Source organism: Gymnoscopelus braueri, assembly GCF_963280865.1.
Source record: "Gymnoscopelus braueri genome assembly, chromosome: 9".
In the NCBI taxonomy this organism is placed as follows: Eukaryota; Metazoa; Chordata; class Actinopteri; order Myctophiformes; family Myctophidae; genus Gymnoscopelus; species Gymnoscopelus braueri.
The window spans coordinates 48229570-48373748 of record NC_137610.1 but is presented as its reverse complement, the minus strand read 5'-3'; the positions used below and the strand labels follow the sequence as shown (position 1 = coordinate 48373748).

General features: G+C 40.2%; 4 protein-coding genes across 6 annotated transcripts in view; 2 read left to right on the top strand and 2 right to left on the bottom strand.

Moving 5' to 3' along the window:
* Window positions 1–56125: 56125 nt before the first annotated feature.
* Window positions 56126–70666, bottom strand: LOC308092360 (uncharacterized protein; the record flags this gene model as incomplete). The annotated part of the gene is made up of 15 exons (XM_080438211.1): window positions 56126–56148; window positions 57490–57561; window positions 58856–58981; window positions 59253–59483; window positions 59612–59917; window positions 61000–61113; window positions 61650–61724; window positions 62402–62426; window positions 63052–63134; window positions 63910–64065; window positions 64335–64381; window positions 64832–64968; window positions 67869–68027; window positions 70131–70299; window positions 70509–70666. The coding sequence occupies 15 exons, from the start codon at window positions 70664–70666 to the stop codon at window positions 56126–56128; spliced, it is 1881 nt and encodes a 626-aa protein (XP_080294337.1).
* Window positions 70667–85013: 14347 nt separating this feature from the next.
* On the top strand, window positions 85014–96231 carry ftsj1 (FtsJ RNA 2'-O-methyltransferase 1). The gene is made up of 12 exons (XM_080438386.1): window positions 85014–85090; window positions 86897–87079; window positions 87578–87647; window positions 89163–89292; window positions 90186–90264; window positions 91426–91478; window positions 91590–91643; window positions 92980–93082; window positions 93929–94012; window positions 94157–94260; window positions 94555–95571; window positions 95800–96231. Exons 2-11 carry the CDS (start codon window positions 86959–86961, stop codon window positions 94750–94752), a joined length of 996 nt encoding a protein of 331 aa, XP_080294512.1. The 5' UTR covers window positions 85014–85090; window positions 86897–86958; the 3' UTR covers window positions 94753–95571; window positions 95800–96231.
* A 566-nt stretch (window positions 96232–96797) lies between these two features.
* Window positions 96798–116381, top strand: LOC308091284 (bromodomain-containing protein 1-like). Its single transcript, XM_080436763.1, has 13 exons — window positions 96798–97090; window positions 98760–99184; window positions 99859–100930; window positions 101868–102057; window positions 102801–103025; window positions 104963–105091; window positions 106429–106741; window positions 107342–107659; window positions 108279–108869; window positions 109319–109442; window positions 111764–111894; window positions 115118–115284; window positions 116231–116381. Exons 2-13 carry the CDS (start codon window positions 98782–98784, stop codon window positions 116243–116245), a joined length of 3678 nt encoding a protein of 1225 aa, XP_080292889.1. The 5' UTR covers window positions 96798–97090; window positions 98760–98781; the 3' UTR covers window positions 116246–116381.
* Window positions 116382–138676: 22295 nt separating this feature from the next.
* Window positions 138677–144179, bottom strand: part of parp12a (poly (ADP-ribose) polymerase family, member 12a) — a 12537-nt gene continuing 7034 nt past the window's right edge. For all 3 annotated transcript variants that reach the window (XM_080437991.1, XM_080437992.1, XM_080437993.1), the window contains 6 exons: window positions 142436–142556; window positions 142200–142296; window positions 141929–142016; window positions 141688–141818; window positions 140413–140564; window positions 138677–140004 (listed from right to left, as the gene is read on the bottom strand). In XM_080437991.1, the coding sequence (XP_080294117.1) occupies window positions 139745–140004; window positions 140413–140564; window positions 141688–141818; window positions 141929–142016; window positions 142200–142296; window positions 142436–142556 (849 nt within the window). In that variant the 3' untranslated portion in view covers window positions 138677–139744. The remainder of the gene's footprint in view (window positions 140005–140412; window positions 140565–141687; window positions 141819–141928; window positions 142017–142199; window positions 142297–142435; window positions 142557–144179) is intronic.

The window sequence follows — 144179 nt, the reverse complement described above, 5'->3', positions numbered from 1 at the left end:
TGCGAACGATACATTAATAGCAGTACGCAACTCCTTTCACAGATTAATGTAAGAAAAAAAAGAAAAAAATCTGAAAACCTTTGAACATGTGTGAAAGTCTGATTGTTAAATTGTGTAATTAGTTAATTTATTCTGTAAAGTTCACTCATCGCCACATACCTGTCGTTGCATCGTACGCGTTGCCGAGGTTAATGAGGACATTCTTGTAGACCACAGTGGTATCAGAACAAAACGGTCCAACGGTTCTACCCAAACCAGCAGAGAAGGCCACCTTTGGTGTGTCTGTCAACACAGCATTATCAAATAAATCATCAGTGGTGGAATAGATACTCAAATGTTTTACTTAAGCAAAAGTATCAATGCTGCAATGTAGAAGTGCTCTGTTACAAGTAAAAGTCCAGAATTCAAAATTCCCTTGAGTAAAAGTACAAATGTATTGGTATCAAAATATACTTAAAGTGCCCAAAGTAAAATTACAAAAATGTTTGAAAATAGCAGATCTACAAGCTCACAACGCATCGCATCGCGACGCGTTGTGAGCTTGTAGATCGGCTATTTTCAAATAGCCAAGGTATAAAATAGGGCTTAAGTGGTTCATGTATGTTTTATAATGTAATCATTTATATCTGCAAAGATCTGCCGAAATGTATAGGGTTAATGTATGTTCTGTAATAAAAATCTAAATCTACAAAGTAACTAGTAACTAAAGTTTTCAAATCATTGTAGTGGAATAAAAGTACAATATTTGCCTCTGAGATGTAGTGGAGTAGAAGTAAAAGTATTGGAAACTGGAAATACTCAAGTAAATTACAAATACCTCAAAATTGTACTTAAGTACTGTACTTGAGTACATGTACTTAGTTACTTTCCACCACTGCAAATCATTTATAATATTATTAAAAACAAACATACAGCACTATATACTTCATCATACGAAAAATAGCAAAACTAGCCGATCTACAAATTTGACTGATTTAAAAGAAATAGCAGATCTACAAGCTCATAGAGCGACACAAAGTGACACGCTATGAGCTTGTATATCTGCAATTTTTGAATAGCCAAAGTATAAAATATGGCAAAAGTGGTTAAAATTATTGTGACATTATTAACCCATTAAAACCGGAAACATATCACAGAGAAAGAAGACATTTCAGCCTGTACCTTTACACATTCTTCAGGTTGCATTTTTGGCACAATAAGCATGTTGCCTCTTGAACATTCTAACCTATGCTCCTATGTGGATTATGTCAAACATACAGTAAATTGCATGATGAAAACATGATCAGATCTCTGAGCTCAACTGAATGAATTGTATGTAAAGTAAGACATTTTTCAACACTGTCCTCTCATACATGCATTGACTGAACATCATTCTGGTCTAATTACCTCCACTTTCTTTCTTCAAGTTCTCCACCTGCTCTTCACTGGTACTGAGTCTGGTCTGGATGCTCTGGACATGGTCTTCACTGGTACTGAGTCTGGTCTGGATGCTCTGGACCTGGTCTTCATTGGTACTGAGTCTGGTCTGGAGGACTTCGACCTGCTTCTGACTGACAGTCAATTTGGCAGACATTTCTGGAAAAAATATCACAGAGAAAGAAGACATTTTAGCCTGTACCTTTACACATTCTTCAGGCTGCATTTTTGGCACAATAAGCATGTTGCCTCTTGAACATTTGAACCAGCATTTTGTTTTGCCATACCTTTCATCTCATGTTTGTTGATGGCCAACTCCACCCGAAGATCAGACACTAAGTCTCTCTGGGCCTTGGCTTCTTTCACCACGTTCTTCAGCTTCTCTCCCTGTACTACCACAGTGTGTCCCTGTTCTGCCACGGTGTCTCTCAGCTCCTTGACTTCACCTTCGCGGGCTGTCGCCTTGGCCTCCATGGTCTTCAGCATCTGTCCCTGTACTACCACAGTGTGTCCCTGTTCTACCACGGTGTCTCTCAGCTCCTTGACTTCACCTTCGCGGGCTGTCACCTTGGCCTCCATGGTCTTCAGCATCTGACCCTGTACTAACACAGAAAAAAAAAAACATTCCAAAAAAGCTTAATCTTTCATGAATTAAAAACAAATTCAATTTTTTTTTTTAAGGAATTTCTAAAGAAAATGTAAATAAATTCCATAAATTAGAAAACAAATGTAGTGAAAATAGCAGATCCACGAGCTAGCTTGTAGATCTAATATTTTCACTAGTTTGGGTCCCGGGCAAACATCTGATTACTCTTTTGGGTCTTGAGCTAAAGGGTTTAGGAACCACTGGATTAAAGGGCCATTCACACAGTGAGTACTATAACTATAAATATATAGTACTATAAAGGTATACATATATAGTATTAAAATGGTTCTAAGTCAAGTGGATGGCAACAACAACTATAAAAAAAATACCATGGTGAACGATATAGTTTTAGTTGTATTGTTGTGATTTTGGTTGACCAACCATGTGGTCCTTCAACCCATTCAATCTGTGAACACATCTGTGTCACTTTAGATGTCTTTGGCTATTCAAAAATAGCAGATCTACAAGCTCATAGCACGGCAACTTACTGCCGCGCTATGAGCTTGTATCTATTTTGGAAGAAAATGTGTGGAAATCTTTGAATATATATTCTACCCCCAGAATGATATGTATTTGGCCGCGGACCCCCATCTCAAAATATGTTGTTCCAGGGACCCCCAGAAGCACAGATCGGAGTTTAAAATGTTCACTTTAAAACAAATACAGTCCATTCAAAGATTTGCACAAAGTTTCTAGATTTTTCAAAAGTACCAGATCTACAACCTTGGTGCTGTGCTATGAGCTTGTATATCTGCTATTTTTTTTTATTTATTTTTTTGAACAGCCAAAGAAATCTAAAATGACACAGATGTGTTCCCGGTCTTAAAGGGTTGAGAGTCTCCCTCTAAGGGAGGTGAGTGATGTTTCAGTTGAGTCGCGTGGGAAAAAATAATGGGCTTTCGATTTGTTGCACCACAAAATGGCTGCCACTGCTGTGCCCTATACATCATTTCAACAAGCTTTTTTATAAATTCACCTGCAATCTGTGTCATGATATCCTTCACAGTCTGCTCCATGTCTGCCAGTTTGGACGTTAGTGGCATCACAGTCTCCACCTTCTTCTCCATGTCTGCCAGTTTGGACGTCAGGGCTGAAACCAGCAGGGATAAATATCACTTGAATTTAGGACTGAAACCAGCAGGGATAAATATCACTTGAATTTAGGACTGAAACCAGCAGGGATAAATATCACTTGAATTTAGGACTGAAACCAGAAAGATCACTTGGCATTGGTGAAAAATAGTCACTGAATTAATTTGACTTTGGTTGCTGTAATCAGCATAGTATGATCTAGTTCTGGTCTGTAGCATCAGGAGTTCTCCTTAACGCTATGTGACTGTATGGTGTATTTTCCTCATTTCAATGAGTAAACGATGTGATGCCTACACTTCAGTAAAAGAATATCAATACGCTTTCGCTCAATATCAATCCATCCATCTTCAACCGCTTATCCGGAGTCGGGTTGCGGGGGCAACAGTTCCAGCAGAGAGCTCCAGCCTTCCCTCTCCTGAGCAACATTAGCCACTTCCTCCTGGGGGATCCCGAGGCGTTCCCAGGCCAGTGTGGAGATGTAATCCCTCCATATGGTCCTTGGTCTGCCCCGGGGTCTCTTCCCAGTGGGAGGAGACCCCACTCAATATGAAGATGCTATTGACCAGATGTGTTTGCGGTACTGGAGTAATTAAAACATTTCTCTGTCCATTGGAATGTTTTATTTTCTGGCCCAAAAGTGGATTTTACATGAAAGGTGGGAGTCTGAGAGACTTCCCACCGCGGAGGGTAGGCTTTCAACACCTTAAAACCGCATTTGTTTCTGTAAGTTGTTTATTTTTTACTTAAGTGTAGACATCGTGCTCCCGTTCACATGAGGTAAAACATACGTACAGTCCCATAGCGTTAAGGAGAAGTCCTAACGCTATGGACCAGAGCTAAGCATGATCCATATTTACTTTACCTGCATTATCTCTCTCCAAACCAGCCGTTTTCTCTTTTTCGTTTCTCGACACTCCCTTCATCTCCTCCACCATGTCACTGAGCTCCTTCAGTTTGGAGCACATGTTGTTCAGCTCTTGAGAAAGTGCAGCAGACAGACAGAATATCAACACAGACTTCAGCCTTCATTCTGAATTTCTGACCTTTTCAAAAAAACTACGTAAATAATAGCAACTTCTATATGTGTATCAGATCCAGTTTTCTGTTAGCAGTGCAGTTAAACTGTCTCTCTCTCTCTCTCTCTCTCTCTCTCTCTCTCTCTCTCTCTCTCTCTCTCTCTCTCTCTCTCTCTCTCTCTCTCTCTCTCTGGTTGAATAGAGCTATCTTATCAGTTGGAAAGTGTTGGTCTATAAATCAAAAACAACTCTCAGTTGGAAAGTACACCGTGACTGCCAACTTCTGAGGCAACTCTGTAATTCAACTTTTTGAACAACTGTGGAAATGTTTGTTAGTAGATTATTCAAGTGACTTATCACTCAGTCATCATGTTAACACACTCCTGAATGTCAACAAAGGCAGCAGTGAAACTAAGTCAAATCTTTTCAAATCTGAATGATTCTCCACTCCCTTTCTTCTCCTTTAATTTACTTCAGATCATTTGTATGTGTATCAGGGGCATGTACAAAATATGTTACTTTTAAGTAAGCATATCATCACCCACTACATAAATATGACACTGAATGTATGTAGTTAGTGGCATAAGAAACATTTTCATAAATGGCTAATGGAGGCTTAATTTTTTCACGTACAAACCTCTCTCCAACTGGGTTTTTAGATATGGGTCTAAAGTCTCTGTGTTAAAAGTTTGGTGCAGATTGGTAAACAATACAGGAGGAGATATAATGTAACTGTTTTTCATATCATTCCAAATGACAGAGGGTCTAAAGGTCAGAGGTCAAAGTGTAAAGTGTTTAGTCATGAAGGGAGACATATGTGTCAAATGGTTCATGAGCTATGTCTGTTCAAAGTTTGCATGTTTCAATGGAGTGCTATAGCGCCACCCTTTGGCCAATAGTTGTAAGTTTCATTTCTTAGCTGTTTGGCATAGCCTTCTACCATATTGCCAAGTTTTATAACAAAAAAATAAGCCAGAACTGCAAGAAAGGGCGGAAGAAGAAGAACGACTCAAGCATTGAGCTGCACAAGGACAAGAAAAGCTCACCTCCTATTGGATCCTCAGGACCATCCTGTTGAACACAGTCATGTTATTTAATTTCAACAACACAAAGTACAGTATGGTATTGTACAGTATGAGCTCTATTGAACAACATTAAATCTTGAAAGAGGTAAGAGATAAGGCAAAGAAAGCTATGAAGACAGACAGACAGACAGACAGACAGACAGACAGACAGACAGACAGACAGACAGACAGGATTGCAATACTGAGTCATGAAACATATTTCTCATAAAAGCGTTTCAGCACTTAAAAAAGTATAACATTATAGTTTTAAAGTGAGTGAAACAGTTTAGAATGTATCATGTGTTCTATAGTTTTAAAGTGAGTGAATGAGTTTTGAATGCATCTTGTGTTCTTTACCAGCTCTATTCGCACTTCAAGGACGGCGGCATTAATCCAACTCCTGTGCTTCTCATACAGTCCTTCTGTCACAGCAGTGCATTCTGGGAACAACACAGACACAAAGTTGATTGGGACTGTGTGAAGTGAAGCTCGAGTCACCTGGTGGCCGACTCTGAAAGTGCAGCTTACCACAGCTGGGGCCGGTTACATGAAAGAGCAAAAACTAGAAATGCACAATTATGAAATGATGGCCGATATCCGATATCCGATTATTTGCAGGGTCATATTGTCCAATACCAATTCCGATACCGACATATTACATTAATATATATTATATTTATATTGAGCTCATTGCTGATTTTTTGTATTTTAAAATGTTGTTTTGCTGTTGAAAGTTCCCCCCTCCCTATCAACCCTACTGTGATTATAAATATGTATGGAATAAATACATTGATTAGATATATATACATTTGAAAGACAATTGACTGACTTCTAGTACCAAACTAAACTATGACATCATATTTGTATGCTTTAATAAGCCACCTGCTTATTACATAATTATTTGAATCGTTGTTTAACACAAAACATTTAGTAATGTATATTTATGTTATGTGGCCTATGACACTAAGTTATTAGTGTTATTTATTATTGTCTGTTGGCTAAATTAATTAGCCTCTGCTCTAAACAATAAAGCCCCCATTATCTCCCCCAATCACAATTCCCTGGAGCCACCACAGTGTGTGATATACTGTGTGTGACGGGGGGCGGGGGGTACGGTAACCTAAACCTAACCCTAACCCTAAGGTAAGTGGGGAACATAGAACCCGGGGGACATGGGGATGACCCAGAGAAAAGGGAGTATGCGCTGGACGAGCATTCTGTTCTGTTCAGCGCCATTTAAAAATTCTCCCGTTGGTGAGCAGTTCACCAGTATCTAGGTGGGAGGTACAAAACCATTCAACAGTCTTCTCACCTGTAAAAGTGGGTCTTTGGTCTGGATTAGGGTCCCAGCACTTCACCATGAGTTCTACCAGCTCCTCCAGCCCCGGGGCCTTCATTTCATTAACATAATGTAGGGACGGCCTTTGTCCCCTGGAAGCATCAAACTCTGTAATGCTGCGACCAGTGTCTGAGAGAGTGGAGAGGAAGATAGAAAAACTTTAGTAATACACAGAGTACTTGTCAACTTGTATTTCTAATTATTCGTATTGTTGAATTAACATTAAGTCAAATAATTGAATCTGTGAGGCTGAGACATTGAGTGATTAAGGGGCTTATTATAGTTTTTCCCTGAGCACAGCGTATGTTTTAAATTCTTTGCTATGGGACCACTTCAGCAGCACGATGAGGCCATGAGTATTTATTTTCCTCAGATCATTTTATATTAATTCAACTAGGGCTTTTTGAGGCATTTTGAGATGCCATGGCGTATTCAGCCAAATATATTAAAAAAACTAATCAATAAATACATTTTTTTTAAACAAATTGAAAACTAAATGAGAAAGAACAGAAAATGAGAAAGACAAAAAATTAAATAAAGAAGATGAGAAAGAGAATTACTCACGTAAAAGGCTGTACAGCAGTATAGCGTAACTAAAATAAAAAGAGACATTGATCAGCAATTAGTTTCCATATCCACATATCACACATGGGGCAGACAGCAATAGCAACTCATTCTCAGCATCAGTGTTATACTTTGTAAAATAACAACAGTATAATAGCTAAATAGCAAATTTGTTTAGTTAGCACATAGTAACATGTTACAAGTTACAAAATGGCACAGGGAATGAAGAATACCTGTAGACATCATAGGCACACGAGGAGATGTCCTCTGGAGGCATGTAGAGGAATGTCCCGAACCCAATGAGACGACTGGTTGTGTCACTTGTGCCAAACTTCGAGACCAAAGTCTGTGATCTGGATGAATAAGAGATGAGAATGTTGAGATCATAAAAGGGAACAGAGAGAAAGAGAGAGAGAGATAGAGAGAGAGAGAGAGATAGAGAGAGAGAGAGAGAGAGAGAGAGAGAGAGAGAGAGAGAGAGAGAGAGAGAGAGAGAGAGAGAGAGAGAGAGAGAGAGTGTGAGAGTGATGTTGCAATACTACTGCGACAACAGCCAGGCAAGCTCCACCACAGGAGCTCGCACTAAACTGCTTACTTTCAGTGTCATCTCAAAATAAAGCCAGTTAGTGATGATGTCAACTAAACACATTTAAAAAGATAAATAAAACTACTACTACTACTATCAATAATAATAATAATAATAATAATAATAATAAGGGTAATAATAATAATAATAATAATAATACATCAATGTAATCCCTGCAACGAACTTAAAGGGATATTTCACTTTCAAAAAAACTTTTGGTCATTTTATCGTCTATTCAGGCTTTTGAGAGCCCCCCAGACCGTTTTTAAGTTGCTTGATTTAGTATTTAGATATTTGATATTCATTTTATCAGACACGCCCCCTTCCTATACAAACCCATTATAACTTCAAACTCCATTTTAACCCGTTAGATTCATCAAAAACACCCGTCCTTGGCTCTGGTGACTCACCCTGCCCTCCTAATACATGATGGGGCCGTGTTTTTTCGATTACTTTTTTCATTTATTTTATTTAATTTTTTTAATGTATTTAATTTTTTTCATTTTCCAAAAAATATATAAAAAATAAATGAAAAAAGTAATCGAAAAAACACGGCCCCCTCATGTATTTGGAGGGCAGGGTGAGTCACCAGAACCAAGGACGGGTGTTTTTGATGAATCTAACGGGTTAAAAATTAAGTTTGAAGTTATAATGGGTTTGTATAGGAAGGGGGCGTGTCTGATAAAATGAATATCAAATATCTAAATAATGAATCAAGCAACTTAAAAACTGTCTGGGGGGCTCTCAAAAGCCTGAGTAGACGATAAAATGACCAAAAGTTTTTTTGAAAGTGAAATATCCCTTTAAACCACATAATTAATCACAAAACTGTACAATTGTGCATTGTGGTCATGTGTTTTTTGCCCCCAGCCCTATAGCCACAGGGCACATCATCCTTGGACGGGCGCAGCTGCCATGCTTGGCCATCTTGGCCGCGAATAAATTCCTGGTCCAGGGAAGGTTCCCACAGTGATACAGTGGACAAGTAGCCTACCACATACCTGTTTATTTATTGTTTTGTATTTGCTTCATACAATAACAGCATGAACAGTGCCAGAACACGCTTGACTCATCATGGTGGTAATCCCCCCCAAAAAGAGACTCACCTTGACATTTAGGCTCGAGTCCAGCAGTACGTTGTCAGGCTTCAGATCCTTGTGGATGAGAGCAGGTGTGAGACTGTGAAGGTAGTTCATGCCCAGATAGCCACTTGGTGAGCCAGTCGATAGACCAGAGGCCAGGGTGGCAGGTGCTTTAGTTTTTTCTGGTGAGGGTTGGGGTCAAACAGAAACGTTTAAGTCACAATCTCAGAGACACAAATGCAAATAAAGGCTCAATAAAGCCTGCCAGAAGACCTCAGGTTAACTAGCTCACTAATCACTAAGGAACCAAGCAAAGCCACACATTATAGCATAATGTTTCATTTGTTATTGTTTAGAAAAGTGCAATAATAATAATAATAATAATAATAACAACTAGAAAAAGTGCTCCTCGGAGCGCAGGTCTCCGCCAGGTCAGGTACGTTATTGTGGCCTCCTGGTGGCGCTATAATAGGGCAATGTGAAAAGGGTGCCATTTATCTTAGGCCTTTCACGGCAATCGGACACTGCATTCATGATTTGAGGCATTTTGTTCCAGAAATGTGTTTTGCTAAATTAGACCTGCTGGTGGCGCTATAACAGGGTGGCATTTCTTCCTCGGTCTAGTGGGAATGTGCGTGTGAAATTTCACAGAAATTGCAAGCTGCGTGCATAATTTGAGGCATTTTGTTGAAAACGGACCAATCCTGCAAACTTTGGAAGCCAACCTTAGCCAATCAGGATGAAATATGGGAAATCGGACAGATCCGTGTTGATCACATGACTATAGAGATACTGTGTACCAATTTGCATGACGTTTGGATAAAATCTGTAGGAGTAATGTAAAAAAATGCGTTTTGCACAAATCTGCCTCCTGGTGGCGCTATAACAGGCCCATGTGAAAAGGTTCTGAATTGGCATCCAGGGAGTGTGTGTGCACAGTTTTGATTAGCTGGTAACGGACGGACAGGACACACACACACGCGCGCGCGGACGGACGGACGGACAGGGGGTGAAACATACTCTCTCGCCATGCCTTTCGGCCTGGCGGAGACAATAATAGTTATACATTATAAACCAATGAATACGTAAAGAGGGAAAAAAGCTGACCTGCCAGGAGTCGAGGGATCCTCTCTCCATCATTTCCATGACCAGGCCCAGGTGTATGTTGGGGCTATTGTTTATATGGCCCCTGATGAGCCCCATGACCTTGATGACATAGGGGCACTCTGCACGTAGCATCAGCTTAGCCTCATCAACTAAATACTCATCAAAGCACGATCTGAAGATGACACATGACATACATACATGTCACTATAGCGTTGCCAACCGTACCTTGAAATACAGAATTGAAAACACCCGTACTTGGTTCTGCAGACTGATATTGTCATTCTAATGCGTGAGATTGGGCATGCTTTTTCAATTACTTTTTACATTTTTTTAAAAAGTTAGAATCTCTCAAGACAGATTCAGAGCTCTGTAGCGGAAACTGTCGGCAACTCCCATTACAACGTGGAGATTGTAATGGGGCTGAAGGAGGGCTGAATAATAATAATATTATATAATTATATTATAATTATCTTTTACCCCATTTTTTACCCCTCCCCCGAACACGGGCCAATAGGGCATAGCAGTGGTGGCCATTTTCTGGTTCCACAAAGCCAATGCATTTTTTCCCATAGAGATTTCCAAAAATATTTATATATATTATTTTAAGCCTAGAATCAAGCCGTCCAGGGTCCTGGTGAATCATGCCACTGCTATGCCCTATTGTGTTCCTGTAGACGCTGGACAAAGCCGGATGCACCACGGTGGATTCGGACCCACAACCTCCGTGGTGGTGGGCAGTGACTTTATCACTGCACAACCCAAGCGCCCTAAACATGCATTCAAATACTTTTCTATGCATGATACCATGTGCTTGTAATGTCTACACCATACTGTACAGGCATAAAGGAATTGAATGCATGTGTTCAAGGATGCATGAATGAAGAAAACAATATGAGGAGAAGAAGGTTGGAAGAACTTCAAGACACTTTCACCCATGAGTATATAAATGCTGACTTAAGTACAGGAGTTTCCACTTACCCGATACGAGATAAACATTTTACGGCCACGTCACATTTCCACTGACGATGCCTGGCCTTGTAGACTGATGCAAATCCACCTGCACCGATCAACTTCCAGCTCTCCAAACTGTTCGGATCAATCTCTTTTAGATTGACTGCATTGGAGCTGGACTGTGCCATTGTTCACTGAAGAGAGGGAGAGAGGATTTGTAATGGCAGCTCATCCATGTATCTGCAAAGTAACTAGTAAATAAAGCTGTCAAATAATTGTAGTGGAGTGTGAATGGTGATTAATCATGATTAATGATTTTTTAAACTGTGATTAATCTGATTAAAACTTTTAATTGTTTGACTAAAGCACTAATATGTATATATTATATATATATATATATATATATATATATATATATATATATATATATATATATATATATATATATATATATACCTTGTCAAATTGAAAATAGTTTTTTATACATTTGAAAACTTGTTAAATTGGACGTACTGCAAAATGAGTACTTTTACTTTTGGTACTTTAAGTTTTGATGCCAAAACTTTTGTACTTTTACTCAAGTCAATTTTTAATACCCAAATGTACTTTTAACAGACTATTTCTACAATATGGTACTGATACTTCTACTTAAAACTTGTGAGTACTTCTTCCATCACTGCAATTCAATTACATAAAATTCAGTTCAGATTAGTTTAGTACTCAACTCAACTCAACTCAACTCAACTCAACTCAACTCAATGTGATGGTGTCTACAGTCCTTACCTTTCACAAGTCCTGATGAATCCTTGTCTGTAGAAATGCCAATGTATTTGAATGGAATGCAATTTAAATGTAGTTGTTGAATGTCTTACAGTTTCCGTCAGTCACACAGTGTCAGCTGGGAGCAGCTAGCTATACAAGCATATGTGTGCTATGTCCTGCTTATATACAGACCATGCAGATGGGAGGAGACACAGGTAGAGACGTGTGCCTAAACTGATTGAATCATCAGATTCAACACAGTGGTGTAAAGTAACTAAGTACATTTACTCAAGCACTGTACTTAAGTACAATTTTGAGGTATTTTTTTTACTTAATGGAGTAATTCAAATTAAAATACTTTTATTTCTACTCCACTACATCTCAGATGCAAATATTGTACTTTTACTCCACTACAATTATTTGAAAACTTTAGTTACTAGTTACTTTGTAGATTTTGATTATTATTACAAAACACACATTAACTACTTCAGCCCTATATACATTTACAATGTTTAGCAGAAGACCATGAGTGGAGATTTATTTTACAGTTGTGCTGTTAACAGGGAGAGACCACAACTAAGGACTAAGTGCTATCAATCACTGAAACTAATGTATGTAAAAGTCCTATAATTTGTTGGTTGTATACATAAATATACTCTGTACTGTAAGTGCATTTCAAACACAGCTATTGTGTTCAACGACACAGTTTTATTAAACAAACAATTACCAGACATTTTTATTAAACAAACAATTACCAGCCATTCTGTTGGTGGATACATTTAGAAAGATGGCATGTTAAAACTTAAAACAGTAATGAAACATCTTTATATTAAAAACATAGCTTTAACAGGCTCCAGTTATGATAATACAGTAAACATTTTGTTTAAGAGTAGTGTGGGGGGGGGGGGGGGGGGGTAGATAAAGCAATGGTAATGGTTTAGCAGAAGCTTGTCATTTAAGTATTCCTACACATTTTCAGCAGCTCCAGCAGCAACTTTATCGTGTTAACTTTTAGATAGTTTGACAAAGGTGACATTGGTAATGTCAGTCTTGTTTCTGTATTGCTAACTTGAACAACTTAGAGGAGTAGTTCACCTAAACAATGACTTATTTTGTATCAATTACACACCCCATGATCCATGAAGCCTTGCATTCATGGAGACGTTTTTGTTTTTGTTGCATTCCTAAGCCAATAATTTGATGACCAGGTGGCTGGTCAGTAGGAGACTGAGACTCCGCCGGTAACACTGACCAATACAACTGCAGGTCTAACCTGGCTCTAGATATTTCTTCACAAATGAATGTAGCCAGTGACTCAGCACAGAGGTCCTTCATGTAGAAGGTGCCTCTAGCGCGTTCATTGATTGATTGATTGATTGATTGATTGATTGATTGATTGATTGATTGATGTACTTTATTTAGTAAGACATGAGAAACAGTACATGGAAGTACAATTCACAATACAAGGTCCACTAAACTGGATAACTCATAAAAGCACTAAACTTGTTTAAAATGAGTTCCCACGCACACAAATCATGATGATTCATTCATCCATTAATGAATGCATACATTAACAATGCCATTGCAGGAGGGGGGGGGGGGGGTTTGGACACACTCAGCACCATGGGGGGGGGGGGGGGGTTCATGGAGTACATCTTCTGTGCTGAATTAACGAAATCTGGTCTGGTCCGGAGGACTTCGACCTGCTTCTGACTGACAGTCAATTTGGCAGACATTTCTGGAAAAAATATCACAGAGAAAGAAGACATTTTAGCCTGTACCTTTACACATTCTTCAGGCTGCATTTTTGGCACAATAAGCATGTTGCCTCTTGAACATTTGAACCAGCATTTTGTTTTGCCATACCTTTCATCTCATGTTTGTTGATGGCCAACTCCACCCGAAGATCAGACACTAAGTCTCTCTGGGCCTTGGCTTCTTTCACCACGTTCTTCAGCTTCTCTCCCTGTACTGCCACAGTGTGTCCCTGTTCTACCACGGTGTCTCTCAGCTCCTTGACTTCACCTTCGCGGGCTGTCACCTTGGCCTCCATGGTCTTCAGCATCTGACCCTGTACTACCACAGTGTGTCCCTGTTCTACCACGGTGTTTCTCAGCTCCTTGACTTCACCTTCGCGGGCTGTCACCTTGGCCTCCATGGTCTTCAGCATCTGACCCTGTACTAACACAGAAAAAAAAAAAACATTCCAAAAAAGCTTAATCTTTCATGAATTAAAAACTAATTCAATTATTTTTTTAAAGGAATTTCTAAAGAAAATGTAAATAAATTCCATAAATTAGAAAACAAATGTAGTGAAAATAGCAGATCCACGAGCTAGCTTGTAGATCTAATATTTTCACTAGTTTGGGTCCCGGGCAAACATCTGATTACTCTTTTGGGTCTTGAGCTAAAAGGTTTAGGAACCACTGGATTAAAGGGCCATTCACACAGTGAGTACTATAACTATAAATATATAGTACTATAAAGGTATAAATATATAGTATTAAAATGGTTCTAAGTCAAGTGGAATGCAAAAACAACTATAAAAAAATACCATGGTGAACGATATAGTTTTAGTTGTATTGTTGTGATTTTGGTTGACCAACCATGTGGTCCTTTAACCCATTCAATCTGTGAACACATCTGTGTCACTTTAGATGTCTTTGGCTATTCAAAAATAGCATATCTACAAGCTCATAGCACGGCAACTTACTGCCGCGCTATGAGCTTGTATCTATTTTGGAAAAAAACGTGAAAATGTGTGGAAATCTTTGAATATATATTCTACCCCCAGAATGATATGTATTTGGCCGCGGACCCCCATCTCAAAATATGTTGTTCCAGGGACCCCCAGAAGCACAGATCGGAGTTTAAAATGTTCACTTTAAAACAAATACAGTCCATTCAAAGATTTGCACAAAGTTTCTAGATTTTTCAAAAGTACCAGATCTACAACCTTGGTGCTGTGCTATGAGCTTGTATATCTGCTATTTTTTTTAATATTTTTTTTGAATAGCCAAAGAAATCTAAAATGACACAGATGTGTTCCCGGTCTTAAAGGGTTGAGAGTCTCCCTCTAAGGGAGGTGAGTGATGTTTCAGTCGCGTGGGAAAAAAATAATGGGCTTTCGATTTGTTGCACCACAAAATGGCTGCCACTGCTGTGCCCTATACATCATTTCAACAAGCTTTTTTATAAATTCACCTGCAATCTGTGTCATGATATCCTTCACAGTCTGCTCCATGTCTGCCAGTTTGGACGTTAGTGGCATCACAGTCTCCACCTTCTTCTCCATGTCTGCCAGTTTGGACGTCAGGGCTGAAACCAGCAGGGATAAATAAATATCACTTGAATTTAGGACTGAAACCAGCAGGGATAAATATCACTTGAATTTAGGACTGAAACCAGCAGGGATAAATATCACTTGAATTTAGGACTGAAACCAAAAAGATCACTTGGCATTGGTGAAAAATAGTCACTGAATTCATTTGACTTTGGTTGCTGTAATCAGCATAGTATGATCTAGTTCTGGTCTGTAGCATCAGGAGTTCTCCTTAACGCTATGTGACTGTATGGTGTATTTTCCTCATTTCAATGAGTAAACGATGTGATGCCTACACTTCAGTAAAAGAATATCAATACGCTTTCGCTCAATATCAATCCATCCATCTTCAACCGCTTATCCGGAGTCGGGTTGCGGGGGCAACAGTTCCAGCAGAGAGCTCCAGCCTTCCCTCTCCTGAGCAACATTAGCCACTTCCTCCTGGGGGATCCCGAGGCGTTCCCAGGCCAGTGTGGAGATGTAATCCCTCCATATGGTCCTTGGTCTGCCCCGGGGTCTCTTCCCAGTGGGAGGAGACCCCACTCAATATGAAGATGCTATTGACCAGATGTGTTTGCGGTACTGGAGTAATTAAAACATTTCTCTGTCCATTGGAATGTTTTATTTTCTGGCCCAAAAGTGGATTTTACATGAAAGGTGGGAGTCTGAGAGACTTCCCACCGCGGAGGGTAGGCTTTCAACACCTTAAAACCGCATTTGTTTCTGTAAGTTGTTTATTTTTTACTTAAGTGTAGACATCGTGCTCCCGTTCACATGAGGTAAAACATACGTACAGTCCCATAGCGTTAAGGAGAAGTCCTAACGCTATGGACCAGAGCTAAGCATGATCCATATTTACTTTACCTGCATTATCTCTCTCCAAACCAGCCGTTTTCTCTTTTTCGTTTCTCGACACTCCCTTCATCTCCTCCACCATGTCACTGAGCTCCTTCAGTTTGGAGCACATGTTGTTCAGCTCTTGAGAAAGTGCAGCAGACAGACAGAATATCAACACAGACTTCAGCCTTCATTCTGAATTTCTGACCTTTTCAAAAAAACTACGTAAATAATAGCAACTTCTATATGTGTATCAGATCCAGTTTTCTGTTAGCAGTGCAGTTAAACTGTCTCTCTCTCTCTCTCTCTCTCTCTCTCTCTCTCTCTCTCTCTGGTTGAATAGAGCTATCTTATCAGTTGGAAAGTGTTGGTCTATAAATCAAAAACAACTCTCAGTTGGAAAGTACACCGTGACTGCCAACTTCTGAGGCAACTCTGTAATTCAACTTTTTGAACAACTGTGGAAATGTTTGTTAGTAGATTATTCAAGTGACTTATCACTCAGTCATCATGTTAACACACTCCTGAATGTCAACAAAGGCAGCAGTGAAACTAAGTCAAATCTTTTCAAATCTGAATGATTCTCCACTCCCTTTCTTCTCCTTTAATTTACTTCAGATCATTTGTATGTGTATCAGGGGCATGTACAAAATATGTTACTTTTAAGTAAGCATATCATCACCCACTACATAAATATGACACTGAATGTATGTAGTTAGTGGCATAAGAAACATTTTCATAAATGGCTAATGGAGGCTTAATTTTTTCACGTACAAACCTCTCTCCAACTGGGTTTTTAGATATGGGTCTAAAGTCTCTGTGTTAAAAGTTTGGTGCAGATTGGTAAACAATACAGGAGGAGATATAATGTAACTGTTTTTCATATCATTCCAAATGACAGAGGGTCTAAAGGTCAGAGGTCAAAGTGTAAAGTGTTTAGTCATGAAGGGAGACATATGTGTCAAATGGTTCATGAGCTATGTCTGTTCAAAGTTTGCATGTTTCAATGGAGTGCTATAGCGCCACCCTTTGGCCAATAGTTGTAAGTTTCATTTCTTAGCTGTTTGGCATAGCCTTCTACCATATTGCCAAGTTTTATAACAAAAAACTAAGCCAGAACTGCAAGAAAGGGCGGAAGAAGAAGAACGACTCAAGCATTGAGCTGCACAAGGACAAGAAAAGCTCACCTCCTATTGGATCCTCAGGACCATCCTGTTGAACACAGTCATGTTATTTAATTTCAACAACACAAAGTACAGTATGGTATTGTACAGTATGAGCTCTATTGAACAACATTATATCTTGAAAGAGGTAAGAGATAAGGCAAAGAAAGCTATGAAGACAGACAGACAGACAGACAGACAGACAGACAGACAGACAGACAGACAGACAGACAGACAGACAGACAGACAGACAGACAGACAGACAGACAGGATTGCAATACTGAGTCATGAAACATATTTCTCATAAAAGCGTTTCAGCACTTAAAAAAGTATAACATTATAGTTTTAAAGTGAGTGAAACAGTTTAGAATGTATCATGTGTTCTATAGTTTTAAAGTGAGTGAATGAGTTTTGAATGCATCTTGTGTTCTTTACCAGCTCTATTCGCACTTCAAGGACGGCGGCATTAATCCAACTCCTGTGCTTCTCATACAGTCCTTCTGTCACAGCAGTGCATTCTGGGAACAACACAGACACAAAGTTGATTGGGACTGTGTGAAGTGAAGCTCGAGTCACCTGGTGGCCGACTCTGAAAGTGCAGCTTACCACAGCTGGGGCCGGTTACATGAAAGAGCAAAAACTAGAAATGCACAATTATGAAATTATGGCCGATATCCGATATCCGATTATTTGCAGGGTCATATTGTCCAATACCAATTCCGATACCGACATATTACATTAATATATATTATATTTATATTGAGCTCATTGCTGATTTTTTGTATTTTAAAATGTTGTTTTGCTGTTGAAAGTTCCCCCCTCCCTATCAACCCTGTGATTATAAATATGTATGGAATAAATACATTGATTAGATATATATACATTTGAAAGACAATTGACTGACTTCTAGTACCAAACTAAACTATGACATCATATTTGTATGCTTTAATAAGCCACCTGCTTATTACATAATTATTTGAATCGTTGTATAACACAAAACATTTAGTAATGTATATTTATGTTATGTGGCCTATGACACTAAGTTATTAGTGTTATTTATTATTGTCTGTTGGCTAAATTCATTAGCCTCTGCTCTAAACAATAAAGCCCCCATTATCTCCCCCAATCACAATTCCCTGGAGCCACCACAGTGTGTGATATACTGTGTGTGACGGGGGGGGAGGGGGGGGGGCGGGGGGTACGGTAACCTAAACCTAACCCTAACCCTAAGGTAAGTGGGGAACATAGAACCCGGGGAACATGGGGATGACCCAGAGAAAAGGGAGTATGCGCTGGACGAGCATTCTGTTCTGTTCAGCGCCATTTAAAAATTCTCCCGTTGGTGAGCAGTTCACCAGTATCTAGGTGGGAGGTACAAAACCATTCAACAGTCTTCTCACCTGTAAAAGTGGGTCTTTGGTCTGGATTAGGGTCCCAGCACTTCACCATATGTTCTACCAGCTCCTCCAGCCCCGGGGCCTTCATTTCATTAACATAATGTAGGGACGGCCTTTGTCCCCTGGAAGCATCAAACTCTGTAATGCTGCGACCAGTGTCTGAGAGAGTGGAGAGGAAGATAGAAAAACTTTAGTAATACACAGAATGGGTACTTGTCAACTTGTATTTCTAATTATTCGTATTGTTGAATTAACATTAAGTCAAATAATTGAATCTGTGAGGCTGAGACATTGAGTGATTAAGGGGCTTATTATAGTTTTTCCCTGAGCACAGCGTATGTTTTAAATTCTTTGCTATGGGACCACTTCAGCAGCACGATGAGGCCATGAGTATTTATTTTCCTCAGATCATTTTATATTAATTCAACTAGGGCGTTTTGAGGCATTTTGAGATGCCATGGCGTATTCAGCCAAATATATAAAAAAAACTAAACAATAAATACATTTTTTTTAAACGAATTGAAAACTAAATGAGAAAGAACAGAAAATGAGAAAGACAAAAAATTAAATAAAGAAGATGAGAAAGAGAATTACTCACGTAAAAGGCTGTACAGCAGTATAGCGTAACTAAAATAAAAAGAGACATTGATCAGCAATTAGTTTCCATATCCACATATCACACATGGGGCAGACAGCAATAGCAACTCATTCTCAGCATCAGTGTTATACTTTGTAAAATAACAACAGTATAATAGCTAAATAGCAAATTTGTTTAGTTAGCACATAGTAACATGTTACAAGTTACAAAATGGCACAGGGAATGAAGAATACCTGTAGACATCATAGGCACACGAGGAGATGTCCTCTGGAGGCATGTAGAGGAATGTCCCGAACCCAATGAGACGACTGGTTGTGTCACTTGTGCCAAACTTGGCGAGACCAAAGTCTGTGATCTGGATGAATAAGAGATGAGAATGTTGAGATCATAAAAGGGAACAGAGAGAAAGAGAGAGAGAGAGAGATAGAGATAGAGAGAGAGAGAGAGAGAGAGAGAGAGAGAGAGAGAGAGAGTGTGAGAGTGATGTTGCAATACTACTGCGACAACAGCCAGGCAAGCTCCACCACAGGAGCTCGCACTAAACTGCTTACTTTCAGTGTCATCTCAAAATAAAGCCAGTTAGTGATGATGTCAACTAAACACATTTAAAAAGATAAATAAAACTACTACTACTACTATCAATAATAATAATAATAATAATAATAATAATAATAATAAGGGTAATAATAATAATAATAATAATAATAATAATAATAAGGGTAATAATAATAATAATAATAATAATAATACATCAATGTAATCCCTGCAACGAACTTAAACCACATAATTAATCACAAAACTGTACAATTGTGCATTGTGGTCATGTGTTTTTTGCCCCCAGCCCTATAGCCACAGGGCACATCATCCTTGGACGGGCGCAGCTGCCATGCTTGGCCATCTTGGCCACGAATAAATTCCTGGTCCAGGGAAGGTTCCCACAGTGATACAGTGGACAAGTAGCCTACCACATACCTGTTTATTTATTGTTTTGTATTTGCTTCATACAATAACAGCATGAACAGTGCCAGAACACGCTTGACTCATCATGGTGGTTATCCCCCCCAAAAAGAGACTCACCTTGACATTTAGGCTCGAGTCCAGCAGTACGTTGTCAGGCTTCAGATCCTTGTGGATGAGAGCAGGTGTGAGACTGTGAAGGTAGTTCATGCCCAGAGCCACTTGGTGAGCCAGTCGATAGACCAGAGGCCAGGGTGGCAGGTGCTTTAGTTTTTTCTGGTGAGGGTTGGGGTCAAACAGAAACGTTTAAGTCACAATCTCAGAGACACAAATGCAAATAAAGGCTCAATAAAGCCTGCCAGAAGACCTCAGGTTAACTAGCTCACTAATCACTAAGGAACCAAGCAAAGCCACACATTATAGCATAATGTTTCATTTGTTATTGTTTAGAAAAGTGCAATAATAATAATAATAATAATAATAATAACAACTAGAAAAAGTGCTCCTCGGAGCGCAGGTCTCCGCCAGGTCAGGTACGTTATTGTGGCCTCCTGGTGGCGCTATAATAGGGCAATGTGAAAAGGGTGCCATTTATCTTAGGCCTTTCACGGCAATCGGACACTGCATTCATGATTTGAGGCATTTTGTTCCAAAAATGTGTTTTGCTAAATTAGACCTGCTGGTGGCGCTATAACAGGGTGGCATTTCTTCCTCGGTCTAGTGGGAATGTGCGTGTGAAATTTCACAGAAATTGCAAGCTGCGTGCATAATTTGAGGCATTTTGTTGAAAACGGACCAATCCTGCAAACTTTGGAAGCCAACCTTAGCCAATCAGGATGAAATATGGGAAATCGGACAGATCCGTGTTGATCACATGACTATAGAGATACTGTGTACCAATTTGCATGACGTTTGGATAAAATCTGTAGGAGTAATGTAAAAAAATGCGTTTTGCACAAATCTGCCTCCTGGTGGCGCTATAACAGGCCCATGTGAAAAGGTTCTGAATTGGCATCCAGGGAGTGTGTGTGCACAGTTTTGATTAGCTGGTAACGGACGGACAGGACACACACACACACACGCGCGGACGGACGGACGGACAGGGGGTGAAACATACTCTCTCGCCATGCCTTTCGGCCTGGCGGAGACAATAATAGTTATACATTATAAACCAATGAATACATAAAGAGGGAAAAAAGCTGACCTGCCAGGAGTCGAGGGATCCTCTCTCCATCATTTCCATGACCAGGCCCAGGTGTATGTTGGGGCTATTGTTTATATGGCCCCTGATGAGCCCCATGACCTTGATGACATAGGGGCACTCTGCACGTAGCATCAGCTTAGCCTCATCAACTAAATATTCATCAAAGCACGATCTGAAGATGACACATGACATACATACATGTCACTATAGCGTTGCCAACCGTACCTTGAAATACAGAATTGAAAACACCCGTACTTGGTTCTGCAGACTGATATTGTCATTCTAATGCGTGAGATTGGGCATGCTTTTTCAATTACTTTTTACATTTTTTTAAAAAGTTAGAATCTCTCAAGACAGATTCAGAGCTCTGTAGCGGAAACTGTCGGCAACTCCCATTACAACGTGGAGATTGTAATGGGGCTGAAGGAGGGCTGAATAATAATAATATTATATAATTATATTATAATTATCTTTTACCCCATTTTTTACCCCTCCCCCGAACACGGGCCAATAGGGCATAGCAGTGGTGGCCATTTTCTGGTTCCACAAAGCCAATGCATTTTTTCCCATAGAGATTTCCAAAAATATTTATATATATTATTTTAAGCCTAGAATCAAGCCGTCCAGGGTCCTGGTGAATCATGCCACTGCTATGCCCTATTGTGTTCCTGTAGACGCTGGACAAAGCCGGATGCACCACGGTGGATTCGGACCCACAACCTCCGTGGTGGTGGGCACAACCCAAGCGCCCTAAACATGCATTCAAATACTTTTCTATGCATGATACCATGTGCTTGTAATGTCTACACCATACTGTACAGGCATAAAGGAATTGAATGCATGTGTTCAAGGATGCATGAATGAAGAAAACAATATGAGGAGAAGAAGGTTGGAAGAACTTCAAGACACTTTCACCCATGAGTATATAAATGCTGACTTAAGTACAGGAGTTTCCACTTACCCGATACGAGATAAACATTTTACGGCCACGTCACATTTCCACTGACGATGCCTGGCCTTGTAGACTGATGCAAATCCACCTGCACCGATCAACTTCCAGCTCTCCAAACTGTTCGGATCAATCTCTTTTAGATTGACTGCATTGGAGCTGGACTGTGCCATTGTTCACTGAAGAGAGGGAGAGAGGATTTGTAATGGCAGCTCATCCATGTATCTGCAAAGTAACTAGTAAATAAAGCTGTCAAATAATTGTAGTGGAGTGTGAATGGTGATTAATCATGATTAATGATTTTTTAAACTGTGATTAATCTGATTAAAACTTTTAATTGTTTGACTAAAGCACTAATATGTATATATTATATATATATATATATATATATATATATATATATATATATATATATATATATATATATATATATATATATATATATATATATATACCTTGTCAAATTGAAAATAGTTTTTTATACATTTGAAAACTTGTTAAATTGGACGTACTGCAAAATGAGTACTTTTACTTTTGGTACTTTAAGTTTTGATGCCAAAACTTTTGTACTTTTACTCAAGTCAATTTTTAATACCCAAATGTACTTTTAACAGACTATTTCTACAATATGGTACTGATACTTCTACTTAAAACTTGTGAGTACTTCTTCCATCACTGCAATTCAATTACATAAAATTCAGTTCAGATTAGTTTAGTACTCAACTCAACTCAACTCAACTCAACTCAACTCAACTCAACTCAATGTGATGGTGTCTACAGTCCTTACCTTTCACAAGTCCTGATGAATCCTTGTCTGTAGAAATGCCAATGTATTTGAATGGAATGCAATTTAAATGTAGTTGTTGAATGTCTTACAGTTTCCGTCAGTCACACAGTGTCAGCTGGGAGCAGCTAGCTATACAAGCATATGTGTGCTATGTCCTGCTTATATACAGACCATGCATATGGGAGGAGACACAGGTAGAGACGTGTGCCTAAACTGATTGAATCATCAGATTCAACACAGTGGTGTAAAGTAACTAAGTACATTTACTCAAGCACTGTACTTAAGTACAATTTTGAGGTATTTTTTTTACTTAATGGAGTAATTCAAATTAAAATACTTTTATTTCTACTCCACTACATCTCAGATGCAAATATTGTACTTTTACTCCACTACAATTATTTGAAAACTTTAGTTACTAGTTACTTTGTAGATTTTGATTATTATTACAAAACACACATTAACTACTTCAGCCCTATATACATTTACAATGTTTAGCAGAAGACCATGAGTGGAGATTTATTTTACAGTTGTGCTGTTAACAGGGAGAGACCACAACTAAGGACTAAGTGCTATCAATCACTGAAACTAATGTATGTAAAAGTCCTATAATTTGTTGGTTGTATACATAAATATACTCTGTACTGTAAGTGCATTTCAAACACAGCTATTGTGTTCAACGACACAGTTTTATTAAACAAACAATTACCAGACATTTTTATTAAACAAACAATTACCAGCCATTCTGTTGGTGGATACATTTAGAAAGATGGCATGTTAAAACTTAAAACAGTAATGAAACATCTTTATATTAAAAACATAGCTTTAACAGGCTCCAGTTATGATAATACAGTAAACATTTTGTTTAAGAGTAGTGTGGGGGGGGGGGGGGGGGGGGTAGATAAAGCAATGGTAATGGTTTAGCAGAAGCTTGTCATTTAAGTATTCCTACACATTTTCAGCAGCTCCAGCAGCAACTTTATCGTGTTAACTTTTAGATAGTTTGACAAAGGTGACATTGGTAATGTCAGTCTTGTTTCTGTATTGCTAACTTGAACAACTTAGAGGAGTAGTTCACCTAAACAATGACTTATTTTGTATCAATTACACACCCCATGATCCATGAAGCCTTGCATTCATGGAGACGTTTTTGTTTTTGTTGCATTCCTAAGCCAATAATTTGATGACCAGGTGGCTGGTCAGTAGGAGACTGAGACTCCGCCGGTAACACTGACCAATACAACTGCAGGTCTAACCTGGCTCTAGATATTTCTTCACAAATGAATGTAGCCAGTGACTCAGCACAGAGGTCCTTCATGTAGAAGGTGCCTCTAGCGCGTTCATTGATTGATTGATTGATTGATTGATTGATTGATTGATTGATTGATGTACTTTATTTAGTAAGACATGAGAAACAGTACATGGAAGTACAATTCACAATACAAGGTCCACTAAACTGGATAACTCATAAAAGCACTAAACTTGTTTAAAATGAGTTCCCACGCACACAAATGATGATGATTCATTCATCCATTAATGAATGCATACATTAACAATGCCATTGCAGGAGGGGGGGGGGGGGTTTGGACACACTCAGCACCATGGGGGGGGGGGGGGTTCATGGAGTACCTCTTCTGTGCTGAATTAACGAAATCTGGTCTGGTCTGGAGGACTTCGACCTGCTTCTGACTGACAGTCAATTTGGCAGACATTTCTGGAAAAAATATCACAGAGAAAGAAGACATTTTAGCCTGTACCTTTACACATTCTTCAGGCTGCATTTTTGGCACAATAAGCATGTTGCCTCTTGAACATTTGAACCAGCATTTTGTTTTGCCATACCTTTCATCTCATGTTTGTTGATGGCCAACTCCACCCGAAGATCAGACACTAAGTCTCTCTGGGCCTTGGCTTCTTTCACCACGTTCTTCAGCTTCTCTCCCTGTACTGCCACAGTGTGTCCCTGTTCTACCACGGTGTCTCTCAGCTCCTTGACTTCACCTTCGCGGGCTGTCACCTTGGCCTCCATGGTCTTCAGCATCTGACCCTGTACTACCACAGTGTGTCCCTGTTCTACCACGGTGTTTCTCAGCTCCTTGACTTCACCTTCGCGGGCTGTCACCTTGGCCTCCATGGTCTTCAGCATCTGACCCTGTACTAACACAGAAAAAAAAAAAACATTCCAAAAAAGCTTAATCTTTCATGAATTAAAAACTAATTCAATTATTTTTTTAAAGGAATTTCTAAAGAAAATGTAAATAAATTCCATAAATTAGAAAACAAATGTAGTGAAAATAGCAGATCCACGAGCTAGCTTGTAGATCTAATATTTTCACTAGTTTGGGTCCCGGGCAAACATCTGATTACTCTTTTGGGTCTTGAGCTAAAAGGTTTAGGAACCACTGGATTAAAGGGCCATTCACACAGTGAGTACTATAACTATAAATATATAGTACTATAAAGGTATAAATATATAGTATTAAAATGGTTCTAAGTCAAGTGGAATGCAAAAACAACTATAAAAAAATACCATGGTGAACGATATAGTTTTAGTTGTATTGTTGTGATTTTGGTTGACCAACCATGTGGTCCTTTAACCCATTCAATCTGTGAACACATCTGTGTCACTTTAGATGTCTTTGGCTATTCAAAAATAGCATATCTACAAGCTCATAGCACGGCAACTTACTGCCGCGCTATGAGCTTGTATCTATTTTGGAAAAAAACGTGAAAATGTGTGGAAATCTTTGAATATATATTCTACCCCCAGAATGATATGTATTTGGCCGCGGACCCCCATCTCAAAATATGTTGTTCCAGGGACCCCCAGAAGCACAGATCGGAGTTTAAAATGTTCACTTTAAAACAAATACAGTCCATTCAAAGATTTGCACAAAGTTTCTAGATTTTTCAAAAGTACCAGATCTACAACCTTGGTGCTGTGCTATGAGCTTGTATATCTGCTATTTTTTTTAATATTTTTTTTGAATAGCCAAAGAAATCTAAAATGACACAGATGTGTTCCCGGTCTTAAAGGGTTGAGAGTCTCCCTCTAAGGGAGGTGAGTGATGTTTCAGTCGCGTGGGAAAAAAATAATGGGCTTTCGATTTGTTGCACCACAAAATGGCTGCCACTGCTGTGCCCTATACATCATTTCAACAAGCTTTTTTATAAACTCACCTGCAATCTGTGTCATGATATCCTTCACAGTCTGCTCCATGTCTGCCAGTTTGGACGTTAGTGGCATCACAGTCTCCACCTTCTTCTCCATGTCTGCCAGTTTGGACGTCAGGGCTGAAACCAGCAGGGATAAATAAATATCACTTGAATTTAGGACTGAAACCAGCAGGGATAAATATCACTTGAATTTAGGACTGAAACCAGCAGGGATAAATATCACTTGAATTTAGGACTGAAACCAAAAAGATCACTTGGCATTGGTGAAAAATAGTCACTGAATTCATTTGACTTTGGTTGCTGTAATCAGCATAGTATGATCTAGTTCTGGTCTGTAGCATCAGGAGTTCTCCTTAACGCTATGTGACTGTATGGTGTATTTTCCTCATTTCAATGAGTAAACGATGTGATGCCTACACTTCAGTAAAAGAATATCAATACGCTTTCGCTCAGTATCAATCCATCCATCTTCAACCGCTTATCCGGAGTCGGGTTGCGGGGGCAACAGTTCCAGCAGAGAGCTCCAGCCTTCCCTCTCCTGAGCAACATTAGCCACTTCCTCCTGGGGGATCCCGAGGCGTTCCCAGGCCAGTGTGGAGATGTAATCCCTCCATATGGTCCTTGGTCTGCCCCGGGGTCTCTTCCCAGTGGGAGGAGACCCCACTCAATATGAAGATGCTATTGACCAGATGTGTTTGCGGTACTGGAGTAATTAAAACATTTCTCTGTCCATTGGAATGTTTTATTTTCTGGCCCAAAAGTGGATTTTACATGAAAGGTGGGAGTCTGAGAGACTTCCCACCGCGGAGGGTAGGCTTTCAACACCTTAAAACCGCATTTGTTTCTGTAAGTTGTTTATTTTTTACTTAAGTGTAGACATCGTGCTCCCGTTCACATGAGGTAAAACATACGTACAGTCCCATAGCGTTAAGGAGAAGTCCTAACGCTATGGACCAGAGCTAAGCATGATCCATATTTACTTTACCTGCATTATCTCTCTCCAAACCAGCCGTTTTCTCTTTTTCGTTTCTCGACACTCCCTTCATCTCCTCCACCATGTCACTGAGCTCCTTCAGTTTGGAGCACATGTTGTTCAGCTCTTGAGAAAGTGCAGCAGACAGACAGAATATCAACACAGACTTCAGCCTTCATTCTGAATTTCTGACCTTTTCAAAAAAACTACGTAAATAATAGCAACTTCTATATGTGTATCAGATCCAGTTTTCTGTTAGCAGTGCAGTTAAACTGTCTCTCTCTCTCTCTCTCTCTCTCTCTCTCTCTCTCTCTCTCTCTCTCTCTGGTTGAATAGAGCTATCTTATCAGTTGGAAAGTGTTGGTCTATAAATCAAAAACAACTCTCAGTTGGAAAGTACACCGTGACTGCCAACTTCTGAGGCAACTCTGTAATTCAACTTTTTGAACAACTGTGGAAATGTTTGTTAGTAGATTATTCAAGTGACTTATCACTCAGTCATCATGTTAACACACTCCTGGAATGTCAACAAAGGCAGCAGTGAAACTAAGTCAAATCTTTTCAAATCTGAATGATTCTCCACTCCCTTTCTTCTCCTTTAATTTACTTCAGATCATTTGTATGTGTATCAGGGGCATGTACAAAATATGTTACTTTTAAGTAAGCATATCATCACCCACTACATAAATATGACACTGAATGTATGTAGTTAGTGGCATAAGAAACATTTTCATAAATGGCTAATGGAGGCTTAATTTTTTCACGTACAAACCTCTCTCCAACTGGGTTTTTAGATATGGGTCTAAAGTCTCTGTGTTAAAAGTTTGGTGCAGATTGGTAAACAATACAGGAGGAGATATAATGTAACTGTTTTTCATATCATTCCAAATGACAGAGGGTCTAAAGGTCAGAGGTCAAAGTGTAAAGTGTTTAGTCATGAAGGGAGACATATGTGTCAAATGGTTCATGAGCTATGTCTGTTCAAAGTTTGCATGTTTCAATGGAGTGCTATAGCGCCACCCTTTGGCCAATAGTTGTAAGTTTCATTTCTTAGCTGTTTGGCATAGCCTTCTACCATATTGCCAAGTTTTATAACAAAAAACTAAGCCAGAACTGCAAGAAAGGGCGGAAGAAGAAGAACGACTCAAGCATTGAGCTGCACAAGGACAAGAAAAGCTCACCTCCTATTGGATCCTCAGGACCATCCTGTTGAACACAGTCATGTTATTTAATTTCAACAACACAAAGTACAGTATGGTATTGTACAGTATGAGCTCTATTGAACAACATTATATCTTGAAAGAGGTAAGAGATAAGGCAAAGAAAGCTATGAAGACAGACAGACAGACAGACAGACAGACAGACAGACAGACAGACAGACAGACAGACAGGATTGCAATACTGAGTCATGAAACATATTTCTCATAAAAGCGTTTCAGCACTTAAAAAAGTATAACATTATAGTTTTAAAGTGAGTGAAACAGTTTAGAATGTATCATGTGTTCTATAGTTTTAAAGTGAGTGAATGAGTTTTGAATGCATCTTGTGTTCTTTACCAGCTCTATTCGCACTTCAAGGACGGCGGCATTAATCCAACTCCTGTGCTTCTCATACAGTCCTTCTGTCACAGCAGTGCATTCTGGGAACAACACAGACACAAAGTTGATTGGGACTGTGTGAAGTGAAGCTCGAGTCACCTGGTGGCCGACTCTGAAAGTGCAGCTTACCACAGCTGGGGCCGGTTACATGAAAGAGCAAAAACTAGAAATGCACAATTATGAAATTATGGCCGATATCCGATATCCGATTATTTGCAGGGTCATATTGTCCAATACCAATTCCGATACCGACATATTACATTAATATATATTATATTTATATTGAGCTCATTGCTGATTTTTTGTATTTTAAAATGTTGTTTTGCTGTTGAAAGTTCCCCCCTCCCTATCAACCCTGTGATTATAAATATGTATGGAATAAATACATTGATTAGATATATATACATTTGAAAGACAATTGACTGACTTCTAGTACCAAACTAAACTATGACATCATATTTGTATGCTTTAATAAGCCACCTGCTTATTACATAATTATTTGAATCGTTGTATAACACAAAACATTTAGTAATGTATATTTATGTTATGTGGCCTATGACACTAAGTTATTAGTGTTATTTATTATTGTCTGTTGGCTAAATTCATTAGCCTCTGCTCTAAACAATAAAGCCCCCATTATCTCCCCCAATCACAATTCCCTGGAGCCACCACAGTGTGTGATATACTGTGTGTGACGGGGGGGGAGGGGGGGGGGCGGGGGGTACGGTAACCTAAACCTAACCCTAACCCTAAGGTAAGTGGGGAACATAGAACCCGGGGAACATGGGGATGACCCAGAGAAAAGGGAGTATGCGCTGGACGAGCATTCTGTTCTGTTCAGCGCCATTTAAAAATTCTCCCGTTGGTGAGCAGTTCACCAGTATCTAGGTGGGAGGTACAAAACCATTCAACAGTCTTCTCACCTGTAAAAGTGGGTCTTTGGTCTGGATTAGGGTCCCAGCACTTCACCATGTGTTCTACCAGCTCCTCCAGCCCCGGGGCCTTCATTTCATTAACATAATGTAGGGACGGCCTTTGTCCCCTGGAAGCATCAAACTCTGTAATGCTGCGACCAGTGTCTGAGAGAGTGGAGAGGAAGATAGAAAAACTTTAGTAATACACAGAATGGGTACTTGTCAACTTGTATTTCTAATTATTCGTATTGTTGAATTAACATTAAGTCAAATAATTGAATCTGTGAGGCTGAGACATTGAGTGATTAAGGGGCTTATTATAGTTTTTCCCTGAGCACAGCGTATGTTTTAAATTCTTTGCTATGGGACCACTTCAGCAGCACGATGAGGCCATGAGTATTTATTTTCCTCAGATCATTTTATATTAATTCAACTAGGGCGTTTTGAGGCATTTTGAGATGCCATGGCGTATTCAGCCAAATATATAAAAAAAACTAAACAATAAATACATTTTTTTTAAACGAATTGAAAACTAAATGAGAAAGAACAGAAAATGAGAAAGACAAAAAATTAAATAAAGAAGATGAGAAAGAGAATTACTCACGTAAAAGGCTGTACAGCAGTATAGCGTAACTAAAATAAAAAGAGACATTGATCAGCAATTAGTTTCCATATCCACATATCACACATGGGGCAGACAGCAATAGCAACTCATTCTCAGCATCAGTGTTATACTTTGTAAAATAACAACAGTATAATAGCTAAATAGCAAATTTGTTTAGTTAGCACATAGTAACATGTTACAAGTTACAAAATGGCACAGGGAATGAAGAATACCTGTAGACATCATAGGCACACGAGGAGATGTCCTCTGGAGGCATGTAGAGGAATGTCCCGAACCCAATGAGACGACTGGTTGTGTCACTTGTGCCAAACTTGGCGAGACCAAAGTCTGTGATCTGGATGAATAAGAGATGAGAATGTTGAGATCATAAAAGGGAACAGAGAGAAAGAGAGAGAGAGAGAGATAGAGATAGAGAGAGAGAGAGAGAGAGAGAGAGAGAGAGAGAGAGAGAGAGTGTGAGAGTGATGTTGCAATACTACTGCGACAACAGCCAGGCAAGCTCCACCACAGGAGCTCGCACTAAACTGCTTACTTTCAGTGTCATCTCAAAATAAAGCCAGTTAGTGATGATGTCAACTAAACACATTTAAAAAGATAAATAAAACTACTACTACTACTATCAATAATAATAATAATAATAATAATAATAATAATAAGGGTAATAATAATAATAAATATAGCTGCAAGCAGCGATAACACGGGGCCAGGTTTTGCAGAGAGAAAAAAGAAAGAAGAAACTATAAGTAATTTGCAGAATAAGCCATAGAAGCATAGAACACTCAACTTGAGAGAAAAAAAGGCAGGCAGACAGACAGACAGACAGACAGAAAGCAAAGTGCAATAAGACATGGAAACGGAATAGATTGAAATTGAGACAAAGCAAATGATTCCAACAGGGGAAATTACTTTTAAGCTCGACCCAGCTGAGGTGGACATACATAGGACGCAGGGGGGCAATCCCAGGTTAAGAACCTCACACATGGACACCTCAACCTATTGCTATTGACAGGAATCGAACGCTCGACCTTCGGACTCACAGGCTGAGACACGACCTGTAGTGCTACAGCTTCGTCCAGGCTGAAGTTGTCTGTTGAAGATCATACATTTTTGCCTTCTGTCATGAACCAAGCCCCTGGCTGAAACTGGTGAAAGTAGCTGATCTACAAGCTCAGAAACACGTTGCTATCTGAAAAGTTGTGAGATTGTAGTTTGGCTATTTTCACAATGAAGTATGTCATACATTGAATAAACACACCCTCAAATAAGCATTTCATGTTATCTTTAACAATTGCACATGTACTCATTGATACAGTCTTGTTGTTTGCAATACACTTTTAATGAAGTCTGCACCAAGTGAGGCTTGAACTGGCGACCTTGAGGTTGTGAGGCATACACTTAAGCAGGAAGCCATTGGACCAACAGACCTGAACTAGTGAAAACGGAGGTGAGACATATTATACCATTTCAGGCAAATAGCTGAAAAATCCTGGGTTTAAGTGTTTTTCAAACTGCTCAAAATTGCATTAGTATATTGTAGATCGGCTATTTTCACAATGAAGTATGTCATACATTGAAAAAACATACTCTCAAATAAGCATTTCATGTTATCTTAAAAAATTGCACATGCATTATTTGATGCAGTCATGTTTTGTGAGATGCAATTGTAAAGTGGAATGACCCACCTACCAGAGCCAGATAGACAGACAGAGTGAGAGAAACAGACAGCTCAACCTATTGCCATTGACAGGAATCAAACTCTCAACCTTTGGATTCACAGGCTGAGACACTACCTGTAGTGCTATAGCTTCATCCAGGCTGAAGTTGTCTGTTGAAGATCATAAACTTTTGCCTTCTGTCATGAACCAAGCCCCTGTTTCACTAACACTAAGATCACTCGTTCACAAACCATTTACCAATAGAGAAATTGTATGTCTCCTCGAAACCGAAACCAGTGAAAGCAGCCGATCTACAAGCTCACAAAACGTTGCTATCTGAAAAGTTGTGAGATTGTAGATCGGCTATTTTCACAATGAAGTACGTCATACATTGAAAAAACATACTCTCAAATAAGCATTTCATGTTATCTTTACCGTTTGCACATGTATTCATTGATACAGTCATGTTTTTTGCAATACAAGTTAAATGAGTCTGCATCAAGTGAGGCTTGAACTGGCAACCTTCAGGTTATGAAGCACACGTTTAAGGGAGAAGCCATTAGACCAACAGACAAGATCTTGTGAAAAAGGAGATCACACAGATGATACATGTTCACGCAAATAACTGAAAAATCCTGGGTTTAAGTGTTTTTCAAACTGCTCAAAATTGCGGACAATCTAAGTGCGGAGCTTACTGGTCAACGTGATACATGTGTTCCTCATGAGTCAAGGCACATGTGTAAGCAGGTTTAATGGCTGTCGGCCAAACGAGGCATGACTTTTGCCTGTTTAAAGTTTGCATTTAAAAAAAATCGCTATAGCGCCCCCCTTTGACCAAATGGAGTAAGATTGGTTTCAGTGATATTTGGAATGACCCTCAACATTACCGCAAAGTTTCAAAGAAATGTGAGTCTGCATGTATGTGTTAGGGGCAGATGAATAATTGTCATAAAACTGCAATATTCATTGGCTCATTAAAGCTTCATTTTTTCACTTATGGAAAATCTTTTGCACATGTTTGTCGGCATAGGTCCAAAGTTCATGTGTAAAACGTTTAGTGCAGATTACTCAAAAATCCCAGGAGGAGATAGGTTTTAACTGTTTTTCATATAATTCAAAATGGTGGGAGATCTAAAGGTCAGAGGTCAAAAGTCAGAGTGTGAAAGTTGTTGATCATGAGTAGACGCATATGTATATTGAAGTTTCATGGCTGTAGGTCAAACAGGGCATGAGTTGTACCTGTTCAAAGTTGGCATTTTGCTATAGCGCCACCTTTTGGCGAAAGATTGTGAGAATTATTTCTTGATAGTTTTTCATGACCATCTACCATATGGCCAAGTTTCGTAAAAAGCGTATGCACGGTTCAGCCAGAACTGCCAAAAGTGGCAGAAGAAAAAAGAGGGGAACATTAAAACAGGTCCAGAGCTGAGCTCTGGCCCCGTAATAATAATAATAATAATAATAATAAGGGTAATAATAATAATAATAATAATAATAATACATCAATGTAATCCCTGCAACGAACTTAAACCACATAATTAATCACAAAACTGTACAATTGTGCATTGTGGTCATGTGTTTTTTGCCCCCAGCCCTATAGCCACAGGGCACATCATCCTTGGACGGGCGCAGCTGCCATGCTTGGCCATCTTGGCCACGAATAAATTCCTGGTCCAGGGAAGGTTCCCACAGTGATACAGTGGACAAGTAGCCTACCACATACCTGTTTATTTATTGTTTTGTATTTGCTTCATACAATAACAGCATGAACAGTGCCAGAACACGCTTGACTCATCATGGTGGTTATCCCCCCCAAAAAGAGACTCACCTTGACATTTAGGCTCGAGTCCAGCAGTACGTTGTCAGGCTTCAGATCCTTGTGGATGAGAGCAGGTGTGAGACTGTGAAGGTAGTTCATGCCCAGAGCCACTTGGTGAGCCAGTCGATAGACCAGAGGCCAGGGTGGCAGGTGCTTTAGTTTTTTCTGGTGAGGGTTGGGGTCAAACAGAAACGTTTAAGTCACAATCTCAGAGACACAAATGCAAATAAAGGCTCAATAAAGCCTGCCAGAAGACCTCAGGTTAACTAGCTCACTAATCACTAAGGAACCAAGCAAAGCCACACATTATAGCATAATGTTTCATTTGTTATTGTTTAGAAAAGTGCAATAATAATAATAATAATAATAATAACAACTAGAAAAAGTGCTCCTCGGAGCGCAGGTCTCCGCCAGGTCAGGTACGTTATTGTGGCCTCCTGGTGGCGCTATAATAGGGCAATGTGAAAAGGGTGCCATTTATCTTAGGCCTTTCACGGCAATCGGACACTGCATTCATGATTTGAGGCATTTTGTTCCAAAAATGTGTTTTGCTAAATTAGACCTGCTGGTGGCGCTATAACAGGGTGGCATTTCTTCCTCGGTCTAGTGGGAATGTGCGTGTGAAATTTCACAGAAATTGCAAGCTGCGTGCATAATTTGAGGCATTTTGTTGAAAACGGACCAATCCTGCAAACTTTGGAAGCCAACCTTAGCCAATCAGGATGAAATATGGGAAATCGGACAGATCCGTGTTGATCACATGACTATAGAGATACTGTGTACCAATTTGCATGACGTTTGGATAAAATCTGTAGGAGTAATGTAAAAAAATTCGTTTTGCACAAATCTGCCTCCTGGTGGCGCTATAACAGGCCCATGTGAAAAGGTTCTGAATTGGCATCCAGGGAGTGTGTGTGCACAGTTTTGATTAGCTGGTAACGGACGGACAGGACACACACACACACACGCGCGGACGGACGGACGGACAGGGGGTGAAACATACTCTCTCGCCATGCCTTTCGGCCTGGCGGAGACAATAATAGTTATACATTATAAACCAATGAATACATAAAGAGGGAAAAAAGCTGACCTGCCAGGAGTCGAGGGATCCTCTCTCCATCATTTCCATGACCAGGCCCAGGTGTATGTTGGGGCTATTGTTTATATGGCCCCTGATGAGCCCCATGACCTTGATGACATAGGGGCACTCTGCACGTAGCATCAGCTTAGCCTCATCAACTAAATACTCATCAAAGCACGATCTGAAGATGACACATGACATACATACATGTCACTATAGCGTTGCCAACCGTACCTTGAAATACAGAATTGAAAACACCCGTACTTGGTTCTGCAGACTGATATTGTCATTCTAATGCGTGAGATTGGGCATGCTTTTTCAATTACTTTTTACATTTTTTTAAAAAGTTAGAATCTCTCAAGACAGATTCAGAGCTCTGTAGCGGAAACTGTCGGCAACTCCCATTACAACGTGGAGATTGTAATGGGGCTGAAGGAGGGCTGAATAATAATAATATTATATAATTATATTATAATTATCTTTTACCCCATTTTTTACCCCTCCCCCGAACACGGGCCAATAGGGCATAGCAGTGGTGGCCATTTTCTGGTTCCACAAAGCCAATGCATTTTTTCCCATAGAGATTTCCAAAAATATTTATATATATTATTTTAAGCCTAGAATCAAGCCGTCCAGGGTCCTGGTGAATCATGCCACTGCTATGCCCTATTGTGTTCCTGTAGACGCTGGACAAAGCCGGATGCACCACGGTGGATTCGGACCCACAACCTCCGTGGTGGTGGGCAGTGACTTTATCACTGCACAACCCAAGCGCCCTAAACATGCATTCAAATACTTTTCTATGCATGATACCATGTGCTTGTAATGTCTACACCATACTGTACAGGCATAAAGGAATTGAATGCATGTGTTCAAGGATGCATGAATGAAGAAAACAATATGAGGAGAAGAAGGTTGGAAGAACTTCAAGACACTTTCACCCATGAGTATATAAATGCTGACTTAAGTACAGGAGTTTCCACTTACCCGATACGAGATAAACATTTTACGGCCACGTCACATTTCCACTGACGATGCCTGGCCTTGTAGACTGATGCAAATCCACCTGCACCGATCAACTTCCAGCTCTCCAAACTGTTCGGATCAATCTCTTTTAGATTGACTGCATTGGAGCTGGACTGTGCCATTGTTCACTGAAGAGAGGGAGAGAGGATTTGTAATGGCAGCTCATCCATGTATCTGCAAAGTAACTAGTAAATAAAGCTGTCAAATAATTGTAGTGGAGTGTGAATGGTGATTAATCATGATTAATGATTTTTTAAACTGTGATTAATCTGATTAAAACTTTTAATTGTTTGACAGCACTAATATGTATATATTATATATATATATATATATATATATATATATATATATATATATATATATATATATATATATATATACCTTGTCAAATTGAAAACAGTTTTTTATACATTTGAAAACTTGTTAAATTGGACGTACTGCAAAATGAGTACTTTTACTTTTGGTACTTTAAGTTTTGATGCCAAAACTTTTGTACTTTTACTCAAGTCAATTTTGAATACCCAAATGTACTTTTAACAGACTATTTCTACAATATGGTACTGATACTTCTACTTAAAACTTGTGAGTACTTCTTCCATCACTGCAATTCAATTACATAAAATTCAGTTCAGATTAGTTTAGTACTCAACTCAACTCAACTCAACTCAACTCAACTCAACTCAACTCAATGTGATGGTGTCTACAGTCCTTACCTTTCACAAGTCCTGATGAATCCTTGTCTGTAGAAATGCCAATGTATTTGAATGGAATGCAATTTAAATGTAGTTGTTGAATGTCTTACAGTTGCCGTCAGTCACACAGTGTCAGCTGGGAGCAGCTAGCTATACAAGCATATGTGTGCTATGTCCTGCTTATATACAGACCATGCAGATGGGAGGAGACACAGGTAGAGACGTGTGCCTAAACTGATTGAATCATCAGATTCAACACAGTGGTGTAAAGTAACTAAGTACATTTACTCAAGCACTGTACTTAAGTACAATTTTGAGGTATTTTTTACTTAACACATTGAATGCCAAAAACGGTCCGGACCGTTTTTGAGGGTCCAAACGAGAAGTGCCGAAAACGGTCCGGACCGTTTTTGACCCAATTCTATTTTTATACATGTGGGCCACGTGGGGCGCTAAAACGAAACTTTGACATCACCAAGGAGTTTCTGAGAAGAAGAGGCTGGATCTGGCTCCATGTCAAAAATCCTTCCGGTCGGCGTTTTCAATGTTATCTCCTTGATTAAAAGCTTAATATCTCCATTTCTTTTTAATGTGGTGGAAACGAGCCGTTTTCGATCGGCGATCACGCTGCAATGGAGGGTCGCGTTGGAAATATTATTGTTCCAGGCGTTAGTCGGGACCCTCCGCCGTCTCGCACGCACGCTTTGTTTACATGCACTTCTGCGTCGGGGCTTCTCACAGCACGAAATGTATAACGCAAGTGGATGGAAGAAATGCAGGCACTCAACGTATAATATTTTAATAAACCTCTGGCACCCAATGTGTTAATGGAGTAATTCAAATTAAAATACTTTTATTTCTACTCCACTACATCTCAGATGCAAATATTGTACTTTTACTCCACTACAATTATTTGAAAACTTTAGTTACTAGTTACTTTGTAGATTTTGATTATTATTACAAAACACACATTAACTACTTCAGCCCTATATACATTTACAATGTTTAGCAGAAGACCATGAGTGGAGATTTATTTTACAGTTGTGCTGTTAACAGGGAGAGACCACAACTAAGGACTAAGTGCTATCAATCACTGAAACTAATGTATGTAAAAGTCCTATAATTTGTTGGTTGTATACATAGGTATACTCTGTACTGTAAGTGCATTTCAAACACAGCTATTGTGTTCAACGACACAGTTTTATTAAACAAACAATTACCAGACATTTTTATTAAACAAACAATTACCAGCCATTCTGTTGGTGGATACATTTAGAAAGATGGCATGTTAAAACTTAAAACAGTAATGAAACATCTTTATATTAAAAACATAGCTTTAACAGGCTCCAGTTATGATAATACAGTAAACATTTTGTTTAAGAGTAGTGTGGGGGGAGGGATAGATAAAGCAATGGTAATGGTTTAGCAGAAGCTTGTCATTTAAGTATTCCTACACATTTTCAGCAGCTCCAGCAGCAACTTTATCGTGTTAACTTTTAGATAGTTTGACAAAGGTGACATTGGTAATGTCAGTCTTGTTTCTGTATTGCTAACTTGAACAACTTAGAGGAGTAGTTCACCTAAACAATGACTTATTTTGTATCAATTACACACCCCATGATCCATGAAGCCTTGCATTCATGGAGACGTTTTTGATTTTGTTGCATTCCTAAGCCAATAATTTGATGACCAGGTTGCTGGTCAGTAGGAGACTGAGACTCCACCGGTAACACTGACCAATACAACTGCAGGTCTAACCTGGCTCTAGATATTTCTTCACAAATGAATGTAGCCAGTGACTCAGCACAGAGGTCCTTCATGTAGAAGGTGCCTCTAGCGCGTTCATTGATTGATTGATTGATTGATTGATTGATTGATTGATTGATTGATTGATTGATTGATGTACATTATTTAGTAAGACATGAGAAACAGTACATGGAAGTACAATTCACAATACAAGGTCCACTAAACTGGATAACTCATAAAAGCACTAAACTTGTTTAAAATGAGTTCCCACGCACACAAATCATGATGATTCATTCATCCATTAATGAATGCATACATTAACAATGCCATTGAGGGACGCAGGAGGGGGGGGGGAGTTTGGACACACTCAGCACCATGGGGGGGGGGGGGGGTTCATGGAGTACATCTTCTGTGCTGAATTAACTAAATAAACCAAATGAAAGTAACACAAAATAAAAATAAAAAACCCGGAAAACAAACGCACGCTGGGAACGCATGCACAAAAAAAGCCCTCTACTGCCATTATGCACAGAGCGTAAGAGAATTTGCCAATTGTTCTTTTTTTGAGACGTCCATCGTTTCATCAACTAATATAGAAACATAATGCGGCTCTTTCACCTCCTTGATTATGATTTTTTTTTTATCCTCTCCCGAATCACTTGAATCATGTCACTTGACTGTCAGGGGAAGACTAGTAGCCATATTTATTATTCTTAGACTTCAGCCCCACGTGAGATTCAGTTGCAAGCATATCAACAAACTCAAGGAAGTTTCCTGTATTGGCAGAGCTCTCCTGTTCATTGTGGCCACGGAAAGGCAGTCCCTGGCGTCCAAGTAACGCTGTAGCTAAACAAGGTTTTGACTTGAGCCCTGTTTTCTTCTACCCCTGCCGTTCTGTTTTTGACAATTTGAGATGCAACAGATTCCCTTTGGCCTACGCATACTGCCCTATAGTTATTCCATTCCACCCTCAACTTATCCTTGAATAAAAGTTTTCATGTTTTTCCAGCTGATAAATCCCTGGTCAATGAAAAATCGTCCCCCCCTCTTTTCCCCTTATAATACTGTGTCGTTGCTGAAGTGACGACATGCAAAACAATAGACAGTCTGAAGCCACGGAGAACTCAATCCATTCATACAACTTGTAATAATCTGCAGAAAAAACGTCTTCTTTCTGAGGCTGGGGAGCTTGTTAGATGAGGTTGCACAGGAGAGTAATTGTTTGACTTGCTAATGTCTTTAGTTGCTACAGATACACAACGATCAGCGTCAACCGATTGCACTCATGTTGTGACTGGATTTGTGACTGTTCATTTTCATTCAGTTTTGTTGTTATGTTTATTTTCAGTTCTCTTTGTTCTTTAGTCCTGTTATATCAAAAATGGTCTAAGATACTACCTAGGGTCCCACTTGATCTGCACTGTAAACAACACATCCGTGTAAGTTCACAAAAAAAGTTTTTGGCTGTGGGCCAAGTACGTTTCACTCATGTATTCATCTTTTACCAGTAGCAGAAGCGCCTCTAAATAGTATAAGTCAACTCCTTGAAAGTGTTTTTTTTTTTCTTCTTGTTCACTTGACTTTTATGATGGTGTAAGCCTGATGTCCTGTCTTGTGTGCCAGTTGTTTGGATAAAATAATAAGTGACGTTCACTTTATATTTGTATGTGGTCATTTGTGTAAATTGTATATTCTATTCTATCAATTTCATGATGGGCATTATGCTGCATATACATTTATATGTAGGTGCTTGTGTGTGTACTTCAGTGTCTGATGAAGACCCGGTAGGCTCAAAACGTCACGTCCAATGGTGTAAAAAAGGAACCAAAATACATTCTTAACTCTTTGACTGCGGACGACGCGATAACGCGTCAAGTGCTACTTTGTCCAGTTGGCCGTCGACGCGCTCGACGCGCTGGACGCGCGTTCATTGTTTAATCTCTGATTGCGCTATGCTGCTTAATATTCAATGTTATTCTCGAGTTCCACTTACTTCACGGACATCTGCATCCGGTTTCATGACCTGGATTCCGTTTCCGGTTTTTGATTCTTTTCCCCAGTCATTTTCGTCCAAAATAGGTAAATAAACGGTCTTTCACACGGTATGACGGACAAACGGACAGTTTCTCTTCTATAATCTATGGTCTGGGTGACGATCAGTCATCGCCATCGTATATCACAACGTAATTTTCGCCGATCAAAACAATGGGGGGGACGTCACATCCGTTTTCATGTTTTTCCTTGTCTAATCTATGAAGAAGGGTGAGAGAGACCCAACGACATGATCAAAGCTGTCATGTGCTGCGCTCTAGTGGCGGATTTGTGCTGGGTCTTTACATTATGTGTCCTTAAATTATTTTCATGAGAAAAATTCAAAATATAAAAATAAAAAAACACGAAAATTGCTGGCACTGGGGGAGTACTTTATGAAAATACTCTGGCAGTCAAAGAGTTAAGCTTTGGAGCATGACCCTGCAGTGTGCGGACTTTATTCTTCTTTGTGGATTTGTGACTGTGTATGTGAGAGAGAGAGAGAGAGAAAGAGAATTCCATATAGACCGATGTACAGTGTGTTGGAAAACCCAACACACTGTGCATCAACAGCAAAATATAGATTAATACATTTTACAACATACAGCCACAATTCCCAAATTCAAAGTTAAGCTATCAATATCATACAAAAGTAGAGAGAAGCTGTGACCTCACCGCTCTGATGGACAATAAATAAATGATCCTTTCGCAAACAATATCCATGTTATGTTAGTTAAAAATGTTGAAAATAGCCAATCGACAAGATATAATTATTAATAATTAAGAAATACTATATTTTAAATAGTGAAAAATCTACTTAAGTCATTATTAGTGCAAGTTCAACTAGAAAAAGTGCTCCTCGGAGCACAGGTCTCCGCCAGGTCATAAATCGGCCTCATGGTGGTGCTATAACAGGCTCATGTGAAAAATGAGGTTCGGAATTGGCATCCAGGGAGTGTGTGTGCAAAGTTTTGTTGCGATCAGGCCAACGGTTCCGGAGATTAGCTGTTCACAGACAGAAGGACGGACAGGGTGCAAAACAATAAACATACTCTCTCATACAATTGTCTCCGCCATGCCGGAGACAATTACATTTCATTTGAAAATTACTTGTTGGGAAAATACATAAATTCTCTAATCTGTGAATCTAATGTGATTAATGTGACCCCTAATAATAGGCTATGACTTTGTACAAATATTGGTAATTTGCCAATACATTATTTTGTGAAATAAATGGGTTATATTTCACAGATACTATTCTTGTACTATATTAAAATTAAATCATAACCTTCAAGTTAAATTCATTATTTCTATGGACCTCATTATCATTGTTTTATTTAATGGTCTTCCTGCCCTGGCATTTAGCTTTTGTGCCCTCCAGAATTTGACAACACCAAAGGGCAAGTGGCCTTGCCCCTAAAATGAAGAAATTACAGGCCTGCATGTAACAAAACCTACGTCATCCTACGTCGCCAATCGACCTCCTGGTGGCGCTATAATAGGGCAATGTTAAAAGGGTGGTATTTATTCCTAAACGTAGTCCGAATGTGCGTGCAAAGTTTCACCGCAATCGGACGCTGCCTTCATGATTTGCGGCATTTTGGTCAAAACGGGCCACTCCTGCAAACTTTAGATGTCAATCTTAGCCAATCAGGATAGAATATGAAGAATCAATAGAATAACAAGGATGAGTGTTGACTCACTCAGTGGTGTCTTACATATAGCTGGGTGGTTCCACAAAAGAGTGAATGATTAATCAGGTCATTCTGTGTAAATTGCTCTCTCCTCACCTTCTATGATGAGGTTATCAAGTTTACTCATTTTATACCTCCCAACTTTCAACTAATACATGTGGATGGTGTGTTTTTTTTTTCTTCAAGGGAGGATGATAGTTTCCCAGATGTCCAGCCAGTGGAGGTAGAAATCCCTTTTCAGGGTACTGCTGTTCATCAGTTAGAAATGAGGTTTATGCATTTATTAATGTTAACTGCTTAAAAATGTACTAAATGTAGATGACAAAGAACCCAACAATCAGTGACATTGTAGTGTGCATGCTTACCGTTTGATTTAGCACATGTAATGTAGATAAAATAATCCATCAAGATACTGCATAATGGAAATGTAATCAAATTCAGTTGAGTTTATTGCTACATCTCTAGTCTCAACACAAATGTAGATAATTAATTTAAGTAATTTAAACCTTTAAAGTATTTAGAATGATTTGTAGTGAAGTGGTTAAACCGAGTATCCACGCTAAAACTTATTTTGTTCCATTGTATTTGCAGGCTGCTCAGTACAAGCACGGCTCAATCCTCCATGAGTGGAATCAACATCCTATTAATATAATTAATTTAGAAATATTAGGGGAGAGCCGGGACAAACGCTGCATCTTTTTCTATTTCCCTCCCTGCACAGAGATTAATTAATTTCATGTAACCATACTTTTTTTTGTGAATAAGAGACACTTGTCCTCTCCCATTACCCGCCGATTTCTTTCATTTCTGGTGAAACGAGTCGGGACGAACGCTGCATACATGGGGGACGAACGGCGCGGTTGGATAAAGCGTCCTAAAACAAACAAATAAGTTACATTTCTGGCATCTAACGCTCATTGATGCTTCAGTAGAATCCTACGAGCAAATGACCATGCTGATTGTCAAATAAATGTATCATGTTAATGTCGACATTGTCTTAGTTCAATCCTCAGCTTTTGTGTAGGGTTACACATAATGTCCACTCCATGTCCACTCCATGTCCACATCACACTGGAGCCAACACTCCCCTGTGCCAACACTGGTACAGGGGAGGGTGATCACTGGCACACTGGCATAAGTGTGAGAGAGAGGATTTCTTCATTTAAAATGTAATATTCAAAAAAGGTTTAGTCAGTTAAATTAAAGGGACTACACCATGAATTTTTACTTTTTCTTCTTTTTTGTGTGTTTTTGGTCTCCCCTACCTCTCTTCTATCCCCAAAAATAACCCAGTTTGAACACTCAGGCTTTCACAGCAAATCTGGGGTTTTCTGTAAATTGGTCTCAAAACAGGCCAAACTGATTTGCACCCTCACGTGACGTCACGTCAGGGTACAATCCCTCCCGTTTTTCAGTTCCAACCAAAATAAAAAAAAATATATATATATTTTTTTAATTTATTTATTATTTGTTTTATTATTATGTATTTATTTTTTCCACACAGAACCAGGAGATAACATGCATACAAACTGGCTCAATAGTGCCCCGTGCCAAACAGGGCGATGTGGTATTGCAGGTGAAAGTGCTTTATAAGCCAGAGAGAAGTGAGTTGGAATGAGTATATCTGAGGCTTGATTTAGGCTCAAACCTTTTGAAAACGTTTGAGGGACATAAACAATATGATATTAAATATTATCATTATTATTTAAATTCATGGTGTAGATCCTTTAAGTCCACTCACATCTATATTCAAATTACATCCTGCACATAATTCTGCATTCATTCAAGCTGATAACTCTGACTGGGGAGGCAGTCTGGGAGCTGGGTGGGTTATTGCTATTAATGATCATTACATCCTGAAAGAAAATGTACTTTACTGGAGTATTTCCAGTTTTCAGTACTTTTACTTCTACTCCACTGCATCTCAGAGGCAAATATTGTACTTTTACTCCACTATAGTTATTTGAAAACTTTAGTTACTAGTTACTTTGTAGATTTTGATTGTTATTACAAAACATACATTAACCACTTCAACCCTATATATATTTCGGCCATTTGAAAATAGCCGATCTACAAGCTCACAATGCGTCACATTTTATTGTGAGCTTGTAGATCTGCTATTTTCAAAAGATTTGTACCTAGAGTGTTTACCAGATTACAAATACATTACATTCCATTTATCCAAGTACTTTTAACTGCCTAGTCATATTGGACCTGTATGCCCTGTGGTTAATGATTTGTGCCTGAGAGCGGTTTATCTGTGGAGGCCTCAACCTCATCCTATGTGGTCACTACACTGGGTAGGGTCTGTCATGATGTCATGGAACCATCCTATGTGGTCACTACACTGGGTAGGGTCTGTCATGATGTCATGGAACCATCCTATGTGGTCACTACACTGGGTAGGGTCTGTCATGATGTCATGGGCCCATCCTATGTGGTCACTACACTGGGTAGGGTCTGTCATGATGTCATGGGCCCATCCTATGTGGTCACTACACTGGGTAGGGTCTGTCATGATGTCATGGGCCCATCCTATGTGGTCACTACACTGGGTAGGGTCTGTCATGATGTCATGGGCCCACTGGTCAGACAACGGTTGTGAGCGATGTCCTTGATGGAAGGCAGTGAAGTCCCAATGATCTAGTGTGATGACAAAACACCTCATCTTTGTTTACCATGTTGTTATAGTTTTGAGAGTAATTTCAAAACAATATTATATCCAATTCCCAATTCAATATGACAATAATACTAGCAAAGCAGAGGCCACTTTAACATGTTATACTTTGGCTATTCAAAAATAGCAGATATACACGCTCACAAGCACCGAGTGCCACGCTATATGAGCTTGTAGATCTGCTATTTTTGAAAAATTGTGAACATTTTTGCAAACCTTAAATTATATATATTTTTAAGGAGAACATTTGTAACTCAAATCTTTGCTTCTGGGAGTCGCTGGAAAAAAATATTTTTAGATGGGGGTCCGTGGCCAAATAAATATCATTCTAGGGGTCCTTGACATGAAAAGGTTTTGCCAAAAACTTCAAATGGATATGAAAGTAGATGACAACAGGTGACCCCAAGTCACAGCAATTAATTATTGGGTGAGTAAACACGCGGTGGTACAACTTTAAATGCCGCTATGACGACTCCCCGACATGGGAGTGATCTATGGCTGTGTACATGATTTGATTTGATTTGATTTTATTAGACGTTATACAGGAGAAAAACACATGTTACACCATGTTCATCATAGAAACGTCAAGGATACAGACACAGAAAAGTCTTGCGACTTGTTTTCATTGTGGTCCTTGGTCTGAGACAAACAACACTGCAACAAAATACATACAGGTAAACAGTACAATAATAAATAAAACAATCAATTACTACACTACCTACAGCATAAATACATATAATCACATTGCTAACATAAGTGACCCTACTATTCGGCAACGTTTTCTAATAGCCATGCTTTGACCCTTGTCTTAAAAAGGAGATGGCTGCTGGTGCTCTTTATGGTCAGGGGTAGCGAGTTCCAGTTAACTGCTCCTCCAAATCTAAATGAGCGTTTTCCCATTTCAGTGATGAACGTGGGCATGGTCAGGTCTCTGCTATGCTGGCTCTGGTTAGGTGGGAATGGGCTTCGCTACGCTTCTGAAAAAGATTACATAGGTACACAGGGGCGCTGTTTATGTAGATGTTATGCACCAAGTTCAGCTGTAGTTGAACTGACCTGGCTGCCAGAGGGAGCCAACCCAACTGCTGGAAATGATGTTTTCCAACATGGTCCCTTGCAGACAGCCCCAAGACAAGCCTGACCAACCTATTTTGAGAAACCTGCAACTTCTCTTTTAGGGCTTTGGTTAGGCCACCGTACCATGAGCCAATGGCATAGTCAAAACAACATAAAACCAGTGAGTTTGCTAATAAGTGAAGACTGGCAGAGTCCAGAAACTGCGCTTTCCTGGCTAAGAATTTGGTTCTACCATTTACCTTACTAATGGTCTTAAGAGCCATCACCACCCAGGCTGCGATCAAGCAGACAACCAAGGTAGCTGACTGAGGGTTTAGCCGGAAAGGACTGGCCCCCAAGAGTGATACTGGGAGAGGCCAGTTTGTGCAACCTGGGCTGAGAACCAAATATAATATATTCAGTTTTGGCCATATGAAGGGATAATTTATTGTCTGAAAGCCAGGTCTTAATACGATTGAATTCCTTGACAAGGGTGCCATTCAACTTGTCTACATCCTCATCTGAGGCCAGGATGGCTGAATCATCCGCGTACAAGAACAAATTAACAGTACAGGCAGCTTGGAGGTCGTTTATGAAAATTAGAAACAACAGGGGGCCCAAAACACTCCCTTGCGGGACGCCGCAGGTCACAGGCAGAGCCTTTGAGAGATGGCCTTGAAAGTCTGTGATTTGATCCCTGTCTGAAAGATACAACATAAACCAATTTAAGCTAGAAGAGCTCAGGCCTAAGGCTGAAAGTTTGTTGAACAGTAAGCCGTGGTGTACTGTGTCAAAACTTTTTGGAGATCAATTAGGATCATTCCACTTAGCTTACCAGCTTCCATTTCAGATCTAATGAAATCAGTAAGGTAGAGAAGACATGAGTCAGTTGAGTGGGACTTCCTAAAACCAGACTGGAAAGTATACAGTAGTTTGGAGTCACTAAGGTACCCATAAAGTTGTTCATGAATTACTTTCTCCAGTACTTTGGAAGTGACACTGAGTATGGAGATAGGTCTGTAGTTTCCCGGGTCAGACCTATTACCCTTCTTAAAAAGAGGGATTGTTTTGGCATGTTTTATGTCCAAGGGGACAGTTCCTTGCTCTAGGGACAAATTAACTATGTGTGTGACACATGGTGCAATCAGGTCCGCTGCATCCTTTAGGAACCTTGCAGAGATGTTATCAAGCCCAGTGGCCTTGTTGGTGTTAAGGCTCTTTAACATTTTATTTATGTTTACAACAGTGACTGGCTTGAAAGAAAAGCTGTTAGGAGTGACACCGCGACGGTCATAGAAAGCTTGCAGTTCTTTTTGCCCGTAGGTAACAGGGCCTGCAGGCAGACAAGCAACAAGTTTCATGGCAATAGAGTTGAAAAAAGAGTTAAAGTGGTTTGCAATCAGGTTTTTGTTATACACCCTATTACCTTCAATATCTAGCGAGATACAAGGACTCGAATCTTTCGTAGGAATCCATGACGTGTACTGTATGCAGTGGCGTAACGGAGGGGCAGCAAGTGATGCGGTGCGGGGGGGCCACCAGCAGGGGGGGCCCCGCCTGCGCTGATACAAATATTTTTACAGCAAAAAAAAAAAAAAAAAAGATTTATATTGGTCAAATAGAACCGAATTAGACCCGAAATAGACCGAATTAGACCCGAATTAGACCCGAAATACACGCGCGGGGTTGTGCACGCACACGTGGGCCTCACGTGAAACTCCCGCGGGGAGGCCCCGCGATTCTGCGTTACGCCACTGACTGTATGTCATATCATAGCCCTAGAAAGGGTGTGACTTGTTGTTGTTGGCTGTAACTAGAAACTTCTTCAAGCTCCTGAAGACTTTAACAAAGAGATGATTCTCCTGCAGGTAGACCAAATGTATAAAACTAGAAGTCCCGTTCCGGATTTTTTTTTTTACTATTTTGAAAAGCATTTTCAAATAGTTCAACTAGCAGATCTACATCGACACGTTGTGAGCTTGTATATTGGCTTTTTGAACTATTTGAAAATGTTTTTCAAAATAGTAAAAAATGGCAAAGAAGTTTAGGGATAATGGGTAAGGCTGCGCCCAGAATAGGGCCCCAAGACCCACTTGGCCTGTGCCAATCTAACTTCTGTGCCTGAAGGGTTACTGTAGTTCAACCTGTGGGGACAGTGATAGCAAACCATCCCATGCACACCGTCATTCGAGGGTCCCCCAGTGGACAACATGCCTCAAATCCCCTATGTCAACCTTTTCATGGTTCTCAACCTTTTCAGGCCGTGACCCCCTACCCTGACAAGCACTTGGAATGTAAGAGTTGGGGCATTCAATTTAGTTTGACTCGGTTCCACAGATAAATATTGTGCAAATAGCAGATCTACAAGCTCACAGATCGGCTATTTTCACAAATGTAGCCTCTTTCTTATATGATTTGACAATTTGGCCTATGTTTGACCAGTTTGTATAGTATAGTTTATTACTTTTGATGCAGCAATGGTCTTTTGTGGGCAGCTACAGTGGGCAGCACACATCTCAGTGGACAGTCATGATTGACAAATGTGGCAAGGATTTGATCTTTTTTCAACAGGATAAAGATAGTATACGATAGATAGATATATAGATAGATAGATAGATAGATAGATAGATAGATAGATAGATAGACAGACAGACAGACAGACAGACAGACAGACAGACAGACAGACAGACAGACAGACAGACAGACAGACAGACAGACAGACACTTGGCCCTTAGACGCTAAAAGTTTACTCAAGTATATTTTATAAATCTTATGTATTTAATATAATGTCTCTTCTGTACGAATACAAAATTCAACTATGTAACAAAATGTCTCTCTAAGTCATAGGCTTAACTTAAACCTAGAATGTAATGATAATAATAATAATAATAAGGGTAATAATAATAATAATAATAATAATAATAATAATAATAATGATAATAAAAAAAAAACATACAATCCAATTCAATTCAAAGGGCTTTATTGGCATGAGAAAACATACGTTTACATTGCCAAAGCAGAAAGCACAATACAACAATACAGCAATACAATCAAAACAAAAAATATGTACATTTGAAAGTCAGAATCTTCAATAGATCAATTTCTATGTACCAAGATCACTGGGTGCAGGTATAGTGCAGGAATATACACAATGATTAGTCTTTAGGGTGGTTGTGTTCCGTTTGATATCCTTCTCCTATCACAGCAACTCACGAATCTTGCTGCTGTGTTTGCACATTGTTGTACTTCGCCCAGCAGATATGGGAGTTTTTTGTCATTGGTCATGTTTTCAAAATCTCCGTGTGTGGTTGTAATCTGTGGGAAGTATGTGTCTCTGATGTCTTGGTACAATGGACAGACGGTTAGGAAGTGTAGCTCGGTTTCCACTTCATTTTGTGTGCAGTGGGTGCATAGTCTGTCTTCTCTCGGGATACAGGTCTGCCTGTGACGACCTTTCTCGATCGCAAGACTGTGCTCACTGAGTCTGTACCTAGTTAAGATTTGTCTTTGTTTTGGGTCGGTCACGGTGCTCAGGTATTCTGCCACTGCGTATTCTCTGTTTAGGGCCAGATAGCATTCTAGTTTACTCTGCTTTTATATACAATAGACACTATGGAGTTACATTTGTGTCTTTATTAACCAAACAAAAGAAAAACATTTGAGAGAGAAAAAATATAAACAGAGCAAATAATAGTTTTGAATGAAAACAAATTAAAACAGCAAGCGAAAAATAATAATTTGTAAGCAAAGGAAATGATATAAACAGAACAAAAAATATTTTTAATTAAAACAAATTAAAAACGCAATCAAAAAAATATATTTGCAAGCAAAAAAATATAAGATTTGAAAGAAAATAAACTTTTAAAATTCAAGAGTAAAAAAATAAGGAAAAACGGTTTAAACTACATAAAACAAAATACTTAGTAAAATGTTTGGGTAATAAAATGTGTTGTGCTAAATAAAATGTTTTTAATGTTTTTTTTCCTCATTTGCGAATGAAAGTAGTTTTTTCTGATTGCAAAATGCCTTCTCTCTCAAAACCTATGTCTTTGGTCTCGATTTTTTTTTTCTCTCTCTTGGATTTGTTTGTGTGAGGGGTTAAAGTTCAGAAGGCGGGTCCTACGCTGATAGATGTAAGACACCTCTCCATTGGTCACTTGGAATCTGAGTGACAGCTCCCCCTTCCTTATGTAGCTTGTTGAATGCAGGGATGGAGGTGTGTTACGGCCAGCATGTTTTTTTGATTGATTGAATTATTAGCAGTTTGCAAAAAAAACTAAAAAACATGAAAGTATAATGCAAGGTCAGCTAAGAGTATTTAAAACCCAAGAAAGATGACTTGTTTCCATTGGGGTCCTTTGTACTCAATTCATAGAGACATTTAATGACAGACAGATATACACTACTATGCAAAACATCATAAAAAACAAAAACAAAAAAAATATGTACAGTAAACAGTTTGAGTAAACAGATTGATGGAATACTTTATTAACAGTAGGATACAGAGGTACAATTGTACAATGATTGTTATAAGGATAACACAAAAAGGCTCGTTTCCATTGTGGTCCTCTGGGACTGAGGTCAGCGCTCCATTCCAGCTCTGGACGCTACACTATTCGTTACAATATTGAGCATTTTAGGCTATTAGCAATTCAGATGTTAGGTTTCTGTTCTACTTACAGTTTGTGATCTGTATTTAAAATTGTTGTATTGTTGTTACTGTTATAGTAGGCCAGTGGTTCCCAAACTTGGGATCGGGACCCTCAGAGGGGGTCCCCAGATTAGCTTAATGGGCAACATTGTTTTCTCTCTCAACAATAAACAAACCAACCTATATAGTATAAGTGTATACAGGGTAACACATTTTAAAAGTGACAATTTAATGACTTTTAAGACTTGTGCATTGTGTGCGCTTGTAGTTCGGCTATTTTCACAATATTTATCTGTGGAACCGAGTCAAACTAAATCTAATGCCTACAATTTCAAGTGCTTGTCAGGGTGGGTGGTCCCCAGTTCAAGTATGATTATTTTGGGGGGTCCCCAGTTAAAATATGATTATTTTAGGGATTCACAGCCTGAAGCACACTATCAGACGAAACGTTTCCAAAGCAGTCTATCTGGAATGGGCCTGGCCAATAGGCCAGTCACTTCAGCCTTGCCTTAATTAGAATAACGAATATAACATAAAATAATGTAGCTTTATTTTATAATTTCAAAGGGTTCCGAGGCTGTGAATCCCTAAAATAATCATATTTGAACTGGGGACCCCCCAAAATAATCATACTTGAAGTGGGGACCACCCACCCTGACCCAGGCATTAGATTTAGTTTGACTCGGTTCCACAGATAAATATTGTGAAAATAGCCGAACTACAAGCGCACAATGCCATAAAAAGGTCTTAAAAGTCATTAAATTGTCACTTTAGAAATGTGTTACCCTGTATACACTTATACTGTATAGGTTGGTTTGTTTACTGTTGAGAGAGAAAACAATGTTGCCCATTAAGCTATTCTGGGGACCCCCTCTGAGGGTCCCGATCCCAAGTTTGGGAACCACTGGCCTACTATAACAGTAACAACAATACAACCATTTTAAATACAGATCACAAACTGTAAGTAGAACAGAAACCTAACATTAGGGAATCATCTGAATTGCTAATAGCCTAAAATGCTCAATATTGTAACGAATAGTGTAGCGTCCAGAGCTGGAATGGAGCTCTGACCTCAGTCCCAGAGGACCACAATGGAAACAAGCCTTTTTGTGTTATCCTTATAACAATCATTGTACAATTGTACCTCTGTATCCTACTGTTAATAAAGTATTCCATCAATCTGTTTACTCAAACTGTTTACTGTACATATTTTTTTTGTTTTTATTTTTATGATGTTTTGCATAGTGTATATCTGTCTGTCATTAAATGTCTCTATGAATTGAGTACAAAGGACCCCAATGGAAACAAGTCATCTTTCTTAGGTTTTAAATACTCTTAGCTGACCTTGCATTATACTTTCATGTTTTTTTGTTTTTTTTGCAAACTGCTGATAATAATAATAATCAAAAAACCATGCTGGCCGTAACACACCTCCATCCCTGCATTCAACAAGCTACATAAGGAAGGGGGAGCTGTCACTCAGACTCCAAGTGACCAATGGAGAGGTGTCTTACATCTATCAGCGTAGGACCCGCCTTCTGAACTTTAACCCCTCACACAAACAAATCCAAGAGAGAGAAAAAAAAAATCGAGACCAAAGACATAGGTTTTGAGAGAGAAGGCATTTTGCAATCAGAAAAAACAACTTTCATTTGCAAATGAGGGAAAAAAACATTAAAAACATTTTATTTAGCACAACACATTTTATTACCCAAACATTTTACTAAGTATTTTGTTTTATGTAGTTTAAACCGTTTTTCCTTATTTTTTTACTCTTGAATTTTAAAAGTTTATTTTCTTTCAAATCTTATATTTTTTTGCTTGCAAATATTATTTTTTTTATTGCGTTTTTAATTTTTTTTAATTAAAAATATTTTTTGTTCGGTTTAAATAATTTCCTTTGCTTACAAATTATTATTTTTTGCTTGCTGTTTTAATTCGTTTTCTTTCAAAACTATTCTTTGCTCTGTTTATATTTTTTCTCTCTCAAATGTTTTTTTTTTGTTTGGTTAATAAAGACACAAATGTAACTCCATAAGACACAACAGTGCTTTAGAATGTGTCTTTATTGACAACATGAATATGAGCATTATGGAAGCTCTGTAATGTAATGCTACCAGGACCAGTGGTGGAAGAAGTACTCACATTTTTACTGGAGTAAAAGTACAAATACCATTTACAAGTACAAGTTACAATCTAGACATTTACACTCTTATCCACAATGACTTACAAGTGTAACCACAATGTAGAAATACTCTATTACAATAAAATACCTGGAAAAGTACAAAAGTATTGTCATGAAAAAAATACTTATAGTACTCATTATGCAGAATGGACTATTTCACTTTTTTCTTTTTGTCAAAATCTTTCAAAAATAGCAGATCTACAAGATCATAACATGATGCATTGCAACACATTGTGAGCTTGCAGATCTGCTATTTTGGAAGAAACAAAGTACAAAAGTGTGCTTAAACGGTTAATGTATGTTTTGTATTAATACTGTAAATCTACAAAGTAACTAGTAACTAAAGCAGTTGGATAATTGTAATGGAGTAAAAAGTACAATATTTGCCTCTGAGATGTAATGGATGATCAAATGCAGACCTCCATCTGAACAGATTTAGAGCCAGAGACCCCCATAAGGGAAGTTTTGTGATGCTATATTTTCTAAATGATTCCACATTATTCATTGTTTATTTTTAAATAGCAGATCTACAAGCTCACAACACATCACGGTGAGCTTGTAGATCAGCTATTTCTGAGTAGTAAGTAAAAAATAGTGGTTAAAGGGGTAGTTCACCCCCAAAATAACTTTTTTTCTATTGATTACTGACCATCTGGAGCCTTGAATTCATAGATATTTTTTTGTTTTTGTCACATTCCTAAGCCAATAATTTGATTATAATAAATGTGTCCCCATTGATTCCGGTAGGAGACACAAATGCATTTGTGTCTCCTACCGGAATCAATGGGGCTAAATTTATTATAATCAAATAATAAAGGAAGGAATGCGACAAAAACAAATAAATATCCATGAATTCAAGGCTCCATGGGGAGAGTAATCAATAGAAAAAAAGTTATTTGGGGGGTGAACTACCCCTTTAAAATGATGATGATGATGATGATGATGATGATGATGATGATGATGATGATGATTATTATTAAAATAAAAGTATCTCTAAATTGTACTTAAGTAGAGTATTTGAGTAAATGTACTCAGTGAGTTTCCAGTCGTGTCGGTAACAGTGTTACATAGAATAGAGCAGAAAACCACTGAATGTGTTGTTATTGTCTGTGTTATCATAGAGCCTGTATGGACCACCATGTGCCCTCATGTCTACTGTGTCTCCCTTCTCCATCTCTACTATCAGTCCATTAGACATGTATTCATAATGTTTATGATTATTCTGTCCATAGTTATAAATGAGTAGCTGATTATTTTTATACATCTTGATCTGCATCTCCTCTGATGATCCCTTGGTAGCTGCAGTGAATCTGAAGTAATAAACTCCTTTCACTGGAGATCGAAAATAACCTAGAAAACACACACACACACACACACACACACACACACACACACACACACACACACACACACACACACACACACACACACACACACACACACACAGCACACAGGTCATGTTGGTGCTTTTTAATCCATTCAATCCGGGGAAGCATCTGTCATTTTAGATTTCTTTGGCTATTCAAAAAATAGCAGATCTACAAGCTTGTTAATCTGCTATTCTTTTAACATCATGAAAATGTGTGCGATTTGGCCGATTCTAATATATATATATATTCAAATGTTTGCACATATTTACACATTACTCATTTCTTCTAAAATGTCAGATCACTCGGTGCCGCGCAAAGAACCCTTAAAATGACACAGATGCGTTCCCGGTCTTAAAGGGTTAAACACTGTTAAATACTTAAACTCTATTTTTTCCAAATTAAAGATTTTCAAAAACGTTTCTAAAATAGTCGATCTACAAGCTCACATATATTCTAGAAGAGTGTTTGAACATTTTAGCCTGTAATGACGCAGCAGAGTTAACCCTTCACATGCTGTTACTGATGTTTTCACACAGATGTAAGTTGTGTCATTAGTTGGTGAGACATAATTGACTGTGTTAAAGGACGACTTCACCGCTTTTCAACCTATCTTCATATAATTGGTCCTCACTAATGCTCATGATAAAATGGTAAAAAAAATATATACTTGGTCTGTGTCTCATAGGTGGGCTGTGGACACTTCAGAAACCCGTCTACCAGTGACATCATCGTTAGGCATGTTTTTTTTTCCAACAAGATTTCACATTTTTTTATTTAGATTTGTATTAACACGAGAACAATGGCTTCTTTTATTGCATTGCAACTTTCCAGGAATAGAAAGCCTGCAGTTTCTATTAGCTTGGATTCCCCATTGATGATGTCACTGGTAGACGAGACTCTGAACTGTCCACAGCCCTCCTCTGAGACACAGACCGAGTCGATTTTTTTTTTACCATTTTATCATGAGTATTAGTGAGGACCTATTATATGAAGATAGGTTGAAAAGCGGTGAAGTCGTCCTTTAAGCTCATTAACATAATGAACGTATTCACTTAATGTAGAGCTCATTAACATAATGAACTTATTCACTTATGGTAAAGCTCATTGACACAATTAAAGGGGAATTTTGGACCACGGATTTCTTACCTTTTCTATGATGTTATGATATGTTAGGATGAATGGTACAGTAGAAAAGTGTCATAACTCCGTCACGGGTCCGCCACAGCTTAAAACAGGCGCCAATAGGCCTTGCACTAGATCATTTTTTTAAATGCTTTTTTTTGTTGTTTTTTTGGTGAGGTTGAGATCTCGAGATGTCAATCTCGTCTAGCCAGACCTCCGCTTTTTTTTCCGGAACCGGGATGTAGTTATGACATTTTTCTACTGTACCATTCATCCTAAGATATCATATCATCATAGAAAAGGTGAGAAAACCGTGGTCCAAAATGTCCCTTTAGTGTCATCACTTAATGTAAAGGTATTATTAACATAATTTACTTACTGGTAACCTAAATGGTCCAACATATCCATCATTACTCAACCCAACAGAGAAGGCCACCTTTGTTGGATCTGTCAACACAGGAGCATTATCACATTATTTATATTGTTATAAAAGCACATATTATACTATTAATTATCTAATTATGTATATGATTATAAAGTTGTTGTCGGGCAGAAACCTCGTATCTCCATATTTTTCCATAAATGAACGCCCTACTTCATCATACTAGAGTCTTGCAAATATAGTGAAAATATCAGATCTACAAGCTCACAACACGTCACAATGAGCTTGTAGATCTGCTATTTTCACTATTTTAAAATGTTTTTAAAATGATAATAAAAAAAGGAATGATTTTGGACATACAGCGACATATCGTTGTTGTCGGGCAGAAAACCTTGCATCTCAATATTTAGACTTAATGCCTTACTTCATCATACAAGAGTGTCAAAAGAAATAGTGAAAATATCAGATCTACAAGCTCTTTGTAGATCTGATATTTTCACTATTTTAAATGTTTTTTTTTAAATAATAATGAATAATATATGTAATAATAATAATAATAATGAATAATATATGTAATAATAATAATAATGAATAATATATGTAATAATAATAATAATAATAATGAATAATAAGACCAGAGTGGTTTCAGAACTAAATGGTCCAACTGTTCCAGAATCACTCAAACCAACAGAAAAGGCCTTTGGTTTGTCTGTCAACACAGGAACATTATCACATTGTTTATAATAATATAAAATAATGTATTATTCTATTAAGACAATGTCTACATTCTACAGTAGGATCTTAGTTGATTAAGTTCAGTAAGAGTAGGACAGACATTCTGAGATAGATACAGGAGGCTAGAACATTTTAAATATAATCTTATTTTTAAATAAAACAGGAAGCTGAAAGAGGGATCTGATCACATTCTTTCTCTGAAGTAGTTGTTATATCTCAACTGTCATGATAGGAGAACCAGTATAAAGATCATTGTAATACTTTAATCTACTTGTAAACATGGATTTAACTTTCAATAAAAGGTCAGGTGGTATCAATCACCTCATTGGTCAGACTGTAATCAGTGATATTTTTATATTGGAATAAGGTAAAGTCACTACTTTGGTTCAGACCAGCTGAATGTAACATATTGTGATCATGACACCATCTAACATTTACACATTATAATAACTTTATTAACTAGACAGTACTGTTCCTGAAGAAACAGTGCGGTATCGCTAAGAATGTTGATAGTATTGAGTATTGATAGCTTTTTAAGTGTTAAAGGTGTTTAAGTATTGGTAATGTTAAAGGTTTAAGGTTTTAAATGATTTAAAGGATTTAAAGGATTTAAAGGAATTTAAAGTTCTAAAGGTTTTAAAGGTCTACGGTTCTAAAGGTTTTGATAGTGTTGTCACTGTTGAATAGTGTAAAATGTTGTTTTTTTGGGGGTAAAATAGTGGTTGCTAGGGTCTAAGAGGCAGTTGCTAGGGTCTAAGAGGTGGTTGCTAGGGTCTAATAGGCGGTTACTAGGGTCTAATAGGTGGTTGCTAGGGTAAAACTGTGGTAGCTAGGGTCTGACAGCCGTTTGCTAGGGTCTAATAGGCAGTTGCTAGGGTCTAATAGGTGGTTGTTATGGAAAAACAGGTGGTTGCTAGGGTAAAAAGTTTGTTGCTAGGGCCTAATAGGCGGTTGCTTGGGTATAATAGGTGGTTGCTATGGTCCAATATGGTGTTGCGTAGGTCTAATAAGCAGTTGCCAGGCTCCACTGTAGCTAAATCGCATTTCCCCATTCAAATGAATGTTTTTTTTTAGCAATTAAAAATATCTCTAAAAGTAGTATTTTTTTCAAAAGATCAAATGGTAAATTTGTAATAAATAGTGGGAATAACATTAGTGTGATCGCCTATAGCGATCCCACAATTAATTGTTTAAACACTTTATACTTAGTTATTATAGTATACTAGATTTGCTAGTATTTCCCTCCACACAAAATCTACAAGCTCACAACACGTCACATTGCGGCATGTTGTGAGCTTGTAGATCTGCAATTTTACCTAAATGTTTGCCAGAGAATTGGGATGCTAGGGTTCTGTTAGTTTAACTATGGACACTGATTTTAAAGTCTTAGATTACTAGTTTCAAATATGCATTTTAGAACATAATGTTATGTAAATATACTTACTCCTCAGTTCCTGCACTTGTTTGTCAGTAGCAGTCAGCTTCTTATCTACGTTGGACAGCCGAACAACATGGTCTGAAATCAACACAATATTAGCATTAAGTCACTCATAAATACTCAAGTAGTTTCATTTGTGGATTATATGGACCAATACAGTAAATGACATTATCAACACAGTATCTATTCTCTGAGTTCAACTGAAGTTATTAACCCTTAAAGGACCACTTCACCCATTTTCAACCTATCTTCATTATAATATGGTACAGTACAATTTTGTTCAACCCCATCTGTGTCTCAGAGGAGGGCTGTGGACAGTTCAGAAACCTGACTACCAGTGACATCATCGATGGGGAATCCAAGCTAATAGAAACCACAGGCTTTCTATTCCTGGAAAATTAGCATGCTATAATGGAAGCCATTGTTCTCGCGTAAATACAAATATGTTGAAATCTTGTTTGGAAAAAATGTAAAGCCTGTCTAATGATGATGTCATTGGTAGGTGGGTTTCTGAACTGTCCACAGCCCTCTGAGACACAGACTGTGATGAGACAAAATGTGTACCATTTTATCATGAGCCTTAGTGAGGACCTATTGAAGAAAGGTTGAAAATGGGTGAAGTGCTCCTTTAACCCATTAAGACCTGAGGGCGATTCTACAAATGTTTTCTCTAACAGTTTTCTGAAAAATAGATGTTTCTATATCAGTGGTTCTAACACTTTATCATGTCAAGGACCCCCACAATTATGTATGGCCGTGGACCCCCATCTCAAAATATTTTTGTTCCAGGGACCCCCAGAAACAGGGATTTGAGTTCAAATGTTCGCTTTAAAAACAAGTATTGAAGGATTTGCACAAATTTGACAGATTTTTCAAATATATAGCAGATCTACAGACACGCTATGAGCTTGTATATCTGCTATTTTTGAAAAGCCAAAGTATAAAATATGGTAAAAGTGGTTAAAATTATTGTGACATTATTAACCCATTAAAACCGGCAACATCAGTCTTTCAGAAAACTCTTTAGATCAGTAGTTCTCAAAAATAGCAGATCTACAAGCTCACAGCGCATCACTTTGTGCTGTATTCATAATAATTTAAGCATTGTTTTTACACAAATCTTGTCTTCTGGGGGTCCCTGGCACAAAACATTTTCAGATGGGGGTCCGCGGCCAAATACACATTTTGGGGATCCTTGGCATGAACAAGTCTGAGAACCACTGATTTAGAAGGCATTTGTAGAATGGGCCTCAGGTCTTAATGGGTTAACTGCTACAATGACAGATGCTTTCCAGGTTTTAAAGGGTTAAGTCATTTTTCAACTCTGCTCTTTCCTGTCTGCATCCACTGAACATCATCAGGTTCACATTACCTTTACTTTGGACCTCTGTGGCACCAAGTCTGGTATGGTGGTCTTCAACCTGGACCTCTGTGGCACCCAGTCTTCTCTTGTGGTCTTCAACCTGGGACTCACTCGCACTCAATTTGATAGCCATTTCTGGAAACATATCACAGAGAAAGAAGACATTTCAGCCCGTACCTTTACTCATTCTTCAGGCTGCATTTTTGGCACAATAAGCATGTTGCCTCTTGAACATTCTAACCAGAATTTGCTCCTATGTGGATTATGTCAAACATACAGTAAATTACATGATGAAAACATGATCAGATCTCTGAGCTCAACTGAATGAGTTATACGTAAAGTAAGACATTTTTCAACACTGTCCTCTCATACATGCATTGACTGAACATCATTCTGGTCTAATTACCTCCACTTTCTTTCTTCAAGTTCTCCACCTGCTCTTCACTGGTACTGAGTCTGGTCTGGATGCTCTGGACATGGTCTTCACTGGTACTGAGTCTGGTCTGGATGCTCTGGACCTGGTCTTCACTGGTACTGAGTCTGGTCTGGATGCTCTGGACCTGGTCTTCACTGGTACTGAGTCTGGTCTGGAGGACCTCGACCTGCTTCTGACTGACAGTCAATTTGGCAGACATTTCTGGAAAAAATATCACAGAGAAAGAAGACATTTTAGCCTGTACCTTTACACATTCTTCAGGCTGCATTTTTGGCACAATAAGCATGTTGCCTCTTGAACATTTGAACCAGCATTTTGTTTTGCCATACCTTTCATCTCATGTTTGTTGATGCCCAACTCCACCCGAAAATCAGACACTAAGTCTCTCTGGTCCTTCTTCTTCTTCTTCAGCTTCTCTCCCTGTACTGCCACAGTGTGTCCCTGTTCTACCACGGTGTCTCTCAGCTCCTTGACTTCACCTTCGCGGGCTGTCACCTTGGCCTCCATGGTCTTCAGCATCTGACCCTGTACTACCACAGTGTGTCCCTGTTCTACCACGGTGTCTCTCAGCTCCTTGACTTCACCTTCGCGGGCTGTCACCTTGGCCTCCATGGTCTTCAGCATCTGACCCTGTACTAACACAGGAAAAAAAAAACATTCCAAAAAAGCTTAATCTTTCATGAATTAAAAACGAATTCAATTATTTTTTTAAACAAATGTAGTGAAAATAGCAGATCCACGAGCTAGCTTGTAGATCTAATATTTTCACTAGTTTGGGTCCCGGGCAAACATCTGATTTCTCTTTTGGGTCTTGAGCTAAAAGGTTTAGGAACCACTGGATTAAAGGGCCATTCACACAGTGAGTACTATAACTATAGGTATAAATATATAGTATTAAAAATGGTTCTAAGTCAAGTGGATGGCAACAACAACTATAAAACAATACCATGGTGAACGATATAGTTTTAGTTGTATTGTTGTGATTTTGGTTGACCAACCATGTGGTCCTTTAACCCATTCAATCTGTGAACACATCTGTGTCACTTTAGATGTCTTTGGCTATTCAAAAATAGCAGATCTACAAGCTCATAGCATGGCAACTTACTGCCGCGCTATGAGCTTGTAGATCTACTATTTTGGAAAAAACTGTGTGCAAATCTTTGAATATATATTCTACCCCCAGAATGATATGTATTTGGCCGCGGACCCCCATCTCAAAATATGTTGTTCCAGGGACCCCCAGAAGCACAGATCGGAGTTTAAAATGTTCACTTTAAAACAAATACAGTACATTCAAAGATTTGCTAAAAGTTTCTAGATTTTTCAAAAATACCAGATCTACAACCTTGGTGCTGTGCTATGAGCTTGTATATCTGCTATTTTTGAATAGCCGAAGAAATCTAAAATGACACAGATGTTCCTTAAAGGGTTGAGAGTCTCCCTCTAAGGGAGGTGAGTGATGTTTCAGTTGAGTCACGTGGGGGGAAAAAAAGGGCGTTCGATTTGTTGCACTACAAAATGGCTGCCACTGCTGTGCCCTATTCACCTGTTTCCTATTCAGTGTGTTTTCCACTTCCTGTCGATTTGATCCAATGAAATCCAATGAAACTGGTCAGATGACCAATGATATCCAATGAAATCGACAGGAAGTGGAAAACACACAGCCTAGGAAACAGGTGAATACATCATTTCATAACAAGCTTTTCTATAAATTCACCTGCAATCTGTGTCATGATATCCTTCACAGTCTGCTCCATGTCTGCCAGTTTGGACGTTAGTGGCATCACAGTCTCCACCTTCTTCTCCATGTCTGCCAGTTTGGACGTTAGGACTGAAACCAGCAGGGATAAAGATCACTTGAATTTAGGACTGAAACCAGCAGAAAAATAGTCACTGAATTCATTTGACTTTGGTTGATGTAATCAGCATAGTATGATCTAGCTCTGGTCCGTAGTGTCAGGAGTTCTCCTTAACGCTATGCGACTGTAGCGTGTATTTTCCTCATTTGAATGAGTAAACGATGTCTACGCTATAAATACACGTTCGCTCAATATGAAAACGCTATGACCAGATCTGTTGGTGGTACTGGAGTAACTAAAAAATGTCTCTGTCCACTGGAATATTTTATTTTCTGGCCAAAAAGTGGATTTTACATAAAGGTGGGTGTCTCAGAGTCTTCCCACCGCCAGAGGGTAGGCTTTAAACACCTTAAAACCGCATTTGTTTTTGTAAGTTGTTTATTTTTTACTTAAGTGTAGACATTGTGCTCCTGTTCGCATGAGGAAAAATATACGTATAGTCACATAGCGTTAAGGAGAAGTTCTAACACTATGGACCAGAGCTAAGCATGATCCATATTTATTTTACCTTCATTATCTCTCTCCACTCCAGCCATCTTGTCTCTGAGCTCCTTCAGTTTGGACCCCATGTTGTTCAGATTGTCTTGAGAAAGAGCAGCAGACAGACAGAATAGCAACACAGACTTCAGCCTTCATTCTGAGTTTCTGACCTTTTCAAAAAACTAAACAAAAAAGCCCTGCTGCTCCTTCTCACAACGTACGTAAATACTAGCAACTTCTAAATGTGTATCACATCCAGTTTTCTGTTAGCAGTACAGTTAAACGGCATCCCCCTCTCTCTCTCTCTCTCTGGTTGAATAGTGCTACCTTATCAGTTGGAAAGTGTTGGTCTATAGCTTTCTTATCAGTTGGAAAGTAGCCTACACCCTGACCACACGGAAGGTTGTCTGCCAACTTCTGAGGCAACTCCAGACTGTTACCAGATTTAACAGTTTTTCATATAATTCCAAATGACAGACGGTCAGAGGTCAAAGGTCAAAGTGGTAAAGTTTTTAGTCTTGAGGGAACACATATGTGTAATGACGTTTCATTGCTGTTGGTCAAACGGTTCATGAGCTATGCCTGTTCAAAGTTTGCATTTTTCAATTGAGTGCTACAGTGCCACCCTTTTGCCAATAGTTGTGAGTTTCATTTCTTGGCCGTTTGGCAGAACCATCTACCATAGTGCCAAGTTTAATAAGAGAAGGGCGGAAGAAGAATAAAAACAACAGGAAACAAAAGCCTCAAGCATTGAGCTGCACAAGGACAATACAAGCTCACCTCCTATTGGATCCTCAGCACCATCCTGTTGAACACAGTCATGTTATTTAATTTCAACAACATGAAGTACTGTATGGTATTGTACAATATGAGCTCTATTGAACAACATTATATCTTGAAAGAGGTAGGAGATGAGGCAAAGAAAGAAATGAAAAAAAAAAAAAAAACATAGACAGACAGACAGACAGACAGACAGACAGACAGAAAGGATTGCAATACTGTTTCATGAAACATATTTCTCATAAAAGTGTTTCAGCACATAAAAAAAGGATAACATCACTGTTAGTGCATGAGTGAATGAGTTTAGAATGAATCATGTGTTCTATAGTTTTAAAGTCAGTGAATGAGTTTAGAATGAATCATGTGTCCTATAGTTTTAAAGTGAGTGAATGAGTTTAGAATGCATCATGTGTTCTATAGTTTTAAAGTGAGTGAATGAGTTTAGAATGCATCATGTGTTCTATAGTTTTAAAGTCAGTGAATGAATTTAGAATGCATCATGTGTCCTATAGTTTTAAAGTGAGTGAATGAGTTTTGAATGCATCATGTGTTCTATAGTTTTAAAGTGAGTGAATGAGTTTAGAATGAATAATGTGTCCTATAGTTTTAAAGTGAGTGAATGAGTTTTGAATGCATCATGTGTTCTTTACCAGCTTCTTTTTCACTTCGTCGACGGCGTCATTAATCCCACTCGTTTGCTTCTCATATAGACCTTTTGTCACAGCAGTGCATTCTGGGAACAACACAGACATAAAGTTGATTCAGCTGCTCAGACCAAGACCCCAGGACTGCGGTGGATGTTTGAGGTAAGACTGAACTATTGTCCACGTCTGGTATTGCCAGATTAGCGCTACTGCGCATGCTTCAAGCCCAAGTAAAGCTGGAGTCGCCTGGTGGCCGACTCTGGAAGTGCAGCTTACCACAGCTGAGGCCGTGGTAAGCTGCGCACAAGGTTGCGCACGGAGGTGACCCTACTGCGCATGGGAGACATATTTCTATGAGGGGGGGGGGGGGGGAGACAGAGGCAGTGGCACCCCTTCAATTTTTTTTATTTAGGCTCAAAGTTACCTATTTAACCCTTAATTAGTATTTGCACAGTTATTGCTTGAAGTGGCGTGGGTAAGCAGCCTATTGAAATTAATGGACAGGGATTAAACATTGTTCCTCTCGTAAATAAACTCATCAAAGACACCGCACAATGAGTGTGATTTGTTTTCCAACTTTCAAGTTCATTGCTGCTTCTATAACATACATTCTTCTCAAATGCTATTTCTACTGAGCATATTTGCTTTCAGCAAGCCCACACAGTATTCTCCAGGAACTGCTGTCTCAACTTTTCTACTCCATTATATTCTCTTATATTCTATTGTGTTCAGTGGCATTTCATTTTTCTTCCGTTGGTGATTAGTTCACCAGTGTCAGCAAGCCTATCTCTGCAGTTTGGAGGTCTAAAACTATTCAACTTTCCATCCAAGTGATGGTTGTTGCATGCATAGCAGCCTTCTCACCTGGAAACAGAGGTCTTTTATCTGGTTCTTGGTGCCAGCACCTCTCCATGAGCTTTACCAGGTCCTCCAGCCCTGTGGCCTGCTCTGGGTCAACCTCATCCAGGGACGGCCTTTGTCCCTGAGGGACCAGATGCTCTATGATGGCGGGGATGGAATCTGAGAGAGTGGAGGATAGAAGATGGGGGGGGGGGGGGGGGGATGGATGAATTGAAGAGAATTTTTAGTAATCTATAGGAGAATAGTTACTTGTCAAACGATGTGTTTCTAATTATTGCTATTGTTGAATTAACATTAAGCCAAAGAGCCAAAGATGCCACATGTGAGTCAGAGGCAATGTGTGATTTAAAAGAGTGAGAGATTGATGGAGAGAGAAGTGGAAATTAAGACAAAGCAAGAAAAAATAAAGGAGAGAGAAAATCACTTGCCATATGGTTCTTTCCCCTTCACAATGGAACACAGAAGTATCCCATAGCTAAAATAAAAAGAGAGACATCAGGAATGTCAGCATTTACCTTACATAGCATTCATGTTTAATTTGCCAATTGAGAACACAAACAAAAACATAAAAAATAGCAACTAGATAAAATGTCCATATTGTTGGGGTATTTGTCACTGTACACATAGGCCTACGTGAACTTAGGTTAGTTTGCACAGACAGAAGTAGCTATATGTATGTACTTTCTGTTAAACAAAACTAAAACAAATCTAATAAAATAGAAAGATCAACATAACTACATGACAACATGACTTTCTACTTGAATGGTATGAAGCCTATCCACTACACATAATAAGCAGTTCATGATTTATGTTGGACATTCACAGGGCTTTATTGCCGCAACAGACAGCTGAGTTGATTGAGTTGAGGATATGATTAGATAGACACAGACAATCCCACAGGTTGTCTGTGTCTAATGATGAATACCTGTAGACATCAAAGGCGGGGGTGGCTTTGTATGACAAGGAGAAGGCCTCTGGAGGCATGTAGCTTGTCGTTCCCGCCCCCTTGATATGAGCAGACGTCGAATTGTTGACAAACTTGGAAAGGCCAAAGTCAGTGATCTGGATGAAAAGAGAGCAGAATGGAGAGAAAATAAAGGGAACAGAGACGGAGGAAGAGAGACATGCAGAGAAGTGAATAGAGAGAGGGTTAGGAGAGAGAGAGCAAGAGTGAATGATGATATAGCACGCGTTAGTATGCATTACAAAAAAATAGGACCCGAAGGGTGGACATAATAACTGTGGTTGTTGTTGAACATAGATAGGATAGGCTTGAACTATCATTGTCTGAGTTATTCCATGTTACATAAACTGAATTAATGAGTTTTTCACTTTTCACTTCAACCAACAATTCTGCTCCGTCATAGGACTGTTTTGCTCATCAAACATAACAGATCTACAAGCTCACAACGCGTCCATCCGTGAGACATTGTCAATTTCTGAGATCACAAACCCCCTAGAGCAGAGCATCAGATACAGTTATTACATGAACGTAACAGTCAACCTTCAATGCATAATTAAACTACCACATATCATAGTACAAATAGAACCACAGTACAATCCACAGAATCATCCTATTAACAATATGAAATTAAATGCCACAGGGAGGAGGCCGGGGAGGTGGAGGAAATTTGACATTGACAGCTGTACGGACCGCCATAGTTGCACTGAGGGAATGAGGGTGTGTGTGAGATAGCTTATAGGGAATGAGAATGAAGAGAGGTTGAACGTGGAGAGACAGACTGACTTGTGAGAGTATGTATGAATTAACTTGTTATACGTATGTTACATTGAAATGTGATGAGACTTGATCTGGTGGCGTTCTCAACTAGAAGATTCTCATTCTACTACTCTACCAACACAATGTGGAATGCCCTGACACCATCCATTACACAATGTGGATTACTGGCTTCTTTCAAAACAGGCCTGAAAATCCATTCAGGAGAACACAAAGCGAGGTAAATGCAATGGCCCCGATTCATAAAGGGATTTACGACCATATTTTGTACGTACTGGCATTTAGGACAAATCCTACACCTGCAGTCGGATTCATAAACGTTTTTTGGTCTGTGTTTGGTGCGTCAGGTGCGCACGTTCTCAGGTCAGCCCCGAGGCTGTCTTACCAGGGCTGAAATGTGCGTATGTCTTTAGAATGCTTTATTCTTCATGCCAAAATCAATTACAACAGTGGCAAACCTCCAATAAAATATATATGTGACCAACATTTGTCAACACATATTTATAAAAAATAAAAACAAACAATGTATTGCTTGTAGCCTATGCATAATATAGACATGATGTAGATTCCACCGCTTTTTATTTATTTTCTAGTCTATCAGTTCCATTTAGAGCTGAATTATATAGGTCCCAGTGTGTTTGCCAGCGGGCCATCTCAGCCAAAGTGTCACGTAATAATGAAAATAGGCTATCATGCCTTAATGAAACTGCGGAGGGACTGACGCACCAGTGTCCGTGCCGCGGTATTAATTTGTAGGCTAATAGCCTACTGTAGGCTACTCTACTGTATATTGATCACATGAACGCCACACACAACAGCCTAATAAATGTTACCATCTGATGAGGAAACTATAGTGATGAAAGCTGTGTCCAGAAGATCCATTCCCCATTCAGACGTAGGACAGTGATATATTAATCAAAAATTAACTAATTTAATCAATAAGTAATCAATAAGCTCTGGTCCATAATCGAATAGCAGCGTTCCACTTGTATGCCCTGGATTTATTTTCAACATCATCTTTTTACCTGGTAAACGTGAGCAATGTTATATCCTTTCCAGGTTATTAGTCTATTATTTGCTGGCGGGGTTAAACCTTGTAAACATTACACATTACGTTCAGCTGATCCATCATGCAATAGTGGGACTCGCTTCCAGACAGATCAGAATGATGTTCAAGTTCTCTGTCAGTGTCAAGGCAATGCGCCCGACAGCTGTAAGTTTGGACGAGAAGTTAAACTTCTGCAACTCCGGTGTTGCCAGATTTTGTGAGAGAAATAAGCAACCAGGTCTATGAAAATAAGCCCAAAAGAAGCAACTGGCACTTAGGCCATTTAAGCACTTTAATTAAACCGTTGTGAGCTTGTAGATCTGCTATATTTAAAAAAAATCTATTCTAACAACACAAATCTGCCTCCAGCTGGCACAAAACATTTTCAGATGGGGCTTATAGGGATAAATTTGCCTACATATTAACTTGGGGGTCCATGACATAAAAATATTTGAGAACCACCGGTTAAAACAATTGAACAATTGTGAAGCAAGCCCAAATAACCAACTACACTTTAGAAGCAAGCCCAAAAAACCGCACCCCACTCTGTTACCAATATTTAAAAGCAACTTTACAGAAAAATAAGCACAAATTCGCTTATAATAAGCGGACATGGCAACACTGTGCCGTAAAGTGACGTTAAAGTTGGATGCTGTTGGATGCAGACTTCGAGATTAATCAGCTCCTACACCTGGTCATACGCACGTCTCTGGGATATACGAACCCCTTTGGGAATTGCACGTCCGTTTGTGACTACCAAAATATGACCTCCATTTACGAACTTTATTTACCCCATATTTACGACCCTCGTTATGAATCGGGGCCAATGTTCCCATAGAAAGGAGGTGTCATTCACTGCCGACATTTTTACCCTTTCTCCTTTGTATATATAGTGTTTTGTATTTGTTGATGACATGTATTATTGTGTTATTTTTATGCCATGTTTATGAATTGAATACATAGATCCACAATGGAAACAAGTCCCCAGGACTTTGTTGTGTTATCCTTTTAGCCTAAATGTCTGACTGTACTCATGCTGTTTTACATGACTAATAAAGTATTCAATCAATCAAAAACAATAACTGAATGAATATGAGCTTGAACAATCCCAGAGGATGGACATGCTTGACCCATCATCACTGACGGTAATCATCCAAACATTTGTCTGGGACTCACCTTGACATTTAGGTCTGTGTCCAGCAGTACATTGCCAGGCTTCAGGTCCTTGTGGATGATGGGATCAGGTTTGAGACTGTGAAGGTGCTCCATGCCCCGAGCCACTTGGTGAGCCAGTCGAAAGACCAGGGACCAGGGTAGAGGGTGGTTTAGTTTTGTCTGTTGATGGAGGGGTTAAAGCAGAATGAATAAAGGCTCATTTAAATATATCATTCTTAAAGGTTTTATGACATTCATTTTGCATTTTTGTTTTATTTTGTTTTATGACCTCAATTACACCCAAAAAACTTTGAACATTCAGTGGATTTTCTGTGGCATCACATTGTAGATCGCAGACCTGTGCGAACTTGGTGATGTAAAAAAAAAGATATTTGTAAATATCTGCTGTTTCCATCGTATTCAATAAAAAAAAAACGTAACACAATAACACATCAACAAATACAAACACTATATGTACAAAGGAGAAAAAGGAAAAACGGCGGCAGTGAATGACACCTCCTTTCGATGGGAATTTACATTTACTGTACCTCCCCTTGTGGTCTCCTGAAAGATGTTTTTATTTTGTTTTCAGGACAGTTTTGAAATAGCCGAGTTCAGATTGTGCTGAGTTCAGATACTGCCCAATACAAAGCCTGAAGCCCCCAGGGCAGCAGGGGCTTTTGGAAGCAAGAATTAACTAGTGGCCAAATCTGGTACTGCAAGAGTGGAGCGCATGCTTCTGTGGCCCAAAACCCCCCTCTTTTGTCATAGAGTTTATGACCAAACCTGGAAATAGAGTGTACTTCTGAGGGAGTATACTGTATATAGATAGTATATAGCTGTATGGTCCGAATGTACAAAAGTATTGGCATCAAAATATACTTTAAGTACAATGTAAGACTACTCACATTTTCCAAAGATTGTCAAGCTTTTTTCAAAATAGCAGCTCTACAAGCTCACAACGCATCACAATAGTCAAAGTAGACAGAGGGGGGTATGTCATGTGATGTGGGAGTTGGGGTGGCTGTGCAGTATCGGAAAGTAGACCCATGCAAACTTGGTGATGTAAAAAAAATATCTGTAGTGTAAAAAAAAGAAAATTGTGACTTTAAGAAAACATGGGTCATTCCTGTCCTTCTCTCTCTCCACTAGCAAAACCCATTGGACATGCATTGGGTGCTTAAAGTTAAATATAAAAAAAAAAAAATCGAAGTAAAAATCTCAAGCGTGCATGTCCACAGTAAGGTGGATTTTTTTAATTGTGAATCGAGTTTCTAGGTGAAAGTATGAAGGAGTTGTGATGTACTAAAATCTTCAAATGACTTCCATTATAATTTTCTTAACTTTTAAAGTTAAATATTTAAAAAAACACAAAACATTTGTTTCATGTACAAGCATGTGTGTCCTCAGTAAACTGAACATGTTAAAGTTTGAATGAGGTTTCCAGGTGTAAGTGTGTAGGAGTAATTCGTTTTGCGGAGAATAATAAATAAATAGTGACAATAAATAGTGGACATTGTGTGCTCGCACACAAATAATGAGGATAACTACCCCACAATAATAACATGCTGGAGTGACCGAGGGAGACGCAGAGAACAGAAGCAAATGGAAATAGAAGATCTGCTGTGGCGACCCTGATGGGAATTAGCAAGAAGAAGAAGAAGAGGAAGAAGAAGAAGAAGAAGAAGAAGAAGAAGAAGAAGAAGAAGAAGAAGAAGACTACTGCATACTATATTACCATTAATGGTATACTTTATGTTCTCTATATATTTATATTTGATTTAGAATTTTAGATAAAGATGGCATGATGATGGATCAAGAAGGATATCATGAAGATGATATCCATCCATACATCCATCTTTAACCGCTCGGATCCTGGGGGCAACAGTTTCAGCAGAGAGCTCCAGACTTTCCCAGGAAACATTAGGCACTTCCTCCTGGGGGATCCCAAGGCGTTCCAAGGCCAGTGAGGAGTTCTAATCCCTCCATCTGGTCCTTGGTCTGCCAGGGGTCTCCTCCAAGTGGGAGAGAAGATGATGTGACAATTGTGAATCGTTTTCTTTTAAGAATAAGGGAAGTTCTTTTTGTTTAATTGTCAGATCAGTTCAAACATATATATATATATATATATATATACACACACAAATATAACCATAATCATAACCTTTTCAGATGAAAGACAAAAATGATTTTTTTTTTACAAGGACTCACTATGTTGGAAATTGTTCAACATCACTGGATCATCAAATAAATCAATGAATCAATAAAGGGGAAAAAGATGACCTGCAAGGAGGCGAGGGATCCTCTCTCCATCAATTCCATGACCAGGCCGATCTGTATGTCAGAGACAGATGGTAGACGGCCCCTGAAGACCCCCAGGACCTGGATGACATGGGGGCTCGCTGCACATCGCATCAGTTTAGACTCACGATCCAAGTTCTTATCTGAGGATCTGACAATGAGAGGGTTTCAATATATATAAGTATTTAATTTAATTGTGTGTGTGTGTGTGTGTGTGTGTGTGTGTGTGTGTGTGTGTGTGTGTGTGTGTGTGTGTGTGTGTGTGTGTGTGTGTGTGTGTGTGTGTGTGTGTGTCCAAGAACAAATGCAGTGTAAGTACTTTGAAATACAGTTTGTATCTTTTAAATCCTCATCACTTACCCGTTATCAAGACCTAATACTTTAATGGCCACATCCCGTCTCCATCCAAGATGTCTGACCCCATAGACTTGACCAAATCCACCACTACCAATCACCTTCCAGTCCTTCTTGTCCAGACTCTTCTCATCAATCACTGCTAGATCTGGGCAGCTGGCCATTGTTCACTAAAGAGAGGGGAGAGGATTACAAAGACAAAGGTCATTTACATACTACACAAAAATAACGGGGGAAGTCTAGTGATGTTGCAATAATAACATTATGGCCGATCTACACCAGAGACTTTTCGCACACACACATACACACGTGCGCATATACGCACACACACACTTTTCGATCCAGTCCTATTTTAAAGCCTGCGTATGCGGTGTAGCCGGTATCATTGATATGAATTGGATCTAAACAAACGCGATGTAAGCGCCACGCATACACTCGCTTTGAAAAGTCTGGTGTAGATCGGCCGTTATTGAAATACCACTATATTAATAAGCCAACCACAAGAGGTGGGAAGAAACTGCACTAACCGAAATTACAAATACAAGACTGATGTGTTCCGTTTTTATTTGCATTTAAAATATACAGCCTACTGTATTCATTTTGTGCCGTTTTTTTTAGGTACCCCCCTTTTCTTTTCTCCTGTCACAACCAAAGGACCACAATGGAAATACGATTTTTTTTATTATTATTTAGACTATTGTGCACCTGGCTTCATTTCTAAATGACTTGTACAATCAATAAAAAATGTACATTCTCATGGCCATTTACAGTACATTTTGTGTCAACCTGGATCAATGGATAGGAAAGTTTGCGTTTCATGAAGAGAATGTCTCTACGACACATCATGTATACGATAACAACACAAACACACATGTCAGGACAAGTCATTAATAGCAAGGAGCCTAAGAACACTAACACACATAAGTCATTTATAGCGAGGAGAGGAATGAACAGTGGTTGATATGAACTCAGATCCCTGTGGATTTGTAAGAGACTCAGAGACCCAGAATCAGAGTCACTTGAACCCCACCCCCATCACAGCCCCTCTTCAATGCTCCAGAACCACTTTCATCTGAGACCCCCTGGACCTCTGTCCCACTACCCTGTCCCTGGACCCCTGCCCCACTCCCCTGCTCCTGAAACTCCACTAACGATCCCCACAGTTTGTCCTGTCCCTGACTGTAACACACCCACTCTACACTACACTGGTGTGGTACTGAGGGGTTGGAGGGACACACTAGAAGCACAGGTCCAACAGCACCTGTGTGCCACAGACATGCAGACATCTGGGTATTTCACCTACATTTGAGACAGCTACCCCGGCAAAAGGGAAAAGGCAGAACGGTGCATTACAGGCAGGGCCGGCGCGTCCTATAGGCGCCCTAGGTGGAGGGGGGTTCCGAAATGGGTGGTTTTTGGGTGGTGTAGTATTAGGAAGTAGTAGGAACTGGGAGCCTGCTATACAGCCTGGCTGCTGACTGAGCTGTGGAGGGGGGAGGGGGGAGGGGCGGCTGTTAGACTCATAGACATATAAAGGTATACGCCTCCTCCGGCTCTGAGGCGTCTGTATCTCGGGCGCCATTTTGGAGAAGGCAAGCTTCCTGTCTTAAACACTGAATTTAACAATAATGAACAAAATTAAATGAAATATTAAAGCCAGCTAAATTGTGCTGGCGGGGGGCACGCAGGACCTCCCAAGGGCACACACTTCCCGTGGCTGCAACCGGTGCACTCTGTGCCAATCCTCCGTCTGTGCCTGCCCTGCGCTGTCATTGTTGCCTAGTTACCGACACCAGTGCTGCTCACTGCACCGGCACATAAAATAAACATTAAAATATATATATATATTTTTTTAAATGAAAAAAGTAGTGGAAAAGTCACGGCCCCGTCACGCATTAGAAGGACATTCTAATGCGTGAAGGGGCCGGGATTTTCCGATTACTTTTTTCATGTATTTTCTATATTTTATTTATAATTATGTTATTATTATTATAACATCTTTTTAATAACATGACTGGTATCCTGTATTTTTTTAACCTTTTGATCATTATTTCTAAGCAATGGCCACAATTATAATGCACTGTGCTTATACTGCACTGTTTAGTTTTGTTCCAAGGATACTGAAAGTGATTCACACGGAAGTGCTGGCTAATTCATGCAGCATGGTTGGGGTGTCTTTACTGACCAATCCTTGTGGCTTTCAGCCCAAACACTAGCAACACGATTTGCAAACAAAGTTTAACTTGACTTGTTTAACACATCGCATGATTCATGAATGCGAAACCATACACTCGCCATAACACTAGCCACGCATCTCCAGGCGTGGTTGGTTCCACACGGAGGAAAACATATTTGTTCAAATCTTTAGGTTGTGTGCTCTTTTGTTGCTAGTAGCCATTACACAAATACTGTTATATCTGCTATTTTTTGAAAGCCAACACAGATTTCCCGGTTTTAATGGGTAACCCTGTAAAGCATTGTGCTCATGACACCATTGTCACACATAACGTATTGTGCAGATTCCATTATGTGTTGTACTAACAAATATAAAGCATACATTACAACTATCTGCACTTCTCAATCTCAGCTAATACTGCGGTGAGGACAGTCAACAGAGGAAGAGGCGGTCAGTCACTGGAGGCCACAGGTATAACTACTTGTGTTTTCTCATGCAATGCATTGTATCCACTACACTGCCAGACTTTAATTTACTGCATGAATACAACAATACCATTATCAAATGCACGTTGTTGGATGTGTATGGAACTCATTCTAATAAACAACCTACAGTATTTACAATAACAACGACCTTCACTTCTCAGCTGAGCGCAGAGAGGACAATAGACAGAGGATGAGCCAGTCAGAAGTGAACCAATCATTGGAAACAGCCGAGGTCCACAGGTCACAACTCATTTTTTCCCCATAACCCTGTTATGCATTGTAGCCACTACACTTACATATTGTCATTCAACATGTATACACAACATCATAATTGTCACAAACATTGTCATTTACAGTATATGACATATGCTGTAGTGTATACCATCAGTTGTAATATTTTTCTACATAGTTTACTACAAAATAAATGATGATTTATATATTATGCACACATTTGGCAACTGCCATCATAACTGTATTAATAAGTAATTCATAGTTTAATAATCTGAATGTCCACACATGTCGTTGAGGTTACAATAGAATTGGATGCTTTACTGGTGGTCACTCTTACAATACAGAGCATACATTCTGCCATCTATCACCACTCGCTTCCTGGCTGCCTAGTGACGTCATGGTTACTCTTAAAGGTGTACACTACATCCCTTCCTTTCTTTTTAAGAAAACAAAACAAAACAACTTATCATCAACTGTCTGTCTAGATGACAGTTTGAACATTCAAATAATAGCTGTAACTATTTAATAGATAAATGTGTTACACAATACAGATACATACATTCTGCCATCGATCACCACTCGCTTCCTGGCTACCTAGTGACGTCATGGTTACTCTTAAAGGTGTACACTACACATGGTGTCCTATCCATCTTTGCAAAACCACTCTATGAGGACCATCAATACACAACACATTGTAAAAGGACCACAAAAAAAGGACACACACTTCAGAAGAGCCTGGACACCTCCACAACAACTCACAGAAATACGTTTTTCACACACCAAATATGGATAGAGTCTGCATTTCATGCAATGCTGTCATGTTCCCTTAATTGGGAAACATCAAAAGGTTCTGTTGGTAACAAGTGCTTCCGTGCCTGTTGCCATTATGGAAGGATCCAACTCCAGGAAACAAATCCAGGCAATTCCAAGAATGTCGTGGAGTTCAAACAAGGACCAAAGATGAGAGGACAGACCACATAACTCCCTCTGCAACATGACAACAAAGCGTCTACTCTAACACCAAATGCTACCTTGTGTCCATCGTCACCTACACTTCTGCATTTATACACAATTTGTCATTGCTACATTGCTATTTTGTCTAGTGTAAAGAACAATAAAACGGTGAAACTTGTGGTTTAGAGAGGAGGGAACACTCTGAGCCCCCCACCTCACGTCTAAAATACACTTTTTGGCCAGAAAAGAAAATGTTCCACCGGAAGGAAAACATTTTGTCAATAGCAAAGTTCCATTGACCAGATCTGTAGGGAGCTCTGAAGTGGAGTAACTAAAAAATGTTTTCTTTCCGGTGAAATATTTTCTTTTCTGGCCAAAATGTGTATTTTAGACCTGAGGTGGGAGGCTCAGAGTGTTCCTACTAAGTAGAGTAGGCTTTCAACATCTTAAAACCCGTCTTTGTTTTGTTGAGTAGCGAAAGTGTATATTTTTTTCTTCACTAAAGAGAGGCGCAGCCTGTGCTACCGCGGGAGTGCGGACAGCGGCTCAAAAGTAACATAGCGTTGAACAGAACTCCTTCTAACGCTCTGGTCCAGAGCTAGCCCGCCCCATACATCTTCTAACGCTCTGGTCCAGAGCTAGCCCGCCCCATACATCTTCCCAATAAGTACTCTTGAGAGCGTACAATGAAACAGGTCCATTTGGCAGTGGTGGAAGAAGTTCACTTAAGTAAAAGTAGCAATACCACAATATAAAAATACTCTGTTACAAGTAAAAGGCCTGTGTTCAAAATGTTATTTGAGTAAAAGTACAAAAGTATTGGCTTCAAAATATACTTAAAGTACCAAAAGTAGAAGTACTAAAATGTTTGAAAATAGCAGATCTACAAGCTCACAACGCGTTGCATGTATAAAATAGGGCTAAAGTGGATAATGTATGTTTTGTGTAATAATTTATACCTGCAAAGTAACTAGTAAATAAATCTGTCAAATAATTGTAGTGGAGTGTGAATGGTGATTAATCATGATTAATGATTCTTTAAACTGTGATTAATCTGATTAAAACTTTTAATTGTTTGACAGCACTAATATGTATATATATATATATATACATATATATATATACCTTGTCAAATTGAAAATAGCCACTTTGTGACGCTTTGTTAGCTTGTAGATCTGCTATTTTCAATCGTTTTTTATACATTTGAAAACTTGTTAAATTGGACCTACTGCAAAATGAGTACTTTTACTTTTGGTACTTTAAGTTTTGATGCCAAAACTTTTGTACTTTTACTCAAGTCAATTTTGAATACCCAAATGTACTTTTAACAGACTATTTCTACAATATGGTACTGATACTTCTACTTAAAACTTGTGAGTACTTCTTCCATCACTGCAATTCAATTACATTAAATTCAGTTCAGATTAGTTTAGTTTAGTTTAGTTTAGTTTAGTTTAGTTTAGTTTAGTTTAGTTTCTCAACTCAACTCAACTCAACTCAATGTGATGGTGTCTACAGTCCTTACCTTTCACAAGTCCTGATGAATCCTCGTCTGTAGAAATGCCAATGTATTTGAATGGAATGCAATTTAAATGTAGTTGTTGAATGTCTTACAGTTGCCGTCAGTCACACAGTGTCAGCTGGGAGCAGCTAGCTATACAAGAATATGTGTGCTATGTCCTGCTTATATACAGACCATGCAGATGGGAGGAGACACAGGTAGAGACGTGTGCCTAAACTGATTGAATCATCAGATTCAACACAGTGGTGTAAAGTAACTAAGTACATTTACTCAAGCACTGTACTTAAGTACAATTTTGAGGTATTTTTTACTTAATGGAGTAATTCAAATTAAAATACTTTTATTTCTACTCCACTACATCTCAGATGCAAATATTGTACTTTTACTCCACTACAATTATTTGAAAACTTTAGTTACTAGTTACTTTGTAGATTTTGATTATTATTACAAAACACACATTAACTACTTCAGCCCTATATACATTTACAATGTTTAGCAGAAGACCATGAGTGGAGATTTATTTTACAGTTGTGCTGTTAACAGGGAGAGACCACAACTAAGGACTAAGTGCTATCAATCACTGAAACTAATGTATGTAAAAGTCCTATAATTTGTTGGTTGTATACATAAATATACTCTGTACTGTAAGTGCATTTCAAACATTACACATAGCTATTGTGTTCAACGACACAGTTTTATTAAACAAACAATTACCAGACATTTTTATTAAACAAACAATTACCAGCCATTCTGTTGGTGGATACATTTAGAAAGATGGCATGTTAAAACTTAAAACAGTAATGAAACATCTTTATATTAAAAACATAGCTTTAACAGGCTCCAGTTATGATAATACAGTAAACATTTTGTTTAAGAGTAGTGTGGGGGGGGGGATAGATAAAGCAATGGTAATGGTTTAGCAGAAGCTTGTCATTTAGCAGCGTACCGTACCCGAAAACGCATGATCCGGATCCGAAACTGCCTCCGGAGGTGGTTTCGGGAACGGAACGGTTACCCGTTTCGGGAGACGATTCGCAACATTCACACTAGCCAAGCGGTCTGGAGTGCGCACCCGGGACCCGAGTGTGAAACGGCTCTGAGACTCCGCCGGTAACACTGACCAATACAACTGCAGGTCTAACCTGGCTCTAGATATTTCTTCACAAATGAATGTAGCCAGTGACTCAGCACAGAGGTCCTTCATGTAGAAGGTGCCTCTAGCACGTTCATTGATTGATTGATTGATTGATTGATTGATTGATTGATTGATTGATTGATTGATTGATTGATGTACTTTATTTAGTAAGACATGAGAAACAGTACATGGAAGTACAATTCACAATACAAGGTCCACTAAACTGGATAACTCATAAAGCACTAAACTTGTTTAAAATGAGTTCCCACGCACACAAATCATGATGATTCATTCATCCATTAATGAATGCATACATTAACAATGCCATTGAGGGACGCAGGAGGGGGGGGGGGGGGGTTTGGACACACTCAGCACCATGGGGGGGGGGGGGGGGGGTTCATGGAGTACATCTTCTGTGCTGAATTAACTAAATAAACCAAATGAAAGTAACACAAAATAAAAATAAAAAACCCGGAAAACAAACGCACGCTGGGAACGCATGCACAAAAAAGCCCTCTGCTGCCATTATGCACAGAGCGTAAGAGAATTTGCCAATTGTTCTTTTTTTGAGACGTCCATCGTTTCATCAACTAATATAAAAACATAATGCGGCTCTTTCACCTCCTTGATTATGATTTTTTTTTTATCCTCTCCTGAATCACTTGAATCATGTCACTTGACTGTCAGGGGAAGACTAGTAGCCATATTTATTATTCTTAGACTTCAGCCCCACGTGAGATTCAGTTGCAAGCATATCAACAAACTCAAGGAAGTTTCCTGTATTGGCAGAGCTCTCCTGTTCATTGTGGCCACGGAAAGGCAGTCCCTGGCGTCCAAGTAACGCTGTAGCTTAAACAAGGTTTTGACTTGAGCCCTGTTTTCTTCTACCCCTGCCGTTCTGTTTTTGACAATTTGAGATGCAACAGATTCCCTTTGGCCTGCGCATACTGCCCTATAGTTATTCCATTCCACCCTCAACTTATCCTTGAATAAAAGTTTTCATGTTTTTCCAGCTGATAAATCCCTGGTCAATGAAAAATCGTCTCCCCCTCTTTTCACCTTATAATACTCTGTGTCGTTGCTGAAGTGACGACATGCAAAACAATAGACAGTCTGAAGCCACGGAGAACTCAATCCATTCATACAACTTGTAATAATCTGCAGAAAAAACGTCTTCTTTCTGAGGCTGGGGAGCTTGTTAGATGAGGTTGCACAGGAGAGTAATTGTTTGACTTGCTAATGTCTTTAGTTGCTACAGATACACAACGATCAGCGTCAACCGATTGCACTCATGTTGTGACTGGATTTGTGACTGTTCATTTTCATTCAGTTTTGTTGTTATGTTTATTTTCAGTTCTCTTTGTTCTTTAGTCCTGTTATATCAAAAATGGTCTAAGATACTACCTAGGGTCCCACTTGATCTGCACTGTAAACAACACATCCGTGTAAGTTCACAAAAAAAGTTTTTGGCTGTGGGCCAAGTACGTTTCACTCATGTATTCATCTTTTACCAGTAGCAGAAGCGCCTCTAAATAGTATAAGTCAACTCCTTGAAAGTGTTTTTTTTTTCTTCTTGTTCACTTGACTTTTATGATGGTGTAAGCCTGATGTCCTGTCTTGTGTGCCAGTTGTTTGGATAAAATAATAAGTGACGTTCACTTTATATTTGTATGTGGTCATTTGTGTAAATTCTATTCTATCAATTTCATGATGGGCATTATGCTGCATATACATTTATATGTAGGTGCTTGTGTGTGTACTTCAGTGTCTGATGAAGACCCGGTAGGCTCAAAACGTCACGTCCAATGGTGTAAAAAAGGAACCAAAATACATTCTTAAGCTTTTGGAGCATGACCCTGCAGAGAGAGAGAGAGAGAAAGAGAATTCCATACAGACCGATGTACAGTGTGTTGGAAAACCCAACACACTGTGCATCAACAGCAAAATATAGATTAATACATTTTACAACATACAGCCACAATTCCCAAATTCAAAGTTAAGCTATCAATATCATACAAAAGTAGAGAGAAGCTGTGACCTCACCGCTCTGATGGACAATAAACAAATGATCCTTTCGCAAACAATACCCATGTTATGTTAGTTAAAAATGTTGAAAATAGCCAATCGACAAGATATAATTATTAATAATTAAGAAATACTATATTTTAAATAGTGAAAAATCTACTTAAGTCATTATTAGTGCAAGTTCAACTAGAAAAAGTGCTCCTCGGAGCACAGGTCTCCGCCAGGTCATAAATCGGCCTCATGGTGGTGCTATAACAGGCTCATGTGAAAAATGAGGTTCGGAATTGGCATCCAGCGAGTGTGTGTGCAAAGTTTTGTTGCGATCAGGCCAACGGTTCCGGAGATTAGCTGTTCACAGACAGAAGGACGGACAGGGTGCAAAACAATAAACATACTCTCTCATACAATTGTCTCCGCCATGCCGGAGACAATTACATTTCATTTGAAAATTACTTGTTGGGAAAATACATAAATTCTCTAATCTGTGAATCTAATGTGATTAATGTGACCCCTAATAATAGGCTATGACTTTGTACAAATATTGGTAATTTGCCAATACATTATTTTGTGAAATAAATGGGTTATATTTCACAGATACTATTCTTGTACTATATTAAAATTAAATCATAAACTTCAAGTTAAATTCATTATTTCTATGGACTTCATTATCATTGTTTTATTTAATGGTCTTCCTGCCCTGGCATTTAGCTTTTGTGCCCTCCAGAATTTGACAACACCAAAGGGCAAGTGGCCTTGCCCCTAAAATGAAGAAATTACAGGCCTGCATGTAACAAAACCTACGTCGCCAATCGACCTCCTGGTGGCGCTATAATAGGGCAATGTTAAAAGGGTGGTATTTATTCCTAAACGTAGTCCGAATGTGCGTGCAAAGTTTCACCGCAATCGGACGCTGCCTTCATGATTTGCGGCATTTTGGTCAAAACGGGCCACTCCTGCAAACTTTAGATGTCAATCTTAGCCAATCAGGATAGAATATGAAGAATCAATAGAATAACAAAGATGAGTGTTGACTCACTCAGTGGTGTCTTACATATAGCTGGGTGGTTCCACAAAAGAGTGAATGATTAATCAGGTCATTCTGTGTAAATTGCTCTCTCCTCACCTTCTATGATGAGGTTATCAAGTTTACTCATTTTATACCTCCCAACTTTCAACTAATACATGTGGATGGTGTGGTTTTTTTTTCTTCAAGGGAGGATGATAGTTTCCCAGATGTCCAGCCAGTGGAGGTAGAAATCCCTTTTCAGGGTACTGCTGTTCATCAGTTAGAAATGAGGTTTATGCATTTATTAATGTTAACTGCTTAAAAATGTACTAAATGTAGATGACAAAGAACCCAACAATCAGTGACATTGTAGTGTGCATGCTTACCGTTTGATTTAGCACATGTAATGTAGATAAAATAATCCATCAAGATACTGCATAATGGAAATGTAATCAAATTCAGTTGAGTTTATTGCTACACCTCTAGTCTCAACACAAATGTAGATAATTAATTTAAGTAATTTAAACCTTCGCGTTGCAATGTGTTTCCCAAGTATTTAGAATGATTTGTAGTGAAGTGGTTAAACCGAGTATCCACGCTAAAACTTATTTTGTTCCATTGTATTTGCAGGCTGCTCAGTACAAGCACGGCTCAATCCTCCATGAGTGGAATCAACATCCTATCAATATAATTCATTTAGAAATATTAGGGGAGAGCCGGGACAAACGCCGCATCTTTTTCTATTTCCCTCCCTGCACAGAGATTAATTAATTTCATGTAACCATACTTTTTTTTGTGAATAAGAGACACTTGTCCTCTCCCATTACCCGCCGATTTCTTTCATTTCTGGTGAAACGAGTCGGGACGAACGCCGCATACATGGGGGACGAACGGCGCGGTTGGATAAAGCGTCCTAAAACAAACAAATAAGTTACATTTCTGGCATCTAACGCTCATTGATGCTTCAGTAGAATCCTACGAGCAAATGACCATGCTGATTGTCAAATAAATGTATCATGTTAATGTCGACATTGTCTTAGTTCAATCCTCAGCTTTTGTGTAGGGTTACACATAATGTCCACTCCATGTCCACTCCATGTCCACTCCATGTCCACATCACACTGGAGCCAACACTCCCCTGTGCCAACACTGGTACAGGGGAGGGTGATCACTGGCACACTGGCATAAGTGTGAGAGAGAGGATTTCTTCATTTAAAATGTAATATTCAAAAAAGGTTTAGTCAGTTAAATTAAAGGGACTACACCATGAATTTTTACTTTTTCTTCTTTTTTGTGTGTTTTTGGTCTCCCCTACCTCTCTTCTATCCCCAAAAATAACCCAGTTTGAACACTCAGGCTTTCACAGCAAATCTGGGGTTTTCTGTAAATTGGTCTCAAAACAGGCCAAACTGATTTGCACCCTCACGTGACGTCACGTCAGGGTACAATCCCTCCCGTTTTTCAGTTCCAACCAAAATAAAAAAAAATATATATATATTTTTTAAATTTATTTATTATTTGTTTTATTATTATTATTATTATTTATTTTTTCCACACAGAACCAGGAGATAACATGCATACAAACTGGCTCAATAGTGCCCCGCGCCAAACAGGACGATGTGGTATTGCAGGTGAAAGTGCTTTATAAGCCAGAGAGGAGTTAGTTGGAATGAGTATATCTGAGGCTTGATTTAGGCTCAAACCTTTTGAAAACGTTTGAGGGACATAAACAATATGATATTAAATATTATTATTATTATTTAAATTCATGGTGTAGATCCTTTAAGTCCACTCACATCTATATTGAAATTACATCCTGCACATAATTCTGCATTCATTCAAGCTGATAACTCTGACTGGGGAGGCAGTCTGGGAGCTGGGTGGGTTATTGCTATTAACAATTAACAAACTTTTTTTTTAAAGTGAAAGTCCGGTGAAAGGCCAATCTACAAGCTCACAACGTGTTGTGAGCTTGTAGATTGGATTTTCAAACCGTTAAAGTAAAGGGGTTAATGCATGCATAATAATCTAACACTATAAAGTAACTAGTTTTCAAATAATTTTTGTGGAGGGAAAAGTGCAATATTTGCCTCTGAGATGTAGTGGAGTAGAAGTAAAAGTATTGAAAGTAAAGTAAAGTAGAAAAAGAAAAACTCATAATTGTACTTGAAGTACAGTAGGCTACTTGAGTAAAATCTGTAAATGTACTTAGTTACTTTCCACCTCAGCTAACACATGAACAATTATGTCGTTTCAACCCATGACCTCAATTTTGACCTTGACCTTTGACCTGTTCGACCCAAAAGTTAACCACTTAAAGGAGGAGTTCACCCAAAAAAGGACTTATTTTCTATCAATTACACACCCCATGAAGCCTTGATTTCATGGATTTATTTTTGTTTTTGTGGCATTCCCAAGACAATAATTTGATGACCGTGTGTATTTCCGGTAGGAGACACAAATAATCTACTTTGTGTCTCCTACCGGATACATTAGCCAGTAGGAGACGGGAATCAAATTATCAGCTTAGGAATGCTCCCTGGTGGTCAAGTCTGGTATGTCTGGTAAAAATAAATAAGTACGCAAATACATAAATACATAATTATTTAATAATTAAATACATAAATAAGTAACATAAATACATAAATACATAAATAAATACATAAATAAAATAAATACTTACATAAAATAAATACATAAATAAATACACAAATAAATACATAAATAAACAAACAAAACAATAAACATGGCATAAAGTGCAATCTTTTAGTTAGTACTTGCCAAATGTGCTGCAAACCATTCAACACTGTGAAGACTTCCTTTTGGCCTATAATTAAAGCTGCACTATGTAACATTCCTCTTCTACCCCAGATTTGAAGTGCTAGGTCACCTGCCAATACAAGTGCTGAATTTTGTTTTGTTTTACCTTATACTAGATTCTGCCTGCTTGCTCAGGGGATAAATTGAATCTTGACTTTCAGGTCAAAATTCACGTCAAACTATAAACAGGATAGTGTCAAAGGTCATGTCTCACCACACAGGATTTTGGGCCTCTTCCTTACTTCCTTCATAGGTGTTCCCTTCTGGTCAAACAGAGTCAGGGTGCTGATATTGCGCATTTTGGCTCACTGGAAACTCTCAAAGTGTGATCCAAGGTGACTCATGGTTCCGTCGTGGGGGGGGGGTCCAAATGGCCCCTTATGGGTGTGTAACTCTGAGTGTACAAATGGAACCGAATGGACCCTATTGGTTCCGTTTGTACACTCTCAGAGTTATGGGTGGACCTTGAAATTAAACAGTTTGAGAAGCACTGTTTCAAAAGACACTAAATGTTTGTAATTCTATGAACACGCTGTTCCACATGTGGTGTGTGTGTGTGTGTGTGTGTGTGTGTGTGTGTGTGTGTGTGTGTGTGTGTGTGTGTGTGTGTGCGTGTGCGTGTGCGTGTGTGTGTGATTCAATAGTGTTATTTTGGAGCCCAGACTAGTACAGCATTCCTGAAAAGATTTGTTAGTTGGCAAAATGTTCTTCCAGAAGGCAGGAAGGAATGTCAAACAAAAGAATGCACTTGGCATCATTGGTCTGACAACCACTGTATGGACTTTAATTGGCTAACTGCAACACACTGTCAGTCACTATCTGGGAAAGGCAGACAGACAGACAGACAGACAGACAGACAGACAGACAGACAGACAGACAGACAGACAGACAGACAGACAGACAGACAGACAGAGACATGGGGTAGGCTATAGGGATTGTACCCCCATCTGAAAATATTTTGTGCAATAGGGACCCCCATACGAGAGAGAGAGAGAGAGAGAGAGAGAGAGAGAGAGAGAGAGAGAGAGAGAGAGAGAGAGAGAGAGAGGAGAACAATGTGTGTGTAGTAGTGTAGAGAATTACAGGTCATGTGTATAATATATTTTGGATGTCCTTTCAGATTGAAACAATAACAGAGGTGATTCTAACACTTGTTATGTCGTTGCACATCCAAAGCAATTCCCTTTTTTAAATGAGTGTGTTAAAAACATTTTAAAATAGTGAAAATAGCAGATCTACAAGCTCACAATGCGCAAATCTATCTATCAACCTTATGACATGAATAGGCTAATCACTTGACTCTATGGCTAATCAACTTAAAGAAAAGGACTTTGGCGCCACCGTGTGGTCATTGATAAAAAAAAATAACGGCGTTATGAGGCGTTGATTTTCTCAAATAATATTTTCTGGATAATTATTGCTTGTGCTTTAAATTAATTTGCACCATGGGTGTAAAAAGCAAATACTTCATTGTTAAACGTAGACTGTTTAGTTGCCCTCCACTTCACTCATTCATTCATTTATTTGGTATTTCCTTCACATTTGTAGTGACAATGTGCACAGGCACTCCAGAGAGACAACTAGTTGTGGGGTCCTTCCCATCGTTGCCATGTCCGTTTATTATAAGCGACTTTGGGCTTATTTTTCTGTGAAGTTGCTTGTATTTTGGGCTTGTTTCCAACATTTAAGTTGCTTATATTTGGGGCTTGCTTCCAAAGTTTTTTTTAATGATTATCTTAACCAGTGGCTCTCAAATATTTTCATGTCATGGACCCCTATATTAACATGTATTTGAAATCTGAAAATGTTTTGTACCAGGGAGCCCCCTGTACCAGATTTGTGTTGTAGAATGTTTAAAGAATATTCAATAAAATCAATAAAAATAAATCAATTAAAAATATATTTAATATATTTTAAAACATTATACAAATACAATAATGTTTAAAAATATTCCAAATATTCCACATTTTATCTCAAGATTTTTTGAAAATAGCAGATCTACAAGCTCACAATGCGTCGCATCGCAACGCGTTGTGAGCTTGTAGATCTTCTATTTTTAATGTATACAGTGTTTAACGTGCTCATGGCCCTAGAGTTGCTTCTTTTGGGCTTGTTTTCCTAGACCTGGTTGCTTATTTCTCTCACAACATCTGGCAACGCTGGTCCTGCCACTATCAATAATTACACGTGAACAACGCATTGGAACAAAAGTCTGTGTTTTTCTACAGGCTGCTGTGAGTAGATTTAACATGTTAATGCATTTAACTGTTGTTATTTATCAGTCGTTTGTATTATGTGGTTGCAAGTTAAGCTGTATAGTCTTAAATAACGTTACATCAGGCCTTCAGTACAGATGGTAAAACACAGACAGCTTGTAAAGAAGGATATTACCATTTTTCTGCTGCTAAAATCTGCTTAATTGTGTTGTTTATGGATGTTTAGCCTTGGATCAAGACTATCTGTCATCATAGATGTGTTTGATCCAGTCTGAATCTATCGTAGTCTTCTGATAGACATCTTTTTCATGTCAAGGACCCCCAAATTGCAGTGGTGGAAAGTAACTAAGTACATTTACTCAAGTACTGTACTTAAGTACAATTTTGAGGTATTTGTACTTTACTTGAGTATTAACAATTTCCAATACTTTTACTTCTACTCCACTACATCTCAGAGGCAAATATTGTACTTTTACTCCACTACATTTACTTGAAAACTTTAGTTACTAGTTACTTTTCAGATATAAACTATGATATAATGAAACATACATTAACCACTTTAGCCCTATTTTATACAAAGGCTATTTGAAAATAGCAGATCTACAAGCTCACAACGCGTCGCAGCGCGACGCGTTGTGAGCTTGTAGATCTGCTATTTTCAAATATTTAGTACTTTTGGTACTTTAAGTACATTTTGATGCCAATACTTTTGTACTTTTACTCAAGTAATATTTTGATTCTGGACTTTTACTTGTAACAGAGTATTTTTATTTTGCAGTATTGGTACTTTTACTTAAGTAAAGAATTTGAGTACTTTTTCCACCACTGCTTAATTGTGTTGTTTATGGATGTTTAGCCTTGGATCAAGACTATCTGTCATCATAGATGTGTTTGATCCAGTCTGAATCTATGGTAGTCTTCTGATAGACATCTTTTTCATGTCAAGGACCCCCAAAATTGACACTTATCAGCCCACGGACCCCCATTTGTAAAGATATGCCAGTTGCCAGAGAGCCCCCCCATAAGAGAAGATTTCTAGCAGTGATTCTCAACCATTTTAATTTCAAGGACCCCCAGTTTGACATGCATTATTATGGACCCCCCATTTAATGGCATTTCTATCTCTGGGACCACAGTTTATATTGTAAAATCAATGTTTTTTAACTCTCATATAGAGTGTACAAATGGACCTGTTGGTTCCATTTTTACAGTCTCTGAGTTACAGACCAATAAGGGTCCATTTGGTTCCTAACTATCTATCATTTAGCTGGGGACCCCCTGGCCTCCCTCAAGGACCCCACCTGGAGAACCAATGCTGTAGGCTAAAATGCCATACCTCACCAATGCAACTACTCGCAACTGCCATTGGGGATAATGGTGGTTGCAAGTAGTTGCATTGGTGAGGACTGGCCTTAAGTTGTTGTTGTTTTTGTGTTGTTAATGCAGTAGGTCTATACTCCCATCCCAGTCTTCTCTATTAGGAGAGAGATCTCATGCACAGACATGATAAACAAGTGAAATTGGAAGTAATGAAATACATATGTTAATGAGAAGACACAATTGGAACTGGAACACTATAAAATAGAAGCTGATAAATGGTTAGTCTCTCTAGAGCTTTAACTTTGTTAGAGCTTTGGGTTGTTAAAAAACAACCCAAAAATATCACTTGCATGTGGCCTAACATATTCATAAATAGCATTTGTAAAGCTCAAACATGTGATGCATTGAGAGCTTGTAGATCTGTTATTCTTTTGTTTTTAATTTTCACCAAAATATGGATGCCAGGGGGAAAGTGGTCACATGTGGTTGTTTGTAAACCCCCAGGCATCTATCCAACCATCCATCCATCCATCCAGGGCGGGCCATTGTTGTCATAGCAGGTGAACATGGGTCGGTCGTCCAAAGACAAGCGGGACATCTACTACCGTCTGGCCAAGGAGGAGGGCTGGAGGGCCAGGAGCGCCTTCAAACTGCTGCAGCTGGACGAGGAGTTTGGCCTGTTCAAAGGTACATCATGTGCCCAAGTGTTTTTTTTATATAGCGTTGCTCTCAGGCAACTCTATATTTCAACTTTTTTTTCTTCCGAAAATTAATGGCCTACTTCATCATACAAGAGTGTCGCACAAAAGTATTCGCGTTCTGAGCTTGTAGAGTGGCTATTTTCATTTCCTATTTCATTTTTATTAAAAAAGTGGTTGTCTAATATCATCATCACGTACCCCCAAATTGATAAATACTTGGCAGCGAACCCCCATCTGAAACAACTTTGGGCCAGGTAAGACAAGATTTGTGTAAAACATTTTTCCAAATGTTTCCAAAATAGCCGATCTACAAGCTCACAATGCGACACGTTGTGAGCTTGTAGATGAGCTATTTTTGAATAGCCAAATATAGCTGGGGAACCACTGACCATAATGGAACCCTGATCTCGCAAACAAGTCTTTAGTTGTCTGCACTATCAGCCCGGTGACATTCTGTGCATCATTGTTTGTCTCTCTGGTTCAGGAGTGAAGAGAGCAGTGGACCTGTGTGCCGCCCCGGGCAGCTGGAGTCAGGTTCTAAGCCGTAAGCTCAGGTATGTCCCCTACTCAGCTGCTCTCCTGAAGTGCTGCTGTCATTTAGGTTACATACTAACTAGAGTAACCTAAATGACATGTTGAACATATTTTCAAGACGCTTGAACCGGGACCCTTAAATGAACCTACACGTTCGTTCATAATGTTTTTGCTTTTTAATCCATTAAGACCTGGAACGCATCTGTGTCACTTTTTGATTTGAGCTAAAAAGCATTATTTTACACTTTGGCTATTCAAAAATAGCAGATATACAAGCTCATAGCGCGGCACCGAGTGCCGCGCTACGAGCTTGTAGATCTGCTATTTTAGAAAAATCGAGAACATTTGTGCAAATCTTTCAATATATATCTTTTAACATTTGTAACTTGCTTCTGGGGGTCCCTGGAACAAAATATTTTGAGATGGGGGTCCGCGGTCAAATACATATACATTTTGGGGTCCTTGACATTAAAAAGTTTGAAAATCACTGACATAGCAACATACGTTTTTTCAAAAAAATGTTTTTAGAACTGAATTAGAAGACATTTTATAGAATCGGAACCTCAGGCCTTCATGGGTTACTCCATTAAGAAATCTAAGATGACACAGATGCGTTCCCGGATTGAATGGGTTAAGCACACCTGGTGACTGCACCTTTCAACAGAACATGATAAACCTCTATCTAAGTGGGGCGGCCGTTAGCCTGGTAAACCCTCCCTCCGGAAATCTCATTTCTATTTGATTCCTGGAGTGAGTCTGGCCTGATCCGCCTTTCTGCAATATTGGCTGTGTATGCCAAACGGCCGAGCCTATCAGCGTCGTCGCTCATTGTTCTGTGATTGACAGCTTACGTTGGCCAATCAGGTGGCGAGTTCGAGTGAGCCCAAAACACGAACGGCAGCCATCTTTTTCTTGTGCGGCCAATTCTCCGCTATTTTTTTACTTCAAAAAGCTCTCTAACTTCTATTTTGAGGCACGGAATTTACTTATAAGATATCGTTTGGATAGAATTTAGTTGTTTAACTTCATATATGTGGTCAATTAATCATGACAAAGCCTATTTAAAAATATAAATTTAGAGAACCGGTAGGGGCGGGCAGTGACACCCATGTATCCGAAAAAGGCAACCCATTTTGGGTATGGCTGTCTCAAAAGTCTCGTTGCGTCACATTAAGACTGGTGAACTGCTGATTGGCTGAAGGGGAAAAATTATCATTGGCTGAAGGGGTTGTCAGTCAACGGTATTACTCCCGCCCAACTCCAGCACAGCCAATATTGCAGAAAGGCGGATCAGGCCAGACTCACTCCTGAAATCAAATGGAAATGAGATTTCCGGAGGGAGGGTTTACCAGGCTAGGGCGGCCGTGGCTTTGTGGATATAAAGTAGAGGTGCTCCGATCAGGTGTTTTTTGGGACCGATCCTCGATCATCTGAAGTCTGATCAGCCTGAAGCCTTCTCTAGCCTTTAGGCCACTGCTGCTCAAATAAAAAATAAGTGCTGAAAAGTATTCTATGTCTTCTATGATCTAAACCAGAGTAAAGGATGAACAAAGAGATGTGAAGACCCAGGAAGCACAGAGTGAGGAGGTAAAGATCGTGGCGGTGGACCTCCAGGCCATGGCTCCTCTCCCAGGTGTGACACAGATCCAGGGTGACATCACCAAGGTAAATGGAACAAGAAAGGGGCCGTGTCCACATAGAACACCTTTTGAGCGGGCAATGCAATGTCTTCCATGTATTTCTATTGTAAAGACACGCTGGTCCGTTAGAATGGTTGATAGGTTTGAAACAAACAGTGCAGGCATCATGCTGTGTGCGAGCGTTATGGACATGATATCCAAAGCGCTCCTCAGCTCAAAAGGCGTTCTCTATGGACACGGCAGTTCTTCACATTTTTGTGCGTGGGAAATGTCATCCTTAACACATTGAATGCCAATCGCGTAGATCTACGCGAACCTATTTAAAGCCGCAGCGTGCCAATCGCGTAGATCTACGCGAACCGCCGGTTCGCGCAGATCCCCCCCCAGGTGCACTTTCGGAATTTTTTGATCCATTTCCGGTTCCGGTTTGAAGACCGGAAACAGAATTATTTGGGATCCGGTTTTGCCGATCGCGTCGGCCCTCGTTCTAATGACGAAACTGAAACTCAATTCTCTTCCTGTAGTTTTTTCTCCTCGCATATCACTGTTTAACGTGAACCGCTCTAACTACAACCATGGAGCTCCGTTTGACATGTGGTTTTCACTGGTAGATTCAGTGAGATGTCGCCGATGTAAACAGACAGTGCACAGCTCAATCTTATGGATTTTAACAAGGTCTATGGCGACGTGAAAAAAACAAAAAAACAACAATAACACGTTGGCACTGGTGAGTACATTATGAGATTAACGTCTGGCATGGAATGTGTTAAGGCCCGAAGGACGGTGTTATGGACTGAAGCCAGCTCTTCTAATAAATTGGGGAAAGACATCGCAAAGATATTCTGTGTATCTCAGGGACACTGCAAGGTGCCATACTGTGCCAAAAGCTGTCTCTCTCATCCATAACTTTGCTTTCAGATCTCGACGGCTCAAGAGATTATCAGACATTTTGAGGGACAGCCGGCAGATCTCGTTGTATGTGACGGAGCACCAGATGGTAAGTTTTTAGAACTTCATCCAGATAAGCCACATATATCCAGTCCACAAGTTTCATACCTGTAAACCGTCCCCTCTCTGACTATAAAATATAAAAAATAAAATATATGCTGATACAGATATGTCTGCTATATGCATCGGCCAACATCGGCCTTCTGGTGTATTGGTCTAATCCAGTGGTTCTCAACCAGTGGTCCTTGAGGGGGTTCCGGGTGGTCCCCAGCTAAATGATGGAGAGTTGGTAACCAAATGGACCCTTATTGATCTTTAACTCTTGAGAGTGTAAAATGAAACCAAATGGCATTTTACGCTCTCAAGAGTTAAATTATTGTTAGCACATTGTGTGCCAGAGGTTTATTAAAATAGGGTACGTTCAGTGCCTGCTATTCTTCCATCCACTTACGTTGATATGTTTCGTGCTGTAGAAGCCCCGACGCGGAAGTGCATGTAAACAAAGCGTGCGTGCGAGACGGCGGAGGGTCCCGACTAACGCCTGGAACAATAATATTTCTAACGCGATCCTCCATTGCAGAGTGATCGCCGATCGAAAACGGCTCACTTCCACCAGGTTAAAAAGAAATGGAGATATTAAGCTTTTAGTCAAGGAGTTAACATTGGAAAGGCCGACCGGAAGGATGTTTGACATGGATCCACATCTGGCCTCTCCTTCTCAGAGACTCCTTGGATGATCCCAAAGTTTCGTTAGAACGCCCCACGTGGGCCCCACGTATTAAAAAAGAAATGGGTCAAAAACGGTCCGGACCGTTTATGGCACTCAATGTGTTAAACATCTGCATTACTTAATTAAAGAATTATTATTTTGATCAACGTTTGGCCTGTTATTATCTCTCCAACGTCAATGCAGCATGGAATTGTAGACAAAATCGTATCCAACGATAACAAAATATTCAAGTTTTGGGTTTGATCTAAATCTCATCAAATGGTGGTCTGTGGCTCGAATGCAGAATAAACAATGGACCTTGATATGAAAAGGGTTGAAAACCACTGCTTTAAACTGTCGCCTCTCTGACTTTTCCTATTGGCCAAAATATATGCTAATACAGATGTATCTGCTATATAGGCCAACATCGGCCTTCTGGTGTATTGGTCTAATCAAAGCATTCCTCTTATTGATTATTGACTGTTTCATAATTGTCCATAGTGACTGGTCTCCATGATGTTGATGAGTACATCCAAGCTCAACTCCTATTGGCTGTGAGTACTGCAGGTCGTCGAGTGGATTTAGATGGCTTCATTCACCTAATGATAATTATCCCTAATATGTTGTAAAGTTTGTTTAAACATGTTTTTTTTTTTTCATCTAAGGCTCTAAACATCACCTCACATGTCCTGAAGCCTGGGGGAACGTTTGTCGCCAAGGTATGTCCAATATACTGGATATCGTCTCTGTCGGGTGGAAACCTCATATATCCAAAACTGTTACTTTTTAGGATTCAAATTTAAAAGTAGCAGATCTACAAGCTCAAAACGCTTCGCTTCGTGCCACGTTTCGAGCTTGTAGATCTGCTACTTTTGATGCTTTAAAAATACAAAAAGTTAGAATATGGAGATAAGGGAGGTTTCTGCCCGACAACAACGATATGTTTTTAAATGACACGTATCTCAGTATTGACACCTCCACCATGCTAATGCCCTTTGACCAGTGGCCAATATTATGAGAAGGCTGAATGCTAGCAGCGTTGCCAACTCTCGTGAGAGAAATAAGCAACACCACCTCCAAAAACAAGCCAAATCTCGCAAGAGAAATGAGCCAACCTATCCTAAAAAGTACAAGCCAAAACAAGCCCAACAAATAGCCATTTATTCCTAATAAAATATTAGATGCATGTATCATTATAATCTAATCTCTTATGGGGAATAAGTAGTATACATCAAAGACATGTTTGCTTATTAGATTTGCCAAAGAAGCCACCATATTTTTTTAAACGAGCCCAAGCAACCGCAACCCACGACTCAAGATTTTTTTTTCCCGCAACTGGAAAAAAACTAAGTAAACAAGCTGCTAGGTACATGATTGGCTGCTGGTGGTCAATGTAGCCCACATCCAATAAAAAATAAGTGAGTTCCTGCACTCTTTGATCTCGCCGCGACGCCATCACTTGGTTCATGTGGCCGAGTGTGCTTTGGGTTCAACGTTGGAACTACACAGTATTGTTTGGAACTATTGGGTTACTTCCGCTTTACTTCTGCATCCTTCTTTGTTATTTCAGAATGTCATTAGAGCAGTGGTTCTCAACCTTTTCTGGAGCAGGGCCCACGTGAAAGTCTTGCCTCATCATCATCTGCTTGTTATCTCTAGAACACAGAAACAAATTCCAAATCGACTAGGTTGATTTTGGCAATTAATTAAAGAATATTGAATATTATATGACTAGTCCTCATTTACAACAGAAGTCTATGGGAGTTTCGTAAAACTCTTTTCTCTCAATGGCCCTGGTCAATATGAGAAGGTTGTAGTGTTACAGTCATACTGCAGGTGGAGCTGTAGAGCAGTGTGCTACTTGATTGACCGCAGATGGCCAGTGTGTAGCCCAGTAGTAGTCCAGCTGTAACAACAATTACTGACAAGAAAAAGCATGGTTATCCACCTGATCTTACATGGCTTTTTGGCTGTTGATGTTCTTTGGCTTGTTGTTGAAATCATGTAAAAAATAAAAAAAAGCCCACGCTTCCTTTCATCCTTGTCCCTGTGCAGATTTTCAGGGGCAAGGACGTGACCCTTCTGTACTCCCAGCTGAAGATCTTCTTCAGCAGCGTGACGTGTGCCAAGCCACGAAGCAGCAGGAACTCCAGCATAGGTGAGCCAGGCTTGGATGGGCCCGAGACCGAGCTTTAGAATATGTTATTGCAATATCAACCATATTTGCCTTAGAGCTGGTCCCCTGTTCAGTGACTTCCCAATGATCCTGAGGAAGAATTATACATTATACTATATTGTTGTCATGGATGTTTATCTCTAACCTTTTATATTTTACCATCACTTATAGTACTTATATAATACATTATGATATGACATGATATTTGGTAGCCAAGATGTCTCCGCTAGGCCTGATAGCTATTGTTTTTGTTACAGCCTGACTGTTTTGGTTCAGCTTGTCTTTGTAGCAGCTAGTATAACTATGGTCGAGCTCTGAGCTCGTTGGCAGAACTACCGTACCACCGATCTGTGTTAGACTGTGTGTCTACCGTATGGTTTAATTCACATGCTATCATGTAAATTAAAACACAACCATCACCACCTAGAATATTGTCTCGACTCCTATTGCTTCATCAATTACTGATTGATCCAGAATTCTATGACAATCCTAATAGGTATATAAGGTACTTCGTTGACCGGGGTTCCCCCTCGGGGGAGCCTGTCCAAATCTTTTCACTGAAAATAGCCGATAACATGTGCTCCCTGTGCAAATGCCCCTAAAGACTGTTCATATTGTCATGATCAGACTATCACTGTATCTGTATTATGCATGAATGCAGAATGCACTGTGGAATGCAGTGGTTATGCATTCAGCAGAGCCACTTCCTGGCCTGCTTACCAGGGGAATATAAATGGAGAACCCCCTCCACTAGACTATGTGAAATGGTTGTTATTATAACATTCCATTTGACTTGTTTGCCTGTAATGTCTGTGTCCCTTTCTGCAGAGGCCTTTGTAGTGTGTCAGAACTACTCTCCCCCTGAGGGCTATGTTCCCAACATGTCCAACCCACTTCTGGATCACTCCTATGGTAATAATCATTAACCATAACGTTAATAATTAATCGTTCATAATTCATTGGAAATCACTGTCTGTCTGTGTGTGCTCTCACCCTGGAGTATAATGATTAGTTTCCATGTTTTGTAATCGTTGATTTTCTTCTGTGTTTTCAAAGATGTGGATTTTAACCAGCTGGAGGGTCCAAACAGGATCATTGTTCCGTTCCTTGCCTGTGGTGATCTCAGTGCTTTTGACTCGGACAGAACCTACCCTCTTCAGGTAGAAATCATGGATCTGCAGAATAGATTAGATAGATAGACTACCTGTATGCACAAACACACACAAATACCTTTTTATTGTTTGGAGCAGTATAGAAGGCAAAGCTCTCGATTTACCAGTCAGTCTCCTACTCCCACCTATGGTCATGACGTAAAGAAAGAGATTGTTTTATATTGTGGGGAGTAATTGATTGGCATAGCGACTAAATTGGGGAGAAAATAGGAAAAAAGCAACATTTTTTTTTTTTGAATTGATATTTATTGACACTTTACTGCATTTTTCCCTTCTTCTTAGCTGGATGGCAGTAAGGAGTACCGGTACACGCCCCCCACACAGCCGCCCATCCGACCACCTTATCAACAAGCCTGTCATCTTCGCAAGAACAACCTGTTGGCCAGCGAAGACGGCCCTTCACTCCCACTGGACGAGGCTCTGTCTTCTGTCCAGCTGTCCAGCCCACAGAAGGACTGCACAGAAGACGCCAAACCCTGACATTTCCTCGTAGCCTGAACTGATTTATACTCAGCAACTTGAGCCTGTCATGTCACACAATGCAAATAGCAGATCTAAAAGCTCACAACTCGTCGCATCACGACATGTTGTGAGCTTGTAGCTCTGGTATTTTCGCTCCACAACACAACGTTTATAAAGTAAGCATAGGCCTTTTAGGTTATTTTTCTGAATTTTCTCCCATTACGACATTCCCAAAATAGGAAAACCAGGTTGTTAAATGCATTGATAGAGAATCGCTGAATCATCAGCTAATGAAACTGATCGGAATCGCTTCTGTAAAAATTCCAATGGCAGCATGGAACTGTGATCACACAAATTAGGGTTTATGATCACATATTGATTGCCTTTTATCATTTTTATCTTTATTCTTCTGTAACAAAAATGTTTGTTTGTCAGGTCTTCCTTGTAAAACAGCATTGTTCCTCAAAGCTGCAATCCGTAACTTTTACGTCATTTTTGGGATTTGAGCGTGGGTCTCCTGCACGAGACGAGTCAGACAATACATTTCTACTACTTAGTCAAGAGGCAATCCTCATTCCTCAATGTCAGTTCCTGCGGTGGTTGACTGCCTTTTAACCTATTTAAAACCGGGAAAGCATCCGTGTCGTTTGCTGTTCAAAAATAGCAGACCTACGAGCTAGACATTTTTTTTAAATCTTCAAAAAATTACTGGTTTAGAAGGAATTTGTGGAATCGGCCTCAGGTCGTAATGGGTTAAAACACTGATTTTGTCCAGTGGCAGAGCTGTGTTTTGTACGTCTCACCACTTGGGGCATACATTGCCTACTCAGGGACAGTGTTGCCAGATTCTGTGAGAGAAACAAGCAACCAGGTCTAGGAAAACCAGCCCAAAAGAAGCGACTATGGGCCACATGTGCACTTTAACATATACATCAGCTATTTGAAAATAGCCGATCTACAAGCTCATAACGCGTCGCGTTGTGAGCTTGTAGATCGGCTATTTTCAAATCAAATCTTGCAGGGAAATTATAATAATCAGATCTGGCAACCCTGCTCAGGGATCAGAGTGGCTTGTGTGCTGTCATGGCAGTGGGCCGGTTACTGCAGGTGGGACTGCAAACTGTGATCGTTGGAGAGACTTTTGAGGATCCTTTTCTTTGTTCTGCATCATCATACTGAGGAATTGGCCTTGGGGTTAGCCTCTTGAATGAGTTTATTATTATTATTATTAATAGCTTCAGGCAGTAGTACCAGTGAAACCACAGGTTATTAGAATGCTCCTAACCATCGAAGGAAGGAATGCATTTCCCTCGTGATAACTTTGGAATGTGTGATGGAGGCAAAGCCCTGGAGTATGTTTAGCCCTTTAATATTCTTCTCCCTATTCATAATCTTCTACACACCAGTGGTTCTCAACCTGTGGGCCTTCATACACTGCAGAATGATTTGCTAAAGATTGTATGTATGAACAGATTAGTTAAAATGAGGGTTTTATTAATTCAAATAAGTTCTGGATTGCAGCTTTAATATAATATAAAATAAAATAAAATAAACTATAAAAGATGTATCCACTGTAGTTGTTTTTCTGATCTGTAGGCACAGTGTATCTCATTATCATTGTAAAGATGGAGACTGAATGGCCACAATAGTGGTGGTGGTTGAATAGAATGTTGAAACTGAATAGAAATGTTAATGACATGCTTTCTCTTCTTAATTAAGCCTTATTCATTCATGGCCTTTATTCATTCATGGTCAAACTGCGCCCCCTGGTGTGTTTTGTGTGGCTTTGTGGAAAAAGCATGGCTAAAAGTCAAAGGAACTCCACAAAAACTTCCAGGAAATTTCTTTCCAAAAAGTTTGAAATTGCCACATAATCCTTGATTATCACTCAACCTTGGAATATCAAAGCATATGTTTCCTATTAAACAAAAGAATGTGGAAAACCCATAATGATTAATTAGCAATGACACTTCCTGATTCGACGTGATGACGTCACGACGCAAACGAAGCCGCCGCACGCACGCACGCACAACCGCATTGTTGTTGGAAGAGAGAAGCTAGGTCGGTGTGTAGTGTACGGGGGGGGATCTGATCTAACAGCCCTTCTGAACAACATTATTATCACTTAGTCCCGTTTATCCGACACCAGAACATTTATGCCGACGGGGATCATCGAAGTCGGACTATTATTTAGACTAGATTAGTTAATAATCACTAATTCCGTGAACCCGTTGTGGATTGATCACAACTTGAATGTGGATTTGCTCTGTGCCGCTCGCTGCTCTGCAGGGCCAACGGTCGCCATTGCTTCGCCAGCTTTTTTTTTGTACAAAGTCGATTTATAGAACACATAAAGGTAAGCGCGCTTTGTTTTTACGCTTTACAGTGTTAATGGACCCCCCTGGGGGTCCGCGGGCCTTGTGGGGGGACGAAGGAGACCGTTCTGTCGGAGAAAAACACTGGTTTTGTCAACGGGAGTCGCTGGATTCTTGTGTTTTGTTGATCGGCCATATTTCCCTCTTCCTCCTCTCTCTCTGGTCTCTCCTGTTAGCTAGCCGGGGCTAGCGGGTTAAGCTAGCTTTAGCCTAGCCTCTCTCACGGGTTTGTAGTTGGACGGAGTGTCCTCTCGCGTGGACACGCGATTTTTTTGCAATAGCTTGGCCCTGTGGTCACGCGAGATTTCACCGTCCCCCCATATACATAGCGTGCCTTTTTTAAGCCCTGGGTTAGTGTTGTTGCTTCCTCGTACAGCGGTGTCTTAATAGCTAGATCTACAAGCTCACAATGTTTAGGTTCTTTAGAGGCGTTGAGCTTGTAGATCTACTATATTAATGTTTTGGTCGTACGGTGGTTATTAAGTGAAGCATTAAGCTTTTCTGAGAGACTCAGGCCGCAGAGTCAGACCTTTAATTCTGCCTTGCTGGAACACAGCATTATAACGACCGTTGGGCACAGTATTTATCACATGTATTCATCATAATTGCCCAAGAAGATGTTTTCTTGGTTTGCTAGCTTAATTGTGTTTTGCAAACACATTTTAATGGTTGTCTCTGCTAAAGAAGAGGAGAACATTAACTCCTCCTCAGGCTGAGCTGGTTTCGATTTTGTTAAAGGTTTTATTAACTGTTAGTTTTGGTTTGCTGTCATGTTACTGTACTGTATCTGGTACTGTAGCAATGTTATGTTACTGTACTGTATCTGGTACTGTAGTAATGTTATGTTACTGTACTGTATCTGGTACTGTAGTAATGTTATGTTACTGTACTGTATCTGGTACTGTAGTAATGTTATGTTACTGTACTGTATCTGGTACTGTAGTTATGTTACTGTACTGTATCTGGTACTGTAGTTATGTTACTGTACTGTATCTGGTACTGTAGTTATGTTACTGTACTGTAACTGTCATGTTACTGTACTGTATCAGGTAGTGCAGTAATGTTATGTTACTGTATCTGTCATGTTACTGTACTATATCTGCTGTCTGCAAGTTGTTGCCACCACAATGGCTACATGTCATTTAAACAATGGTATATATTAATCAGATGAGATGTTGCACACACACACGTGTGTGTGTGTGTGTGTATATATATATATATATATATATATGACAAATATTTTTGGCATATTAATAATCAGTAGGCCTATATGTTTTTGTTTGTTATTAAACTATCTTACTGTTCAAGCTGAAGGCAGTTTTAAATTCAATATCAGTCGTAATTACTAGCCAAGTATTCACTGCTTTTTGCTTTGGTCTAGCGGGGAAACGTTACCTAATTAATCAGATATAACAGCACACCGGTTTAAACTCATTAGTGTCGCTTGGCACAGGCAGTAGTCGAGGCTGTTCTTGCAAAAAGCTGGTTAATATACAGACTCATGTCACGGTTACTGTTTAACTTGGCTAAGACAAAAAAATAGCATTCAAAGGCGATAATTGTGTTTGTCCTGGTGGTTGTTCAAAGACATGATCATGTACACATGGCATTGTTACGTTGGATAATCAGATTCTTTCCCCACATTTTCAGGGTGCCACTACAGGCCTTCAGGATGAAGAAAAAAGGTCGACATAACAACCACGCGGCCATGCCAAAGCGCCAGCGCCAGCCCCGGGACTCCTCGCCCATCAAGCCCTCGCCCAACCGCGAGACGCTGACCTACGCCGAGGCCCAGCGCATGGTGGAGCTGGAGGTGGACGGCCGCGTGCACCGCCTCAGCATCTACGACAAGCTGGACGTCATCAAGGACGACGACCCCACGGCCCAGGAGATCCTGGAGTGCAACAGCAACAAGGAGAACAACGAGAAGCCGCAGCAGGTCCTGGTGCGCTCCGTGCGCCTCAAAAACAACCAGCAGAAGAAGAACGCGGCGCTGACGGCGGCGCTCGGCGGCGGCACCGGCACTACCGGCGGCGGCGGCACCGGCGGCCACCACCAAGGAAGCGGCGGCGGCGGTAGGCCTGTCAAAATTATTACATAATCGCCTATTGAATCGCAATTATTTGAGATAATCGCAATTATTTTTGCATAATCATCATAATCGTTTCAATGTTGAAAATGTATCACACATTTTCAAATATAAAAAATTCAGAAATAGCAGATCTACACGCTTACATGGTCAGCTATCTCTGCTATTTTTACATGTATAAAATTATTAAATATGTCAATAAGTGCTCGGGTGGCGCAGTGGTAAAGTCACTGCCCACCACCACGGAGGTTGTGGGTTCGAATCCACCGTGGCGCATCCGGCTTTGTCGAGCGTTTACACGAACACAATTGGCCCGTGTTCGGGGGAGGGAAGCCGGGCGGGGAGGTTGATATCGGTCATTGCACGCACTCCTACGGGCTGGGGGCGGCACCTGTCAGCAGGGAGTGTTGGGCGGGAGGAGCGTGTGGGGAGGAATAAATTGGCATAACGACTAAATTGGGGAGAAAAAGGGGTACAAATAATTGTCTTATCTAAATTTAAAGAGGAGGAAAAAAAATGTCTTTGTATATTTCAATTATTTGTCATATTATGAGCTGTGAAATCTTTGATTCCGAAGCTCATATGGTTCAGTGGCAAACATACAATTAAATCACTCAATTGTTTGAGTGACAATTAAGCGGCAACTTAAATTTGTTCCAGGCGGTGGCGGGGGAGGAGGAAGCGTGCTGTTGGAGCCCAAGTTCCGCACGGTGGAGCACAACCTGCCGGGGGTGCCGCGGCGGGCGATCGCCTACTACAAGTACACGGAGCAGACGGCGGACGAGCTGGACGAGGAGGTGGAGTACGACATGGACGAGGAGGACTTCGCCTGGCTGGAGCTGATCAACGACAAGCGGAGGAGCGAGGGCGTCAGCCAGGTCTCCTACAACCTCTTCGAGTTCCTCATGGACCGCTTCGAGAAGGAGTCCCACGCCGCCACGCTGGGCCAGAGCCCCGACCTGCAGTCGCTGGTGGACGAGGACGCCGTCTGCTGCGTGTGCATGGACGGCGACGGCGCCGACTCGAACGTCATCCTCTTCTGCGACTTGTGCAACATCGCCGTGCACCAGGAGTGCTACGGCGTCCCGTACATCCCCGAGGGCCAGTGGCTGTGCCGCCACTGCCTGCAGTGCCCGTCGCGGCCCGCCGACTGCGTCTTCTGCCCCAACCGGGGCGGCGCCCTCAAGAAGACGGACGACGACCGCTGGGGCCACGTGGCGTGCGCCCTGTGGGTGCCCGAGGTGGGCTTCTCCGACACGGTGTTCGTCGAGCCCATCGACGGCGTGAGCAACATCCCGCCGGCCCGCTGGAAGCTGACGTGCTGCCTCTGCAAGGAGAAGGGAGCGGGCGCCTGCATCCAGTGCCACAAACAGAACTGCTACACGGCCTTCCACGTCAGCTGCGCCCAGAAGGCCGGCCTCTACATGAAGATGGAGCCGGTGAGAGAGGCGGTGGCGGCGGAGGAGTCGGGCTCGTTCACGGTGAAAAAGACGGCGTACTGCTGCGCCCACACGCCCGAGGGCTGCGACAGGAGACCGCTCACCGTCTACGAGGACGACGACGACGACGCCCGCTCGTCGAAGCCGACCGCCCGCCGCCACACGCGAGGGGAGAAGAGAGGCAGCGAGAGGTTAAAAGGATGGCAGAAGAAGCGGTGTAAACGGGAAGAGCCGGAACCGGAGCCCGAGGCTCCCGCCAGCGGCTCTGGAGGACCCAGTATAACGGCCTCAAGGTAGGGCTGGTGACGGTCACATCAAGCACGCGTGAACACATTATGGATTAAAATTCTCAGTCACCACGACTGATTATGGTCATTTGGATTCCATAGAAGCCAGCAGCATGTCTTCTATGAAAGCATGTTGCGCAGAGAAAATAGCCGATCTACAAGCTGTCGATGTGCTTGTACATAGGCTATTTTTGGTTATTATTTTAAGATTAGAGCATTTTAAGCGGTCAAACTAGCAATATGTTCAGAAGCATCTTCCATACAAAGTTAGTTTTACAGTATTTCATATAAAAGCAAAGGTTAAATCTCAATCTGCGATTTCTTCACCTGTTTGACAGTATGTAGAACAGCAGGAATAATACTAAAACATAATTTTACATATTGTGTTAATTGTTTAGGAAACAGTGCTAGTGTGTGTGTGAGGGGGGCTCCTTTCATACTGTTTCACAAATCACACATCAGGACTTGGCCATACACATAGTCGTGAGATTACATTTTTGCTTTGATCCATGTGAATTAAGTTTCCACTTATCGACTCCAGTCTGATCACATTGTTGTGATCCGTATCTCACTCTGCCTATCTGTCTTTAAAGGGATAGTTCACCCCCAAAATGACTTTTTTTCTATCAATTAGTCACACCATGGAGACTTGAATTCATGGATTTTTTTTGTCGCATTCCTAAGCCAATACTTTGATGACTGGCAGCGGTTCCTGTAGGAGACTCCTTTGCGTCTCCTACCGAATGCCACAAAAACAAAAAAATATCCATGATTTAAAGTCTCCATAGGGTGATTAATTGATAGAAAAAATATCCCTTTAACCTGTATCTCTCTATTGCCCTGTCACTTTTCCCGCTCTCATATTATTCCCACCTTCACTTTCTGACCGGTTTCTTTCTTCTTGCCCCCTCGGTTTCTTTCTGTACCTCTCTCCCTGCTCCAGTTTGGATACGATCCTCAACCAGGTGTCTGTCCAGAGGAAGAGGCCATTCGTGGAGCGCGTCCTGAGCTACTGGGTGCTCAAGAGGCAGTCGAGAAACAACGTGCCACTAATCAGACGACTCCAGGCCAGCAACCCCCAGCCTCAGAAAACAAAGCAGCCGCAGCAGCAGCAGCAACAGCAGCAGCAGCCGGTTAGTCCTGTCATGAAACCCAACACTTCCACATTGCACACCGACCTCATCACCATGGGGCTTTTTGTTTTTTTTACAAACGCACAGCAAACGTAAAAAATGTGTCGGGGAGCATTTTGTGAACGGAGCTCTTTGTCTTTCGTGGGCTCGGCATTAGGAATTGACAGTGGTGGAAAAAGTACTCAAATGTTGTACTTACTGTAAAATGTAAAAGTATCAATACTGTGATGTAGAAATACTGCATTACAAGTAAAAGTCCGGAATTCAAAATGTTCTTGAGTAATAGTGCAAAAGTTTTGGCATAAAAATGTTCTTAAAGTACCAAAAGTAAAAGCACTCATTACACAGAATGTCCCATTTAACAAGTTTTCCACAAAACAATCTTTGTGAAAATAGCAGATCTACAAGCTCACAATGCGTCGCTATGCGACACATTGTGAGCTTGTAGATCAGCTATTTTCAAATGGCCAAAATGTATATAGGGCTGAAGTGGTTAGTGTATGTTTTGTAATAATAATCAAAATCTACAAAGTAACTAGTAGTAACTCAAGTTTTCTAATAATTCTAGTGGAGTAAAAGTACAATATTTGCCTCAGAGATGTAGTGGAGTAGAAGTAAAAGTACTGAAAATTGTGAATGCTCCAATAATGTGAACATACCTCAAAACTGTACTTAAATACAGTACTAGAGTACATGTACTTTGTTACTTTACACCACTGAGAATTGAAATGTATTTTTTTTAGGCTCCACCAGTGGTTCCACCAGTGGCTCCACCAGTGGCTCCAGTGGCTCCACCAGTGGCTCCACCAGTGGCTCCAGTGGCTCCTCCACAGCCGGAATGCAGGGTGGAGAGTAATCAAGCACTGAAGGAGCAACTGAAAGAGTGGCATCGCCTCCGCCACGACCTGGAGCGCGCCCGCCTGCTGCTAGAGCTCATCAGGAAGAGGGAGAAGCTAAAAAGAGAAGAGGTGAAGTTCCACTGGCATCATCATCATCATCATCATCATCATCCCGGCCTTGTTATTGCAGAGTCTCACGATGCCAGACCGTTGCCTGCCACACATTTTTCAAATGCCTCGTCATACAGTCTGGAGCAGGAGTGGGCAACTTTGATGATGGAGAGGGCCACTATATTTCCACACTCACTCCAGAGGGCCACATTGCATATACTGTCGGGCAGACACCTCTTATTTCCGTATTTTAACTTTTTTCATAAATTAATGCCGTCCGCCATTCTATGTCACACAAAGTAGCAAAAGTAGCCGATCTACAAGCTCAAAACGTGTCGCAGTGGGACACGTTTTGAGCTTGTAGATCTTTTATTTTTGCTATTTTTTTAATTGGAATCCTGAAAAGTTACATTTTTTTATTTATTTCAAATGCATGTAGTTATACTTATGTTAACCTAATGAACTTAAATACAAATACATTGGACATAAATAGACAATAGAATTTTAATACTAGTCATTAAGCTACTTATATAGGCTGAAGTAATTAAAGTGTCATGTTTGCAATTGTAACAGCTGAAATCAATAATATATCAGTTTTCCGATATTGACCTGCGGGCCGCATTAAGTGAAGGTGGGGCCGCCAGTTGCCCATGTATGGTCTGGAGCAACGGAAGCTCTGAAAATGATCAGAGGACAAAGCCTAATATATGTCGTAATATAAATCAAAATAATCTGATATATAGCTTGCTGCTTATCAGAAATTGAATTTCTAAAATGAAATGTAAAGATATTTTTAAAATATACTTTCGTATGGAAATGACGAACAGATGAACATCTCCCCTTCTCTGCTTTCGGGAAGTGTAGATCCAGGCTTTATATGGCATTCGGAGATTGTGGAATAGTGGAATCTGCAGCCATCTGTGTCTGCCCCCTTAGTAATTTGACTTTAACCACTTAAACCCTATACATACTGTACCTTGTCATATGACGCATAGCGAAAATACCAGATCTACAAGCTTAACGCGTCATGAGCCAATCTACACACTCACAATGTGTTGCATCGTGGACCTGTTTGCATATAACACCCAAATAGGAATGCCATGTTGCATTTAATTAAATGCAGCTCTAGAAGATTCTGGTAATTTTGCAATTGAGTTGTCAGTCAATGATTACTTAATTGTATTTCAAACATTTCCCCCCTCTGGTGGTTGGAACATTCTGGGTCATAATGCACACAGTTCTCAGGCAAACATCACCCATGTGATACCTGGAAGGTAACCCCAATATGAAAGGATTTACTGCTTTGGCCTTGAATCTGTTGGATGAGTTAGGCATTTAACCACTTAACCAACCCAATATACTTTGTTGACCAGGGTCCCCCAGGGGCCTGTCCTTGGCCCCCTCCTTTTTTTTCACCTCTACGCCCAATCTCTTTGCCCGAGCTGCAAGCTCGCAACACGTCGGGACATTTGAGCTTGCAGATCGGCTATTCTCACCGAATGCTGGCCTAGGGCTGTCACAAATTTAAGTTGACGATTAATTGTCACTCAAATATTTGCGATTAACGATTTAATTGTGTGTTTGGCCATTGAACATTGGAGCATATGAAGCTTTTTAGGCTTCGTAATTAAAAATCGCACAGGGCAGATATTTAATAATTTTTATACAGGTACATGTATAAAAATAGACGAATCACGTGACGCGTTGTAAGCTTGTAGATCAGCTATTTCTGCTTTTTTTAATATTTGAAAATGTGTGAAAAATATTGCGATTATCTCATATAATTGCGATTGGACGATTATGTAAGAATTGTAACAGGCCTATGCTTGCCTATTTTCATTGAATGATACCTATTTTGACATGCCCAGAGTAGGGAATGCTAGAATGCATGTGGTATGAATTGAAATGAAACAACAAACCAATCTTTTCTGTTTGTTTTCTTTTTTGCCCTGCAGATGAAGCTCCAGCAATCAGTATTAGAGGTCCAGCTCACTCCATTCAACATTATGCTCAGGGCGCTTCTAAACCAACTGCAAGAGAAGGACACCTACAGAATCTTTACCCAGCCTGTCAGCATCAAAGAGGTCAGTGGTTGTTGTGTTTTACAAACAGGCCACACCACCACTGCTCATGTACCTATACATATTAGTCCATTTAGACCGGGAACACATCTGTGTCATTTTAAGATTTATTTGGCTATTCAAAAATAGCAGATATACAAGCTCATAGCAGCAGCATGAGCTTGTAGATCTACTATTTTTGAAAAATCTTGAAAATGTGTTCAAATCTTTGAATATATATATTTTTAAAGCGAACATTTGTAACTCAAATCTTTGCTTCTGGGGGAGTCCCTGGAACAAAACATTTTGAGAGGGGGGGGGGGGGGTGGTCCGCGGCCAAATGCATATCTAAAAATGTTTTCTAAATCCTAACAGTATGTTGCTATACCAGTGGTGTTCCAACTTTTCCATGTCAAGGACCCCCAAAATGATATGTATTTGGCTGGGACCCCCCATCTAACTATTTTGTTCATAACAAACATGTCCCAATACATGTGTAACATTACTTGAAATACGTAACATGGTTAGAATTAATGATGCGTAGCACAAGCTGTGCAAGTGCAGCCTAATGTATACAGGACATTGCGTTAGAAAAATGATAGATCTTCAAGGTAAACAACGCGTTGCACTGTGATACGTTGTATTTAATAGCTTGTAGCTCTGGTGTTTTTGTCACGCGACACCTTCGCTCGAGTCAGTCTTGGTGCATTGATAGCATGCTGGTGTAAGAGCCTCATTATTGCACCGCAAGATTGCTATAGGCCTGGGAATGGGGTGAAACACTTTGGAAAAGTTTTATAAAATACATTGCAAAAAAATTGTGGGAACCCTGCAATTTGGATTCAGTTTTAGTCATAGTCTTTTGAATAACATTCCATTTAGTTTTAGTCATATTTTAGTCATCTGAAATATGTTAGTTTTTGTCTAGTTTTAGTCGCCTAAATATCATAAGATTATAGTCGACTAAATCTACAGTTGATTTAGTCGACTAGAATGTATTTTGGCGGTGCCTTGATGGCATCGTAATGGCCGATTTTACACTTGGTTGCGTGCTGAAAATAGCCGATCTACAAACTCACAACGCGTCGCAGCGCGAACTTGTAGATCTGCTATTTTCAGAGCGCAACCAAACATAAAATGACTTGGCTTTTAGTTCCATTGGATCTCTTCTCCGCTCGTCCCTCCCTGACAGTTTGTTATAGTTTTTATTTGTTGACGAAATTGTCAATATATTTACCGTAGTCTCAGTTTTACTCATCGCAGCTTAGTTTTTATTTAGTTTGTCAGTGAAAAAAAATCAACACTGCCTGTTTGTTACATGTTCATGTTCAAAATTGACGTCTCTCCATTGTCTCTCTCAGGTTCCTGACTACCTGGACCACGTGAAGAAGCCCATGGACTTCTCCACCATGAGGAGGCGCATCGACGAGCACGGCTACGGCAACCTGGAGGAGTTCGAGGCCGACTTTGACCTCATCATCTTCAACTGCATGAAGTACAACGCCAAGGACACGTTCTTCAACAGGGCCGGGCTGCGGATGCAGGACCACGGCGGGGCCATCCTCAGGAAGGCCCGGCGGGAGGCCGAGCGCATCGGCTTCGACTTCCCCAGTGGCTTACACCTCCCCGAGCCCCCCAAGCCCGAAGCCCCCCGACCCTTCTCCTGGGAGGACGGTAAGCTATATGAGGTTAAAGACCTGTAATTGTGCCAAAGAATGGATAGCAAAAAAAAAAAACGGAGACCTTTTATGGGCAATAACATCTGCAAAAATGTCCTTCACAGTTCTTAGAATAAAGCATCCTCCATGATAAAAAAATTAAACAGGGGTCACTTTTGCGTTTTCCTAGACACACACACACACACTTATTCAGGCGTCAAAGACAGCAGTAAAAGTTAAAGATACAGGGCAAAAAAAGTACAAGAAGTACAGAAGAATAACATCACAATAAAGACGCCCTCAAACTAATATGAATAACACATACAGATGTATACACCCTATGCAATCATTCCACCTGGTGCAGAACAATAGACCCGTCAATAAATATAGAGTATACAGACATATACACTCTATACAATCCTGCTGCCAGATGCAGAACATGAAAAAGAGTAGTAAGGTAAGCCTATAGTTATGGCATTAGCACAAACCACAGGTAACGTTACAGATTGCACGTTACAATAGATAAATGGCTAAGATGGCTTATCACGTGGGTAATTATCAACACTAGCGTATCACATGGGTAAGTTCTCCTAATAACGCTGTCCTTCCATTGCAGTGGACAAGCTGCTGAACCCGGCCAACCGGCAGCACATGTCCCTGGAGGACCAGCTGAGAGAGCTGCTGGAGAAGCTGGACCTCAGCACGGCCATGAAGCACAGCCCCTCGCGCAGCAAGCGCCTCAAGCTGCTCAAAAAGACCATCATGGAAGTGCGCAGCGAGATCAGCCTGAGGATGAGAAGGCAACGCCTCCTGACGGCCCAGACGACCACCCAGCCCCCAAAACAAGAACCAGAACCCAGCCTTTTACACACAGAACCAGAGGAGAAACCACTGCCCCAAAAAAGCACCACTGATCACTGCTCACCAGAGAAAGGTAAATAACTGACCAATACTTCTGGATGGAAGCTCTAGGCTCAGTAATGAGGTTAGTCTAAAGGTAGCCTCGATCTCCAGGCTTTTATTTTAGATTTTGAATCCGCCCCTCTATGCCAGATATCAGACGGGCTGGGGCAGGCTAGTCTAAAGGTAGCTCTCCACCGCAATCTGCGGCGGAAAGTGTTGGAAAGCGTCTGTTCTGTTGCTGAAAATCTGCTGTTGAATGGGCGGTGGGTACACTGTCGCGTTGGGTCACAAGTTGTAGGTACGCGTCGAAACTCGTCGGCTTTGGACCGTCGGAGTCATTTGTAGTAGTCTGTTACCTTAAAACAGAATAATTATGACAAATGTTTGGCAAACCTCTTTGTGATGTTATGCAAGGGTAGTAAACGTAAACCTTTTTACTTACAAATCTTACCGGCTGCAGAGGTTAGTGAGTGGATCATCAAGACATTTTGTAACCAGGCCGACATGAAGTAATGACACCAGGAGACAAAACGGCCCGGTTAATCAATAAACGTAATGGAGTATGTATGGCTGTTGGCTTGTGGTTTGTTGAGTTTGCTGCCGTCTTATTAACCCGTCTTCTTCCTCCTTGTGTCTTTTTAATTTCCCAGAAGATAAACTATTGCCTCGTCCGCCTAAACTAGAGCCATTGACCTTACCAGCGCACGTGGAAGAACCGGTCAGCAACTCGGAACCACCACTCCCTGAACTCAAGCCCGTTCTCAAGTCCTCCAGAGCGGACAGGAATCACAAGACTGACGTCAGCGGCGACAGCGAGCCCAAGACTGCTACTACTACCTCAGCTCCCCGGGAAACCACTCCCAACGGGCATATTCCTCCTCCAGACTCGCTGCTCTCCTCCTCCTCCTCCTCCTCCGACAACGACCTCCTTGGCGTCTTGGCCACTTCCTCCGTGCTCTCTAAAGCCCCTGACACCCCCCCGCCCTCCTCCTCACGCAACCGACGGACCAATATCCTCTTTCGCAAGTCCAAGAGCGTCAGCCCGCAGAAGCCCCGCAAGATTCTCGAGACAGCGTCGTTGCCGGGCTCCCCGACCTCCCTGGGCGCCAAGACCTTCCTCTCGGTGGTGATTCCGAGACTGGAGACCCTCCTCCTGCCCAGGAAGAGAACCCGAAGCACCAGCGGAGACCATGAGGACGAGGAGGAAGAGGAAGAGTCCCCCATCAAACGCCTTGACACAGGTAAAGACATCGCCATCTCGGGTTTTACTTCCCGTATTTGCGTGAAGTAGGTGACTGCCTTTTTTTAGGAGACCGGAAGGAGGTTGGAGTCTATTATTTCCAATGGAAGAGTGAACGTCTTCTGAACCATTCTTTAGCTCCATGGACACTGAACTAAATATTGGACCCGATCGTCACAAGCCACACAATCTTCCCAAGATTTTTTTAAAACCTGGTTCCTGGAAACGGTTCCAAAATGTTATGGAACCGATTCTGGTTCCTCAATGTTGGATCTTGGATCTGGTTCCTCCGGTTCCAGATCCCAAGTTCCCCTTAGTTCTGCACTGAAAATGTGTTGTAAAGCTCGTAGACCTGCTATCTTTGTATGAATGAGTAAGAAGGGAACTTTTCTGTGATTTTATTTCATTTTGTATTTATTTAATTTAGTTTTTTTTCTGTGATTTATCCAGGACTAGTGAACGGTTTCGTGGTAAAGGACAGCAAGCCGGCCTCCAGCAGGCCGCAAGAACCGCGGCGACGCTGCGCGTCCGAATCCAGCATCTCCTCTAGCGGGAGCGTGCAGAGTAGCACAAGGTATGTGGAAACAACCTCCCACTAGGGACAACAATTATTGATTAATTCATGAATCGATAGTTCATTCGCCTTATAGATCGACCATCGAGTAATTGATAAGCTGTGATTTTTCCTGAGAACCTGAATTTACTATTACTAGTATTTACTGCTTAGTAGCACCTGAGATGGAGACGACGCTGAAACATTTTGTCCAGAAAATGTACCAAACAACAATTGTCCCTTTTAACTCTTTCACTGCCAGAGTATATACAAATAAATAAAGCCCAGACTGCCAGCGATTTTTCGATTTTCTTACCTTTTCAAGTAGTCACAGAATATTTATCTCCAGTATGATCGATCCCCTGATGGTTGCTAATCACTGAGGGTTTCACAGTGCTTCCGCATGTTCGCTTGTTATACGTCGTTGAAAATAGCATGTCTCGCCAAAAATACATAGTGAAACACAGGAGCCGAGATACAGAATATTTCCCAAATACTTTAACCAGGAAGTGAATGGAGCAGTAAATCTTTGGATCACGCTATCTCCTTGTTCTGTGTAAAAAAAAGAAAGAAACTTGTCTTTCTCGTCGACGGCAGACTTAGCAGAATCCGACGAGAAATCTCGTTGTATAAATAATAAGTAACCTCAGCGGGAATGTTCAATTAATTGTGTAATTGATTAATTTGATTTAAGTAAATTTCTTAACTCGCCAGCTGCCAGAGTTATTTCAGATTTTTAGCTGTTGGCTGCCAGAGAGTTTTCATTGAAAAACAAAAAGTACTCAGGAGCCGAGATACAGAATGTTTAAGTTTTAAGTTAACAAGGAAGTGGATAGGAGTCTAGATCTTTGAAAAATCATATCTCCTTGGTCTTTGGGTCAAATAAAAAAAAAACAGGCAAGGCAAGTGATGGATTCTAAAAAACGCATATATGCGTTATTGGCAGGCAATGAGTTAATGATGGATTAATCGAGAATCGATTAATTGTTAACATCCCTACAACCCACAGCGCTGCTCATTCAGGAGAACACAAAGAACCATTCTATGTTGGGTTTCTTGTGAGAGAGCTGGCTCATGACGGCTGAGTGTCACATTTGTACCCCTTCATATCATCCAGCACTGTTGTCATGCCTAAAATATTTTCAAAAAGTAGCGGAATCTACAAGCTTACTGTGATGCAACGGGCTGTGAGCTTGTAGATCGGCTATTTGCAGTTATTGAATATGTCAGTAATTTCTTTGTATAGTGAAGTTGTTTGACATATCTGCCCTGTGAAAAGCTTGCTCACGAAGCCTATAAGCCAAACAGAAATGCAGATCAGCGGTGCCTGGGCAATCTGCTACCAGCATTCTAAAATACTAATTACTACGGTAATACTAGACCATACCCGTCGGGGGATATGAGCACCCAAAGTGCGTCACGGTCCGCTTGTTTCACGGATGGTCCGCTTGTTTCACGGATGTGGCAACACCGTCGCTTGTTTCACGCACATGATTTGGCAACCTGGGAGCCAGCGAACACAAAAGCGCTAATAAACAGCTGACATTTGGGGAAAGCAAAAAACGGGCTTTGGTGTTCCGTGCACATGGTAATGGTCAATGGCTGTGTGCAAATGCAGATCAATTGCTCCAACCACTGAGCAGATCCGGGCAGAAGAGATTTTGGGGACGCACGCACAGAGCTTTGTAGAATTATAGGAGGATTATTAGTTCTCCCCAACAGTGATAGAGCTGCTCATTTAGGAGAACACAAATAACATGTTGGGTTTCTTGTGAGAGAGCTGGCTTATGACGCATGGATTAAAGTTCTCAGTCGCCACGACCCATTTCAGTCATTTGGATTCCATAGAAGTCAGCATGTCTTCTATGGAAGCATGTTGCCCAGCGAAAACAGGCTATCAACAAGCTTACAACGCGTCGCAAGCCTGTAGATAGCCTATTTTCGGTTATTAGTTCTTTTAAGATTAACCCATTAACTGCCAGAGGTATTTTAATATTTTTTTAGCCAGTGCCAGAGATTTTTCAAAAAAAGTACGAGCCGAGATACAGAATTTTTAAGTTTTAAGTTAACAAGGAAGTGGATAGGAGTCTAGATCTTCGAAAAATCATATCTCCTTGGTCTTTGGGTCAAATTGGGGGGGAAAAATAGTTACGTAGATCTACGCGACTGGCACGTGGCGGCTTTAAATAGGTTCGCGTAGATCTACGTGATTGGCAGTGAATCAGTTAAAGAGTATTTGAAGTGGTCAAACTTGTGTTTTCAGTCGTGAGATTTTATTTTGCTTTAATCCATGTATTGACGGCTGAGTGTCCCATTTGTTTCCCCCTCATATCCTCCTCCAGCACTGTTGTCATGCCCAAAAGTGGCAAGGGGAGGCCGGCTGTGACGCGCCGTAGCACTGTGGACGATAAGAGCGCCCTGGTCACTTGTACTGAGAACGGGGAGGTCACCAAAGCAGCTAAGATCGCATCAGGTGAGACATTATCAAACATTGGTTGAAGTTATTCAGTGAGGAATTTCCCCGTAAATCCATTAACAATGCTGATTCGGCATGAATGCTTGATATCCAAATGGCCCTCTTTCTCTGTTTACGTTTGAATACAATTCAACCTTACTATTTAGAAAGGACAATCTACAAATGCTAAATGTACCTACATACAAGCATGGACTTGGTTTTTCTGTCTTTCATCTCCTTCTCTGTCAACTACAGCATGTGCCACTTTAACCACTTAAACCCTATATACTCCAGTCTTACAAGCTCAGCTCACAACGCGTCCCAGCGCTATGGGCTTGTAGATCTGCCATTTGCACAGCAGATAAGCACATCTGCCATAAACAATAGGGTTCATCTGGTTAATACAGGGGGTTGCATTACTGGTTCTCAAAGCAGGGTCCACTGATTCCTAGGTATAAGTGCGTAGTGATGCAATATTTCTGTGGCTATTCAGTTAAAGACAATTTATCTCATCAGTTCAACAAGCTACTTATCAATGAATGCTCGTGGTCTGTTTTTAGGCTGGAGACGAAATTATTATAATTGTACTACTCTTATTTCTGAACATGAAAAGCATGTATCAGGGGTATTTTTTTGCATTCAAACACGCATAAGGACCAAGCTCCTTTTTCAGTGGAGTTGGAGCACTTCCAAAAGCTGAGAAAAGTTCAACTAAAAAGACACAACCTTTATCATGCATGTAAAATAGCCGATCTAATTCTCAAAACGCATCGCTAAACCTCTGATCTGATATGTTTTTGGTGCATGACACTGCGCACAACCAAGTTAGAAATCACCCTTTATGGTGATTCTGGGCCCTTTTTGACACCTGTTTTGCCCTATTTGCTTTGACTTAACATGCTGTGACGTCATCACAACAAGGTCAAGACGAGCACATTGGCCTGTTTTCCTTCTCATAACCCATCAGTTAGTCATCTTTCACTCAGTGTTACTAACAGCAGAGCTAATGTACTCCATGGCAACCTTACTTTGCTACTTAGGCATATTTCACTTTATAAAATACTTCTGGGGTCATTTTAATGTCTACTCTGGGTTTTGTGTGCACTGCCCAGACAGTTTTTTTATTTTATTTTATTAACTTGATTCAATATTTAAATATTTGAAGTTCATTTTATCAGACACGCCCCCCTTCCTTTTTATGCACACAAAAGCCAGAGTAGACGTTAAAATTACCCCAGAAGTGAAAAATCCCTTTAATCCACAAGACCTGATCCAAATGGTATAATGATCCCAATGTGTGACCATTCCTTTGTTACGTCTGTTTTAGGCCTATATATGTGTGTTGTGTGAGTGTTGTTATCCTTCCCCTATCCTGAATGCATGGCTTTGTTGTTGTTTGGTCTCGTTATACTCTTTGGGCCCTATCTTGCGTGCCGCCTTACCCCTAAAAATGACTAAAAAGTATAGGCATAATCTATCCTTTTTTTTTTACTATTTTGAAAAATAATAGTTCAAATAGCCGATCTACAAGCTTACAACGTGTCGATGTAGATCGCCTATTTTCACTATTTTAAAATGTTTTTTCAAAATGGTAAAACATGCCTAAAAAGTTTATGCATAAGGTTGGGCTGACCTAAGGGGGGGGGGGTTTTCACGCTCGCAATCCGCTCATGTTGCTCCGTCCCACTCCGTTGCTCAGACCGGTCTGCTCAGCAGCAAAAAAAAAAGTATTTTGCTGCGTGTCCGATACGTGCCAAAACCCATCACTTTCGTTTCAAATCATATCCTTTGATCGGCTGGTGATATAACTTAACTGACCCAATACTTCTGTGGATTACGGAAAAATTTGAATGAAATCTTGATGAGGAACTGACACTGTTGCTGTGTTTAAGGATTTCTCTGTGTCCGTGCGACCGGCCCGCATGCTCTAACATGTGGTGCGCGGCCCCGACCGGAGCGGCTTGGAGCGGCAAGCGGTCCTCACTCCCGAGTTCCGCTCCAGCCTTTTTATAAACCCGCTACGTTAAAAATCATCCTACTCCGTCCACGTGCTGGAAAAACACATAATATATCAAATAAAAAAACGTCCGAATAGTCGCCCCTTTTTGTTGAATCTCGTGCCATCGAACGAAGCCTTGAAGCTTTGAATATTCAAACTATTTGGGTCAGCCCTAGCATAAGGGGTAAGGCGGCGTGCAAGATAGGGCCCTTTGTCTGTTTGCAGTGGAAACCCCTCTTCATAACTTGCTTGTCATTATTCCTGCTTCCCGTAGAAGTTGGCAACGGAAATGTATGGAAGCCCACTAGCGCCTCAACCACATTGGTTCTGGAACCTCTTAAACTAGTTTGGGCAAAGTGTAGTGGATATCCCTCCTACCCTGCCTTGGTGAGTGAGAAAGCGCGCGCATGTGTCCTCAGTCCTGAGACGCTGCTGGCCATCTCTCCTTCTCTGTCTCATTTTCACCATCCATGCATTTCCTCTCATCGTTATGTGGTGTAGCTCGTGTTTTGTGCCAAACAACACCCATGTCAGTGTCAGGTTGCTAGCTAGCAAAAAGTCGTCTTGTGTGTGTGTGTGTGTGTGAAGAGCTGCCCTGGGATGGCTTTAGTGGCTTTCCGCGGGGGACTCATTGCTGCATGCGTGTCAGTGTTGATTTCGTCAACTAAAACAAAAAAATGTTCGTCGACTAACTGACAAATACTAAATAAAAACTAAGCTATGATGACTAAGACTAAATATATTGACAATTTCGTCAACAAATAAAAACTAGACTAAAATGTTAGTGAGGGACTAGTGGAGACTAGTGGAGTTTGGTTGTGCTCTGGTGTTGCGCTCTGAATCGGCTATTTGCAGCAATTGTAATGTATTTTGGCAAAATACATTTTAGTCGACTAAATCAACTGTAGATTTAGTTGACTATAATCTTACGATATTTAAAACTAGACTAACAGTAAAAATGTTCAGATGACTAAAATATGACTAAAACTTAATGGAATTTGATTCAAAGGACTATGACTAAAGTATTTTCTGTCAAAATCGACACTAATGCGTGTGCATGTTGCCTATGAAGCGTTATATGTGTGCATGTATGATCGACTGTAGTGTAGGCTTCTTCTGTCTCCACTGGTGAGAGCTTTAGTGGCTACAGCCACCTGGAAAACTCCCCAGCTGTTGCTTCTCCTTGCTGGTTGTGGCCCAATGTGACTCAGTCCCCGTTGTTGTTTTTGTTGCTTCACACAGATCATGGATCCCAAAACGCCACAGAGGACGGCGGCGCGTCGTTATCAACACAACGGAGTCCTGCTCCCTCCGCCTCCTCCGGACGTTCTCAGGGCAGGAGAGCAGATGCAGTACAGGTCCGACGAGAAGCTCTTCCTCGTCCACTTCTTCGACAACAAGCGCAGCTGGTAAATATCAATGTGATGGGGTCGCCCCCCAAAAAAAATCCCTCATAATATGGGGTCGTGGCCTAAAAAAAGTTTGAGAACCCCGGGTTTAGATGGATTAATGAATCACTTAACTCTTTAAAACCGGGGAAGCATCGTTTGTGTCATTTTAAGAGATTTCTTTGGCTATTCAAAAATAGCAGATCTATAGCGCGGAACAGAGTGAGCTATGAGCTTGTAGATCTGCTATTTTAGAAAAATCGTGAATGTTGTGCAAATCTTGGAATGTGTATTTTTTTAAAGTGAACATTTGTAAAATATTTAGTTTCAGGGACCCCCAGATGCAAAGATTTGAGTTACAAATGTCGTTAAAAAAAAGAAAACTTAAAATATTTGCACAAATGTTCATGATTTTTCAAAAATAGCAGATCTACAAGCTCATAGTGCGGCACCGAGATCTACTATTTTTGAATAGCCGAATAAATCGAAAGTGACAGATGCGTTCCCCGGATTGAATGGGTTAAAACCTATGTACTTCATTGACCCCTGTCATGGAATTCTGGGTCAATCGGTAATTGATGAGGCAATAGGAGTCAGAGACTATATTCTAGGTGGTGAAGGTTATGCTTTAATGTACATGATATCATCAGGAGAAGTACGTTAGACACACAATCTGTCACAGATCGGTGGTACTGTATGTTAGTTCTGCCAATGAGTGCAGGAATGATTGATTGATCGATTGATTTTATTTGGTGACATGAAAAAAGAGCAAAAAAAGCTCAGACCATAGTTATACTGTGAGTTACAGACCGCGCTCGAGTGCCGCGCTCATAGCGCTATGAGCTTGTATATCTGCTATTTTTGAATAGCCAAAGACATCTTAAAATGACCCAGGTGCGTTCCCGTTCCCTGGATTAATTGCATGTTAATGCACAAAGTCATCCCTGTTTTCTTTCCCCCCCCTCAGGCAATGGCTTCCTAGATCCAAGATGGTTCCTTTTGGCCTCCACAAGACTATAGACAGAATCAAGTTGACAGAGGGCCGCTCCGCCACTGTTCGCAAAGCCGTGCGGGCGGCCTTCAACCGAGCCATGAGCCACCAGAACCAGAACCAGAACCCAGGGCCCAGGGACTAATAGCCTAGCCTAGCAGCGGAACCCAAGATGCTGGACTGAATCTTCATCATCATCATCGACTACAACATCATCATCTCCATCTTAAACTTCCGAGGAAAACGCCTTCCTAAAAGCCCGACTCATACTTGGTCACGTGACGGTGTCGTTCGGCCGAGAATAGCCGACCGAAACTTACCAAAGCTCACAACTAGGTTTGGGATCCTTTTTTTTAGGATTTTAATGATTCCGGTTCCTTGATGATTTGCCTCTTACCGGACCGAATAAAAACCTTTATAATTTTGGTCAAATTCAATCGTGCATACAATATCGTTGCTGTCGGGGCAGAAACCGCATCTCCAAATTTGAGCTTTTTTGTGTTTTCGTAGATTAACGCCCTGCTCGAGCATACTACAATATCACACAAAAGTATCTAAAGTAGCAGATCTACAAGCTACTTGTAGATCTGCTACTGAAAAGTTGAACAGTTTTGGACATATGAGGTTTCCATCCCGACAGAGACAATATTATTGTAGTGGTTCTCAAAGTGAGGTCCAGGGACCACTCGGGGTTACTTGAGGGGGTTCCAAATTGACCCTTTACAGGTCTGTAACTCGTGAGAGTGTACGAATGGAACCGATTTTGGTTCGTTGTGAGCTTATAGGCCCCTCTATTCTCGGCCCGAACTCGGCGCGGGACGGAGCATAAATTAGGCTTCAGACACAGCTCGTTTACTTGATAAAACTACAGCAGTAAACCATTCTGAGTATTTCAGCCAGCACACACACACAGTATGGGGGGTTTCACAACCTCTACACTCAGAAACAACAACACTTGCACATTTACACACTCAAACTCGCTGTTGTCGTGGTGTTTACCGTTTACCTGTGAGCCGAACCAATAGGGCTGGGTAATTCAAACCGAAAATATTTCGAAAAACAACAATGTTTAGAACCTTTGATGCTGCTCATTTTAGGTTTAATCAAATTATCCAAGAAGCAGGGTTTTGTTTTAATTCATGTTTTAATTTCTCGTATATCAACGAATCCACACCAAAAGATTTCAATGGATTTCAATCGATTTGGTCTGATAAACCACTTAACCCTGTATTATACTTTGTCGTACGATGGCGGTGATGGATGAAAATAGCTGATCTACAAGCTTGCGACGTTGCGAGCTTGTAGATCGGCTGTTTTCACTCTTTTTATATAACCGTTCGTTAATCGTAATCGAGGCAAAACGTTTTAAATCATTGTCACATTGATTTTGAAATATCGCCCCCCAGCCCTGTGAAACGGGTCCTTCCACTTCCTCTGTAGGGACAAACTCTGCTCATGAACTCCTCTTTTCTTCATTCATTTTTTGTTTTAAGAAATTAAATGATGTAGCTTGCAACATGTCATCAAAGTTTGGTCTCTGAGCTATGCAAATGAACTCGAAACTAGGATAGCGGGTGCAAAAAGAAAAATCTATACTTGGGGGTGTGTGTGGACTTAACCCCTGACTTTGGGGGGAAGGAGGTGTGGGGGGTACTGGTCTAATGAATGTACTGGAGTTTGACCTCTGAACCTCCCCTTAAAATTCTGCTGCAAGACTGCTGCGACTTCACTGCCACCACCATGACACTCATATGCAGCCCAGTCAAATCCTCAGTGTTAATTTATCCATTTGTAACTCCTCAGAGAACGTCTTTTGAGCTGGATCCCATGTCCATAAGATACCGTAGATACATTTATTAAATATTTGAATATCATGTCCATAGCGCTCACACACACCGTGTGGATATCATGTCCGTAGCGCTCGCACACAAGAGTTTTATTGACACCCGCAACGTTCCAACCGATCCTCTCCAAAAAGATCAAAAGGTGTTCTCTGCGGACACAGCCTTCTTGAAGTTAGGACTCTTTGGTAGACGTTTTTGTGGACTCAACCTGGTCATGATGAAACCAGTCAAATTGGTGACATTATATCGCTGCGTTGGGCCGTTAGAAAATAATCCCCAAAATACTGTCTCTTTGACTTCTGTTGTACAGCTCTCAAAGTCACTCTTTTAGCACATAAACTCAGCACACCGATTTTCTGACAATATATAACATCACAAAACACAGTACGGGGAGTGTTTTTAAAGAAAAACGTAAACTTTATTTTGATTTGACTGTTTTAAGATCCGCATCTGTGGATCCAGTCTAAGGTGGTCTTCCTTCCTCCACCGAAAATGACCAACTCAACGTGAAGTTGATATTGTTTTAATTCAAAACACATTCCATACTGGGGTTTTGCGAGCATTCCCTTATGTGCTAAAAGAGTGACTTTGAGAGCTGTTTCAGCTCTCAAAGTCACTCTTTGAGAGCTGTAAATGAGACACTGTTTTTATTTTGTTATTTTTATTACCGGTAACTGTGCTACGGAGCAATATGTCGCTAATTGGACTAGTTACATCATGACCAGGTTAAGTACGGTACACAATCCAAACCCCTGCCAAAGTGTCCATTTTTAACTTGAGTGTTCACAAATTAGTGTACACGCGGTACGGGTCATTTATACTCATGTGTACACACACACCACAGTGTCACGGGTCCATTTGGTTACATTGGTGTACGCGCTGTGGGTGAAACCCTTAAAATGACCCTCATTACCGTTTTTTCATTTGTAACCCTCTGAATTAAATTAACACTGAAGGATTTTTCGAGTGCAGTCATCAGCCATTCCCACCCCTCCCCCCCCCCCGTGTCATATCGTCTCTGTCGGGTGGAAAACCTCATATGTGCAAAACTGTTACTTTTTCAGGATTCAAATTCAAAAATGGCCGATCTACAAGCTCAAAACGTGTCTCTTCGAGCCACGTTTCGAGCTTGCGGATCTGCTACTTTTGATACTTTGATGTGACGCTGTACTGTAGTATGATCAAGCAGGGCGTTAATTCACGGAAAAACAAAAAGTTGGAATATGGAGATGAGAGGTTTCTGCCCAACAGACGATGTTAAGCAGCAGCAACTCGGTTATTATACATTTTTCTTTTAACCCTGTAAATACCTGTGCAAGGCCCTGACACTAATTTATTCAGTCCGTTTATCAGTTTATTATCATTGGTACAGCAGTGTTCACTCCTCTGGTTCTTTCTACTGTTAAAGAGGAGTGATTCACGCTGGTTCGCTATGGTGCAAGATTATTTGCTGGTGCTAATCTTTTTTTTACCCCACGCGACCGTGGTCTCTGCCTTTTACACAAGCGAGACTTGGAACAGTGGAGTAAAGGGGAGAAAAAAAAGAAATAACATACTGTATTGATCGTGGTTCTGTTTTTATTTCAGCTCTTATTTTCTTTTTTTTCCTTTTTTTTTAAAGCGTTTTTTTCATAAGTTATTTGAGTTCTCAAAGCTTCTCTTTGGCATTAATGTGTTGTGTGTGTGTGTGTGTGTGTGAGTGAGTGTGCGTGTTTTTTTTCATTTTTTTTTATATACATGTTTTTACTGGACTTTTTTTGTTTTGTTTCTCGTTTGTACATATTTATATAAAAAAGAAAAAAAAATCTATATAATTGTATACTTCAGATGCTCTTAATGTTTAAAATGCCTAAAGTGCATCATTCACGCCCAAAAACCAAAAAAATATTGCTGCCCGGATATTTTTTCAGTTAAAAGTTCTCTTTTTTGTTTTTGGCCTTTTTGTGTGTGTGTGTGTTAGTGAGTGAGTGTGAGTGTGTGTGTTCAGTTAACCTGTAAAATGTGTTCTTGCATATCGTCGCTGTCGGTGGAAGTCAAAAACTGTTCCTTTTTTATTTAAAATAGTGAAAATAGCCAATCTATAAGCTCACAAAGCCTCGCGGTGCGAGGCTTTGTGAGCTTATAGATCTGCTATTTTCACGACTTCTGTGCGACACTCTTGTATGATGGAAGTGAGGCATTAATTTACGACAAAACATTAAGAGAAAAAGTTTAAAGAAGGAAGGTTTCTTGCCCCGACGGCAACGATATATAACGTTTTGATTGTGTTACAGGGACACTATATTGACGCGACTATAGGAGGAATGTGCCTGTAATAATTTATTGTAAAAGGAGAAATGTTTATGCATTTACTTTATAGAGTATTGTAAGAAGATAACTACTGGTAAAGTAGAAGGCAGATATAGAGATAACCCTTTTTTTTTTGGTTGGTAAACAAATTTGTTCTTTTAAAAAAAAAATCATTGGCATCATATCTTTACAGGTGGGGTGATAGAATCTGTGACATTTTATTCTGTTTAGGAGAATCTGGGGTAGCAATGGGTAGATTTCTTTTTTTGGTTTGTTTTCCCCTCCATTTTTTTCTCTTTTTCTGGATGCTCTGTAAATAGAATTGGTACTAGACTCTGGGAAAACCACAATATAGCCAATGGGAGTGGATATGCTGGAAAAGTCCAGTATTTTTTTTATTTATATTAAAAACACTGAAAAATAAAATAAAAATATTATATGGTATTGAGTTGCATACCTTTTTTTTGGTGCAGATTTTCTTTCTATAAATCCAGGGGGGGGGGGGTTCCAGGGGGGTCCTCAGCTGTCAGTTTAACCATTTAATCCCTAAAACAATATTTTCACTTTCTTATGTGGTCCCTGGCACAAATCTTTGCAGATCGGGGTCAAAGGTTGAATACAACTTTACTCGAAAAGGTTTGAGAACCACATCTCTTCCTCCTTGAAATGGATGGTATATGGTATTGTGAAACTTTTTTTAACTAATAATTTATATTGACAAACAGGCATACAAACACATTGTGTGTGGGCGGACATCGGCATCATTTCAGGGGCAAGGGCTTCATTTCACTTGGCCTTTGCGTTATAAATTGTTTGATATGAAGGCCAAATGCCAGGGCAGCAAGGCAAATGAGTTTAGTCCATGTAAAATGGATACAAATTAAAAGTATTAGTTACACAAGGAGGGCGGGTGGGAGTTTAATTTGGAATCAACTAAAGATACTGCGGTCTAAAAACCAGAAGTGGACAGTACTTAGTACATTTACTTAAGCAACACTGTGTATGAATACAATGTAATGTTCAGTCAGGGTGCCAGTCTGCATGATAGTATGTTAATACAATAGAACTTACATTGGCGTGGTTGCATTTCGTCTCCCTGCTCTTCTATTCAGACTATAGATCATGTCTCACCTAGACACACGGTCTGACAAATTTTGACCTGAAGGTCAAGATTCAATTTCGCCCCTGAGCAAGCAGGCAGGCTCCATTCACTCAATGGTAAAAATGTCAGCACTTGCGCAGGAAACCGGGTTCAAATCCAGGGAAGAAGAAAGTTACATAGTGCAGCTTTAAGGGATGTTCACACTGAGCACTATGGCTATATAGTTTCATCCATTTGACTTACTATATTTTTAGTGATCAGTGTGATGGCCCTATCTGGTTCAAATGCATTGTTTATGAAGAATTACTGTTGAATCCCCATGAAGTGTGTTTTGTGTATACGAGAGAGAAGAGCTGGGCATTATTAAAAACATATAGTTTATTAGTTTCTCTGGTACAACATGCATATACAATTTGATATCTGGTACAACCTGTATATCTGGAACATGTGCTCTCTGGCTCAGGTCATCAAATAAAGGCCAATTTATACATAAATAAATTAGACTTCATAGACTCCAGCAGTGCAGACATCTGACTAAACGTCCGCACCCAGGCCAGGCCTATGGGTGTGATGAGAACATGGACCAGATTAAAGGAATAGGCTCGGTGCATAACTTTAAAGGAGTAGTTCACCCAAAAACGTACTTATTTTCTATCAATTACACACCCGGCAATACACACAAGCATTGGGTTCATGGAGATGGTTTTGTTCCATGCCCAAGCCAATCATTTTATTATCCCGCCGGAAAGATGTTAATGTATCCTGTAGGAGACACAAGGAGGTAATGCAGACTACTTGTGTCTCCTACCGAAAATACACCAAATTATTGGCTTAGGGGTCAAGCCCGAGGGGTCAAGCCCGACAGAATCTCAATGAAATCAAGGTTTCATGAGGTGTGTATTCTGTATAATTGATAGAGAATAAGTATTTTTTGCTGAACTATTCCTTTAATCCCCCAGGGTGTCCAGAAGATGGCATATAGACTATCCATTTCCTGTTTCATTGTACCATAGATGCGTTTGATTGGCACGGCAGATTTGAACTGGAAACCCTGTACAGATTTGAACTGGAAATGCTGTACAGGTATCATACCCGTTTCTTGTTCCGGAACATTAAAAATTTAGATTAGGGGATTCTAAGCTCTTGCCAAATTAAGGGTCTCTCTTGGAGGAAATGCAAAGACGCTGTCATAGCCAATGTTTTGGAGAAGCTCCCTTTTGATTTGAAACGTTGTCCAATCAAAGCTATGGAAAAGTAAAACGAAAATGCTACCTTCTGGAAACCCCCAGAACCTACAGTTACAAAGCCTATTGCACTCCTCAGTCAGGCTGGACTGTGTGTTTGTGTAGTGCTGCAGTATAACTGCAACACCAGGGAGGCACCGCTAGTTCCGGGGGTTTCCAGAAGTTGGCAGACCACTTTTCGTTTAATTTTCTTAGCTTTGAGTGAAACACGTTTCCGGTTTGTGTGCGTTTCTGTATCGCTGCAGTATAACTCCATACTGAGGCAGCAGCACCTTTAAAAACACATCTTTAAAAAAATGGACGATTAAAATAAACCCTCCAAGTTGGTCACCAGCTGTACAGCGTCTGACCAAGAGCCACCACCAGTGTCAGGACGAAGGGGAAGGATTTGGCCGTGACACACGGGCCAGCGTTGCAGAAGTCCCGGTCGTTGCACGGGCCAGCGTTGCAGAAGTCCCGGTCGTCGCAGCAGCTGAAGTGTTGATCGTAGTCGACTCCTGGTGTATGAGAAATTGTATTAAACTAAGTGTTAAATAGCTCTATATATTCTGACAGCAATCATTGCTATAGATCGGTGGTTCTCAAACCTTTTCATGTCAAGGAGCCCCAAAATGTATATGCATTCGGCCACGCCCCCCCCCCCCCCCAGAAGCAAAAATGTGTTGCAAATGTTCACAAAAAAATAAAGATTCAATATTTTTCAAAAATAGCAGATCTACAAGCGCATGGCGCTGCACGAAGTATATCTTAGATTGTATATCTGCCTTTTTTGAATAGCCAAAGTATAAAATATATGCATGTTCGCAGCCTGAAACGTTCGGGAACCCTTGCTATAAGCATCTGAATAGAGAGCATTTTTTTAAACAAAAACAAATGTTTTAAATGAACACAAAACATATCACGTAGAGTACCTTTAAAGCGCACACTGCCGGTCTGATTGCATTTGTCCTTTGCCATGCAACCCATGGAAGACAGGGCGCTGTAGTCGCCGTAGCGACCGTCGGCCTTGTAACACACCTGGGAGGAGGGGCACGTGACTACGATGAACAGGAACTGCTTGTCCAGGGACTCGCTGAATAAGTTCGGTGCAGAGTACATGGCGGCCATCTCATTCTCCAGCAGGGGGAGGTAGAAGCACTTCATGTCGTCTTCAGCCGGCAGCGCAGTGTCGCCCGCAGTCATCATGACGCTCAGACACAGGAGGTGGAACACTGCTGCTGCCCTGCTGGAGACACGGACAAACAGCCTACAGTTAGGGTAATCTCTCAAGAAAGATTAACAGCAGAAGCTTTCAGCATCACTGCCTTAAACATGTAATGTTGTAGTAGGAATAAACACAGAAAATATATATATAAAGAGGAGCCAAGCATAGTTCCTGTTTCTACAAAAAAAAAAAAAAAAAAAGTAGTGGGGTTAAAAGCTACTCTTCATAAATATAATATACAAATTAGCACATTTTGACTTGCTCTTGTTGCAGGTTGTTGAGAAGTCAAATTAACATTGCACTTTGGATGAGCAGGGACATTATCATTGAATCATTATATATGACCAGGTTTGTTTTGGTCCAACCAGCATTTCACAGGGAACCAGACTCATTTTATCTGAGTCACTGCTGACAGTTCTCTAGACAGAGTAGTGGTTACATTAGTCATTTAGCAGACACTTTTATCCAAAGCGACTTACTATAAGTGCATTCAACATAGGTAGGGAACTAAACTACTAATCACCAGATAAGGACCCCCATAAGTAACAGTATACAAATGGAACCAAATGGACCCCAGAGTTGCATACCTGTAAGGGTCCATTTAAAACCCCCTAAAAGGAACCCAGGGAGTCCCACTTAAAGAACCACTGGTCTAGAGTTTCTGCTGATTATTTTTTACAAACATGCATTGTCTCTCGATATAGACACAAGTTTCATATCCGTGCACGACTACATTAAGAAAAAAACAACACCTCACCTTCCCATTCTGTCCATTTCAAACACAAATAAGACCAAGCAGATCTTTTAATATATACTTCTTGTGATTCTCTTGGCAGCCTGACTTGTGTTCAGTTCACCTCAACCTTTTAACCTCTCCACTGACCACGCCCTCCTTCCAATCCTGACACACCTGGACCTGACGAGGAAGCAGGAGACTCAGGAATCATTTATTGATTGCTCATTCAATCCACTGCATTCTTCAGTTTTTCATTGTATTACAGAGCTGGTGATACAGTTACAGAACTAACACTAATTGCAATGATTACTATCAGAATATAGAGGTTTAACTATTTATTTTAATTTTTTACAAAAAAATCATCGTTTTAAATGAGCACTTCCAGGTTCAACCCTATCTTCATATAATTGACCCATCCTCATTATAAGATGGCACAATTTCTGTCCGCTAGAAACCTGCCTACCAATGACATCATCAATGGGGATAGCAAGCTAATAGGAATACTAACGTCTCTTAAATTAGCATGCTGAAATAGAAGTTATTCTTCTTACATTAATAAACAAACAAAAGTTTGAAATCTCATTTGAAACGACTAAACCTGCCTACTGACAGTGGTGTAAAGTAACAAAGTACTGTACTCAAGTACTGTACTTACCGTAAGTCCAATTCTGAGGTATTTTTTTACTTCCTTCAGTATTTACAAATTTCTGTTCTTTTACTTCTACCCCACTACATCTCAGAGGCTAATATTATACTTTTAAATGGACTCGGTTCCATTTGTACACAAAGTTACAGACATGTAAGGCTCCATTTGGAACCATTTGTACACAGTTACACACTCACTTTGGAAACCACTACAATATGTATGCAATACTGTATGTATGATTTAATTTGTGTTGTTCATCAAAAATTATTATGAAGACCAATTATATAGATTCAGCAAATATCGGAATTGTTATGGAAAGGAGTCGTTTAGAAGGAATCATTAAGGAACCGGAATCGTTAAAATCCTAAAATTATCCAAACCCTAGATGTTACTAATTAGCCAAATTATAAACGAGGGATTTGAGCTAATTATGTGTGGTGGGCTAGAAGGAACACCTGCAGCATGTGGTTCTCAAAGTGGGGTCTGGGGACCCACAGGGGTCCTTGCTGGGGTTCCAGGGGGGTCCTCAGCAAAATGTGTTAAAATTGCATCGATGTCAGTTTAACCATTTAATCCCTAAAAATATATTTTTAACACATATTTTAGTACATAAACCTCTCCCTCCTTGAAAAGAAAAGGATGATTTATAGTGATCCACTATTACTGGTGTATGGTTGTGAAACTTTTTGAAACTAATATTTTATAGTGACAAACACAGGCATACAATACGATTGTGTGTGTGTGTGGGGGGGGGGGGGGGGCATCATTTCAGGCTAAGGCCACTTGGCCTTTTGATGTTATAAAGTGTTCGAGGACATGAAGGCCAAATGCCAGGGCAGCAGGGCAAATGAGTTTTGTCCATGTAAAATGGATAAACAAAAAAAAAGCAGTTTAGTTACACAGGAGGGAGCGTGGGAGTTAATCATTTGGAATCAAAAGATACTGCGGTATAAAAACCAGTAGTGGACAGAACTTAGTACATTTACTTGAGTACTGTAAGTAAAGCAGCACTATGTAACTTTTTATTTTAATGAATACAATGTAATTTTGTCCAGTCTGCATGGTAGAGTATGTTAATACATTGGGGTGGTTGTATTTTGTCTCCCTGCTCTTCTATTGAGACATTTAGATCATGTCTCACCTAGACACATGATCTGACACGAATTCTGACCTGAAGGTCAAGATTCAATTTATCCCCTGAGCATGCAGGCAGGCTCCATTAGACAATGGTAAAAACGTCAGCACTTGCGCAGGAAACCGGATTCAAATCCAGGGAAGAGGAACGTTATATAGCACAGCTAACCATTTAGACCTGAGGCCGATTCTAAAAACGCCTTCTAAATCCTGACCTAAGTTTTCTGAAAAACTTCAAATATTTATTTAAAAAAAGAAATGTTGCTATATACTGTACATGGCAACAACCCCGAAAGGGGTTCCCGTCTTGAAAGGTATAGTTATAAATAAGGTATAGTTATAAATAGGGGTTCCCGCCCTAAATGGGTTAAGGGCTGTTCACACTGAGCACTAAAGCTATATACACAGTAGTTCCATCCATTTGACTTACTATATTTTAGTGATCAGTGTGATGGAACTATATGGTTAAAGTGCATTTGTTTATGAAGAATTGCTGAGTATACGGTCTTTTTGTCTATGCCTTCCCTATGGTACCATATTTGTGTACTCGTTCACTTATTTGATCTGTGCATCTAGGCCTTGAGTGATGTCTAGTCGGAGCTGCTAAACTATTGCTCTATTCCTAATGTGTCTTTTTTGGGATCCCAAAAACACCCATGTACTGCCTATAATTAGTCCATTGGCTTTTTTCCTCTTAAAACTGTATTGTGCTGCATTATGTCATTACATTATGTCACAAAAATGAATGAATTTCTAAAAATGAATTTCTATAAATGAATTGGATTTCTATTTTTCTAAAAGGTGAATTGAATTTCTATTTTTCTAAGAATGAATTGAATTTCAATTTTTCTAAAAATGAAGTTTTTCTAAAAATTAACTGATTTTCTGTTTCTCTACTCATTATACTGTTTGTAGCCTGTCCCCTTAAGATGGGGGGTGTGTCCATTATCCCCGACACAGCTGGGACTTGATTGTTTGCTCCCTATTTTAACCTGCCTATGTCTGCACTCCTCATACCTGATGAAGACCCGAAGGGGTCGAAACGTTGTGTGCTGTGAGCCTTAAATAAAATTGTGGTCGCTGGAGCGTCAACAGTGTGCGGACTTCCTCTTCTTTCTAACCTGATGGAATCCCCATGAGGTGTATTTGTTTATACGAGAGAGAGAAGAGCTGGGGATTATTAAAAATATATAGTTTATTAGTTTCTCTGGTACAACATGCATTGCCTATATACACACACACACACACACACACACACACTGGTACAACATGCATATACAATTCAGGGGCGCTGGAAGTGGGGTGCTGAAGCACCCCTGGTGGTGGGGAAGAGAAAGAAAAAGTTTGGGGGATTTTTTTTTTTTTTGTAAATTAAACAAATACATATAATTTTTAAAGTCTATATACACACTTATATATTAAAACAATGATGCAATTAACTTTGGGGAATAAAATATTTGTTGAAAAAGGTGAAAAAACTTGAACAATGTGAAAAAATCGTGGGAAAAATGTGAAAAAAAAATCCCAGCCCCCCTTGGAATAAATGACTTCCAGCGCCCCTGATACAATTTGATATCTGGTACAACCTGAATATTTGGAACACATGCCTTCTGGCTCAGGTCATCAAATAAAGGCCAATTTATGCATAAATAAATTAGACTTCATAGACTCCAGCAGTGAAAGCACATCTTTTAAAAAAAATGGACGATTAAAATAAACTCCCCAAGTTGGTCACCAGCTGTACAGCGTCTGACCAAGAGCCACCACCACCACCAGTGTCAGGACGAAGGGGAAGGATTTGGCCGTGACACACGGGCCAGCGTTGCAGAAGTCCCGGTCGCAGCAGCAGCTGAAGTGTTGATCGTAGTCGACTCCTGGTGTATGAGAAATTGTATTAAACTAAGTGTTAAATAGCTCTATATTCTGACAGTAATCATTGCTATAGATCAGTGGTTCTCAAACCTTTTAATGTCAAGGAGCCCCAAAATGTATATGCATTCGGCCACGGACCCCCCCCCCCCCCCCCGAGAAGCAAAAATGTGTTACAAATGTTCACTTAAATATATATTTTTTTAAATAGCAGATCTACAAGCTCATGGCGCTGCACGAAGTATATCTTAGATTGTATATCTGCCTTTTTTGAATAGCCAAAGTGTAAAATATATGCATGTTCGCAGCCTGAAACGTTTGGGAACCCTTGCTATAAGCATCTGAATAGAGCATTTTTTTAAACAAAAACAAATGTTTTAAATTAACACAAGAAATATCACGTAGAGTACCTTTATAGATCACACTGCCGGTCTGATTGCATTTGTCCTTTGCCATGCAACCCATGGAAGACAGGGCGCTGTAGTTGCCGTAGCGACCGTCGGCCTTGTAACACGCCTGGGAGGAGGGGCACGTGACCACGATGAATAGGAACTGCTTGTCCAGGGACTCGCTGAATAAGTTCGGTGCAGAGTACATGGCGGCCATCTCATTCTCCAGCAGGGGGAGGTAGAAGCACTTTATGTCATGTTCGTCAGCTGGCAGCGCAGTGTCGGCCGCAGTCATCATGACACTCAGACACAGGAGGTGGAACACTGCTGCTGCCCTGCTGGACAGGGGAAAAAATGGTAGTGCACTGGGGTTAAAAGCAGAAGCTATATACTCTTCATAAATATAATATACAAATTAGCACATTTTGACTTGCTCTTGTTACAGGTTGTTGAGAAGTCAAATTAACATTGCACTTTGGATGAGCAGGGACATTATCATTGAATCATTATATATGACCAGGTTTGTTTTGGTCCAACCAGCATTTCACAGGGAACCAGACTCATTTTATCTGAGTCACTGCTGACAGTTCTCTAGACAGAGTAGTGGTTACATTACAGTCATTTAGCAGACACTTTTATCCAAAGCGACTTACTATAAGTGCATTCAACATAGGTGGGAACTAAACTACTAATCACCAGATAAGGACCCCCATAACAGTATACAAATGGAACCAAATGGACCCCAGAGTTGCATACCTGTAAGGGTCCATTTAAAACCCCCTAAAAGGAACCCAGGGAGTCCCACTTTAAGAACCACTGGTCTAGAGTTTCTGCTGATTATTTTTTACAAACATGCATTGTCTCTCGTTATAGACACAAGTTTCATATCCGTGCACGACTACATTAAGAAAAAAAACAACACCTCACCTTCCCATTCTGTGGATTTCAAACACAAATAAGACCAAGCAGATCTTTTAAAATATACTTCTTGTGATTCTCTTGGCAGCCTGACTTGTGTTCAGTTCACCTCAACCTTTTAACCTCTCCACGGACCACTCCCTCCTTCCAATCCTGACACACCTGGACCTGACGAGGAAGCAGGAGACTGAGGAATCATTATTGATTGCTCATTCAATCCACTGACATGAAAAAGTTTGAGAACCACTGTCCAATAGTACATACTACGGAGCCCCTGAGGGGACAATACTAGGTAGATTGTTTTAAGGGTAGGTACATTATTTTAAGAGCTAGGTACATTATTTTAAGAGCTGGTGGTTTATGTTTTCTGGTATGGAAAAACATTTAAGATGTTGGCAGAAAAAAAAACATAGGCCTTAACATTTATTTTTTTAGGAGATGAAAATATTTTTAAAGGGGAAAGATTTTTTTTTGGAGGGAATGACTTTAAAAAATCAAGGCTATAACATAATTTTTTTAGGAGATGAAAAAGTTTTTAAAGGGGAAGATATTTTTTAGAGGGGATGACATTTTTTAAAAGGGGGATGATTTTCTTTTTTTTTAGGTAGGTTATTTTTTTAGGTTAGTATTTTTTTCAAAGTCGTGCGCATGACTTTGAAAAAAAAACTTTGAGGATGAAATATTTACCTAAACAAAACAAACTCTTTTGACCGTCGCAGATACATTTTATGCGCCCCTTGAACCCAAACACACCCCCACGTCCTTATTGAGTGACAACAATGCGTCTAAACACGCCCCCACGGTGTTTGCTATGAGAACGTACTAGCAGTTATATATCAAGGTGATGACGCGACGCAATTATTATATTTATACTTATATTAAATAAACGCCAGGTCGGCTCAGGCTGCCACTGTAGTTATTTTAGATCGCCTTTTAAAACACCCAATTGTGTTTGCTGCTGCCTTTCACAGTTATTATTTCCCCCCTTTCTCTTCTGGACGATTTTCTAATGAATGCAAGTAATACATAGAAAACTAAAAATAGATAGGATTAGCCTATAGAGAATATTTGTAGAATCACTTCCTACAAATCAAAAAGAATAAAAACATACATGCATGCATGTATACAGTATAACCACATAGACCTATTTATCTACTGCCCAGTTATGTGTTAGGGGCAGATGAATAATTGTCATAAAACTGCAATATTCATTGGCTCATAAAAGCTTAACGTTTTCACTTAGAAGAAATCCTTGGCATGAATCCGTTGGTATAGGTCCAAAGTTCATGTGTAGAAAGTTTCGTGCAGATTGCTCAAAGATCCCAGGAGGAGATAGATTTTAACTGGTCAGAGGTCAAAAGTCAGAGCACGAAAGTTGTTAGGCATGAGGAGACGCATGTGTGTATCGAAGTTTCATGTCTGTAGGTCAAACAGGGCATGAGTTGTTACCTGTTCAAAGTTGGCACTTTCAATTGAGTGCTATAGCGCCACCCTTTGGCCAATGGTTGTGAGTTTCGGGCCTTGGCCGTTTGGCATAGCCCTCTACCATATTGCAGAGTTTCGTAAAAAGTGACCACACGGTTAGGCCAGAACTGCGGAAGAATAATAATGATAGTGAAAGCCAACTGTTTCAAAGAGGTTTCGAGCCTATAGGCCTCGAACCCTCAAAAACAGCAGAGGGCGCTGTTTTTTATTTATTTTTTACTATGGGCTCCCAGATTGTCGGTGACCTAACTTATTGTAACTCTAGTCACGCTGTTTACAGATGTAAGATTGTTCTCTTGTGGTGACACTGGTGTGTCTTCAGATTACGTAACTGACTGAAACTCTTTTTACACTGTTTACAGTAGAAAGGTCTTTCCCCAGTGTGGATACGCTGGTGCATCTTCAGATTATCTAACCGACTGAAGGTTTTGTCACACTGTTTACAGATGTAAGGTTTTTCTCCAGTGTGGATACGCTGTGAGACTTCAGATTACATAACAGACTGAAACTCTTTTCGCACTGTTTACAGTAGAAAGGTTTATCTCCGGTGTGGACACGTTGGTGAATCTTCAGGTTACTTAACTGACTGAAATTCTTGTCACATTGTTTACAGTAGAAAGGTTTTTCCCCAGTGTGGATACGCTGATGTCTTTTCAGGTGACCTGATCGACTGAAACTCATGTCACATTGTTTACAGAGGAAAGGTTTTTCCCCAGTGTTGATAGGCTGGTGTATATTCATGTCACTCATCTTACTGAAACACGGTTTACAGATGAGGGTTTTATTGCCTGTGTAAATCAGCTTCCCTAAACTGTCTGACTAAGATCTTCCGTCGTCTGTGTCTCCTTGTTTCGGGCTGGTTAAAGAGGTGGATACTTGCTGACAGGTGGTGACTGCATGGGATCTGTCCCTTCTTCAGAATTTGGCAGTTGTTGTAGTTGTGGTCTGGGAAGATTGGTACAGGTAGGAAATGGAAGCGTAAAGGCATCTTCACACTTTATATAGGCTGAGCAGAGCTGTGGTCTGATGTCACACACATGTCAGACACATGTCACACACAACACAAACTCATATCTGACATATCATATTTGAACTGGGGACCCCCCACCCTGACAAGCACATGGAATTGTAGGAATTATATTTAGTTTAAAGGTTTCATGACATTCAGTTTTACAACACATTAAAAGTCTTTGTCATGGTCCTTCAAACGTGTATAAAAAGTTTTAACTGAACATTCCACTCCAGTGAGCCATTGCAGGTGTTTTTCTCTCACATTTCTAAAGCTTTTTCAACTGCAATGTCAAAAATAATCTTTGCCTGCGGGTGTCGCTGTTGAGGGATTTTGCCTGTCAATCATTGCCTCTGCTCCGCCCCCCCAAAGGAAAGGATAGGGGAGGGGCGGGGTGGAGAGGGGGTGGGATTAAAGGAGAGTTCCGGTCATTTTAGGTTGTATGTTTGATGTGTCACTAATCACTCACCAACATACAAAGGAACGTTGAATATTTCCAGATCTGCCCCTGTTGTCACTTCTGCAGACCCCTTGCAGCGGCATAATGGGAGAAGTGTGTAAGAGTGAAAATCGTCTATTTTAACAGATGCAAAGTTTTTCTTTTCTCCTACTACTCATCGTGGAGTCTCATGATACTCAAACATGCGCTGAATGTCCCGCATGAGCTACCGCTCATGCAGAAAGACATGACGATGGTTGCTTGTTTCTCTCACAGAACCTGGCGTGTGCCAGATTTTGTGAGAGAAACAAGCAACCAGCGTCATGTCAAGCTTGTATAGATCGGCTATTTTCACAATGTTTTCCTCTTTCTTACGGTGACTTATACTCATTAGAATGCCTTCTGAGGGCAGCATTTAAGGAATTCCAATGAATATAAGTCTAACGTGCATTTCTTACATACTGTGATATTTTCCAATTTGGCCAATTTGGTATTAAAAAGGTTTTAAAAGTCATTAAATTGTAACTTTGGAAATGTGCAGATACCCTGTATACGCTTATACTGTATGTTGATTTGTTTACTGTTGAGTGAGAAAACAATGTTGCACATTAAGCTAATTATCTGGGGACCTGGTTCCAAAGTACAGGAACTCCAGTCCAGAAGTATAGGGACAACCTGGTTCCGAAGTACAGGAACTCCAGTCCCGAAGCACAGGGATGACCTGGTTCCGAAGTACAGGACCCCTTAGACGCAAAGTACAGGGATGACATGGTTCCAAAGTAAAAGAAGCCCAGTCCCGAAGTACAGGGCTGACTTGGTAACAAAGATACAGTCCTTCCTCCTCAGAGGGAAATACCCACTCTGGTCGATCTCATCGTTCCAGACACATCAGATATAGTCCTACCTCTTCAGAGCAGTAGAGTAGGCCTACCTCCTCTGGGCGATCTCCTGCCAGCCGCAGGCGGCAGCATGTTCACTCCATGAGTTGGAGTCATTCTCCCGAACATAACGCTGGCCGGCGACGTGCCTGTTTCAGACGTAGTTCTTCCCTTTCAGATCGGGATTTATCCTCCAGATAGACATTCAGATATTCAGTAACCACGTGAACCAAACTTCACCAGATAGTTCCTAAGTAGGAGCACTGTTGCGAACGTTCAGGGCATACTTGCTAGCACTGGCCTATATATGGATATCCCCATAAATGGATATGATCGACTTACGAAGTCTGACAGCATAGAATCTCTAGAAAGGGAGATTCCCAACATTCCTAGCTCTGACATCAGAGAATCCCTCCTGGAAACTCCATATGTGGAGATAACATCCAGGACTGACATCATAGTCCCAGATTTGGGCATACAGCCGACTCCATATATGGATATGCCTGACACCACCTGACATCACCGTAGTGACCCAGATTTGGGTCTAAACAACCTGTCGAGTATTTGGTCTTTTATAACTTTATTAGCAGTTCTTTTTTTGAAACAGGAAAGTACAGTTCAATACAAGGTCTGCTAAGAGGATTTTAAACCCAAGAAAGCCTATGGCTTGTTTCCATTGGGGTCCTTTGTACTCAATTCATCGATTTCTTTTTTATGACAATACTTTTGTGAAGTTTAAGTGTTTTTATTGAAATAAATAGAATGGAATGGAATGGAATGGAGGGAGGGGTGGAGGGTTCCGGGGGAGGGTCGCCGACCCTGGAGTCTCTGGGGTGTAGGTCGTTAGCGTAATCAGCACGGTGCTCGAGGATGGTAATAGGAGTCATCAGCACGGCACATGTGGGCTGTTACCCCCAAAAAGGTAGCAAAGATCAGTAACTAAGTTAGTGAATTATGTGCAATTCTGAGGTCCTGGAGGTTAGTGCGGATGTACCTCTGATAGGCCTGGGAGGACCATCTACCTAGCAATTGTACAGTGTGGTCCTGGAGGCCTCTGCTTTGGCGGAGGTGGTGTAGGAACCAGCTGCGGGTGGCTACAGTTCCATGTTCGTTAATGAAAAGAGGGTCTGACGGTAGGGCGTTTTGGGAAAGTCTGGTGCGGACGTAGTTAGCCAGAGGTTCGAAAGGGCTGACTGGGGAATTGAGACAGAACATATAGATAGGTGTTAGGCGATACTGTGACGATTTGCTCCGTTTGATGGTGAAAACTAGCGTGTCGTGGACTGCTAGGTCGGAAAGGCAGGGGGAGATGGAGGAATCGAAATGGGTATTGGCTGTGGTGAATTCGGAGCATCTGAGGAAGCCATAGAAGGCTATCAGAAACATGGATTCGAGAGTGGAGTTGGTGAAGGGGTTGGCGTAGCCGGATCTAATAGTGTGGATACAAGCGGCGAGAATATCTAAGGTGAGGGGTAAACGCCGGGGAGGAAGGTGCGGGTCGCTGCGCTGCAGTCCTTTGAGTATGAGGGCGATTTGGGGGTGCTGTGAATGGATGGGGTGAACCGGTGATGAGTTTAGTGAAAAAAGTGATTCCACAGAGGTAAGCTCTGATTGTGGAAGAGCGTATGAAACGGGCGGAGTGACAGTGACTAATGTAAGCTGAAAGTGTGATGAGGTCTAGTAGTCCATGAGCCAGAGCCCCAAAATTGAGCAATGATTATCGAAAGAGTGGGCAAAACCAAACCTATATTAAATTGTTCATAGGGTCAATACGAGTAAATAAATATATGATAACCTTTCCACATGAGTAGCATTTTCATGGTTATCACACATTTTGTTATTTTCCCCATACGTACATGACAGGTGAAAAAATTACAACATTTAAAAAAGAGTTATCATAATGAAACTTCCTGAGCTGATTACTTACATGAAGACAATGATTTATCGTATTACAAGTTTTCTGAAATTGTATATTTAAATATGCAAATTATGCATTAGGAAGATATGCCCGCATTTGCATAACTTTCCAGAATCAACATTGGAACATTGGACAAAGCCAGAGTCGACATACTTATTTCATTTTGTTAAGATGTTGGAGTCAAAGGTTTTTAACGAGGGAATATTCAATATCTGGCTCAATTTTGGGGCTCTGGCTCATGGACTAAATGCCTAATTTGCATTATGTTTAACAGGCGGTTGCCGGGTCTGGGTGATTGGACAGTTCGGAAGCCAAGGCGTGAATATTAATGGGAGTGGAGAGGTGCTTGGAATGTCAGCTAGGGCCGAAGGGTTTGATGGGTTGTTGGGGGCAGGAAGCCCTGGCGTGTGCGCCGCCGCAGTGGCTGCAGGCATGCAATATTTTGCAGGAATTGGCTGTGCAGCCTAAATCATTGAAATTTTTGCATACCATGAATTTCCCACAAAACAACACTGGGCGCCCACACCGGTCAGTTGTTTTGTTGTTTGCGGGGTAGATGGGGGAGGGTGTGGGGGGCGCAGTGGTGAAGCCAAGTAGGGAGGGGGGGGGGGGGGAGGGATGGGGGCTGATCTGACTGTGAATAGTGGCAATAACATTAGTGTGATCGCTAAGGCAATCCCACAATGAGCACTTCCAGTTTCAACCTTAATATCTTCATATAATTGACCCATGCTCATTATAAGATGGCACAATTTCTGTCTGCTGTGTCTCATTGGTGGGCTATGGTAGCTCAGAAACATGCCTATCTACCAATGACATCATCAATGGGGATAGCAAGCTAATAGGAATCTACTAACGTCTCTTAAAGGTAGGGTAAGTGATTTTCCTTGGTTAAAATAAGTGTTAAATAGCTCTATATTCTGATAGTCCTCATTGGTTTAGAGTGTTTGTTCAGTAACAGGAGTCTCCATGTCTCTCCACCTCTTTATTAAAGGTTCTATGACATTCATTTTCACTTTTTTGATTTTTTTATGTTTTTTTGGGGGTTTTATGACCTCAATTACACCCAAAAAATCTGAACTTTGAACATTCAGTGGATTTTCTGTGGTCTGGGGTTTTCTGAATAATTAGGCTGAAAAGTAATCTGAGCTTGGCCCTTCGGCAGTGAGGTCACAGCCGATTAATCCCGCCCACTCTCCTCCTCGCCCCTCCCCTCCCCTATCCTTTCCTTTGGGGGGGGTGGGCGGAGCAGAGGCGATGATTGACAGGCAAAACCCCTCACCAGCGACACCCGCAGGCAAATATTTCTTTTTTCATTGCAGTTGAAAAGAAAAACACCTGCCATGGATCAATGGAGTGGAATTTTTTGTTAAAACTTTCTATACACGTTTGACAAAGACTTTTAATGTGTGGTAAAACATTTATTTTCAGGTTGGGATACCAATTTTTTCCAATCAGGATAGAGAACTCAGCCAGGATACAGATTAAACAAGTGAAATTGGAAGGGATGACACAAAGAAATGAGCTGAACAAATGGGAACTGGAACACTATAAAAATGATGCTGATAAATGGATACTCGAGCTCTCTCCTGATTGGCTGACATTTTGTCACCTACCTGAAAATGTATTTTCTGTTTATTAAAAAGCTGGAGAGACAGGGGAGACTCCTGTCACTGAACAAACATTCTATAGCAATGATTACCATAAGAATATAGAACTTTAACCTTTTAACAAAAAAACGTTTTGTTTTAACCAAAAAATATCACTTACCCTACCTTTAACGTTAGCATGCTGAAATAGAAGTTATTATTCTTGCATTAATAAACAAACACGTTTGAAATCTCATTTGAAACCTGCCTACTGACAGTGGTGTAAAGTACATGTACTCAAGTACTGCACTTACGTCCAATTTTGAGGTATTTATATACTTTCTTCAGTATTTACAAATTTCAATTATTTTACTTCTACTCCACTACATCTCAGAGGCAAATATTATACTTTAACTCCACTGCAATTATTTGTAAACTTTAGTTACTAGTTTCTTTGTAGATTTTTTTTTTACAAAACACACTAACCACTTCTACACTTCTACTTCTACACTTTACAATCTGCAAGCTCACAACATGTGGTGCAACGCGTTGTGAGCTTGTAGATTTGCTATTTTCAAACATTTTGCTACTTTTACTTTTGGTACTTTAAGTATATTTTGATGCCAATACTTTTGTGCTTTTACTCAAGTAACGTTTTGAACACAGGTTTTTATATTGTGGTATTGCTACTTTTACTTAAGTAAAATATCAGCGTACTTCTTCCACCACTGTGAGCTATGATGATGATCTCCACTTGTTGTGTTTTGAAATGCTGGCTCCACCTGAAGAATATCCTGTACTGATTACTAACTGGAAACAGGTGAGTCTCGTTAATTAATATAACCAAATATAATCTATTGATAGCAATAGGACAATAGGATTCTGAATGAGTTTGTATTGCCCTATGTGCAAATGGGATCAGTGGCAGAGCAACAGCTTCACCTGCTGGCCTGATGCTTTAGTACCTCTCAGCCAGATAACATGATGAGCTGGCTGAAGTGGTGGCCAGTTATGAAGTACATTTACTTGAGTACTGTACTTAAGTAAATTATTTTAGTATCTGCACTTTCCTAGAGTATTTTCGGATATTAATGACTTTCACTCCGCTACATTTCAAAGACAAATATTGTACTTTTGACTTTGCCAAAGTATAAAATATGGTTAAAGTGGTTAAAATGATTGTAATTATGAGAAACAACAAAAATAAAACCTACAGTGAAGTCATTATTCAGTCCGACTTCACTGTAGCCTAAAGTAGCCTTTTCATAAATGATATTTGTACTTAGGCTGTCCTGAAAGTTTATAATATTTAGAGAAATTTAAAGTTTCAAATACAAAAGTAGTAGTAGGCGAGAATTAGCAAACTGTGGACATTTAGACTGAATGTTTCCTTTATCCTCATCTTGCGCTAATGCACGCAACTGTTTTGCCAGGTTTTATTTTTGTTGTTCCTTATAAGCTGCATCCGTTGTTGTCCGTCAACAACACAGTAGTCTGTGCCTTGACTTCAGTGCGCTGACTCTCTCCCCACCCGCCCCCTCGCCCCCTTGCGCTTCAACAATATGGGATAAGATAAGGCAGTTCGCTTAATATGACGTCATAAACAAGATACCCCAACCACAAAAAATATAAAAAAGACAGTGCGTGAGCGCCATCTACTGGATTGATTGATAAATGTTTTCATTGAAAATTACGCCTAGAACAAACACACAGCAGACTTTAATGGTGGTTGGCACGATTCTGTTTATTTAATAACGACCTTAGAACAGTAACAACCTTAATAATAGTATGGCAAATGATGTTGTAAAATCAATGCAAAAACATACAGTAGGCCTATGCACGTGTACATACTGTACTGAATGTAGACATGAAGTAAAGCCAACTCAACACACAAGGGTGCTTCTTTCATAATAATACAACAAAAGTGACAGATCATGTATTATAGGTACATTATAGCATTCTACTGTAGATCAGTACTGGTTCTCATACATTTTCATGTCAAGAGCCCCCAAATGGATACGTACAGTATATAAACCTTGGTCCCCTATTTGAAAAGATTTGATGCTTAGGGACCCCCATAGGAGAAGATCTTAGTTGTTCGATTAGATTAAGAACGGAATTCTACAGCTACTGTACGAGAGAGAAACCTATGATCTGAATAGTAATTCTTATGCAGTACATTCTCTCATTGGATTACCTTCTTCTGCCTAGCGACATCTGAGACAACCCGGTGGTGTCCAACCTTTCAACCTGGTGTCCCTATTTTGTGCATGTCTTAGGCAACAAGTAAAAGAAAAAAGAAACCTATGATCTGAATAGTAATTCTTATGCAGTACATTCTCTCATTGGATTACCTTCTTCTGCCTAGCGACATCTGAGACAACCCGGTGGTGTCCAACCTTTCAACCTGGTGTCCCTATTTTGTGCATGTCTTAGGCAACAAGTAAAAGAAAAAAGAAAAAAGCTGATCTACAAGCTGACAATTTAACTCACAACGTGTTGTGAACTTGAAGCTATTTCTTTCACTATTTTCGAAAAAATAGTTTAAGTGGTTAAACTGCTCATTTTGCTGGGAGCCCCCTGGAACCCCCTTAGTGACCCCTGGGGGTCCCCAGACCCCACTTTGTCTAGAACCAGGGTCCTGGACAATCCAGTGCTTATCATAGTTTATTTAAGCAAAACATTCAACAACGTCCCAATAAACGTTTTGAAGTTAGCAATTCAACTACCAGGTCAAGAACAGATTTGCTCCGATTATCCGGACAGTTGAAATGGAACAGCACAAATTAGAATTAATTCACACATACTCAATGATGTACTCGGGATAAATCTGCAGTTTGTCAAAGATAACAAAGATGCCGGGGTTGCTCTCAGAGTCAACACAGCTATCATAGAGGCCTGGGCCGCCGTCTTTGGCAGGCGGGCGCACGTAGCAGCTGCTTGCCTTGGTGGAGTCCCCCACGAGGACCAGAACCACAAACATGAACTTCCTTTGGCTGCCCGGCTTAGCCTTGGCGTATCGATCGGAGTAGGACGCGTCTCTGGCGAAGTAGCTACCTAAACAGTGAGAAGAACATAACACAAGCACTTTGAAACACATGAACCCTACAGTGTCCCTAATGTGGGGGGCGCGAACATTCCACAAAAATACATTGTGTTGCGACGTGCTGTGAGCTTGGAGGTTGGCTATTTTCGGTTAAGATATTTTGTGTAGAGTGAAAAAACATATAGGTATATAGGGTTTAAGTGGTTAACAATTAGACAAGTTGTGCATGCTTGTAGATTGCCTCTGACCTTGCAGATCTGCCTTTGTTGCTCTTTTTATTTTTTACCCCCAAAATAGGCATGCCAGGGGTAAAGTGGCTAAAACTCAAGCACATATATGTCCATTGCGTCTTCCTTGTCAATAATAGATGTTGTCAACAGCAAGCATGATAAAGGCTACAGAGGCAGACGTGTGTATACCTTTGCCGTAAGCTGTGCCGTGGACTCCACACATCCTCCAGTCAAAGTTCTGTTCACAGATGGCGTCGATCAGAGACTCGTCCGTACCATGGAACAAATACTGCTCATTCACAAGCTTCCCCTTGGCTCTCTTCTGCATCTGCTCCTTCTGCCTATAGTATGGGAGTAAATAAAGTAAACGTGTTATGTACCATACTGTAAAACCAAATATATATATTTTTTTTTTACCAAACACCGCTATCGATATTGTGACAATATACTGTGTATGTATTTGTATTATTATTATGTTTTTTTCTTAACCAACGGAAATAGCAGATCTACCCACAACTCGTCACAGTTCTACGTGTCGAGGGCTTGTAGATCTGCCATTTCTGCTGTTTTTGAAAATCATTGAAAGTATAAAATAGGGCTTAAAGGAGTAGTTCACCGCAAAATGACTTATTTTCTATCATTTACACACCCCACGAAGCCTTGAATTGATGGAGATTTTTTTGTTTTTGTCGCATTCGAAGCCAATCATTTGATGACCGGCGGAGTCTTCGGTAGGAGACTTCTCCTACTGAGTCCCCTATTGACCGATGGCCCGGTCATCAAATTATTGGCTTAGGAATGCGACAAAAAAAAAAAAATCAAAAGAATTCAAGGCTTCATGGGGTGTGCAATTGATAGAAAATAAGAAATGTTTTGAGTGAACTACTCCTTTAAGTGAAAAATAAACAAGTAAAAAACAACACTTACGCCAGATCAAGAAATTACAACATCCAAAATCCCAGCCGAAATATAGTTTCTTATCACAATATCGACATAATATCGATATATTGCCCAGTACTGTATAGCCACAGTACACCACGGCTCGCAGGCTTATCACAGAACCTAGTCATCCCAACCACGGACTGTTTCCGATGATGCCACTTGGCAAGTAGCTTCGTAGTCACAAGGGCACGGGCAGTAGGCTGTGAAATACCCTAAATCCTCTAATAGTGACCTGGGCTTTTATTTGTTTCAACTGTAGCGGGTACCAGGTTTTTATTGAAAGAGGCATATATAAGAGAGAGGCCTATATTTCTATTTTTCGAAAAAAGGCTTGTATTATATTATTATTGTATTGTATTGTACAAAAAGAGGCTTGTATTAGAAGAGAAGCTTTTAATCGCTTGTTTCAACAACGCCCGGTCATTAATAGAGACCCAGGTTTTGATTGAGTAGAGGTCACTATTAGAGGATTTACGGTAGCTTAGAAAACCGCTTCATGTGTGAAAGGAGCATTTGATTTACCATTGGAAAACTCTCCAGAGGGAGGGATTCTGGATCCTCTTGATGCTGTGGATTGTCCTGGAGGTCATGGTGCGCTTAAACAATTGCTCAATCATCTTATGCTCCTTCATGGAGTTTGTGACAGCAATCAACTGAAAGAAACAGTACAGTGCAGATGAATAGGTGGTTAGCATACGTGTGGAGAAATGTATTAGCCAGGAAAAATAAAACAAAACGCACTGTGAATATGAATGCACATTACCGTGAAGGAAATCTCCGGCAGGGCCGTCTTGTCCCAGTGCTGCGGGACAGCCACGGATGAGGACGAGCTGGCGCTTTCTGATGACACGCTGCCATGGAGACACAGAAGCACAGATCAAGGTTATGTTGCATTTTTCATTCGTTTTTCATTTTTATTTCGTTTTCAATTTTTTTGTTTTCAATTTCAGTTTATTTTTTGTTAGTTCCCATTTTCAAAGTGGGTTTGCTAGTTTAGTTTAGTATTTATTTTGTGAAAAGGCTTAGTTAAATACCTCTTCAGCTTGGCCTCCACCTCATGAGACGAAACAAAGCGAGGTCTCCTTCTGACCTCTCTCTTGGTCTTGTAGTCGACATTCTGCTGTTGCATGTCTGAAAGAAAGCCAACACAATTAGCTGCATCGTGACGGTACTGTAATGTTTCTACACACAGTCAAGTCTTCAATATAAATTTACCTATGAACCAAATGGACCTGTAACTGTACTGTGTACAGTCAGTGGGTTCTTTTACCTTTGCAGTAGAGAATATACTTGTGTTTCCCGGCTCCAAAATTAACTTCAATGTCTGCATCGGCCAGGTAAACATTTTCCAGAGTTTGAGACGTGACAGAGGCGGACTTAGCACCTCCACCCTACAGTGAATGCACAAAACCATGTTTATATTATCATTAGTTTAGGGGTGCAACAGTTAATCGGACTAACCGATTTAAATCGATTACAAAATGTATCAATATTAATAGAATAATAGATTTAAAAAAATCAATGATCACAATTGTGAGCTTGTGGATCGGCTGTTTTTGCTATTTTAACGTGACACCATTATACAAGTATAAAAGTATAAAGTATAAAATAGGGTAAAAGTGGTTACTCAGACGAATCGATTTATTGTCTCCGCCAGGCCGAAAGGCCCCAAATCTTTCACATGGGCCTGTTATAGCGCCACCAGGAGGCCGCTTTTTCCAAAACACATTTTTTGACAGTACTCCTACAGATTTTGTCCAAACATCACGCAAATCGGTACACAGTATCTCTATAGTCATTAAACGAAACCGGTATTTCAGATTTTTCATATTCCATCCTGATTGGCTAAAAATGGCTTCCAAAGTTTGCAGGAGTGCTCCGTTTTGAACAAAATGCCTCAAATCATGATCACAGCATGCAATTTCCCTGAAATTCTTCACGCACATTCCCACTATGCAGAGGAAGAAATGCCACTTCAAATCGTTCAAATCAGCCTCATCAGCGCTATAACAGGTCGATTCGTGTTTTTACCTATAACTCCACTGATCTGTATAAAACTTTGTATGCGCACTCCCTAGAGGCCAAGGAAAAACCTTTGCCCTGCATTTTTCACATCTGCCTTTTATAGCGCCACCAAGAGGCCGACTTATGTAAAACACATTTTTTTATAGTGCTCCTTCCCATTTTATCCAAATTTCATGCAAATCGGTACACATGATCTCTATAGTCATGTGATCAAGACGGATCTGTTTGATTTTTCATATTTCATCCTGATTGGCTAAGATTAACATCTAAAGTTTGCAGTAGTGCCTTGTTTGGAACAAAATGCCGCAAATCATGAACGCAGTTGAGGAACAAATACCACCCTTTTAACATTGGCTTGTTGTAGCGCCACCAGCAGGTCAAATTTAGCAAAACAAATTTTTAGAACAAAATGCCTCAAATCATGAATGCAGTGTCCGATTGCTGTGCACGGCCAAGGAAGAAATGGCACCCTTTTCACATTGGCCTATTATAGTGCCACCAGGAGACCAAAATAACCTACCTGACCTGGCGGAGACCTGTGCTCCGAGGAGCACTTTTTCTAGTTCAATTATAAAAACTCTTATTAGAATTAGTGTGTTGATTCATTGAAATTAAAAATCCCCAAGAAATTCACGCTTCTTCGATTGTTCGATTAATTGAAAAAGTAATCAATAGAATAATCACTCTGTAATAACCCTGTAATAACCCTACTGTAAATTAGTTGATGAGCAATGAAGGAGGTTGTAAATTTAGCCACAGGAGGGCGCTGAATTCACCAAAACAAGCTTGGGCTGAAACACAATGCCAGAAAGCCTAACATTAAAGGCCATGGACCTTCTTCTTTTCCTGCATGAGTATTTGTGGTGCCGTGCATCGCCTGCTTGAAAAAGAGCAGTGGGGCACTTAGTCATAATAATGTGCACTGGCAGAATTTGATGGATTTCATTCAATAAATATCATGTTGTCGCTAGGGGCAGAAAAACCTTGTA

Bases quoted from the DNA above. Each gene is read 5' to 3' on its own strand.
- LOC308091284 (XM_080436763.1), top strand. From the start codon at position 98,782: ATGAAGAAAAAAGGTCGACATAACAACCACGCGGCCATGCCAAAGCGC. The intron at 107,660-108,278 runs GTAAATAACTGA...TTAATTTCCCAG, and splicing joins TCACTGCTCACCAGAGAAAG to AAGATAAACTATTGCCTCGT. The intron at 111,895-115,117 runs GTGAGACATTAT...TGCTTCACACAG, and splicing joins AGCAGCTAAGATCGCATCAG to ATCATGGATCCCAAAACGCC.
- ftsj1 (XM_080438386.1), top strand. From the start codon at position 86,959: ATGGGTCGGTCGTCCAAAGACAAGCGGGACATCTACTACCGTCTGGCC. The intron at 91,479-91,589 runs GTGAGTACTGCA...TTTTCATCTAAG, and splicing joins AAGCTCAACTCCTATTGGCT to GCTCTAAACATCACCTCACA. The intron at 91,644-92,979 runs GTATGTCCAATA...GTCCCTGTGCAG, and splicing joins GGGGAACGTTTGTCGCCAAG to ATTTTCAGGGGCAAGGACGT.